This window comes from Solanum verrucosum, unplaced genomic scaffold (assembly GCF_900185275.1).
Source record: "Solanum verrucosum unplaced genomic scaffold, falcon-dt-bn FXZP01000238.1, whole genome shotgun sequence".
NCBI classification, from domain to species: Eukaryota; Viridiplantae; Streptophyta; class Magnoliopsida; order Solanales; family Solanaceae; genus Solanum; species Solanum verrucosum.
The window spans coordinates 3,698,728-3,842,906 of NW_026020630.1; the positions used below are offsets into that span (position 1 = coordinate 3,698,728).

At 31.8% G+C, this 144,179-nt stretch overlaps 14 protein-coding genes, 3 non-coding genes and 2 pseudogenes across 17 annotated transcripts; 14 read left to right on the plus strand and 5 right to left on the minus strand.

Annotated features, from left to right (window-relative positions):
* Positions 1-1,982: 1,982 nt before the first annotated feature.
* LOC125811607 (tetraspanin-8-like) lies at positions 1,983-4,696 on the plus strand. Its single transcript, XM_049491126.1, has 2 exons — positions 1,983-2,555; positions 4,367-4,696. The coding sequence occupies exons 1-2, from the start codon at positions 2,058-2,060 to the stop codon at positions 4,667-4,669; spliced, it is 801 nt and encodes a 266-aa protein (XP_049347083.1). The 5' UTR covers positions 1,983-2,057; the 3' UTR covers positions 4,670-4,696.
* Positions 4,697-8,889: 4,193 nt separating this feature from the next.
* LOC125811670 (very-long-chain aldehyde decarbonylase CER3-like) lies at positions 8,890-13,921 on the plus strand. Its single transcript, XM_049491194.1, has 9 exons — positions 8,890-8,985; positions 9,091-9,311; positions 9,421-9,653; positions 9,740-9,959; positions 10,069-10,196; positions 11,591-12,165; positions 12,274-12,384; positions 13,203-13,376; positions 13,588-13,921. The coding sequence occupies exons 1-9, from the start codon at positions 8,935-8,937 to the stop codon at positions 13,762-13,764; spliced, it is 1,890 nt and encodes a 629-aa protein (XP_049347151.1). The 5' UTR covers positions 8,890-8,934; the 3' UTR covers positions 13,765-13,921.
* A 575-nt stretch (positions 13,922-14,496) lies between these two features.
* LOC125811918 (transcription factor bHLH162-like) lies at positions 14,497-16,721 on the minus strand. The gene is made up of 3 exons (XM_049491464.1): positions 16,602-16,721; positions 15,393-15,701; positions 14,497-14,643 (listed from the first exon to the last, which is right to left on the minus strand). The coding sequence occupies exons 1-3, from the start codon at positions 16,719-16,721 to the stop codon at positions 14,497-14,499; spliced, it is 576 nt and encodes a 191-aa protein (XP_049347421.1).
* Positions 16,722-21,298: 4,577 nt separating this feature from the next.
* On the plus strand, positions 21,299-25,775 carry LOC125811805 (wax ester synthase/diacylglycerol acyltransferase 4-like). The gene is made up of 5 exons (XM_049491349.1): positions 21,299-21,556; positions 22,184-22,774; positions 24,522-24,878; positions 25,018-25,155; positions 25,570-25,775. The coding sequence occupies exons 1-5, from the start codon at positions 21,335-21,337 to the stop codon at positions 25,732-25,734; spliced, it is 1,473 nt and encodes a 490-aa protein (XP_049347306.1). The 5' UTR covers positions 21,299-21,334; the 3' UTR covers positions 25,735-25,775.
* A 599-nt stretch (positions 25,776-26,374) lies between these two features.
* Positions 26,375-28,710, minus strand: LOC125811806 (transcription factor bHLH162-like). The gene is made up of 3 exons (XM_049491350.1): positions 28,540-28,710; positions 27,286-27,630; positions 26,375-26,521 (listed from the first exon to the last, which is right to left on the minus strand). The coding sequence occupies exons 1-3, from the start codon at positions 28,675-28,677 to the stop codon at positions 26,375-26,377; spliced, it is 630 nt and encodes a 209-aa protein (XP_049347307.1). The 5' UTR covers positions 28,678-28,710.
* A 4,710-nt stretch (positions 28,711-33,420) lies between these two features.
* LOC125812007 (small nucleolar RNA snoR114) lies at positions 33,421-33,511 on the minus strand. The gene has a single exon (XR_007441956.1). It is a non-coding gene; the product is annotated as a small nucleolar RNA snoR114 (small nucleolar RNA).
* Positions 33,512-33,516: 5 nt separating this feature from the next.
* On the minus strand, positions 33,517-33,587 carry TRNAG-GCC (transfer RNA glycine (anticodon GCC)). The gene has a single exon. It is a non-coding gene; the product is annotated as a tRNA-Gly (tRNA).
* Positions 33,588-34,600: 1,013 nt separating this feature from the next.
* Positions 34,601-41,795, plus strand: LOC125811604 (DNA-directed RNA polymerase II subunit RPB2-like). The gene is made up of 25 exons (XM_049491125.1): positions 34,601-35,152; positions 35,822-36,043; positions 36,122-36,409; positions 36,507-36,704; positions 36,785-36,849; positions 36,929-37,015; positions 37,096-37,216; positions 37,298-37,342; positions 37,433-37,570; positions 37,653-37,725; positions 37,812-37,888; positions 37,975-38,082; positions 38,162-38,278; positions 38,392-38,547; positions 38,621-38,725; positions 38,923-39,048; positions 39,251-39,328; positions 39,430-39,525; positions 39,615-39,730; positions 39,812-39,881; positions 40,058-40,111; positions 40,203-40,346; positions 40,516-40,815; positions 41,096-41,518; positions 41,614-41,795. The coding sequence occupies exons 1-25, from the start codon at positions 34,853-34,855 to the stop codon at positions 41,716-41,718; spliced, it is 3,612 nt and encodes a 1,203-aa protein (XP_049347082.1). The 5' UTR covers positions 34,601-34,852; the 3' UTR covers positions 41,719-41,795.
* A 5,901-nt stretch (positions 41,796-47,696) lies between these two features.
* Positions 47,697-49,291, plus strand: LOC125811799 (receptor-like protein EIX2). The gene has a single exon (XM_049491342.1). The coding sequence runs from the start codon at positions 47,708-47,710 to the stop codon at positions 49,289-49,291; it is 1,584 nt and encodes a 527-aa protein (XP_049347299.1). The 5' UTR covers positions 47,697-47,707.
* Positions 49,292-53,712: 4,421 nt separating this feature from the next.
* Positions 53,713-55,745, plus strand: LOC125811644 (uncharacterized). The gene is made up of 4 exons (XM_049491169.1): positions 53,713-53,996; positions 54,068-54,208; positions 55,241-55,481; positions 55,687-55,745. The coding sequence occupies exons 1-3, from the start codon at positions 53,834-53,836 to the stop codon at positions 55,453-55,455; spliced, it is 519 nt and encodes a 172-aa protein (XP_049347126.1). The 5' UTR covers positions 53,713-53,833; the 3' UTR covers positions 55,456-55,481; positions 55,687-55,745.
* Positions 55,746-56,918: 1,173 nt separating this feature from the next.
* On the plus strand, positions 56,919-58,222 carry LOC125811836 (transcription termination factor MTERF5, chloroplastic-like). Its single transcript, XM_049491388.1, has one exon. It carries the CDS (start codon positions 56,941-56,943, stop codon positions 58,048-58,050), a length of 1,110 nt encoding a protein of 369 aa, XP_049347345.1. The 5' UTR covers positions 56,919-56,940; the 3' UTR covers positions 58,051-58,222.
* An 83-nt stretch (positions 58,223-58,305) lies between these two features.
* On the plus strand, positions 58,306-59,444 carry LOC125811919 (uncharacterized; annotated as a pseudogene).
* Positions 59,445-66,482: 7,038 nt separating this feature from the next.
* Positions 66,483-67,178, plus strand: LOC125811793 (E3 ubiquitin-protein ligase RMA1H1-like). Its single transcript, XM_049491335.1, has one exon. It carries the CDS (start codon positions 66,483-66,485, stop codon positions 67,176-67,178), a length of 696 nt encoding a protein of 231 aa, XP_049347292.1.
* A 25,167-nt stretch (positions 67,179-92,345) lies between these two features.
* Positions 92,346-95,382, plus strand: LOC125811829 (putative late blight resistance protein homolog R1A-3). Its single transcript, XM_049491381.1, has 2 exons — positions 92,346-95,118; positions 95,349-95,382. Exons 1-2 carry the CDS (start codon positions 92,408-92,410, stop codon positions 95,380-95,382), a joined length of 2,745 nt encoding a protein of 914 aa, XP_049347338.1. The 5' UTR covers positions 92,346-92,407.
* Positions 95,383-101,083: 5,701 nt separating this feature from the next.
* Positions 101,084-101,822, plus strand: LOC125811831 (E3 ubiquitin-protein ligase RMA1H1-like). Its single transcript, XM_049491384.1, has one exon. It carries the CDS (start codon positions 101,084-101,086, stop codon positions 101,789-101,791), a length of 708 nt encoding a protein of 235 aa, XP_049347341.1. The 3' UTR covers positions 101,792-101,822.
* Positions 101,823-114,147: 12,325 nt separating this feature from the next.
* Positions 114,148-116,090, plus strand: LOC125811833 (uncharacterized; annotated as a pseudogene).
* A 1,046-nt stretch (positions 116,091-117,136) lies between these two features.
* Positions 117,137-117,209, minus strand: TRNAI-UAU (transfer RNA isoleucine (anticodon UAU)). Its single transcript has one exon. It is a non-coding gene; the product is annotated as a tRNA-Ile (tRNA).
* A 17,214-nt stretch (positions 117,210-134,423) lies between these two features.
* On the plus strand, positions 134,424-137,401 carry LOC125811828 (putative late blight resistance protein homolog R1A-3). Its single transcript, XM_049491380.1, has 2 exons — positions 134,424-137,143; positions 137,374-137,401. Exons 1-2 carry the CDS (start codon positions 134,424-134,426, stop codon positions 137,399-137,401), a joined length of 2,748 nt encoding a protein of 915 aa, XP_049347337.1.
* A 4,731-nt stretch (positions 137,402-142,132) lies between these two features.
* Positions 142,133-142,966, plus strand: LOC125811830 (E3 ubiquitin-protein ligase RMA1H1-like). Its single transcript, XM_049491382.1, has one exon. It carries the CDS (start codon positions 142,133-142,135, stop codon positions 142,838-142,840), a length of 708 nt encoding a protein of 235 aa, XP_049347339.1. The 3' UTR covers positions 142,841-142,966.
* The last annotated feature ends 1,213 nt before the right edge of the window (positions 142,967-144,179 follow it).

The window sequence follows — 144,179 nt, forward strand, 5'->3', positions numbered from 1 at the left end:
TGAATCTCCATCGTTTTTTTTTTTTTTGTATATTTACTTATTCGTATTTTAAACTCACTCTCTTAATGAAAAATTTGACTTAGTCATTGTCTTAGTAGCGTGCAAAGAATCTTGTTAGGAAATGGAGTACTCCATTGTTTAGTGATAGTCAAATTAGCTTAATTTTTAGTCATCCTATTTTAATGTCTACAATGCATGATTTTTTTGGGACCAATACATTGAACAGTTGTGAAACCGATAGAAGAATAGAAAATACTCTTTGTACATTTAATTTAATTTATGGTTGACATTGATGTATCTGATTAAATGGCAACTTGACTACTTCCACCATCCTTTTTAATAAAATTTTCTTTATCCCAAATTACTTTGGTTTAAAGATATTTCTTCTATTTTATTTTGAATTATTAATTACTTATGACTAGAGGGATGAGTAGATATAATGAATAACGTTCACACATTCATATTAATTTGAAGGATCAAAATCATACATTTATATTAATTGAAGAAATATGTTTAATCGAAAAGGAGAATACTATTCTCCCTCTCCTAATCAAACACAACTACCCATTGGAAAGATTCAATGTGCAATAATATTCTTTTAGAAAATGAAATGTTTGGTCTTTCTTTATTTGTCCTTTCTTTTCCATCTAACGTGTACTTGTTTAGTTTTATTCAAATTTAAGTTTGTGCATATTTAAAATTGAAAGGTATCAATATTAAATGAAACCAAGTTAAAGAGCATGTTTATGAATATTACTACTAAAATGATAAAGGATTACCAAACAATACTATTAAAAATTATTCCCCCCCCTCCCCCCCCCGGTAAATTAGTTCATCTCTTGGTTTACAATTTTTAGGGGGAGAAAAGAAGAAGAAATACTCAAAATTAGATAGAGGGCAAAAGTTCTACTTATCAAGCCTTTACAAATTAACGTAAATCTATTAATTAGAAGTTTCGAATTCAAATCCTCTTTATTATTAAAAAGTTCTTATTTGAATTGATTAAAATTAACGAATATAAGATTCAATAGACTAAAGAATATCATGATTTAAATAATTAGTATTTCATATATTTACTTCCAATTTTTTTTTAAAGTAATCCCACGATTATCGCTACATATTATCTAGGTCATAAATGTATAGATTGGGTCAATATCATACGGATATATATAATAAAAAATATTAATCCATTTGCTGCAAGTTGATATTGTAGTTTATTTTTATGAAAATATATATTTGACCTCGATGCAATCATGTAACTCTAATAAACTATCATAGTTTTAAAATAAGTTTATGGTAAAAAATAATCCTAAAGAAATATCTTTTTTTTCTTTATTTCACCTTAAATAACATGAGTTTGAATTATTTCACTCAATATGAGTATAAATGACGGAAGTAAACACACAAAAAATCAAAGATAATTCAACATTTACTATATATTTGTAATTAAATGAAAATATCTATTTCACCTCGATGCAATCACGTAACACAGATAAACAATCATAGTTTTTAAATAAGTTTATTGTGAAAAATAATCCTAGTAAAATCTCTTCTTTTTTTCTTTAATTGACCTTACATAACGTGAATTTGAATTATTTCAAACTCAGTGTGAGTATAGGCCTATTGACGGAAATAACACACAAAAAGGTCAAAGTAATTCAACATTTACTATATATTCGTAAAATATAATTTTAATCATATATAAATATATAATTTTTCACTGAATGACACTCCTTGATCCTTGCTAGTTCCGCCCCTGAATATAGCATACCGGAAAAAAAAACAAGAAGTGAAGTCAAATTATTTTTCCTTTTTTTTTATATTGGCAAGTGGAAAATCAAATTTACAATTTTTTATTTTTTATTTTTTATTTTTTAAAAAGAAGAAGTTGGACTTGTTCTTTTTCTATTTCTGACGTATTATCCATTTTTTGTCCTAAATCATTACGTCAAAAACTCTAAAAAGTCACTAGTAAACTCCATAAATATATTTACACACCTCTTCAACTTTCTCATAATAATTCTTCAATTTCTAATCAATTTTTTTTTTTTAAAAAAATGGTGCGTTTGAGTAACAACTTAGTAGGAATTGTTAACATAATAACATTTATTATTTCAATTCCAATTATAGGTGGAGGAATTTGGTTATCAAAACAAGCAAATACAGAATGTGAAAGATTTCTTGAAAAACCAATTATAGCACTTGGAATTTTTGTTATGTTAATTTCATTAGCTGGTTTAATTGGTTCATGTTGTAGAGTTTCATGTTTTTTATGGATTTATCTTGTTATTATGTTTTTATTAATTATTTTAATTTTTTGTTTTACAATTTTTGCATTTGTTGTTACTAATAAAGGGGCTGGTCAAGTTTTATCTGGTAGAGGGTATAAAGAATATAGGCTTGGTGATTATTCTAATTGGTTACAAAAAAGAGTTAATAATCATTGGGGTAAAATTGAGAGTTGTTTGCAGGATAGTAAAATATGCAAAACATTGATGGATGATGGGGATAATAAAGTTGAAGATTTTTACAAAAAACATCTATCTGCTCTTCAGGTACATAATTTTTGTTACTAGCATATTTATTTTTTTATCGATGTTTGGTATTCTTGGTTGGTCATGTAAAGGAGTTTTTTTTTTCATGTTTGATCATGTTTTGTTGTGAAATTTTTTAGAAGTAGTTTTTGTTTTCAAAGTGAATTTCTTTTTTTTGTGTGTGTGAATTGGTGGAGTTGTGTTTGACTATGGATACAGATTGAAGTTGTTTTTTATTTTCTACGAGAGATTTAGAGTGAATTTACTTTTTTTTTTTATTGTTTTTTAAATTCTTGAAAATTCTGAAATTTCAAATTTTTGAGGACATATGTTGATTTTTTTGGAGGTTGGTCATGTAAAGGGGCTTTTTGTGAGTAATTTGGAGTGAGTTTACTTTTTTGTTGTTTTTTAAATTCTTGAAAATTCTGGAATTTCGAATTTTTATGGTCAAATGTTGATTTTTTGGAGGTTGGTCATGTAAAGGGGCTTTTTGGGAGTAATTTGGAGTGAATTTACTTTTTTGTTGTTTTTAAAATTCTTGAAAATTCTGAAATTTCGAATTTTCATGGTCAAATGTTGATTTTTTGGAGGTTGGTCATGTAAAGGGGTTTTTTTCGCTTTTTAGTTATGTTTCATTATGAAATTTTAAGAAAAAAGTAGCTTTTGTTTTCAAAGTTAAAAAGTGTTTTTTGAAAATTTGTGTTTATTTGTGAATACAAATTGGAGTTGTTTTTGAGTTTTTGTGAGTAATTTGAAATGAAAACACTTTTTTGTTGTTTTTCAAATTCTTGAAGATTCTGAAATTTCGAATTTTCATAGCCAAATGTGTTTGTCGGAGCTATGATGACCTATTCTGTTTTAACTTTAGCTACTCAGAAATTTAAACAATGGATGTTGTTTTTCTGTCTTCCCAAATCAATTTACCTATGTCTCCATGTGTGGCGTGATAAGCTAAGAACGGCCACTAAGGGCCCGATTTATCCTTCTTTCCGCAACTAACCCTTTCATTCTATTTCATACAGCCTTAACTTTGAAAAAAAGTGAAAACATTCTTGGTTGACAATGAATGATACATATATACTTTTTACTAGTAATTACATTCTGTATGAGTTTTTCTGGTGTACTTTATAAAAAGTTGAAAGCTTTAAGATTTTGACTCTGTTCTATACAAAACAAGTTGAGGTTTTTTCAGCTGCATTAAGTAAGTGTAGTCTCGGTAGAGTGCACGTAGATTTGACTCCTACCTACTATAGTATGGACGCACTCATAAGTCATATCTACTACCCTTTTACCATAATTCATGCCCTTCACGCCTTTTTATCTAAAGCCACGTCTTCGATGAGCTGCAACTGTGTCATATCCTGTCCAATCTCATTTCTCCAATACTTTTTCGGTCTATCTCTATCTCTCCTGAATCCGTCTAAAGCCAACCTCGCTCACACCTCCGTGCTGGGATATCCGTGCATCTCCTCATTTTGTGCACTACTGTTGATGAACCATGTCTACTAACTACTCTTGTTTTGGTTCTATATATAAACTTCATTGCATATTTTTGGATCAAGTTGAAAGTTTACATAACTTTGTTTTTTTCTGAAATTCACTTCTAAGGTTGATTCACTAAAGATATAATGCTAAATCATTCTCAACACGCGGTGATTAAAACGATTTTTTTTAAACATATAATCACTTAACCATGATCAAGTAATAAACGTGTATGAAAGTCACGTCTTATGTATTCATTGGCTTGATGTAAACGCGTCCTACAAAACCTTAGTTGATATCTTCTTGATTGTGTATGTCCCATTGTGTTTACGACATGTTTATTCTTGCAGTCTGGTTGCTGCAAACCATCAAATGACTGCAACTTCACCTACGTGAGCACGACTAACTGGACCAAGAGTTCAACCTCATCCTTCACCAATCCTGACTGTAACCTATGGAGCAACGATCCGAATGTGTTGTGTTACACCTGTGAATCCTGCAAAGCCGGGCTGTTAGACAATATCAAGAGTGACTGGAAAAGGGTGGCTATACTCAATATCATATTCCTTGTTTTCCTCATTCTTGTTTACTCTGTTGGATGTTGTGCTTTTAGAAACAATAGGCGTCATGATTCATATAAGCGTTATCCTTAAGAGTATATACTGTCCTTTTGATCAGTTCATCAGACTCTTGTTGCGTATTATATGGAGTATAAGACCGTTTAGTATGTTTCCATGATCTTGAATGTACAGAGGAGTACTATTTGTTCGAGTTCTGTTGGACTAGTTGATTCCTATTGATACACGAGCTCGTTGTTTAGAACATGTTTTATTTCAGTTGAACAAACGATTGTTTTTCATTTAACAACCGTCATCAGCTCTTGGCTTGTTACCTGTTGGTAAGGTAAGAGGTTCAAGTCGAATTTAGACACTAGCAATGTGGTATAGACATATATTTGTCATTCCTGTTATAGCACGCTTATCATGTATGCTGTAACTGGAATGACAAATACCGCGCTAAATTAAGAGGAACTAGCAAGAGATATCGAATACTGATTGATGACATATGGAATAGAGCGAATTGAGACTTAACTATTCATCCAATGTTTTACCAGTTTTGGAGTCAATCGAGCTATTGCTAGAGATTTTCATTCGTCTATTAAATAGTTAAGTTAATCGCATCAAATTTATGTGATTAACTTAACTATTTAATAGACGAATGAAAACTTCTGGCAATAGCTGGACTTGTCTCCAAAATTAGCAAAATATTGGATGAATGGAGAAGTATTGCAGAAAATATAAGTTCATTTAGCAAGCAGAGATGTGTGATCATCACGTTCCTTTTGATATTTCATTCTTACTGACCAAATCAATGTATAAATTACAATATTTTTTCTATTATATCCTTGATAGTTAATTAGTCTTGAAAGTATATATTTGACCAATCTAGGATTACTTCAAACATTGATTAATTACTCTCGTCATTGCATTACTCTATAAAACCTGATTTTGAAAAAGAAATCTCAACAAACAAATTAAATATAAAAGATGAATTTACTTATCATTTATTAAAAAGTTGACTTCAAAAAATCATTAAATAAGGATATAATTGTAAACTTACTTAGTTTTATAATACAAGTGAAATCTAAAAATGTGACGTATAAAAAGAAACGGAGGGAGTATAAACTTGTCCCTTATATTTAAGCAGTATGATATTAATATTCATCAAATTAATGAGCTATCAATGTACTACTATAAGTTAATTAATTTTGTTGAATGATATTTAATTGCATTTAGGCAATTAATAGTATCAATCTATATTTTCTCTATTCTCAAAAGTCAAAAGTGCTAACTATACTATTGATCAGTAGAAATATATGCTGAGCTATTCATTGAAAGCAGAAACCAACAATTTCGAAGAAAGTATATAATACCTACGTCCAATAATAACTTTGATTAATATTTTACGATGTCTGTTTTCTCATATTGATATGTAAAAAATTGGAATTTATAGTACTTTTCGTATAATTTTTGAATATCTAAATTTTTTGTTTAAAATATCGAATTAATGTAATCTAATTTAACTTTGAAAATTAGTCAAATTGACTTTTGAAAAGCGCATGACAATTAAAAGTGGACGGAGGGAGTATTTTCTTATAAAAGACGTAATATCCCAAGATGCATATTTTAAAATGTGCTTTACGTTTGTGTCATATTGATATCGGTGGCGAAGTCAAGAATTTAGCGAAGAATGTAATGCTGTTAAAAATTTGCAAAATTAAATACACATTCATAATAATGTTACTTATGTACGTATTTAGAGGCGGACCCACCCCCTCTAGGTGGTGGTGCACGTGCACCCGTTAACTTCAGAAAAAATCATGTATATATATGTATATCTATCTTGACAAACTGACAGAAATTAAGATAATATAATTAATAGTACACCCATGAAAATCATAGGATTGTCATTGTGTTGCTGGTACAAGCTAAATGATCCATAGTTAGAGTGTTTATTCCATTGTTTTTAATTTAAGTTTATCTTAGAACTCATATTTGAACTAAAGATAATATTGATGCACCCAAAGTTTTCAAATCTTGAGTTCCTCTCTATTAACGTACCCCACATAATTTTTTGACATAATGTGTGCACCAGATCACCGTTCGCCTAAGATGGTTCTGGCCATGATTGTTGTTCACAATTCAAAGCTAACAGAGGTTCTAAACAACCTTCACCAAACAATTAATTCATCAAAAGTGTTAATTTAGCAATACTAGCAAGTCATTATAAAATATATTAGCTTGGGTAACTTATATATCTATATATAAAATAGGGATAAGGGTCTGAAAAATATCCCAACTTTGGGCGGATTTGTTGTTGCGATACTAAACTTTCATAAGGACCTATTACCTCCCTAGACTATTTAATACCGTATTTTTTACCCCCTTAACTATTTAATAGTGTATTTAAAGGTATATATGTGCCCACGTGGACACATTACTATTTATAATTTTGCATTATTTTTATGTCCACGTGGGCAAATATATATGTTTAAAATACGGTATTAAATAGTCTAGGGAGGTAATAGGTCCTCATGAAAGTTTAGTATCGCAACAACAAATTAAATCCGACCAAAGTTAGGATATTTTTCTAACCCTTATCCCTATAAAATATGAACTTAATTAATTGCCAACATTGTTTCTCTCTCTCCAAATTAAAATTGGTTCATTTACAAAACTATTTAATACTTTCGTGATATAATAAGACGCCTACATGATTAAAATATCTTTTTAAAAATTCGAAACAACTTCAGTATTACTTTTATGTCTTTCTAAAAAAAAATAAAGAAAATAAGTGCAGGTAATGACACCCATCCATGGCTAACATGGTCAATTAAGAGAGTCGATCGACCACCAATATTCATATATAAATATATATAATATTACATATTTAGGTTAAGGACGGTGAACAATATTCATCATGAGTGATACAACTAATTTCCACCCATAAAGAATTAATGAAACGAACAATATATTTTTTAAGATGGCTCAATTGTCAAATATGAATATATACTATATTTCATAGATTTAAAAAATATTTGAATTTTTTTTTTCTTAAACTCTGTCTTATTACCTCGTATTATTACTTTATGCACGTGGAGGACCCCGTAACAATTAGTATCCCATATGAACGTTCACTTTTACTGGTTCACAATGCACTTTCTTTTAAAAAAAAATTAATATGCATATTTTAACATAATGTCATAACTATCACCAGTAGTTTAAACAATCTTAGAAAAGTGATTTTGAAAATTAATAGTTAATGTTAAGGTAACAATATGATTTTTTTAATCTTTCACAAAAATAAATTTATTTTTTTTGAATACCGTGAACACGTTAAAACTTAAATAAGGAAGTATAAATCATTTAGTTTGGGAGGTGGAGTGCTGGTAAGAAATTAAAGGTGAAGACTCACAAGGAAAGTTTCCAAATTTAGGCTAGACTTATTGAAACAATATTCTCCTAATTAAACAAACGTATCGTAATTGTCTTTTGGATTAATTCGATATTTATTAAACAAACGTATCGTAATTAGATTAACAGAAGTGAGCACTCACAAGTCGAAAATTCTAAATCCGTCACTGCTTAATTCTTGTGTTCCATTTAATATTAATAGTAAAAAAATTCCTTATCCTTGAAATATTATTATTGCGTTAGTCTTGCACTTGACAATATCGATTTCTTTTTAATGTTGTGAAATTAATTAGCTGCCTAGTGTCAATGAAAGCCATCGACCCGTTTTGACACACTTCCCTATACTTCTACTAAGTAACATCAAAATATAGAAGCAATCATATATGTTACATCCTAGCTAATTCTATGGTAATCACAAGAGGGTTATTCTTGCACTTCTTTAAAAACTTCTGGTTATGATAATGTTATCACGTGTTACCTTAATTGGTATATTGATTAAACACCTTCGTATAAAATAAAATAGATGGTGGTGTACAAACTTTAAAAACCATCCTAATAAAGAGCACACATGTCAAAGGTATGTGAAAGCCAACCCAAATTATAGTTGGCCATGCCTACAAAGTATAAACACATTAATCAAATATTATATTATATTATATTATATTATATTATAGCAAGTCAACTTATACGACTGTACACTAAAATTAAATTGTACCAATTAATAATGTTGCACTAAAATTCAATAAGATTATTAATTCTTCTTCCTTTTAACTTTCCTTTTCCTCATCTATATATATATTCAACACTAGTCCATGTTCTTCACAAAATATCGATACAAAATAGTTGAGAATATATAATATTTTTCCTTTCTATATATATAAAATCAATTGTGGCTTTCAAACAATAAGAATCTTACCCTATTGTGTTACTTATTTTTCATAAATATGGAAGGTCCATTGTCAACTTGGCCATGGGAGAAATTGGGATGTTTCAAGGTACATTTTTAACGAGTTAAGATGTTTGTCTATGTATTAATTAATTCAACCTTTTAGCATTCGATTTTTTCTTAGTGAATAATGTTTATATGTTTTTTGGAACAGTATTTATTGTATGGACCATTTGTTGCAAAAGTGATGTATTCAAGATTTCAAGAAGATAGCATCATGGCAACATGGTGTTTACATGTTCTTATATTATGTTCACTTAGAGGTCTCATTTATCAACTATGGTCCTCTTTTAGTAACATGTTGTTTTTAACTCGAAATCGACGTATTATAAAACAAGGTGTTGGCTTTAAACAAATTGACGAAGAATGGGATTGGTACGTATATAGTTAAATCTTCAAGATCATATATACAGAAATTAGCTACAAAGTTCGTCGCTGAATATATACCTAGAGCTAATGTTGTTGTTTTTTGTAATTTTTTCAGGGATAATTTTATACTCCTTCAAGCTATAATGGCTAGTTTAGCCTATTACACATTCCCAAATATTATTAATATTCCAATTTGGAATTTAAATGGCTTCATAATGATCATAATCCTCCATATAGTATTTTCAGAACCACTTTACTATTACTTACATAAATTATTCCATGGAAGTTATCTTTTCAGAAATTATCATTCACTTCATCATTCATCAGCCGTACCACAACCTTTTACAGGTAAATTAACGAATCATATATTTTATTTCCCTATTTAATTTTTCTAACGAATTGAAAAATTAATTTTTATTTTATAATTTTTTCAGCTGGTCATGCTACATTTTTGGAGCAAATCATATTAGGTGGAGTGATTGGAATTCCAATTTTAGGGTGTTATGTCATGGGATATGGATCAATAGCTATGATTTATAGCTATGTATTGGTTTTTGATTTCTTAAGATGTTTGGGGCATTGCAATTTTGAGATTATTCCTCATCAACTATTTCTTGCCTTTCCATTTATGAAGTATCTCATTTACACTCCAACGTAAGTTGATGCTAGCGCGCTTATAATCAATTCGTTATAATTCATAAAAGATTGTTAGACGCTCTGTAACAATAATTAACCATTCAATATTAATATTTTATATTTGCAGGTATCACAGCCTACATCACACAGAGATGGGAACAAATTATTGCCTTTTTATGCCACTTTTTGATGTTATAGGCAACACACTTAACCCAAAATCTTGGGAAATGCACACAAAAGCAAGTATTCAATCAGGTAAAATATAGTCTCTCCGTCTTATATTAGATAAACATCTTACTAAAAATAGTTATTCGATATAATTACTTGATCATTTACTAAATCAAGATAGAATTAATTAATTTTTTTTTATTTTACTCCTACAATTAATATGACCTTTGGAAGTTTAAATAATTCCTAAATGTTAGCTATTCCTATATTTTATGTATATTTTTTAAACTTATTTTTATGTGCATTTTTTCTTATGGTAACGATAACTTTGTATTTTTATGTGCATTAATATGAACAAGGAACAAAATAATTATATTGATTAATTTATTAATAATTTTTTAATTATCGTGTAAAATAAAAAGAAGAGAGAACACATGTTTTTTTCCTAGGAACTCAATTTTTTTTTCCAGAAGTACATGGTCTCATAGCAAAGTTATGAGTACATTAAATTTGATTGTACATACGTGTTTTCCCAAGTGACTCAAAGTACATATGTCCATACTTTTATGGAGTAAAATAGTAGTAATAGTTAAATTTAGAGTTTTGAAGCATTATTAATAAAGTTAGTTCTGTAAAATATATTTTTAAATAATTTTTTTTAAAGAATACACTATATATATAGTTTGTCATGTCAACGTAAGTCAAATAATATAAAATGGATCGAAGTGATGAATATATATTTATCTTTTTAAGAAGCTAGTACATGCCGGTAGTTGCACCAAAATAAATTTTAAGTAGTTGTACTTTGGTGACTATAGTACTAAATCAAGCCTATCCACCGTTAAAAACAATGCAAAAATCCATAAATAGAATTGGTCCAAAAAATCGAGGGAAAATCGATCCTGTCTATATATTTTACTTTATTTTTAAAAAAATTAAGTAGTTAACGGACGATCCGCTGGTTTTTCATTCACGCAAAATATTATTTTATTTTAAATTATTATTTTTTAAACAAAGTCGATGGAGTCCCTCCATTGTTTTTTTTTACAAAAATCAACATACATGATTGATTTATAAAGTGTAAAATTACGATTGAAGAGTATAAATAAAAACGATAGAATCAAAAATCATGTATGGACAAGTAATAAAATTTTCCAAAGTCATATAATTTCAAGTAGTTACATTTTTATGTATATTTTTTTTAAAAACCAACGAACAGAGTACTATCCATCGATTTGACATTGATTTTCCCTATAAAAAAACTGAGTCTATCTGTCGATTTTTAACCATTTTTAAGTAGTGATCATCAGGTCTTGATAAATTCGGTCCTATATATAAAGAAAGAGCTCCCATCTTTTTGCTCCATATTGATAAGTACTCGAACTCACAATCATCAGATTTAAAGTGAGATTGAGATGTTTACCATTCGAGCAAGTCTCTGTTGTCACATATTAATCATAATTCCTATGTTGTTTTTGCAGGTACAAATAGTCAAGTACCAAATTTTGTGTTCTTAGCTCATGTAGTAGACATAACATCAGCCTTACATGTACCATATGTATTTAGATCATTTAGTTCAATTCCATTCACAACAAAACTCTACATTATCCCCTTATTACCCCTTTCATTCTTAGCCATGATTATCATGTGGCTTTACTCTAAACCCTTTTTAAACACATTTTATTACCTAAACAACTACTTACACCAAACTTGGGTTATACCAAGATTTGGTTTCCAATATTTTTTACCATTTGCAACAAATGGTATTAATAACCAAATAGAGCTAGCTATACTTAGAGCAAATAAATTAGGTGTTAAAGTAATTAGTCTTGCAGCATTAAACAAAAATGAAGGATTAAATGGAGGTGGAACATTATTTGTTAATAAATATCCTAATCTTAAAGTGAGAGTTGTACATGGAAATACATTAACAGCAGCAGTTATCCTTAATCAAGTTACTAAACATGATGTTAATGAAGTTTTCTTGACTGGAGCAACATCTAAACTTGGAAGAGCTATTGCTCTTTACCTTTGTACTAAACAAGTTCGTGTTCTTGTAAGTATATTTAATTAACTTAATTAATTATGTTGTTTAGTTTTAAAAAAATTTAAAAATTATTTGTTTATTAATGTATGTATTATGTGTTTTGTTTTAATTTTTCAGATGTTAACTTCATCTACTGAAAGATTTCAAAAGATACTTAAGGAAGCTCCATATGAAGATCAAAAATACCTTGTTCATGTCACAAAGTATCAGGCAGCTAAACATTGCAAGGTAATTTATTTGACTATATTTTCCCACTGAAAAATGTTCGATGGCTATTCTACCAGATATTTTGATTGAATGTGTAAGAAAGGAAAAAATAGTACTCACTCTTGTCCATATTAAATGAATTATATTGTTGAGACTTGTTTTTATAGTCCAAAATAAGTGAATTATTTAAAGTTCAAGAAAATAATTGGGACTTTTTTCCATATTTATCCTTCATCATGAGATTCTTAAATACTTTATATTTTTAACAAAATAGTTTGAGAATAATTAAATGGGTAACAGTGAAAAGTGGCTTTTTTTTTTTTTTTCCTTAAATATTTTTCTTAAGGGGTGTGTCATACCCCAATAATTCACTTAATATGAACTAGAGGGAGTAATGTTTTCAAATGGAAAAATTAGGAAGTTTCCTATTATTTTAGTGAGAATCTATTTCTCACCATGCTTTTTTCTCAGCAATTAAGTTGGTTAACTAGAAAATGAATGGAAAAATTATAGAAAATCATATTCTATAACACAAATTTCCCACTGATTCATGATGGAAAAAACTTTTGTTTCTAGTAGTGAATTAATCAAAGCACCTTCTTATATATTTCTTATTGTTAATTAATAATTCCAGTGGTGCAGCCACATCTATAGCCTAGGATGGCCAATTGGACACCCATCATCGAAAAATTATACTATATATGTAGAAAATTGTACGAAATATATTGATCAAAAATTATTTTTCATACATATATATTAAATCTTGGACACGCTTAATAAAATTTCTGACTTTGCCACTAATTATAACTCTAATTGTATATTTTGGTTTGTATATATAGACATGGATAGTTGGAAAATGGATAACACCAAGAGAGCAAAAATTTGCTCCAGTAGGTGCACATTTTCATCAATTTGTGGTACCTCCTGTTTTGCCCTATAGAAGTGATTGTACATATGGTGATCTTGCTGCCATGAGATTACCTCCTCATGTTAAAGGACTTGGATCTTGTGAGGTAATTAATTAATGACTAATTATTCTCATAATACATAATTAATACCTAAGTTGTTCAGACTCTCCAAAATTGTTGATGCACCCGTATCAGATCCTCTAAAAATATTGCACTACTTTTCGAGGATCTGACACACATAACTCATCGACAGTTTTGAAGAGTCTGAGCAACGTAGATTAATATGTCTGATTAAAGTTTATTTCTATATATATAGTATACAATGGAAAGAGGAGTTGTACATGCATGTCACGCAGGAGGAGTTGTACATTCATTAGAAGGATGGACTCACCATGAAGTTGGGGCAATTGATGTACAAAGAATTGATTTAGTTTGGGAAGCTGCTTTGAAACATGGATTAATGCCTGTCTCAAGTTTTAAAAAGACTGATTAATAAGTTAATTACTTTTTATTTCATTAAGTAACAAATATTCCAAATTAATTCAAGTTTCCAATTTGTAAGAATTATTGTAATTTGGGATTGCTAGATTTATATTTATAAGTTGGATTTATGGACTACATATAAGTCCATATATATATGTTTTATGATTTCATTATGGATATTCAGAAATTTGAATTAACTTCATGATTCTGTACTCTTCATTATTTCCTCCGTGCTAATTTATGTCGTACTTTTTTTATTTTAAGATTCAAATAAATTTTTTTTTAATCGTAACTTTTTTCAAATATATATTTTTTAATATCTTGAATTATCAGAAAATTTAAAGATTTTATATCTGAATTTACGATCAAAATCAATTGTTTTGACTCTCGAAATTCAAACGATGCCATATAATTTACACCATCATGTTATAAATAGGGATGACAAATGAGTGAATTATCCGATTTTGATGAATTGAATATGAATTGAGCTAAAATAAATTGAATTCCACCATATAAAAAAGGAGAATTAAGCCCATGCCTCGTAGCATTAAAAAATTTATCACAAATACCCTTTACTTTTTGTGTCTAATAAGTGTAATTTTTCCTTAATTAAATCTTCATAGCAAGTCTTACATGTGAATTATTCTAGAAAATAGAAGAGTAACTTGCACAAACGATTAATATAACTTATTGTAAAGTTTAACTCTATGCTGGAAGTTGCGAGTTATGTTGGTATTAAATTTTACATCAAATTAATTAACCCTATCATTTCAGAATGAATCTCATTGTCCCATGAACGTAGTAGGTCTTCAATAATATCATCACTTGAAGAAGATCCATTAAGCAATTCCTTCACTCTTCTATACACCATTGTTGAGTTCCCAATAACCTACACACAAATTAAAAAGGTGTCAAAATGAGATTTATTTTATCCTTTACGATGAGCCTTTCTAACGTGAATTTATTCAATTAGTCCCCAAAGCGGTACAGGGTGGAAAATCAGAAAATAAAACTAGCTAGTCCCTCTATTTCCATTTAGTTGTCAGGATAAGATTTTGCACAATCATTGAGAAAAAATTAATTAGGAGTATAATCGGGCTAATATATCTCTTATTAATTCGTTAGTTTTTTATGTTTACATGTCTCTTAATTCTTGAATAATTAATGCTAAGGACAAAGTTAGAAGAAAATAATTACTCCTCTCTTGATTTTTTAAAATTGATTTGTTTATAGTTCCAATCCTATCTATTTTTTTACTTGTTCATGTTTGACTTGACACACCATTTAAGAAACACTTAATCAAATCATAAGTTTACACTTTTGAATTTCTAAGGCATAAATTAGAAAATCATTTAAAAGGATGCAAACATTTTCTCATCATATGCACGATGGTGTGTAGGTTGAGAATACAATTAAATAAATAAAAATATGCTCCTTTTAACCATTTAAATTTTAAATAAGCACACACTTCAACCATATACAAAGAATTGAACTTTAAAACGTCTCTTTTATCCTTAATAATTTGATTTATAGCCACACAAATATCTCATGATTGTTTTAGACCACTAATTTCAAAGATCTTCTTTTATTTCTTAATTTGTATCACATAAATTGAAACAGATAAAATATTATGCATACCTTAGTTTCATGGAAAACTTGCATCTTAGAGTTCCCATGAAGTGAAAAGCTGGAATCCATTACTTCAAAACCTTCCTCATGGAGTAACCTAATTATGTTATAAAACATAGCTAAATTATCAAGGCCAGTAATCAAAATTAAGTCCATTGTTGGGCTCATTTCTTGTATTTCAATCTGAGGTGATAGTAAATTGGGCCTAGTCCTTAAATTTTCCAATTGCATTTTGCTCTTCTCCAATTTGATTTCCATGCTTTTTATGTAAGTTATTGCTGCATCTATTTGATCTGGCAATGCCATTGCTTCCTGCAACTAATTTTCATGCAAACACATAAGTATGTCACAAGAGTACTTTTGGTACGATAAATTCTAATTTTGATCCTCGTGATATATGACACATTTAACTTTTGAGTGATTACTAGTCCCTTTGTGTAGTAAATAAGTTATATATATATATATATATATATATATATTACATCAAAAGACGATTTCAAACCTCTTAATCACATATGCTAGTGTTACGTGTTTTGATTCATATATAATTTAAACTCGATGAATCCAACCAACATTATATTTGTAGTTGTGGGTTCAAAACTTAATAGAGCATCTACTTACATTCTTCTAATAATTCACATATGCATCTACATACAAAAAAGGGAAAATGGACAAATATATCATGAACTATCATAAATGGTATGCAAATACCCTCCGTCATATTTTTGGTACATTGGTGCCCTCGACGTCTAAAAAACTAGAGCATATATGCCCTTCACTCAAACGGAAGACTAAATAGGGACACGTGGCACAATCTTATCCGTTGATCTGATATTTAATAAATGTCGAGTGGGTGAATAAGTTATGACATGTGTATGTCAGTTAGTATAAATGATATATTTGCTCTAGTTTTGAGACGGCAGGGGCACCGATGTCCCAAAAATATGATGGAGGATATCTGCATATCATTTACGATAGTTAGGGGGTATATTTATCCTTTTCCCTAAAAAAAAATTAGATTAAGTTGAATTCACTATAAAATGATTTATTAAGTGTGAATTCAGATAATTAGTCAGACAATGAATTTTGAATAAAAGAAAAATATGATATTTTATATTGAAGGTTGAAGATGTTTACTATCTGAGCAACTCCATTCTGCACGTTACGAAAAAGATGATGATTCATAGTATAATATAATATAGAAATTAAAGAAAATACCTGAGAGGGATGAGGTGGGAGTAGGGAATAAAGGTTGTTAAAAAGGATCTTCATATTGTTCCTTCTATTCTTCTCCACATACTTTTTTTCCAATTTTGCTGCTGAATTACTACTATTCATTTTGTTATAAGTTTTTCTTCTATATCAAGAAATATTAAAATAATCTTTTGTGCTAGAAATTGGAGAGCAGTAGAGATATTTATTTATAGTTTTATTTACAAAAAGTTCTAAAATTAAGGTCAACAAGAAAAACATCAATTTTGTTGTGGTCAACAAGTAAAACGTCAATTTTGACTTTTTGAATGAATGCTGATTATATTATATATCTCTATCTCTCCTTCTCCCCCAATTTCTCAATCCTTTAATTATGTACCTTTCAATTTAATTTCGATTAATATTTATGACTTTCAATTTTAGAGTGCACGGGTAGATAATTAAATTATTATAAAATTGAATAAGTAGATATACATTTGAACTCGTCCTACATTGAAAATCATATGAGATTTTCTATGTAAGACACATATATATGATCTCTAATAAACTCATATTTAACTGGAACTCAAAATCTCATTTCTAATAGAATGAAGAAAAGGAAATAGGTTTTGGGGTCTATTGTTGGACCGAAAAAAAAAAGTGCCCACTTATAAGAATACTTTCTTCCCTAATTACTTGTCCACTTTTGAATTGACATACCTATTAAAAAAATAATAATTGACATAATGAGTTTATCATTTTACCCTTATTAATTATGAAGTGTGTGAATTAATAACTTAAGATTTTAAAGAAGTTCTACATTTTTCATAGTAATTAATTGAGGGTATAATAGATAAAAATATTTTGTCTTTTCTTAATTTGTCAAAATGGACAAGTAATTAGGGACAACTTAAAAAGGAAAAATAGACAAATAATTAGTTGATTTTGGGATCACTACAAAAGATTGCAGAACAAGAGTCAAACTTATTTCAAGATATCCTCTCACACTTCAAAAGGTATTCTTTCAATTTTTCTCATTCTACATGTTTGCTATCTAGTACTATATATGTAAAAAGGAGTAAAAATTTAGAAATATTTTCGCAATGTGATATTTTCAACACATACTATCTCATTAATCACTGATATGAGACTTTTTCATTTTTTAACAATTAAATTTAAATACACAATTTTATTACTAGTACAATATTAAGAATCTTCAAAAAACAAACTCATCAACTAAAAAAAATTCTGAATCCACCAACACATAAACCCCACACTCCTCTCCATAATTGGCAACTCCTTATCAATTGCTATTAGGGGCATTTCTTGGAAAGGTAGGCACTACTTTTGGACATGAAAAGACAAAAATACATTCAAAAATGGGGAATTTGCCTAATTAAAATCATTAGGAATTTACTAAAACGGCTATGAATTCAAAAGTTGATTTGCACTTTTGTTGTGAACGCATTGTAAATGGCCCGCGCCGGGAATCGACAACTGCACCAGCCAGGAATCGAACCCATATCTAGTGGCGGAGCCACCTTATCATTAGGGTTCATCTAAACCCCCTTCCGCAGAAAATTATATTATATTTACATGGTTAAAATAAATTTTTAGGTATATATAGTAGATGTCGAACCCCCTTCAGCTATTTCGTATGTCTATTTCTTCATATTTTAAACCCCCTTATCGAAAATTCTGACTCCGCCACTACCCACATTTGTACTGTGACAGGGTACTATTCTAGTACTAGACCACTAGTGCTTCTTGTATATAATTTTACAATTAGTTTTATTTTAATTTGCAATATTGAGCTTGAGCTTTATAAGTAGTGAACCAAAAAAATGAATTTTGTTTTCCCTTTGAAACCATGGTCATGCTGCATAGAAAATGAAGAACTATACATCTTTTTTCACACTAATAATCACACAAATTTAACAGATTAAAATAGTTACAAAATCAAAATGCTTTTACTGAAAACGAGTTTATTAGAATAATTACGTGCAGAAAATGCTACAAATATTGATGACTAAAATTGTAAATTACTCAAGGGTATGATACAATAATTTTCCTAAATAGTAATAGGACTATATAATAAGTTTCGATTTACTAGACCAGAAACATCCTAATAAAACATAAAAAAAATTAAAGAGCAATGAAACCAAATATTTCCACGCAAATAAAAAGAAATAAGGTTGTAAATCTCACCAAAATATTCTCTATAGAATTAAGACAAATAAATGCTACACAGATACAAGCAGTAAGTATGCTTTATTACTTATTTGTACTGATGCATATTAAGATATAATATATTAAATCGTTTCGTACCAAAAAAAGAAACATGAAAATGACAACTCATTCGAATATTTTTGGCCACCATAGCAAGGTTCAAAGGATGATTTGGAGAGTTATTATGTGCCACAAATTTCTCTTTGTAGGTAGGGGCGAAGCTATAGCCATTCAGGGTGTCCAATTGGATATCATTCTTCGAAAAATTAAGAGGGATCATTTAATTAGTTAAGAGGCATATCAACACCCTTATCAGAACCATTTTCAGAGCTAGCGACAAACGAGCAAATCATACCAAAATTCAAATCAGACCAAACTCTTCTTTATTTTAGCGTCTCGAACTTGCAATAATGATCATAATTCATATCTAACAATAACAAGTGGACAAGAGCTGGTAAGTACTCAAGAACACACATGATGTAATTTAATTGGGAAGATGATCTGATAGACCATCAACTACCATTTTTGTTGGCACATTTATTATTAGCATGTTACAAATGTTATACAGCCAGCTGTTCAATATGTTCTACTCCCTCCGTCTCAAAATACTTGCAATTTAAGACGCTCATTTAGCTTTTCATCTACTCCTATTCTAAATATTTGTCATATTTTATTTTTTGAAAATTAAATTATAAATTTGGACCAACATATTAAGACTTATTCTTTCAGCGAATGACATTAGAAGAACTTATTTTTGCTTCGAAAAATTAATTGAATTAACTCTCATAAAGTAAAATGAAACAAGTTAAAATAAATAGAGAGTATAAATGATAAAATCCAAACCTAGTAAATTAAATAAGTTAGAGAAGAATTAATCCACCTCTGCAAATTATTAAGGCAAAGTTATTGATGTTAGCTACTTTTTTGTGAGTGGTTTCTAGCTCTAATAAATATCTCTTTTTATTTTACTTTTTCATTATATTTAAAATATTTTTTTCTCTGTTATTTTTAGTATATCAACAACAAAAGAGCATATATTTTTCATGTTTACCTTAAATATTAATTATTTATTTTTAAAATTATCTTTTAAAATATAAAATTAAACATTAGTTAATATAAATATTATATTAAAATATTTATATAAATTATTATTTCTTAAGAAATATGTTAAGTCTAATCTAAACAACTAAAAACGAGTGGAGAAAATATTTAGAAAGGACTAATTATTGTTTATGTCTCTTAACTAGAGACAAACAAATTAGTCTAACATGTTTAGGTCGTCCGTAAGGTCATGAGTAATCATCCAATATTATTTTTATAATTAAATAATTATATTAAGCAATACTTAATTAGTGAACAAATTTAAAATTTAAAAATGTACTTAGTTAGGTTAATATAGCAAAATAAATATGTTTTTTTAAGAGCCGTATATACATAACGAGTCAATATAGATCAAGTAAAATAAATCGAAGGAAATAATAATTCATTCACTTAAAGACCCCTCAGCTGCTAAAGTTTGTTGACAAGTAGTCAATACGATGAAGGGTGTCCATAACTTCTTTTTTATTGCTCCCTCTGTCAAGCAATAATTATTCACTATATTAAAAATCGTTGTCCAATATTTAATTTAAAAAATTAAGAGATAATTTATCTTTTCTGTCTATTTTATTCTTGCTATTAAATATTACTCCCTCCGCCCCTATTTAGTTGTCCATATTTCCTCTTTTAGTTGTCCCTATTTAGTTGTCTATTTTGATAAATCAAGAAAGAACAATAATTTTTTTCCTATTATACCCTTATTTAAACTGAAAAGTTGTCATAAATAAAGTAAATAAACTTATGAACTTTCCAGCATTGATTAGTTATCTTGAGTGAATTTATTTTGGAAGTAAATTGTACTATAAGGGTAAAATTGTAACTTCACTATGCTAATTATTGTTGCCTTAATCTATGTGTCATTTCTAAAGTGGACAACTAAATAGGGACGGAGGGAGTATATATCATCTAACACATTTTTCAAAGCATTAAATTTAATAAAGTCAAAAAATAATATAGTAATATTACCCCTATTATTTATTGTTTCTTAAGAGGTGTGTCAAGTCAATAGTGGATAACTATTGTTGGATAGAGAGAGTATTATTAATTTCCCATCTGGTGTCCAGATATTAGAACCTCGATCAAATTCGGATCATGCACTGCAAAATCCATTTGGAGGTGGCGCTCCATATTCAGACTTCCAACCCGAGACATTTAGTTAAGAGTAAAACAGTTTCATCACTGTATCACAACCCACAACAGGGTGTCCATAACTCCATGTATATATTTCCCCAACAAGAAAATTAATCACAAACATATGAAATCCAATTTTCCATCTCTTCATACAATAAATACAAGATATATTAATTAATAGTACTTGCAAATATATTATTATTCACACACCTAGCTAACATTACCAAATATTTATTTATATAAGGTAAAGATTTAAGAGCCACAAGACATAGTACATTGTGAACAAAATTAGAACAACAAAAATGAAGAATATTAATGTGACAAGAATGGTTGAAGAAGAAGATGATGATGAAGAAACGTCGTCGTTTCCAGTTAGCCCTACCGGGCAGTATTTTACGAGCTCGGTTATGTCGATTTCTGTAATTTGTGTTCTGGAATCTGAAATTCCGATCGATGATTCTTGTACCGTGACAATGCTTAAGGATGTTTTTATTCCTATAAATCCTCGTTTCTCTTCTATTATGGTAAGTTTTTTTTTTTTTTTTTTTTTCGCGATGTGTTAGAATGTCCTACATTAGTTGAGAGATATTTTGATTGTTATCTCCTTATATGATCGTAGGTAGTAGGAAAGCTAAATTGATGGGAGGGGTACTTTTAAATGAATATCTTTCGTTAGAAAATTATATTGCCTGAAAAACCTATTTCCTTTTGTTTTAACTAAGTTGTTGATTTCTCTTGATATAATGAAAAAAATATAGTTAAGTAGCTAAGGGTTCAATCATATCTAGGGGAACTCAGAATTTCAAATTTACGAATAATGACTAATGATTGCGTTTTAAACATAATGTTTATCTATATTTAATAGTAATTTTTAATACAAAATTACTTTTTTGAACAAAAATTACCGAGTTCATATTCAGGCTTTTAACTCGGACACTGAGTTCAAAAGTTGATTTAGGTCATAGAGTCAAATTTGAAGTGTGATATTTTAATATTTTTTCTTTAATTCCTATTATTTAAAATCTTGATTCCGTTACTGATAATAAATATATCTTGTCTTATGAATTACATATTGAGTTAGGGTTAAGATCTATCTTTATTCTTCAATTCTTGATTGTTTTTATCCTAATTTTCTTGTTAATCTTGATTAGGTGAAAGACAAGAATGGAGTGAAACACTGGAAGAAAGTAGAAGTGAAGCACAAAGACCACATAAATGTACCAATTTTCCCACAAGGAAAATCAAAAGAATTTTATGATAATTGTTTCAATGAATACATGACCAAAATTGCTATGGAACAATTCCCACAAAGTAGACCACTATGGGAAATTCACATATTCAAATATCCAACAACAAAATCAGCTGGAAATTTAGTGTTTAAACTTCATCATTCACTTGGTGATGGATTTTCACTAATGGGTGCACTTCTTTCTTGTTTACAAAGAGCTGATAATCCTTCACTCCCCTTAACATTTCCATCATTTACTAGTAATAATAATAATAATCACAATTTGGAAAGTGATTATAAGAAGAGTTTTTGTACTAATGTGGTTCAAAGTGTTAATGGAGTTGTGAACACTTTGTTGGATTTTGGATGGAGTTTAATGAAAAGCACTAATCTTGAAGATGAAAGGACAACAATTAGGTCTGGTGATGAAGGTGTGGAGTTTAGACCAATTGATATTACAACTATGGAGATCTCTCTTGATCATCTCAAGGAAATTAAGTCCAATCTTAAAGTGGTATGTTGTTTAATTTATTGTCTTAATCGTTTTCAACATCACTTCTGCGTTACTGTATTTGTTTTACTTGCTTATCTTATGGATATATTTTACTTAAGTTGAGAAACTATCATACTACTTAAAAAATTGTCAAATCTAACCTTAAAAGAAGTTGGAAAAAGCTGACCTTCGAAGGTTGATTTTTACAAATAAAAAATTGATTTTTTAAATTAGAAATCGACCTCATGAGATCGACTTTTTGTGACCTCCAAGTATTTTGGGACCTACATTTTAGGTTGATTTTGTCACGTCGATTTTTATTTGTTGCAAACAATCTCTTAACCTTTGTAAGGTAATTAAGGATAAGATTGCATATACGCCACCTTTTTAAGACTATGTCATTTAATTTCCTTTTTTATTATTGAAATTTATGATATATATATACCTACCACTTGGGTGCATTGATTCTTGATTATTTGATTTAGAGATTTTTTTTCGATTAAGATTGATAAAGACATCGAAGAATTATGTTGTGTGAAAGGACATGTTTAGGTGGAACTATAATCTAAAAAACAAAGATATGTTATTTAATTTGCTTGGACTATTAAATAACACAAAAAAAATAAAATTGAAGTACTATTATCAGATTATGTTCTTATGGGAATTAAGTACCCATATTTTTCCCCTAGCAAATTGCACTTGGTGCAAGTAGGGTAGGAATTCATAGTAATAGCACAATTTAAAATAATATATAGCAAATAAAGATGGAGTTAGAATTTTGAGTTTACAAATTCTAACTAATAAGGTGTAATTACTCTATTCTGGTAGATCTTTAAATGTAGCTATAAAATTTAAGTTAAAGCTATTGAATTATGTCGAACCTGTATACATCGACCAACAAGGAGCAATTACTAGTTAATTAGTTGAAAAATGTAGTAGTAGTAGTTGCAATTGGAATATAACTTTTAATGCTCCAAGCACTAAATTCATGGGTCCAGTTTCGACTTAGCACATCTATTAAGAAAATAATAATTGATATAGTGAGTTTATTATTTTACCTCTATTAATTGATAGAATTTCAAAATCAATATACTCATTAAAGAAGTTTTATCTTTTTCAAAAACATTAACTCTCTAAATAAATTGAGGGTATAATAGGTAAAAAAAAAAGTATCTTTTCTTGTTTGTTAAAAATAACAAGTAAAAAATAATTAAACAAGTAAAAAGGGATTAAAAATATTTCACCAAGTATTTTTTACCTCTGACCAGTACTAATATAATTTTTTTGTAATAATTTTGTCACTACTTTATCTCATAAGACAAGTGTAAAAAGGTTGTAAAGTTGATAACTAATATGAGATGTAAGAAATACTATTATTTTCCTGGACAATAAAAGAGAATTAACTCCCTAATTGGCAGCATGGTTGATTGAACCTTTTCTCGAAAATGTAATTTTCAATTTATGGCATTGCATTAAATATGGTGACCTAAATTTTCAATTTATGGCATGTAACAACTTACATGACCAACATTCATATCTCAACCTCCTTTATAGTTGTTGCCTCATATTTAATGTCACCACACTCTAGAGGTGAGCTCTAGTACGACGATAAATATTTATGACATGTTAAGTAAAAATAACTTTTTTACGTCAGGTTAAATTTCATTGATGGTGTAACATTTTATTGACAACGTCAATGTATATCATGACCTTTATATTGAGAACCTTATACTATTTAAGATTTACGATTTTTCTTTTTATCTAACAGACCATAAACGACGTTATATGTGGAATTTTATTCTTGGGAGTTCGATTATACATGGAGGAAACAAAATATGATCAGAAAAATACAAATTCAACGGCATTAGTGTTACTCAACACTAGAAATATTGCAGGATACAAATCGGTGAAAGAAATGTTGCAACCCAAAAATGAGTCAAAATGGGGAAATCAATTTGCATTTTTACATGTTTCATTACCAAAAATTGATAAAGAAGAATCATCAACTAACCCTCTAAGTTTTGTGTTTAAAGCACAAGATGTTATTCAGAGAAAAAGAAACTCCGCAGCTGTTATTCTTACTGGAAAATTGCTCGATACTTTGCAAAAGTATAGAGGCCCCGAGGTGAAATTTCTTACTCTAGTTGTCTATAAAAGGGCGAAAAAATGACTATCCTCATAAGAATTTTAAGTTTATGGTTCAGAATTCTAACTTTTTTTTTTACGTTACATACTGAATTCTAAATTAATAATTTGTGTTATAGGTAACGGCTAAATATATCCATAGCACGTTGAAGAATTCAAGTATGACAATATCAAACATGATTGGGCCAGTGGAAAAAATGGCTTTGGCAAATCATCCAGTTAAAAGCTTGTACTTCATGGTGGTTGGTGTTCCCGAGGTAAATTACATTACATCCTCTTATATTTTTTAAAATTTAACTTCAATGTATTGACAATGTAAAAAATATTTATACTATTAGGTATTTTGATACATAAGTATATATAACACTACTAGAAATTAGAATCTATATGCATTATTGATAATGTAAAAAATATTTATACTATTAGGTATTTTGATACATAAGTATATATAACACTACTAGAAATTAGAATCTATATGCATCTTCTTCTTTTCTTCTTTTGTGTGTGCACGGCGTAATCTTCACTTTCGATGTTGTATTTGTGTCAGATTCTTTAAAAATACATTATTTTTGAAGAATCTGACACGCACTCATTGACATTTTTGAAAAGTCCGAGCAACATAGATTTTTACTATATTTTGACTTAATGAAATTTGGTGATTTTTCATGCAGAGTTTAACAATAACAATGATGAGCTATATGGGAAAATTAAGAGTGGCTGTGGGAACAGAAAAAGGTCTAATTGATCCACAAAAGTTCAAATGTAGCATTGAAAATGCCTTTGATAGGATTTTCAAAGCTGCTGTGCCTTCTGCTTCTTCCAAATCTTCAAATTAATTTATAAAATTGGGACTTTTATTGGTGTCTTTTTTTTTTTTTTCAAAAATAAATAATTGTCACATCTTATTTTATTCATGTATTCATTTGTTGACTCTATATTTATTTTTAGTAATGAAATTCAGATTTTGGGACTTGATTAATCTAGATACAACAACAAGGTCCATTAAGGGAGGAAATGCTCTCTATCAGAGTTTTTTCTATTCTAAGGACTCGAACTCAAAATTTGATATGGTTCCTTTTTCTTCTAGTTCATTTTTCAAAAGATATATCCATTTCTTCTAGTTCATTAAATATTTAAATTGCAAAAATTTCTCTTAAAATGAGTTGATCTTTAATTAATTAATTATTTTTATGTTAAAACAAAATGATCTTTATTTTTTGTCTTTTTAGCAATTGAACTCGTAACATGTTCAGAGTTGAGTTTGAGATTTATGCCCGGTTTGTGTATACATTTTTTACACCATCATGTTAAGTTTACTTACAATGATAGATTGATTAAATCTTTATAGCAAACCTAATATATATGAAAATTAACCTATAGAAAATAGAAGAGTAACTTGCTAGAAACGATTAATATAACTTAATGTAAAATTTAACTCTATGCTATAAGTCGTGAGTTATGTTGGTACTAAATCTGTTACATCAAATTAATTAACCCTAACATTTCAGATTGAATCTCATTGTCCCATGAACATAGTAGGGTTTCAATAATATCATCAGTTGAGGAAGATCCATTAAGCAATTCTTTCACTCTTCTATACACCATTGTTGAGTTCCCAATAACCTACACAAAAATTAAAAAAGGTGTCAAAATGAGCTTTTGCTTAATTACTAAATAGGTTAGGAATTCTAGTTCATTTTATTAAAAAAAAAAGACTAGAATTTTGACTTTTGCCAATAACTGCTCTATTCTTAATCAAAGGTTTCAAATTCGAGCTTTGAATATGAAATTATCTTTTGATAGAAAACATTTTAGAAGGACTTTCCGACGCGAATTTGAATTAGTTCCCAAAAGTGGTAAAAAGTGGAAAACCAGAAAATAAAACTAGTCCCTCCATTCACATTTAGTTGTCATCATGATAAGATATTGCATTAACAGAAAAATTAATTAGGAGTATAATCTGACTAATATATCCGTTATTAATTCATTAGTCTTTTGTCTATTTATATGTCTCTTAATCCTCATATAATTAATTCTAAGGTCAAAGTTGGAAGAAAATAACTACTTCTCTCTTGATTTTTTAAATTAACAAGTAGTTCCTCCGACCATTTTTACTTGCTCATTTTGACTTAATACACCTCTTAAGAAGCATTTAATAGAACGATAAGTTTACTATATCATACACTTTTAACCGTATACTAAGAATTGAACTTTACGTTTTTTCTTTTATCCTTCATAAAATGATCTATGTCACACAAATCTTTAATGTTTGTTTTAATTACAAATTAAATTTCAAAAATCTTTTTTTTTTCCTTTAACTATGTGTCAAGTCAAACAGTATTATATAAATTGAAATGAACAGAATATTAACGCATGCATATACTGACCTTAGTTTCATGGAAAATATGCATCATAGAGTTCCCATCTAGAGAAAAGCTGGAATTAATTACTTCAAAACCTTCCTCATGGAGTAACCTAATTATGTTATAAAACATAGTTAAGTTATCAAGGCCACTAATCAAAATTAAGTCCATTGTTGGGCTCATTTCTTGGATTTCAATTTGAGGTGAAGATAACTTGCTAATACTTGGATTTGGATCATGTAAATTGGACCTCTTTTTAGTCCTTAATTTTTCCAATTGCATTTTGCTCTTCTCCAATTTGATTTCCAAGCTTTTTATGTAAGTTATTGCTGCATCTATTTGATCTGGCAATGTCATTGCTTCCTGCAACTAATTTTCATGCAAACACATAAGTATATCACAAGAGGACTTTTCCTACGATAAATTCTGATTTTGGTTCTCGTGATACATGACACATTTAACTTTTGAGTGATTAATGGTCCCTTTGTGTAAGAAATAAGTTATATATATCAACTAGTTGAGACTATATTATCATCAAATATAGAGTAACAATACACGCTTAACATAACATATATATAATTAGTGGTGGAACAATTCATAATTCATAAATATTCACAAGTAAAGGGGTCAAATGTGCACATATCAATTGTATTGTGCAAGTTTATTATGTTTATTCATGTATTTATTTTCATCTTTTGAGTTTTTGTATTCTTTGACCTCTAACTATATATGTATTGTAATAAGTTTAAGAACAACAAGTGATTTTTCCTAAAGAATTAAAAAAGAGTTGGTATTTAATAGAACACTAGAATTAAGTCCTATTACAAAAAGATGATTTCAAACCCCTTAATTAATCGCCTATCTCGTGTATGTTACGTTCTCATTCAAAATTTAAACTCGATGAATCCAATCAAACAATAAATTTTCAACATATATCCATTGTACTTTTATAGTTATGGGAATTCAAAACTTAGATAGAGTATCAAGTTACAATATTCTTGTAATAATTCACAAATCACGCATATATCTACATAAGTTGTATTCGCCAAAACTGATTTATTCGGTGTGATTTCATATTAGTCAAACAAGAAGTTTGAATAGAAGAAAAATGTTATATAGCTAGAGTCAGAGCTCACTTTTTTCGTTTTTTGGTGATCTGAATACACAACTTTAACATTAAAAGTTGAAAGTATTCACCACCTGAGCAACCCCTCTCGATCGTCACGAAAAATATGATGATTCATAGTACAATATAATATAGAAATTAGAGAAAAAAACCTGAGATGGATGAAGTGGGAGGAGAGAATAAAGCTGATTAAAGAGGTTCTTCATATTGTTCCTTCTTTTCTTCTCCACATATTTTTTTTCCAATCTTGGTGCTGAATTACAACCACTATACATTTTCTTGATCATCATCAAATATATAATATTTCTTGTTTTATAAGTTTTTCTTCTATTTCAAGAAATTGTAAAATTAATCTTTATTTTGTACTAGAGATTGGAGAGATATAATTATTTATAAGTTTACAAAAAAGGTAAAAGGGCTCCACACAAAAAGTGTATAAAATTAGTATATTTTTGGTGTCATCAATAAGAAAAAGATACCATAACGTAATAATGTAAACGTCATGAGATGAAGGTTGATTGATTATCTCATCTCTCCTTCTCCCCACTTTCTTTTCCCCTTTTTTTAATTCCTCATAATCGTCGTAGGTTTATTTGATACGTGAGATAAGTATAATAATTTTTTATTAAAATATTTTAAATTAATTTTATTTTATGTTTAATTTGAGGTATTAGTTGATTTTAGAATTATTTTATAAGGAGGAATAAAAAAATCTCATGAGATATTCCCAATCATTAGAATATTCTTGATTATCTCATCCTGCATATTAAATAATTCTTAAGTAGAGTTATTTTTGCTTTAAAAATTTATCTAAAACGATCGAATCTTTTTTATTTTGTAGTCCACTTATATTTTATTTTAAGTTTTATATTTTTTTCTAATCAGAATTCTTCATCTTTACGTATAAGACATTTTCATTTCATTCTTTTTAGACATTACTTGTGAAAAGAACCTCTTTATATCTACAAAATAGAGGATAAGATGCTTACATTTTATTCTTCTTAGATTCTCTACGTATGAGATTACACTAAGTATGTTACTATATCTTTTTTTTTAAAATCATATTATTTTTATATAATTAGATTTAACTTAACTCAAAAAAAATCTTTTAACTTTTAATAAAATAATTTATAACGACATAAACATTTAACATTTACTTTATTTCCTTAATTTTTAAAAATCCTTTTAAAAATAAATTATTTTATAGGTCATGGTGACCCTAAAAATTGCAGTTACCGTCCATTTTAGGAAAGCGAAGCATCAAATAAAAGTAGTATGTGTTGGCTAAAATGTTCACATTAATTCTATCAAGCCTTATTCTGCTCAATGTAGAAGAATAACTTCTCTGTCTTTTTCTTAAGACGTAGACTCGAGATCTTATTCGTAGAATTACAGTAAATATGTTATTATTATTGTATTCATTGATCATCAATGTAAATAATGTATCATGCTTTAATATCATGTAAAGAAATGAATCTTAAGGGTAACAAAACTCAAAGTTTATATACAGAAAATTAAATTATTACGTAGTTATTATTATAAGTTAGTAAAAGTTATAACTCATAACTATATATAGATGGAAATAAAGATAATTTAATTATCTTGATTATAAGAATGATATGTTTTCAACTTCTCATGCTAGTGCAATATCTATGTATTATAAACATGATGGGATAAAATAGTGATTTTAGATTGACTAACAAAAACATATTTTCTAAACTATTAAATACATGTATATTCTGAATCCTGATACAATTGTTATAAAGTATGTATATTAATTGTAATTTTGATTTATTAAAGTGTGACTTACTGAGATGAATCAATATATCTAATAAATTGAGTGCCATATTTTTTAACTTATTCATCTCATTAATCATTGATGTAAAACTTCTTTACTTTAAATTTAAATTCATAATTTGAATAGTATAATACTCCCTCTGTCCCAATTTATGTGACACATTTCGCTTTTCGAGAGTCAAACAATTTAAGTTTGACCGAGAATTTGCTCATGGAATCTTCAAATTTTTTAAAATGAAATTTATATATTTGTAAACCACATAAAAAGTACTATAAGTCTCAATAATTGATAATTCAAAATAATTAAAAGATATATGAAAAAAATACGGTCAAAGATAGATTTATTTAAATTTCAAAATCCAAAATATATCACATAAATAAGTCTCAATAATTGATAATTCAAAATAATTAAAAGATATATGAAAAAATTACGGTCAAAGATAGATTTATTTAAATCTCCAAATCCAAAATATATCACATAAATTGAGACAAAGAGAGTATTAAAAACCTTTAAAAAGTAAATTTATTAAATAAAAAATTATGAATTCGTCTCCATCTCCGCCTCCACATAGAGTTAAAAGACAACTGTAGAAATTTCGGCTATGATCTAAAAATATATGACTTTCAATCAACGGTCTTTCGTGTTTGATTCCATTCATATCTATTTGTGAATTGGACTTAAAGTGATTATAACTTACGTTACACAATAAAAGCCATAGCTACTTTAATTTTTTTCCAAAATGATAAAAGAATATATTAAAAATTGTTGTGAATTTTGATGTTGTTTTGCATTTTGTATTATTTCCGTCTCAATTTATACGATATCGTTTAGTTCAGTTTAAAAACTTTAAAAAAAACTTTGTTATATTTATCAAACTGTCTTATTAAAGTCAGTTTATACGATATCGTTTAATTAAGTTTAATAAATTAATTTTTTTTTATTACGTTTATCAAAATGTCTTATTAAAGTCTTTGTATTGCTTATTATTTATTGATTTTTTTCCATAATAAGTGTCATTAAATAATTGTCATTTTGCAACCAAAAAAGGAAAAGTACTTTCATGTTAGTGGATGGTAGGGCAATTTGGGATCTCAAAGTCAACTAACACTACCATCCGTTCAATTCATTCAGATTTGAGTGAATTAATGATCAATTTATTTTATTGTCCAAGTATACAAATACATATTTTTAAGATCGTTATTTAATTAGCGTTCATTTTATAATTTTCTTTTACAAGTTGATTAATTTTGGGCAGAAAGATGGACAGTTGCATCTAAAGCTTGATAACTTCAGACATTTGCATATGAAAATGTGGTCTTGTTAAGACCAAACATCATATGATCTTTCGATGTTTAACGTGACTTGTCAAGATAAAACTCGAATATTTTTTTTACTAAAGTACAAATAAAAATTATTTAAACTTTCAGTCATGTATATGTCTGACTTTATCTTTTTGTCAATAATAATTTTTTCTTGTACGTTTGCATCTCACTGACTGAATGCATGTAAAAATGGGCTAAAATTTATATGTGTAACTGAATAAAAAATAATAACTTATTCTTCAAATTTCAACAATTCAACACTCAATATAGTCATGCTACATGACTAACCTACATGAAGAAATGAGTTGAAAAAAGTAGAAGCAGAAGCAAAATGAGCTAAGATTTCAATGTATCTGAATGCAGAAGCAGAAGAAGCAAATTAAAAAGAAAAAAAAAGGATATGTCTACAAAAATAAAAAAAAGTATCAAATTCTTAGCTCTCTTCTTTTATTATCAACAAAATAAGTTATTTAGTTTGCTTGTCCTGTTTTAACTTGACACGTAGTTTAGATTATTTTTTTTAATTTTGTGATTTTAATTTAAATATGTCATGTGAAAAGTTTTCAAATTAAAAAGTTGCTAAAAAGAGAGAATTTTTATTTTTATTTTTAAAAAATAAATCAAAAAGTTAAAACAAAACAAATTAATTAGGGAAAAAGGACAAATATACCCCGAACTATCATAAATGGTATGCAGATACCCTCTGTCATACTTTTGGGTCATTGGTGCCCCTGTCGTCCAAAAATTAGAGCATATATGCCCCCTCTCTCTAACAGAAGACTAAATAGGGACACGTGGCGCAATCTTATCCGTCGATATGATATTTAATAAATGTCGGGTCGGTGGATAAGATTGTGACACATATAAGTCCGTTAGTATAAAGAGTATATATGCTCTAGTTTTTGGACGACAGGGGCATCAATGTCCCAAAAATATGACAGAAGGTAGCTGCATACTATTTACGATAATTCAGAGATATACGGAAAGAATAAATTTATTTGCGCTCAATTATTTTCCTTGTGCATGTTTCCACCCTTTGCAAAAAGTTTTGCGGCTCGACTTTGTTGGTCCCCTTAATAATTGATTTCTGCGCTCTTAATTTTTATTTTTTTTAACTTTTAGTGAAACGGAATAATTACAATTAGGAATAAAGTTTTCATTTATTCTATTCTGATTAGAAGCTTCTTTTAAATTTTTGTTTTTTATGGAAACGAGGTTGTTGAAGGTTTTTTAAAATTAATGTTTTAATTTCACAATAGTAAGAGATTATAAGATCTTCGTGTATCTGATCAATCTCTTAGATTTAGATTTATTTATAAAATTACATTGAATATGTTATTGTTGTTGAAATGGAACAACGATATCACAACAAATATATTGATTGTTGATGGGACAGTGCATTATTCAACTAATCAATTCAACGATATACAAAATTTTCACTAGGAGACTTTAAAATATGAAGAAAAAATATATTAATTGTTGATGGGACAATGCAATATTCAACAATATACAAAATTTCACTAAGATAGTTCAAAATATGAAGAAGTAAACATAAGCATTACCGTCACTCAGAACAATATGCTCTTGGGAGACATGAAACACAATCAACCTCTCTACCTTAAGACTTCTAACATGGTCGATTCTAGATAGAGCACATACGATTATATATTGATTGTTGATGGGATAATGCAATATTCAACTAATTAATTTTACGATATATAAAATTTTACCAAGAGAGTTCAAAATATGAAGAAGTAGTGAATATAAACCGATCTAACAAAAAAAGACGATTATATATTGATTGTTGACGGAATAATGCAATATTCAACTAATTAATTTTACGATATATAAAATTTTAGTAAGAGAGTTCAAAATATGAAGAAGTAGCGAACATAAATCGATTTAACAAAAAAGAGCTCAGATGCACTATTTGTCATCATATATAATTAGACGAATGTGACGACCCATCGTTCACAATTTAGTGCAAATGTAACATCATTGCTCTTCAATGCACCAGCCGTGAATCGAACCCGGGTCTGTACCGTGGCAGGGTACTATTCTACCACTAGACCACTGGTGCAACTTATCCATAATACTACAATTAATTTTATTTGGTTTTATATTTGAATTTGAGCTTTAGAAGAAGTAAACCAGAAAAATGAATTTTGAAACCATGAGCATGCCACACAATGAAGGAAGAACTAGAAATTTAATATACTATCAACATTTTATTCATATTAGACTATTGTTTTGACACATGATATAATAAGTCGTCTCAAACTCTTGTTCGAGCATGAAACTCTTAATAAAAAATTGAAAGCAGTGTTAAAAAACCCCAAATTTAGTGAGAATTTAGATATGTATTTCACTTGTATTGCAAGATTAGGAGTGTAGTTAAGTTTAATTAATCAAGTTAAGAGGTATTTTTAATGAGTAAATTTTAGGTTTAACAAACATAAAAATCATATTTGTATGTTATAGCTATAGTTTGTATAATTGCGCTCCATAGCAAATTTGTTTGCTATGACTATTAATCTGTATATTTCAGTATACATATACATAAAAAATATGTATTTGGGTCTATTTGTATATTTCGGTATACAAATGGGTCCTGTATTTGTATATTTCGATATAAAAATGGGTTCTGCAATTATTTTTTATACAACACATATGTATACTGAATGAGTATATTTATATATTTCGGTATACAAATGGGATGACAAAAAACATAGAATGTTTGCTGCGAATTACAAATAAAAGAAACCATGACTATATCATTTAATTTGAATTAATAGTTTGTAATTTCATACAATTTTCCCATTTTTTATACCGAGTTTCAATTATATTATGATTAAGCCTTATTTTTTTATATATATATATATATATTAAAAAACACTTGTCACTTACTTATTTGATGTGAATAAACACTATGCATAACAACTATATATTCCCATTTTGTTGAGATAAGTTCGTTCATTATACATTTTTGCTGAGTAACAGATTTTTTTCGCCTATGAATCCTCCATAGCTATAGAACTGTTACTCCTTCCATTTCTCTGACCTTATAACTAACTCTATCTTCTTCTTCTCCGCAAATATTGAAAAACCTAAATTCTGAAAACTCTCAGTTTCAGTTCTGCATTTTCTCGGAGAAGCAACAATGGAGTATTTCAACTAAAACTCAAATTTCTACGTAAATCGGACAATTTCTCGTCAAGTATTAGGGTTTAATTTCCCCCAAAACGTTAACCGGAGAATAATCGAGGAATTATAAGAATTAATTGAGTAATTAGAAACAAAATTAGATCGTATGTTTGTTGAAATCAATATTGTTATACTGGAATTATGATGTATGGAGATAATGAATATGTTGATGATAGAGATATGATGCAAGTAGAAGACGAAGGAGGAGACGGAAGAGGTGATGGTGATGAAGATGAAGATGAGTCACAGGAGATAACTCAGGACGATGCATGGGCTGTTATTAGTTCATATTTTGAAGAAAAAGGACTTGTGAGGCAACAATTGGATTCGTTTGATGAGTTTATACAGAATACAATGCAGGAAATTGTTGATGAAACTGCTGATATCGAAATTCGACCTGAATCTCAGCATAATCCTAGTCGTCAACCTGATTTCGTGGAGGTTTTTTTGTTCACACTCTTTTAGTTTGTTTCTTAATGGTGTTTATACTGCAGTGCTTCCTGCGGGATAGGCTTAATAGTTGTACTTGTACCTGTTTTCTTATCAGTAGTATTAGCAGTATTCTTGTAGTTCTTTGATTTCAATTATCACTTGTGCTTTAGTTATGCATTACACTGAGTATGTTGTTTGTTGGATTTGTAGTACGATTGTGCTTAATGTCGGTTTAGTTGCATCTCTATACGCAAATAAGGAGATTCTCTACACCTAGCTTATACCTATCATTGCACTATCATACAATGTCTACTAACATAGAAAACTCGTGTCGATTACTGGATATAATGCAAGTGTATTAGCATTAACAATAAGTCCTTGATTAATTGGTATTGCCTATACTTATAGTTTGCTTCCATTATTAATTTATGCTAGGACGTAATATCTTAAATTGGAAAGGATGAAATGAGGAGAGTAAAGAAACAAATTACTCTTTCACTTTACCTGTATATACTTTTCTTTTCCAAATTTTGATCTGGATAGGCACTCATGAATGGTAATAAATTTTAAAAATTACTTTCTGTTTTCTTACCATGTTATAATTCTGTAAATTTTAGTCTCACATTACTCTTTGACGTTAAAATGATGATTTAAGTGTTTTTGGTTCTAATTTTGCAGACAATCTATAAGATCAAGTTTACTCAGATATACTTGAGTAGACCTATGATGACAGAGTCTGATGGAGAGACTAATACTTTGTTTCCAAAGGCTGCAAGGTTAAGAAACTTAACATACTCTTCCCCGCTATATGTTGATGTGAAGAAGGAAGTAATAAAGAAAGGTCATGACTATGAAGAAGTGACAGAAAATCAGGAATTTACCAAAGTTTTCATTGGAAAGGTAGCAAAATGTGGATGCATCAACTGATGGTATTAATATTTTTTTTATTTGGAGATCCTTTAATGCTTTGAATTTCAGGTTCCTATAATGCTTCGATCAAGCTACTGCAGCTTGTATAACCTATCGGAGAAAGATTTAACAGAGTTGGGAGAGTGCCCGTATGATCAAGGTGGATACTTCATAGTCAATGGGAGTGAGAAAGTTCTGATTGCACAGGAAAAAATGAGCAATAATCATGTCTATGTATTCAAGAAAAGACAACCAAACAAGTATGCTTATGTGGCAGAAGTTCGGTCTATATCCGAGGGCCAAAACAAGGCACCTAGTGGCATGTTTGTTAGGATGCTTTCTAGGTCTAATTCTAAGGTTGTAAAACTTAACTCATTTCAAGAATAGTTAGGTGCTTGTTGCCAAAATTCAATTTGCTTTAGTTCTTAAGGAACTTTTCTCTGTTTTGTGACAGGGGGCGTACGGCCAATATATTCGTGCCACTCTTCCATACATACGGGCTGAAATTCCAATTATAGTTGTCTTCAGGGCATTAGGATTTGTAGCTGACAAGGATATATTGGCGCATATTTGTTATGATTTTGCTGACACTCAGATGATGGAATTACTTCGCCCTTCCTTGGAAGAAGCTTTCGTGATTCAAAATCAGCAGGTGGTGTTCTAGTGTTGTTGAGTTCTCGTGATAGTATCTTGTCATTTTAACTTAACTATTTATCTTATATATTTTGGTAGGTGGCACTTGACTATATTGGCAAAAGAGGATCTACTGTTGGTTTCACAAGAGAAAAGAGAATCAAGTTGGGAAATTCTTGATATTCAGTGCTGAAGCTTTTGTGTTTCTCGGTTTCTTAGAAGAACTGTTCATCTGTATTGCAGGTATGCCAAAGAGATTCTCCAAAGGGAAATGCTTCCACATGTTGGTACTAGAGAATATTGTGAAACTAAGAAAGCCTTCTATTTTGGGTGAGGCTATGATCCTGGATTTGGAATTTACAAAAATTGTTAAATAATTAATGACAGATAGTTGCATTCTTTTTTACCAGCTACATCATCCATCGTCTTTTACTCTGTGTACTGGGACGGAGGCCTGAAGATGATAGGGATCATTATGGAAACAAAAGACTGGATCTTGCTGGCCCTTTACTTGGTGGCTTATTCCGAATGGTCTGCAGTTTGTTGTAAATGTTTTGGTTGGACAAGCTAAGGAGAAATTTCTACTTATAATAAATGTTGATATTTACGCAGCTATTCAGGAAGCTAACAAGGGATGTGAGATCCTATGTTCAAAAGGTTACTATCTTAGCTCCTTTTTGTGCTCTATCTATTTGCATATATGGAGCTTCTGTGAAATAAAGCAATCTACTTTTGTGGGCGAGCTAGTGTGTTGACGGTGGAAAGGATGTGAATTTGCAATTTGCCATTAAAGCAAAAACAATTACAAGTGGACTTAAGTATTCTCTTGCTACTGGGAACTGGGGACAAGCAAATGCTGCTGGTACCAGGGCAGGAGTTTCACAGGTGAGCTAATACTACTTGTATATACTTATTTTCTTTTTCATCGTTTCTCTTCTTACATTGTTGTATACATATGCTTACACAGGTTTTGAATCGTTTGACATTTGCATCTACTCTTTCTCACTTGCGTAGATTGAACTCACCAATAGGGCGGGAGGGTAATTTTCTCTTGCTCTTAGAATTGACTTCATTTGTTCCTTTTGGTAGTTTCTTTGTCATCAATGTTGTATACCTTGGTAACCAGGTAAATTGGCAAAACCTAGACAGCTTCATAATTCTCATTGGGGAATGATGTGTCCAGCAGAAACGCCCGAAGGACAAGTAACATAATACACGACACTCATTTATTGATTTAAGTTTGCATGATTTTATGAATATTACAACATTTTGTCTGCTGCTGATGTTAGGCATGTGGACTGGTAAAGAATCTTGCTTTAATGGTGTATATAACAGTAGGATCAGCAGCAAATCCAATTTTGGAGTTTCTAGAAGAGTGGAGTACAGAAAATTTTGAGGTGTGCAATTCCTGGAAGATGCTCATGGATCTCAAAGTTCTAAATTTTGTGACATGCTTATGACACTCTTTAACTTTAGGAAATATCTCCCGCGGTTATTCCCCAATCTACCAAGATTTTTGTAAATGGTTGTTGGGTTGGCATTCATCGTAATCCAGATCTGTTGGTTAGGACACTGAGACAGCTGAGGAGACAGGTTAATACCACATTAATTTCTTCCCTTTCTGATGTCAACACACTCTCGATTGATTGTTCCTGTAAGTTCTAGATATTTGAGTTACGAGAATTTTGACATTTGTTCTCTTTTAGGTTGATGTTAATACTGAAGTTGGAGTTGTCCGCAATATAAATCTGAAGGAACTGAGGCTGTATACAGATTATGGACGTTGTAGTAGGCCGTTATTCATAGTGGATAAAAAGAGATTGAGGATAAAGAAGAAGGATATTGTCGCACTGCAAATGAGGGTATATACTGTTTAGCAAGATTGATACATTCTATATTTGTTAGTCCCATTGATCTTGCTTGTGCTGATTTCAGGAGTCAACTGAAGATTCTGGCTGGCATGATCTTGTGGCGAAAGGATATATTGAGTATGTTGATACTGAGGAGGAAGAGACTACAATGATCGCAATGACCATAAATGTAAGAAGTCATGAACTACATCTAGCTATACAATGTATTATTCCTAGTACTGACCAAAAAAAATGTTGCTGCCCTTCTTTGTTGAAGCTTAATCATCCATTTCTTGAGTTTTAGGTTCTTCTAATTCAGGAAGAGATAGAGTTAGTGTTCTCAGACTCAGAATTTCTTTAAAACTATTTTCATGTTTAATGTTTTAGGATCTTACAAATTCAAGGCTGAACCCAGATGAGGCTTATGCGGAGACCTACACACACTGTGAAATCCATCCATCTTTGATATTGGGAGTGTGCGCTTCAATCATACCATTTCCAGATCATAACCAGGTGAATCAATATGTTTTGTGAGTCCCTTCGGGTACATTTGATAAAAATAAGTTACTGTATTTTATGGTATGTCTTCGATACATATTTAGTCAAGTCTGTACACCATCTTAATCTACATTCCTTCTCAAATAGTATCTGTTTTCCTCTATTAAACCCTTCCATTGGCTTCTGCTTTATTGTCTTTAATTTTGACATGTTGCAGTCCCCTCGTAACACATATCAATCCGCTATGGGAAAGCAAGCAATGGGGATTTATGTCACCAATTACCAATTTCGGATGGTAGGCTATGTTTTCTCTGTTCTGCGAGCTTTCCTTTGTTCTTCAGGCACTTTCCAGAATTAAGTGTTCGCGTTCTTGATTATTTCTGATTTAAATAACAGGATACATTGGCCTATGTACTGTATTATCCACAAAAGCCTCTTGTTACTACGCGAGCTATGGAGCATTTGCATTTCAGGCAGCTTCCAGCTGGCATTGTAATTAAGCACCAGCTTATTGCTTGTTTTCATTCTTAACTTTCTTGCTTTATAGTGATAATAATCTTTTCCTGTTGGCTTTGCAAAAGAATGCCATTGTTGCCATTACCTGCTATTCTGGCTATAACCAAGAAGATTCTGTCATCATGAATCAATCTTCAATTGACCGTGGCTTCTTCCGCTCTCTATTTTTCCGTTCATATAGGTATGTAAGTTTCATTTCTACTTCATATTTTCTGCTGTTTCTCCCTCTGATCAAGCTCCTGTCTCCCTTTACCGTCAATAGGGATGAAGAGAAAAAGATGGGAACGCTTGTTAAAGAGGATTTTGGGCGTCCTGATAGAGAACATACCATGGTTGGTTCTTTATTTTGGTCACTCTCTTCCTCCCCATCCCATCCCTAGTTCTAAGGACATTATTTACGACAAATGAAGAAAAGAAATAAACAATAAAGATAATAGGTGTGTTTTTTATAAGAGTAAATCTATCTTCTACTTGTATAATGTTGGATTATGGTTGTTATTTCTTGCAGGGAATGCGACATGGAAATTACGATAAATTAGAAGATGACGGATTTGCACCTCCTGTTAGTATTACTATCAAACACGAATTCTTCATTCTGATTCACTAATACGTGCTTGAAATTTTAATCACTGGTAAGTTCTTACTGATGCCAGGGAACAAGAGTTTCTGGTGATGATGTCATTATTGGAAAGACCACACCTATTTCTCAAGATGAGGCTCAAGGACAATCTGCAAGATACACGCGCAAAGACCATAGTACCAGTCTACGACATAGTGAAACTGGAATTGTGGATCAGGTCCTCCTCCTAGTTATTTGTGATTCAATTTTCCTATGTCTTCCACAATTAGGGGAACTCATCTCTGAACAAGAATTCTTTTTTTTCATATTTCTTGTTGGCCATTTTATTTCTACTTTAATCATTTGTTAACTATCTTGTTGATAAGTTGTTTCCTTGCTTTCTATAGGTTCTTTTGACAACAAATGCAGATGGATTGAGATTTGTCAAAATAAGGATGAGATCTGTCAGAATTCCACAGATTGGAGACAAATTCAGCAGCCGGCATGGACAGAAAGGAACCATTGGAATGACTTATACACAAGAAGACATGCCATGGTCCGCTGAAGGCATCACCCCAGATATTATTGTGAATCCACATGCTATCCCTTCTCGTATGACAATAGGTCAGCTAGTTGAGTGCATCATGGGGAAGGTTGCTTCTCACATTGGAAGGGAAGGAGATGCTACCCCTTTCACTGATGTTACTGTAAGTTCAGGAAGTCTCTTCTGGAAAACAAACATTCATATAATTGTAAAAGCAATTGAGACAATACAAATCTTCAGATTAATATAATAAATGAGACGAAAACTGTCTTTGAGTTAATACATTTCGAGATGAAAAAATGTACCAGGAGGTTCCTGAACTACTGGTTTATCAAATTCTATTAGGGGTTAATACTAATTCATGAATATGAGATGCCAATCTCTTAGAAGTTTTTTGATTATATGGGCAAATTGAATATGAATTAACCATTCAATACTTTCAGGTGGATAGTATCAGCAAAACTCTACTCCAGTGTGGCTATCAGATGCGTGGTTTTGAGAGAATGTATAATGGTCATACAGGTCGTATACTAAGCGCAATGATATTCTTGGGGCCAACTTACTACCAGAGACTGAAGCACATGGTGGATGACAAGATCCATTCTCGTGGCCGTGGTCCTGTGCAGATTCTCACTAGGCAGCCTGCTGAAGGGAGATCTCGCGATGGAGGACTACGATTTGGGGAGATGGAACGTGACTGTATGATAGCTCATGGAGCTGCACACTTCCTTAAAGAGAGACTGTTTGATCAAAGTGATGCTTACAGAGTTCACGTATGCCAGCAATGTGGTTTAATGGCTATTGCTAATCTGAAAAAGATGTCATTTGAGTGCAGATCTTGTAGGAATAAAACTGACAATGTTCAGGTACAATCCCTCCTCATCTTCCTGCACCACTTGTTTAACTGCAATATCCATATTGTTAAAGATCGTAAAACTTAAAACGTTTTCTGAATGTGTAGGTGTATATTCCCTATGCCTGCAAGCTTCTGATTCAAGAGCTCATGTCAATGGCAATTGCCCCAAGAATGCTTACAAAGGAATTGAAACCATCAAATGTAAAGTAAGCATCCTGACAGCACCACTTGTTTCAGACTCCGGTTCTTCACTTGGTCATTACACGTCTATCTACTGGACTAAAAATAAAGATGTTTCAGACTCCAAACTCGTTCCTATTGTTTGCAATAGCTTGGGCTTCTACGTTAAAGAGGATGGAAATTAGTTGAACCTGTGACTTAGGCGAAATACTCTTATTGTTTGGTTATAACATCAGACTGGTTTTGACCAGCTTCAAGTGAAATGCAATTCGACTTCAAAATGCTAACTTTTTTTTCTAAATTTCAACCAAATCTATGTCCAAATGCCTGATTATTGCCTTTTTTTGATTGTCTGATCTTCACAAGAGTAATAAGAATGTAGGATGCAGACAGACAGACATGTTATATTAAAGGCTATACTTATAAGACAGAACAGAGAAGTATCCATTTATAGGGAACTGAATTTATTACTAAAAAAAGTGAACAGAAGGATAACAATAAGATAGCAGCAAAATAAGGGTATCAAGATAGAAGCTTTGTTAAGCAAAGACGGACTATTTTTTACTAGAACATAAAAATAACATCTTGATCATCAACTTGCTCAATATGAAATAGAATCCAGCTTGTCCAGTGTCTTCTCAAGATCTTCTTTAAGGCTACGAATTGCTATCTTAAGCTCCTCCACATTTTCCAACAATTCATCTCTTAACAACTGAGAAAAACTGCATTCAGCATTGCAGTGCTGCAAAATTAACCGAATATTAGTACAACAAGACTATATTCCCAAGTACAACTAACAACTCTGTCAAGAAGCTGCAACCAAATAAAACACACAAAAATGGAAATGTACCATAGGACATGAAAAATAAACTTTATTGTCAGTTGCTCGAGGAACTGTTCCTTGGAGCACATCCAGGAATTCGTTGAGGTTGGATGGTATATCAGTAATTTTATCATCCGTAGCTGGAGAAACTGTTCCTGTTTCATTGGAGTCTGACAGTCCAATGTTTTCAGCAGATGCAGCATTTTCCTTTAGAAGTTCATTTGATGATGGCGGGGATAAAACATCTGGTAATTCAGAGACTAGTTGAGCAGCATCATTCATTCCTTCAACTGCCTCAGTAGATTGATCATGGATCATGACATTGTTTTCTTCTTCCTTAATACTCCTCTCATTGGACATCACGTTCACGGAGACTAATGGAGCAGTGTCTTTCTTTACCTCAGGTGCGACATCAGACTCTACACTTCCAACAATGAAACTAGAATTCTGTGAGACAATCATTACATCTTTCGAAATTTCTTTATCTTGATCATTTGTATTAACATTCAACAAAGACTCTTCATTTCCTTCAATAACATTCTCCATCACAGAATCATCCTTAAACACATCAGCAACTACTCCTATAACGCGCTTGCCAACAGTATCTGCTTCCAATGCTTCGACATCAGTCACCTCACCAGGCAGGGCAACAAGTACATCCCTAAAAATAGAATCCTCTATCTTTATCATAGTCCAAAGTAGTATTATCATTATCAAAAAATAGATGATGGTACCTTTCAAGAATATAATCAGACGTCATGTCATCAGACAATAGATCAAACATATTTTCAGCTGTCCCAAACAATAGATCTGCTTCCTTAGTATCATTGCACACAGCTACACAAGATTCATTTCTTTGCAAATTTTCACCAGATTCGACGTTTTCCATAATGCAACCAGCATTGTTAGACAAAACAAGATCATCATTTGACACTAAAATGTCCTCATTTAATGTAACATCCAATAAGGGCACTTCATTTTTTTCTTGAACACCATTAGAATTATCAGCAACTTCTTCGATTGTGTTCAAATCAATCGATTTCGTCAACTTCACAGGAACTGCTGTTAACAAGGCATGAAAAAAATTTTAGAAACAAGAATCACACAAACTAGAATATGTTGCAAGACTAAATTATTTAAGTTCTAAAATTAGAACAGATAAAAAAATGTACCATCAGTTTGTTTTGCCTGTGCCTTAAATTCATTAGGAACATCTACTATTATGTTCTTGTCTTTGTCAAACTCCTTGTCAACAGAAGTTGCGTCATGCCAAACAGCCCCTTTAGCCAATTCTTCAATTGGTATAGTCACTTTGACAACAGAAACTGTAGTAAACTCTGCATGAAAGAAAAAAAAATCACATCAACTAGAATTTGTTGCAAGAGTTATTCAAAATTGTACTACAAAATCTATATTGTTTATTTAATTCATGTCTAGTTAAGATTCGTAATCGTGTTCATATAGGAACACACATTCTAGTTTCTAGTTTCATACTCTTATATAAATAAGGACGGTACTAACTATTTTCATGTACTAAAAAAATAGTGGAGAATTGTAGCGCATATTCAAGGATTTACCAATTTATGAACAAATTATTGGGAAAATTACACACTATGTTTACTAGGAATTTTTTTTACATCACATAGCTTATATTTTGTGTTTGTTACACAATTTACCTTATCTTTAGGTATAAACACTTTTCATAAACTATTATACAATTTTATACAAAATTAATATATTATATATAGTGTTTTTTTCTCAAGTATAATATTATATTTTAGTGTACGTGACTTAATATTTTATGTTAGAAAAATAAGAGAATGGAATTCTTAAAAAGAACAAAATAATTACCATCACTTTGTTTTGCTTCATTCTTCCTCTTGGCAGCTCTCCTCTTTTTTGGACCAGATGGCATTTTTGTTTCTAATTTTTCTCACAATTTATTTTAGATTAGTATAAAATGAAAAAAGTTTAGTAGAATAATAAAAGGAATTAGAAAGGGTGTTGTGTATATATAGGTATAATTATAATAAGTCTCTTAAAATTCTGTGACTGTTTTAGTTGAACTAATTAAATAAGGACTAATTCATGAATGGTTGATTGCACTTCCCATTAAACATAATTAAAGTGTAATTTTCCTTATTCCCTAAAATTGTTGGGAATATAGAAAAAAAAGTAGACGATGCAAATGACTTGAATGAACAAAAAATTGATTATACAAATATAATCTACAAAAATTAAAAATAGAAACGTGAAGTAGAAATTTGCAGTCTGCTACTCTTTGGGTGCACGTTAGGTAAATCTACTTTTGTGCAATGACTAACAAGGAAAATCGATTTTTGACCTTCTTTATATATGTACCTTATGCACCAATTCAATCATCCTAATGGTTATAATTTAATTCTTGCTAATGAGTTCTGTGAGAATTGTCTTTTCTTTACATTTCTAGGCTTAAAGTGAACTTTAAAATTTTAAGACAAAATAAAGATATATTGAAATGTTTATGCTTTTTCATCATAGTATATTTTTGAGTGCTTTCCTCTGTGTGTGAGTTACAAGGAGGACTTTACGTTTTTGGCATTTGAATTTGGAGTCTTTTATCATTTACATTTATTTTCTAATAATTACGATGATAATTGTTTTGTCATTATAAATTTTTAAAAGTTAATGCTTAGATAATGCTAAACAATACACTCGATGAAGAGAAAGTGCAATTAAACATCATTTGTTTACATTTAATAAAGATTTGTATCTGAATAGTTTAAAGTTTAGACGTTAGACCATTAAATGTATTTATTTTTATCAAAATGAACACTCTTTATCATACATTAATAAATTCAAATTAAGTGAAATATATTAAAAACTAAAATGAACATATTTATTATATATTAAGGACCATTTCAATCAAATGAAAAACATTAGGAACCAAAATAAAGTATTACTAATACATTAAGGACTATTTTAGTCATTTTCTTTGCGAAACTATGGAAAAAATTTACGAATTTCTATTGTGAAAATGAGAGAGAGAGTGTGTTATTGTAATAATTTTATGAAGTTTTGAATTCAAGAGAGTTTATATTTTGATGATTTACAGTAACGTTTGAATTGACTTAAAAATTAATTAAATCTACTTTTAAGTCAATTTTTTACTTTTGGAAGTGTTTGACAAATATAAAAATAACTTAAAATAAACTATAAACCAAAAGTAGGTCTCCTCTTACTTTTTTACTTTTTTTATTTAAAAATATTTTAAGTTTGATTTTTTTATTTTTGACTTAAAAATTACTACTTGAAACTGTTTGTACTTTTTGGTATTCTATTTTTTCTTTTGTATTTTTTTTAAATTTAAATTTGTCTTCTAGGCTAGTTTGGATGGAACCATTGACGCATTATTTTCCATGAGGTCCATTCAAATTTGGCTGTTAGTTTTGCTTAGTTTGATGTTGCATTTTGTCTATAAATAATTGTAAGTGGTGCGTGTATAGTGGTTTGAGATTTTTTCTCTCTCGTCTTATTCGATTGTTTGTATTTTTTTATTTTTTATTTTTAAAAAAAACATTCTATTTCTTTTTTCACTTCATATTATCATATATCGACATCTTTTTTTTATTGGTAAATACTAAATAAATTTATCACCAAAAGTAGTCTCATCACTCGGTCAAAATACCCGTCACACCTCTATTAGTAATATCTCAGAATTACATTCTCCTTTACAAAATACTCCGTTGGTTTATCTAGAATTAATTTGACCAACTTTCAAATATTAATTTGATATTTTAAAATTAAAATATATATTGTCAAAAATTATATAGAAAATATTATATTGCAATTTTTCTTATATCTTAAAATGTTGATAAAAAGTTGAGATAGCTTAACCTCTAAAAAAGGAAATTTGTAACAATTAAAAAGGAACGGAGAGAGTACATCTTTACTCAGAGGCGGAGCTAGGTGGAGGTTCATGGGTTCGGACAAACCCAGTAGCTTTTCCGTAGACCTTGTAGTTGTACTAGAAAATTAATTAAATATATATGTATATTAATTTGTGAACCCTAACAATATCGATCAATGGTTCTAAAGAAAAATTTAGAACAACAAACTCTTAATTGTAGCTTCGCCTCTTTTTGGGGGGGGGGGGGCGGGTGTGTGTGGCACAAAAATGTCATGAAGAAATTGTGTTAACAAGAAATAAATTGCAATTTCTTGGTAACCCGAGAAACACGTATAGAGTATAGTCCTCAAGTCAACAAAGAGCAATTCAATTACTTCATCAAAAATTTGTGTCTCTAATTATTGATCTGAATTTCATTACAACTCATGGAAGGTGTAGCTTTAGTACTTTCACTTCTCCTTGTTGTTGTTAATTTAGATGGATTTTCTTGTGTTTATTCAGGAAGTCATTGCATTGAGAGTGAAAAAAATGCTCTTATTAAGTTCAGCCAAGGTTTCAAGAATCCGTCACGAAGCATGTTATCTTGGATGCTTGAAGAAAACTGCTGCAGCTGGAAAGGTGTTGAATGTGACAACAAAACCGGGCACGTGATCACTCTTGATCTACATAAGCAATTCTTGCAAGGTGAGTTCAGGAATTCTTTACTTGGTTTGCCTTATTTAAGGCACTTAGACATGAGCCACATTGATTTCCTCGGGGAACGGATTCCTGAGTTTATTTCCAGTTTTAAGGACCTGGAGTATCTCAATTTGTCTAAAACAAATTTTAGGGGAATGATTCCTGAACATCTTGGGAATCTGTCGCGGTTGCAGTTTCTTGATCTGAGTGGTGATTTTTCACTCCGGGTTGATAACCTTGAATGGATTCACTCCCTCTTCTCTATGAAGATTCTTGATTTGAGTGGTGTTGACATGAAAAGCGCGGAAAACTGGCTACATGACATCAATTTGTTAAGTTCTCTCTTGGAATTACGTTTGTCTGCTTGTCAGCTTGTTACACTTCCTAAATTTCTTCCCATTTTTGTGAATTTCACATCCCTTCAGATTCTTGACCTTTCATTAAACTATTTTAATACTAGGATTCCTAGCTGGTTGTTCAACACAAGCCATAATCTTGTTCACCTTAATCTTTCGAGAAGTCGGCTGAGCGGTTCACTTCCAAATGCCTTTGGCAACATGAGTTCACTTAGAGTTCTTGATCTTTCTGGGAACTCTCTCCGAGGCAACCTTCCACATTCCTTTGAGAAAATGAGTTCAGTTTCCTTTCTTAATCTCTCAAGAAACTCGTTCACGGGCTATTTACCACCAACCCTGCCATCAAAGCTGAAATACTTGGATATTTCTGATAATAAAATGGAGGGTCCTTTAGCAAGAAGCATTACACAACTTAAGCAATTAGTTGTCCTTAATGTTTCTCGGAACTGTTTCAATGACTCGATTACAGAACATTTCTTGAATTTAACTCATTTGAGAGTGTTAGACTTGTCATCCAACTCATTTATTTTCAATGTAAGCGCAACTTGGATGCCTCGTTTTCAACTTGACTCTCTAAGCCTGCAGTCTTGCGGACTTGGTGCACAGTTTCCCCAGTGGATTCAGACACAAAAAGAGTTGTCATTTATTGATATCTCTCGCACCAATATCTCAGGTGAAGTGCCTGATTGGTTCTGGAATTTTTCTGCCAAGGTTTATCACATAGACCTTTCAGGAAACAATTTCAGTGGAGAAATCCCTGAATTTACAGAAAGTGTCAGTCTTACAAAATTGAACCTGAGTGATAACAATTTTCATGGTCCTTTGCCTCATTTTTCACCCAAGATGATGACGTTGATTTTGGCAAGGAATTCGTTTAATGGTACCATTGCCCCTGTATGTGAATCACTTGTCATGAATAACTCTCTGAGTCTTCTAGACCTATCTTCAAATTTTCTATCAGGACAACTTTCAGATTGTTGGAGATATGGGAAGAATCTGCAAGGATTGAATTTAGGCCATAATGATCTATCAGGGGAGATACCTCGTTCCATCGGAGATCTTACTAACCTCTTCTTTTTGCAATTGCAGAACAACAGTTTCTCCAAAAATCTTCCTTCATCATTGAAGAACATAACTGGACTAAAAATTCTTGATGTTTCTGAAAATAGTTTATCTGGGAATATACCATTTTGGTTAGGGGAGAATTTACATGCTCTTGAGATTCTTGTATTAAGCAGAAACAACTATGATGGAATTATTCCCAGGGAGATTTGCCAGCTTACTGAACTGAGGGTCTTGAATTTATCAAGTAACAATTTCAGAGGAGTAATTCCATGTGACATTCACAACTTGAAAATTTTGGAGTCTCTAGATCTTTCCAGCAATCACCTGTCAGGCTCCTTTCCTCCCCGTATGGGAGAACTTCCGTCTCTTGAGTTCGTGAATTTTTCTTTCAATGATTTGACAGGAAAAATTCCAGTTGGACCTCAATTCCACACCTTTGAGAATAGTTCTTATGTTGGGAATGCAAACTTGTGTGGATTCCCAGTCTCACGATTCTGCTCGGATCATTTACATGAGGACATGGTTCACTGTAGTAACAATAATCAGGAGGTTCAGGCCATTGAACATGAAGAAAACAACAACTGGCTCGATGAATTTTCGTTCTACATTAGTATGGGAATTGGATTCTATACAGGTTTCTGGTTATTTTGGGTTACTTTAACGTTGAAAGAGTCATGGAGATATGCCTATATGAGGTTCCTGGAAAACATGGGCAATAAGATTTATGTCTTTGCTGCCATCAGATTGAAAAATATTCAAGCAGCAAAGGGGCTGAGAAATTGCCCAAATTAAGCTGCTTCTCTTTACTGTTCTCTGTCTCTTTTTTTTTTTTTTCCTTTCTGTCTCTTATTATATTTTGGTTTTGTATCATCTTTTTAGTTACAACTTGTTTTGTATCTTATTTTAAATATATAATATAATGTTTGGTTTTTATGTTATTCAAATTTTATTGTGTTATATGTTAAATTCCTAATGTAATGATGAAAAATGTGAATTTGGGTTAATAATTGATTTGGTGTAATTGCACATTTACTTTTTTTCCTTTCCTTATATCCTACCTTCATATATTTACCTTCTAACCTTTTATTTGGTACCCTTCGTTATTAGATTATTCTTCAAATTGTTTGAACATGACATTATGAAATAATAGAAGATATATAATCTATTCATTTGTTATCTATATATATATATATATATTTTTAAATAAATTGGTTAGGTTTAGGGTAAATGATCAAAATAAACACCCTTTTTTCATACATTAAAGTCATGTTAATTAAGTGAAATATAGTAAGTATCAAAATGAACACATTTGTTATACATTAAGAGCTTGTTTGGATTGACTTAAAAAAAATAACTTTAAAATCAAAGAATAATAAGTCAAACTTAAATGACTTTAAGTCAAAAAAAAGAAAAAGAAGGGAAGACCTATTTTTTTTTAAAATTTTTTTAAAAGGCATTTTAAACTTATTTTAAGTTATATTTACTTTTGTCAAACACTTTCAAAATTTAAAAGTATGTTTAATCAACTTTTAAACCAATCCAAACAGACTCTAATGACCATTTCTGTCACGCCCCGAGCCTACACCCTGGACGTGCCCGACACTCGAAGACCATTGCTGGTCCCCAAGCGAACCCTCATCCTGGCTGACTCCAAGCGGAAGACTAACTTAAGCATACAAGAGCTTAAAACTGAATAAGAGTTTATAAACTCAACTTTACAAATCTTTAACTCAAAAGAAAACTCTGTATAATAGAATATATATACAACTCGCCATAAAAGGCAACTTTAGTCTTCAAAACATTTAACAAAATAAATGAAAAGACTTCTGAAACTCTACTGTCTATCTATGAAGCCTCTAACTGATAAAGATGGAAGCCGGGACAAGACCCACGACCTCCTAACAACTGATACAACTGAAAGGTAAATGAAATCCTCCGGAAGCAAGGAGGCTTGTCATAGCTAACTGGAACTCCCGGATGTATCAACGAATCTCCTGTTGATGATCCTGAATACCTATGTCTGCATCATAAGAAGATGCAGGCCAAATGACTCAGTACGTGGAATGTACGAGTATGTAAGCTGGAAAGCTAAACAACATAGGCTAGAAGAAAAGCTGGAATAAACTGAATAACTTACCTCTGTTCAAACTTTCTCAACTCAAGGAATACTCAAAACTACTCAAACTTACTCAACTCAGAAGATAGATACTGGACTCAGAGACAGATACTCAACTCAAAGATATATACTCAACTCAAAGATAGATACTCAACTCAAAGATATATACTCAACTCAAAGATGCTTAACTCAAGGATACTCGACTCTTGAATAACTGAGCTCAACTCAACTCAACCTGACTGACTTCTTTCAATATAAGGCAATTTAAAACAAGTGCGATATAAAGAAAGACTGTTTAAAACATGTTATAAACTCTGTGTGTATACAAGGATACAATAAGCCTGAGATGTATATAGAAATACAATTGAACTGATGTATATAAAATACAATAATTTCTGTGTGTAAAAATACAATAACTGCTGTGGGAGTTTCTCTAATCGACAACCATCACATAAGAGCTATAGTGATGATACAACGATCGACCTCACGCTGCCAGAGCATCTTATACTCGGCCAAAGGTATAAGACCTGAACTGCCTAATGGATCCACTAGTATAATCCGAAAAGGATTCATCCAAAAAGTATGATCCTTTTCTACCCATGGTGGCTAACATGGTTCTATGGAGGCTGTGGGTTCTTTGAACGCTCCCCCAATTCGGTGCTCGATACTACTCCCAAAAATGTACTGGCTCTTATGTTTTTAAAACATATTTATTCCTGTTGATATGAGATAATTACTCAAAAACTAGCTCGAAGGCTTTTTTGGAAATCTCAGTTTCCAACCTTGTTTAAATGTAAAAACATTTCTTTAAAACTTCTTTGGGAATACATAGTTCCCTAATAACTTTGAGAAATGAACTCAACTCTAAACTCTTTACTTTACTTGAACTCTTGGCTTGATGTGAAACTCTTAACTTAACATGAAACTCTTAACTTTTGACTTGACTTGAAACTCTTGACTCAACTTGAAACTCTTAACTTAGAACTCTTCATTCTTTACTTAACTTGAGCCTTAAAATGAAGTTAAAACGATCAATGAAGACTCTTGGAAAACCTTAAAGACTTGTTTTGACTTACTTACTTCTAAGCTTGACTTCACTTGACTTGGAAACTAACTTCACTTGACTTTGAAACTAACTTCACTTGACTTGGAAACTAACTTCGCTTGACTTGGAATCTAACTTCACTTGACTTTTAACTTTACTCTCCTTGAATTGGAATTATGAATTCAAGGGTAGTGATTTGTGTTTGGAAGGACCCCATGATGTTAGGAATAATTTAGGACAGCTAGACTTACGAAAAATTTCAAAATTTAATTCTGAAAACAGAACAGATTTTGTTCACAGAGGGAACACAGCTACAACGCAGACTTGGCAAGCTGCCCAACTTTTCTCCTTCATGTTGCCAACTCTAAACCCTCTCAACCTCAAAGGTTCTTTTCCCAAACACTTGGGGTCATAAACCCCTCAACATACCGTGGATTCCACTAAAAAACGCAACCAAATCCTGTCCCAAATCAGCAAGAACTTCAACAACACAACCAACAACTTCAACAACCAAAATACATCTTTTCTTGGAATTAAAAACGAGTTGGTGTGTGGGGGTATGAACCAACCAACACTAAGGATCATAAAATCCCTCAATATACAATAGATTTCAACTCAAGAACACAACCAAATCATGTCCCACAACCAACAATAACTTCCACAACACAACTAACAACATCAACAACTAACAACTTCAACAACAAATCCAATCTTTTCTCAAATCATAAAATGAGCTTGGTGTGTGGGGAAAGGATCAACCCACACTAAAGAACTCACATACCTGATTAGGGATCACCCCCGACGAAAATCCACGACGATCCTTAGCTTCTTCTTCTCTTTCTCCTCTTCTTTTCCTCTTCTTTCTCTCTTATCTTCCAAGCCCTAACTCTCACTCTTACTCTCACTCTTTAAAATGGGACAAAAATGATCCAAACATCAGTCTAACACCTCAATATAACCCAAAGAAAAGATTAGGGAAAAGACCAAAATACCCTTAAAATTTTCGGACTAAACAAACTGCCCTGTGTGACTGTGCCAACAGCCCAACTTCCAAAGGGCATAACTCACTCATACGAACTCGGAATCAAGCAAACTCGGCGGCGTTGGAAAGATCATTCCAGACATGACTGGAAATTCGCCTAAATAATTTTGAGCTAGGAGTTACGACTGCTCAAAGTTGACCAAAAACTCTTTTTTTTTTCCATACTTGGCCAAATTTCCAGATTCTTTCCAAAATGACTATTTCCAATTCAACTCTTCTTGGAACTCAATGTGCTACACCTAGGGACCTTAACTTAACACTCAAGAAATTTTTATTCCTCGGTAAAATCTCACTCCACATGAAGGATGGCTCGAGTCTTAGTTTGAAAAATTCTCTGGGGTGTTACAATTTCAATCAAATACATTAAGGACCAAAATAAAACATTACTCATACATTAAAGACTATTTTGATCATTTTCTCAACTATACTTACAAAAATTGAGGAGACTAAACACACTTAAAAACAATAATCATAACCAAACATATTAAAATCTGAAAGAAAGCAATAAAAATCAAATGATCGATTTAGATAATTACATCAAACTTTAACAAAAAAATATAACCACCAAAAGATAGTGGTGCAGGAACTGTCCCTCTCCGAATCAAAAGTTTCGAATGGGAGCCTTTGATATGATTTTCTTTTTTTTGATAGGAAGCGTTATCCTGTATGAGCCCTATCAATTACTACAAATTTGAATTAGTTAGGGCTCAATAAGGATATTGAACACAATCAAAAAATTAAATTAAAATAAAATAATAAGAAGTATTGAAAACTGATCCCTAAACTCAACGCGAATTATTAATTTCATCCTTAAACTATTGTCAACTTTAAAAATACGATAAACACCTCATTATTTGACTAACTAAAACTAAACTGTACTTTGTTCTTATAATATGAGTGAAATACATCTTAAATACTCCCCAAGTTTAGGGGTAACGCTTTCAATACTTCTTTCGCCTTTTCGTTAATAGCCACATGCTATTATTAAAGTTTAGTTTTCCTTTGCCAGATGGCTTCTCTATTGTTTGCCAAGTGTTGTATTCACCTTCATAACCGCCCAACTTCCACCGGCGATATTACTCCTCCTTGTATACCCTTATTCCGGCAAATCTCTTTCAATTTTTGCAAAAAATGGGTAAGGAATCGACGTTTCTCTCAGCAGTACACTTGAAGAAGAAACCAATGAAGAAACACAGTAGTACCAAACAGAAGCAATTTTTCAACAAAGTTATCGATTATCTCAAATCTGATACTTTCATGTTCGCGCCTTTATGTTCTTCCAGTTTCTCCTCCGGTAAGTTATTCTGTTCCTGAACTTTGTTTGATTAATTGATTTGATTTAATGGATTTTGTTTCGATTTTCAGGAATTGAAGAAGTTAGTAAACCCTTGGAAGGAAATGATGAGAAATTGTTTAGTAAAATTGGGGATTATTTGATGGCTGATAACTATATGTATGCTCCTTTGGTTATTTCTCAACCCTGGGATTTGGTTCATGTATCTAAAGGTATAATTTAAGCTTTAATTTATATATCTATGATCTATTGTATTGCATTTGGGGGGTGTTAACAAGGGGAAGGGGAAGAGTGTGATTTGATACGGTTCGATATCCGTAAGGGATAGGTACTCATTCCCGGCCACTTTCAGTAACCGTCCTACAACATATAAGCTAGTAATATGTTTCCGATATCTGCGTATCGTATATAAAGATAATATATAAACTTAGCGTACCTACAATTGCTTGCTTTAGCTACTTACTCTATAGGTAAGACTTTTATGAATGGCATGTTCGTGTGTCGAGCTAGTATGAAAGATCGATACAATAAGAAAGTCCTTACTTGTGAGGTCAATACTATGGATGATCAGGCAAACTTAAGGCTCACTTCAAGTGCATAATGGACTTGTGTCGTACTTGAAATGGAATTTTGGCTTAGAAGGAACACGAGTTATATGATTAACATATGCGAGTCGAATGTTGTTTTCGGGGAGCTGGGTAGAAGGCAAAAGAGGCTCATACCTAAAGGTAGCTTGTCTTGCCTAGGAGGTGAGAAGAGTTGAGAATAAAATGGCGAAAGACCAATGTTGTTAAGATTGGAGATACAGAGGATTCAAGATGATGTTTTTTTCCCCGAATCTGCTAGGTAGGTTATCTAGGCTAGTTTTTATTAATAACTAAAGCGAATCTCAAAGAGAAGAGTACAAGCGGGGGGGGGGGGGGTGTCTACGCTTTACCTTAGTAAAATCCTAATGAGGTAACCGGAAAAAAAAAATAGGATTCAAGATTCTTGAAAGATAAAAAGTATCTGTCATTTTAAAATATAGATATATATTTGATTAGGTTTATAAGTATATGTTTTGATAAGTTGCAAGTTGAGATGATTGGTATGAAATGCAATGCTTGCTGCGAGCAGCACACACACTATTTGTATTTTTGTGTTTTGTGTTTGTTTGTGTGGGATTATTTTGTCCGCTTAAATAGAATTGCAGCTCTTCGATCTCAATTCAAGGCTATTCTTTTTTCTTTTTCCCTGTACTCTAGGACCAGTTCCTATACAAGAAGAGGTGGACAAAAAGAGATCTGCTGATGTGCTAAAAGGGGCGACTGGAAAAGCGGATGCAGCTGGTAGGAAAACAGTTACTGTGGTTAGCAAAGATCACAACATGGATGGTTTTCCTCATAATAAGAACCCAATGGTCACCCGTACTCGGGTGCGTAGAGAGACTGTGAAGCACATGATCTATCAAAACTGCTGACTTTTATTTGCGACTTACGCCCTCAGGTCTGTAATTTCTCTCATTCAACTTTCATGCATAGCAAGTTTTGTTGTGTAATCTGCAATTCTACTTTTGAGAGTTGCGCTTGGCATGTCTTAAAAGACAATGCATCCATTTAGTTACTTACAATTTACGCGCATAATGTTAACGCAGACATATATCACTTCTTCTCCTATATATATGTGTGTATGATTCCCACTACTTTTTCAGGCAGAGGACGATAGAAACGTAACCAAGCAAGCTTGTGAGATGAAGATTTTCTTGTCTGATGGTGCGCGGTGCTACTGCTTAGCTAGTCAGTCTCGAGATTGTTTCGTCTTCCTAGGTAGTTTGTTGAGTTTTACGTTTGTAATATGATAAGTAGGTATGTATGCTTGTTTGATTTGTCAATTTGGACAGTTGATGACTATTGTATACACTGTGATAGGATAACAAGGTACATATGTTAGTTTTATGTGTCATTTAGGTTCATGGTTAATGTATACAATGTCTTGCATCTAATCAAAATATTGTACCAAAACCCATTTTGTAGCTTCAACCGCGCAATTCATACAGAACTCCAAAAACAGCAACGTTCCTCTTTCGGATACAACTAGCGTTTAAAAGGTTGCCATCAATGTATTGATAACATTCGAGTTCAAATAGAGTCGATCACACATATTTTAATATTTACGAAAAATTGATAACAATATTATCCTTGATTTTTGTTAGTGACACAAGCTCCACAAAAGCATTGTACATTTCTTGAAAACAATGAGTAGTATCATTTAAGGGGTTGTCTCCAATGGACCTAAGAAATTTGTGCTCAAACAAATTTGGTTACACATATTTTGAAAAAAAACATGAATTAATACACTTTTCAAAATTAAGATAATATCGATTTTCTATTTCGTGAAACATAAATTCCGAAAAGGCGGTGGTCGCCTTCCGAAAATGATGATTGTCACTAATGAATTTATAGAATTTGAGCTCAAATAGAGTTTGTCAAACGTATGGAGGGGATCCGTATATGTTATTCAGGTCGATTAGAAGGTGCAGAAATAGATTTGATACTATAGTAAAATCCTCTTCATAAGTCTTTCTTACAGGCTATTCAAGGTCTATTGACTTTCTTGCTTATGCGGTACTTCGAAGGCTAAGCCTCGTTTATGCACCGATAAAGATCGCCGGTAGAAAAGCTGAAAAGATTGATGGTTTACCGCATTCATTTCATGTTTATCTAAATTATTACCAAACACATTTCAACTATCAATGTTCATTTTCTTATCAAAAAATCACCAGCATTCAGATATATTTAGTGATAGTTCGAATAAAAAACTCACAATTTTGACCAATGTATAATTATTTCAAATAATAGACTTAATTTTTTTCCATAAAAATAATTAGACTATAGTTGACCCTTACACAGTGAACCAAACATTTTTCTTCTCTTCTTTGCAAAGTTGATAGAAACAGCTAAACGAAATGCTCGTCAGATTCAGAGGCAAATCTGAAGCTCTATCAAGATTTCACTGTTTCAGTTCTCAATATCTCTACTCAACCTCAGCCCGGACCAATTTTTTCGTGAAATACCTCATTAATTCACTCGGATTCTCCAAAGAAGAAGCGTCATTAGCATCTACCAAGGTAAATTCATGGAAATCTTTAAAGAAAAATCCAGATTTAGTACTCAATTTCTTGAAACAAACTGGTTTCGACAACACCCAGATGAAAAAACTGGTTTCAACATCACCCAAGTTTCTATTTTACGATGTTTCCAAAACCCTAAAACCCAAATTTCAATGCTTGATGGATATCGGGTTATCGGGTTCGGATCTTGTGAATGTAATTGCTAAAGATTCAACCATTGTTGAAAGGGGTTTAGTTACTCATTTGAAACCTACAATTAATTGTCTTAGAAGAACATTGGGTAGTGATGAAAATGTTGTTAAAGCTATAAAAAGAACATCTTGGTTGCTTTCATTTGGTGGTCGTAATGTAATGGAAAATAATTTGTTATTGTTGAAAAATTATGGTGTTTCTGATGATTCAATACAAAAACTTGTGCTTAGAAATCCGAGGTATATTACACAGAAGCCTGAATGGGTTAAGGATTTGTTGCATAGGGTAGAGAAGGATTTTCGACTTTCGCCTGATTCGTCTATGTTTCCTTATGGATTTCATACATTAGCCTCGCAAAAGAAGGCGAGGTGTGAAAAAAAGCTTGAGATTTTTAAGAGTTTTGGATGGTCGGATGATGATATACTTACGATGTTTAGGAAGTTACCTTATTGTATTGCTCTGTCAGAGGTTAAAATTCAGAAAGGATTGAGTCTTTTTATGAAGGAGCTTGGTTTTGAATCTGCTTACTTAGCTTCTCATCCTTCAATTTTGATATATAGTATGGAAAAAAGGGTCGTACCTCGGATGCAAGTCTTGAAAATTTTGGACGAAAAGAAGCTTGAGAGGAGAAAGGTGGCTCTTTATACTGTTGTGAGCTTAAAAGAGAAAAAGTTCATAGAAACTTTCGTGCTGCCCTACAAGGATCAGGTACCTGATCTGTATGAACCACTCCAGAAAACTCTGGCTCCTTAACAGTTTTAGTTTACTTTTGGTACTATAGGTGCTGAGATCTTTCGAAATTTTAAATTGTTGTCCGAAATTCGTTTTTGTCCTGCTAAAAGCAATAATATCATTGAAGTATTGTTTTCATTTCGAACTTGTTTTGCTTTCTAGTGACCTTTACTTGTTTTCCAGTGTTGCCAAGGATCATTTATCTCTCTATGTCTTGTTGCTTTCAGTTCACATTTGGATAACTCAATAGCATACCTAGTTCATTAGTTCTGAAAAATGAGAAACCACGAAACGGGAGGTTGTACATTCTCTACTAAGTAGAAAGCAAGTGAATTAATTACTACAAGGATTACTAGTAAACCATGATGATATATGTGCAGGTTTCCTTGAACCGAACTTCTATTGTAAACAGCCTCCCTACCATCACAAGGTAGGGGTAAGGTCTGCATACACACAAGAGGAAGAATACTCGAACTTGAATAGAGCTATAATTTCTGGGATTCTAACCAAACCCCATTTGACAAAAGTTCATATTAAACATCTATCACTGATGGTTGTAGTTATTTTACGTGTATGCTTGTTTAAGGTTGTTGATGAATTGTATGCAGAATTGCTTTACTCAGTGAAAATTTATCTGATTTGGGTTACTAAAGAGATGGTGAATGTATTGACTATAGGATTTGATGAATTGCTCGTCGTGCTTTTAAGGGAAAGTTTAAATGGGGATTTTTGTGAGGGAAATTTATGCTTGTGTTTGGAGAGCATATTGGGATTGCTTATTAGAGGAAGAACCATTGGTTTTGACTATAACTTTATACATGTTTCTTCGTTTATTAGCTGATCATTATAGAGTACCAAGTAATCCTATGATATACGCATTGAAAAGAATGGAGGTTGAATTTTGAGGGAGAGATTTTCGTTGTGTTTGAAGATAGGGAGGAACTTAATCATGCTTTTGCAAGATTTGGTTCATGTGTACCTGAGTTTAAAGCAATCTGGAGAGACTTGTTATTGAATCCGAAACAGTTTAGGGTGGATGGATTTGAAGATATTTTGCATAGTTTACGAAACTAAGACTCCAAGTTGGTATACTTTGCTCTGAATAGCTACTGAAATGGAAACCCAATTGAGGTTTTTGCTTACACGTGTGAAGTTCGGTAGCCAAATGAGGCTCCAAGTCTGGTTCGCGAAGAAGTTTCTTAGAGTACCTGAAAGAGAAATAGTTTTGACTGACATTGTTAGGTTTATATGTTGTTCTGTTCGTCCATCTGGTAAAATCAGATATCTTATCAAGATGGGTTGTGATTGGTTGGCTATTAACGTCCTGCAAGAAGAGTTATATCGAAGCAAATTTAAAGCTTGCGTTGTTTTAGGATTGGCTTTTCTTTGATGGTGAATTCTATAACATCTGTTAATGCACATCTCTTTCGTGTTGATGGGTGAAGGTGTTCAACTACTTGAGCTTCAATATGCAGTATAACTTCTCTTTCGATGGTTCTGGATTCACCGCGATTATGCAAGATTAGTAAATAGAGGTAAGTGCTTCAATAAAGATTTCAACTTTATTCCTATGCAGCCTTATTAGGTTTAGATAGTGCCTTAGTTCTTGTACTCTTGAATTTATGGACATGATTGAAAACAGTAACTCTTAAGTAGTGAAGTATAATAAAGTAACTTAATGATACGATACAATAAAATTTAAGTAACTGTAAGCTGTGACGATGGCTTGATTAAATGTCGAAAGTACCAGTATATGCATATGATGAAAGTAGTACTAATACAAGTACGACAGAAGGGGCATGTGTTTTTCTTTGCTAGTAACAACCATGACATAATACAAGTCGCGTGAAACCTATGATAGCAAGTAGGAAGAGTTATCGTATCATCATCAGCATCACCATTGTCTTGTTTTTCGAATTCTCCTAAACAGATACAACACTCACTGTTTGTTCCTGGCGGAGTCACTGCTCTTTCTTGAAAACGCGCACATATGAACTTTATGAACAAAAATAGTACTACTAGAATAATGGCTAAAACAATCGCGAATATTACACAAGGACGAACTATGTTTGACATGGATTTGGAACTAGACAAGAGTTTTGAAGGCAAAGAGGCAAGGTTTTATAGTTTTTAACTTGTTGATTTCAAAACTTATTTACAAGGCATGAATATTATAGATACTTTATGGTAAAATATATTTAGTAGTAGTTTTCAGAATATGGTAATTTTCTGGCCGCGTCTAATTTTTCTTCTTCTTTTCCATGTTATGTAATTAATTATGGTAAGTTAACATTCAAGGTTTCTTCCAACAAATTCTTGAATCTCATGTTGCAAATTGAAGGAATTTTATTTTACACTCTTGGGTCCTAAGAATGGAAAAACCGCACTTCTCTTTTAATGGGCCTTCATGATGTGAATCTGAATTCATTAGGATCGGAGTCTCGATACAAGAACCCAACACTTGTTGGGAAACAAAACAGTTTCAAAAGATTCTTTTTTTATTTGATATATGGATTTTGACCTGCTTTTTAGCTCAAATAACTTCAACCTCTTTTAATTTGTCTAAATTCAGCCCAACTCGCCAATTTGTGGCCTCTGGACTCAAGCTAAAGGGAATGTATATCATCCAAGGTTCCTTTCATTACATCACATTAGTAGTTTTGTGAGATAATAGGTAATACCTAAGTTGCTCGGACTCTTTAAAAATGTTGTCGTACTTGTGTGAGTCCTTCAAAAATGCATTTCTTTTGAAGGATCGAACACACTCTCGATGACATTTTTGAAAAGTTGAAGCAACATAGGGTAAAACACGGAGTGATATTATTGTTATAGAAAATATAAAGTGAATTTACCATGTAATTTCATAACTCGTAATTTGGTTAGAAATTCGATATACTTAGTCATGTACTATTTGAAGGAATGTCAATTAACACCCGTTAGCATAAGTTGGCTCTGTGCCACTAGTCATGAATACTGCTTAGGAGTGTGGTGGTATGGATGTGATACTTATAACGTTACCCAAAAGGTATATGTTTGAGTTTTAGAAATGAATGAGATCTCTAGCTATGAGAAAAACTTTCTTTTTAATTATTCTTATGTAACACAAATATGAATTAGTCAGGTTATGAATTGTGGTCTACATTAACCCAAATGTGTAGTCAATCTAGATAACAATTCTTGTGTAACATGAATCGTACACAAGAATCTAGATTAGTTGGATCACGAGTCTCAATCTAATTGATTGACATGATCAATGTCATAGTCAATCTAGAAACCAGAGATTAATGTTGAAGATTCCTAACTACGTACATAGCAAGGAAAATAATGCACGTAAAGTTATAGCCCCAAAGTTATTACTATAAAGTATATACTCTGTAATTTTCTACTATCAAACATATATCGGTCAAAAATCATTATAATTAACTTACTCGTTATAACCACATTTCATTATCACGGTCTAACTTTTTTAGAATTAATTTTTTATGTTATATTTTACTTCAATCTCTTTAACAATATTCTACCTATAACAACAATGATATTCATTATATATAGCATGATAGCAACACTACAAAAAAAATAACTTTTAGCGGCAATAAATATTGACATTAATAAAGAGTGCTAAAGTCTTTACCGGTATTAGTTAAGTCTCATTAGAACCAATGTCGCTAAAGGCTTTAAGGACATATACAAAGAGTGCTAATTGCCGCTAAAAATACATATTTAGCAACAATTAAAAATTAATTACCGCTAATAATTATTTTTATGTAGTGCAATACTTTGTAAAAATTACCACTCTAGAATAGTCATCCTCAAATTTTCAAACGAAACAAAATTTCACTATATAGTACCAAAGGACAGTGTAATTTCTAGAAGGGCGTCTATATTTTGGTGTTGTTTTTTCTTTTTGTCTGCCTATCTGCATATATATGAGTTTGTCCACGTCTCTTTTTCTTGAATCTTCTTAAGTTTGTTGAATTTTTTTTCTATGCCAAATGTATATTACTGTTAAATTAGGTCTTAGGCCTAACTCACACCCCAAAAGCTAGCTCAAAGGGAGGAGGATTGCCCAAGCCTTATAAGGAGTCCACGCATATCATTAACCACCGATGTGAGATGTCACGCCCCGAGCCTACACCCTGGGCGGAACCGGCACCCGGAGACCATTTCTGGCCCCAAGCGAACCCTTGGCCTGACTTTCTTAACTCAGCGGAAACCTAGCTCACAGAATAATCCAAAGCAATGCAATATTGCGAAACAACTTAACTTATAAAATATGGCCATAAGGCAACCCGAATCTCAAAATAGGATATTTACATATATACATAGATAAGAGACTCAGAACTAGCTGACTGACTATCTGTCTATGAAGCCTCTAAAATACTGAGATGGATGTTGGGACAGATCCCGCAACATCCTAATAAAACAAAACTAACTAAGAACACAAAATAATTGAGTCCTCTGGAATGCAAGGAGGCTCACCACTGACTCTGGAGTGCTCAGCTGGATCAACGACGTGCAGGATGCTGATCCGGGGTACCTGAATCTGCATCATCAAACGATGCAGGCCAACTGGCATCAGTACATGGAATGTACGAGTATGCGAGCTGGAAAACTAAGCAACAAAGGCTAGAATGAAATCTGGAAGAAAACTGAACAGCTTACCTGGCTCAACTCAACTCAACCTGACTGACTTCTTTCAATATAAGGCAATTTAAAACAAGTGTGATATAAAGAAAGACTGTTTAAAACATGCTATAAACTCTGTGTGTATACAAGGATACAGTAAGCCTGAAATGTATATAGAAATGCAATGAACTGATGTATATAAAAATACAATAATTTCTATGTGTAAAGTACAATAACTGCTGTGGGAGTTTCTCTAACCGACAACCATCACATAAGAGCTATAGTGATATACAACGATCGACCTCACGCTGCCAGAGCATCTTATACCCGGCCAAAGGTATAAGACCTGAACTGCCTAATGGATCCAATAGTCTAATCTGAAAAGGATTCATCTAAAAGGTATGATCCTTTTCTACCCATGGTGGCTAACATGGTTCTATGGGGGCTGTGGGTTCTTTGAACTCTCCCCCAATTCGGTGCTCGATACTACTCCCAAAAATGTACTGGCTCTTATGTTTTTAAAACACATTTCTTCCTGCTGATATGAGATAATTACTCAAAAACTAGCCCGAAGGCTCTTTTGGAAATCTCAGTTTCCAACCTTATTTAGATGTAAAAACATTTCTTTAAAACTTCCTTGGGAATACATAGTTCCCTAATACCTTTGAGAAAAGAACTCAACTTTAAACTCTGTATTTATGACATGACTTGAAACTCAATACTTATCTTTGAACTTGAGCCTTAAAATGAAGTTAAAACGTTCAATGAAGGCTCTTTTGGAAAACCTTAAGGACTTGCTTGTTTCTAAGCTTGACTTCACTTGAATAGGGAACTATCTTTCTTTGAAAACGGAAATTATGAATTCAAGATGTTCGATCACATGTTATGGAGGGATTCTTGAACGCTTGGACGTACTTTGGAGTGTCGGAAACAACTATAAATCATAGGTATAATACTTTGGAATATGCATGAGAGAGTGAGAAAGAATGGGGGAAACTTGGCTGAGGCTTCAGATTTCTGGTGACACAGGTGGGACTTACGGACGCCATCGACGGACCGTAGATGGACTTACGGTCCGTCCTGCAGGTCCGTAGATCGCGTCAGAAACTTTCCCGGAATTCATTTAAGGAAAATGACTAAGTATTGACCTACGGTCCGTAGGTCAGGTCACGGACCGTAGGTCGTGACCGTAGATCGATGCCCCAAAAACCCAACTTCTGTTCCGATTGACGGTTGACCAGTACGGACCGTCAATCGGTCTACGGTCCGTAGGTCACTCCCGTAGATGGGGATGTCAACCCAGAAATTTCTGCGAATCGATGGTAAATCAACTTCAAAAGGTTCATAACTCTTAGAATCATAATTCCCTCAACATACAATAGGTTTCAGCTTAAATGCACAACTCAATCATGTCTCACAACGAACAATAACTTTAACAACAATATCAACAACAACTAACAACTTCAACACTTCAACAACAATTCCCAATCTTTTCTCAAATCATAGAATAAACTTGGTGTGTGTGAGGGAAAAGATCAACCCACACGAAGAACTCACATACCTTGATAGGGATCTCCCCCGACGAAAATCCACAATGATTTCGTTGATCTCCTCTTTCTCCTCTTCTTCTCTTCTTCTTCTCTTCTCAAGAACCCTAACTCTTTCTCTTTAAAATGGGATAAAAGAAATGATCCAAAATCAGCCTAACACACCATGTAACCTCAAGAGAAAGAATTTGGGAAAAGACCAAAATGCCCTTAAATTTCCGGACGGATTTCCCTTCCAACTGCCCATCTTCTAAAGGGCGTAACTCCCTCATACGAACTCGGAATCGAGCAAACTCAGTGGCGTTGAAAAGGTCATTCTACAAGCTTCGCAACCATAACTGGAACTACTCCTAAATCATCCTGAGGTAGGAGTTACGACTACTCAAAGTTGGCTAAAAACTCACTTCTTCCCATACTTAACCAAATTTCCAGATTCTAAATTTTTCCAAAAAAAAAAATGACTACTTTCCAATTTCAAGCTTCTACAAAGCCACTTCAAATTGTCGGATGTTACATGAGACTTTTGTCATTCTTTAACACCCCACCTCACGCCCATTGCTTAGCATCTGGTGCGTGGGCAATTTTTGATTTTGGGGGCCCCAACATCGGGTGAGACGGGCCCTGCTCTGATACCATGTTAAATTAGGTCTTAGGCCTAACTCACACCCCAAAAGCTAGCTCAAAGGGAGGAGGATTGCCCAAGCCTTATAAGGAGTCCACTCATATCATTAACCACCGATGTGGGACTTTTGTCATTCTTTAACAATTACTGATAAAAACTAGACCCAATCAATTAATAACCACAAGAGAGGTACAAAGAGAGTAGAATGTACACAGATCTTACAAGATGGTTGGTTGTTGTTGATGTAGGGGCTACAAGATGCTATTGGACTTTTTTGGTTGATTAAACAGGCATAATTTCCTTTTGTATCAAATCAAATTAAGGTAAACAAATTTAAACGGAAGAAGTAAAATAATTAGCATTCACACATAAAGTATTAACCCATAAATGATGATGAAACACGAATCCAAAATATATTTCATCTTTTTTCCTTATATATATTCCACAAAAGAAAACATTTTTTTTTTCCACACAAAATCTTGGAAAATTGAGTGTTTTCAACTACTACCACGTCATATCATAAACTTTGAATAAATTTTTGAGAATAAGTTCTAGAGATGCTCAATATTCAACAATATCCAATTTTATAGAAAAAAATTGAAGTTTATAAATTTATGATTTTAATTTCTTAAAAGTTATTTTTGAATTCTAGTTAAATTAATAATTTACATATATTAAGATATTTTAAGAGATAAATATAAAATATGGACCAATGATAACATAAATCAAAGAACAAATAACCACAAGAACAATACGAAAGAGTTCATTGCTTTCCCTTTACTTGTAATAACTTTATTAGTATTATATTTTAATTTGTACACGATAAATTTCCTATACATATAGAAAACTTGTATGTATAGGCGTGTCTTCAAAAACCACTATATATAGAGCTCACCTCAAACATTTTATTTCATCTTTCAAGCTTCCAATTTCACCTCTTTTACAAATTATTATTTGGGTATTTATTTTCTTGATATTTTAAATCTTTATATCTGTTTCTTTTCTGTTTACTCTGTTTGAACATACTTGAAAGCAACCTTCAATTTTCTTGGAAAAAAATAATCAAATCTTTGTGTTATATAAAGATCTATGTTGTTTTGTGTTTGTTTCTCCAAAAAATGCATTACTTTTGGAGGATCTGATACGTACCTGTTGACAGAGAGTCTGAGCAATAGAGCTAGAAATAGATGAGTTGAACTACTTTTTTTAATTTATAGCTACCTAGCTAGCTAACCTTACATGTTGTTTTCTTTGTTTTAACTAAAACTTGTTAACAACATCCTATTTTGATAAATCATTTTTTGACTCCTTCACCATTTCCTGTACTTTTCCAAGTTTTTTTTGGCTTCTTTTCGCTCTCTATTGTCCTTAAGCCTTCATAGGTGCAATTTAACAATTTATCTATTATAAATGAACATAAAATTGCATCGAGGATACTATTTGGTGAACTATTAACCTCAAATGAGTCTAAAATCTCCGACTCATCAGAAGCTTATGGTTTTCGTTGGATGGTTGTTGAGTGGGTACACACATAGGAAAACTCTATTATTTATGCAGCGATTCATCTGTCTTATCCTGAAATCAATCTGACCTTGTTCGTCTTGTCATATGTTTAACAGGCATATTAGCAAACAGAGAATCAAATCAGGAGGTAAAATATGGCCTTAGAACAGCTTTTCCAAGACCAAATAGCAGAAACTACCTTTGATCAACGCAATATTTCCTTCAAAAAATGTAAGACAATTGATCTTGATAAACTTGAAGAAAATTCACCAGGAGGTTTCGAGTGCAACATTTGCCTGGATGTTGTACATGATCCTGTTGTTACATTATGTGGTCACCTCTATTGTTGGCCTTGCATCTACAAATGGATACATTTTAAGACCATTTCATCAGAGAACATCGATAACCAACAGCCAAATTGCCCTGTTTGCAAAGCTGAAGTCTCACAAAAAACATTGATTCCACTCTATGCTCGCAGTCAAGCTACAAAAACATCTGAAAATAAGGCCTTGAATTTTGGTATAGTCATACCACAAAGACCTCCTAGTCCGAGATGTAGGAGTCACGGACTAATAGGAACTACTGATTCAATTCCATCACAACAACTTCACCATCGAAATCATTCACTACAGTCTCCAATATATCAACCTTATATGACCGAACCTATGCTAAGCCCCGGTGGCATGTCAATAGGGGAAATTGTTTATGCACGAATGTTTGGGAACTCATCAACTACTAATTTGTATACATATCCAAGTTCAACTCATCAACTATCACACGCGGATCGATCACTTAGCAGAGTCTGTTTTTTCCTATGTTGTTGTTTAGTGACATGTCTTCTATTGTTCTAACCACTTGACTATACTGATAACAAGAAGTAATGTAAATGCTTAAAGTAAGAACACATCTGTTAACATGGAAACCTCTTTGCTTAAGGGAGGAAAAAACCATGACCTGTAGTTTTCTCAAAACTCCAATAACTTCAAACAACTAGTGAATACAGACTGCGATACTCACAAGGATTAATCTTACACACCTTGTAACACCTCTATTAATGGAGAAGCGGAAGACAAAGAAGATAAGCGGAAAGCTAAGTTAGACAAGATTGCAGCAAGGCAGAAATTATGAGAGCTAAAACATTGTCAAGTTCAATTTCAAATGAGTATTTCAAATACATTCTCTTAAAACATTCGTTTCACTTTCAAGCAATCTAAGTCATACGAAACAAAATAGTCTCTACAAAATTAAAACTAAAGATAGCAATTTCAACTTGAGAAAACAACTTTATAACTGATCGATAGAACTGGATTATCGACCATGTTGATTATTCATCAGGAAATTTGCTATTGTTGAAATCTGGACCCTCGGTGTCTCTACCAACTGCATATGTAGAAAGTGACTTTATGAGATAATTAAGTGACCGTCTCAGAAGTCAACTCTATCGAACTAGTAAGGGAAGTGAGATAGAAGCAAAAACTTACTGCCATGTTCATTAGGTAGGGTAGCACTTGGAGATGTAGAATTTTGGAAGCTGATATCATCCTTAGGATTGTAATTGACAAATGCATCCCAATATTGCCACTCATTTGGATCACTTCCTTCAATAGCATTTGCATCTGATGCCGCGACGATGTTGCTTGGATCAAACATGTTTTGTTCACCAATATCTTGCTGAAAATTAGCATTTGTTGCTCCCAATCCATTAAGTGTCACATTTCCAACATCTGTATTAGTTATCATTGCGCTACCTGCATATGTTGTTACATGGGCAGCATTGAGATCTAAGCTATAACCATTTTGAGTATGATGATAAAAACCGTAATCATGATGATTTCCACTATTAAACTCCAACAAAGACCTATAATTAGTGCTCCCAATAAATGTACTTACTAGACCCATTGTTCCAAATAACAGGCCGTGTTGTTGTTGTCCACTACCAACATCATTTTGGGCTGACAAAAATGTGTTGAGATAATTGGGTTGAACCTGAAGTTGTGGGTGATGGGGCTGCTGCTGAGTTGAACTACCAAAAATGTTATTGGTATAAACTGGTGGAAAATCTGGGACTCTTTGGGTTTGATTTGGAACATTTGTTTGAAGACGAGGCATTTCCCCATATTTTTCACAGTTCCTTCTTTTTGTTCTTTCTAATGATGTGTCATAGCTACTTCTTTGTTGAGAACCACTTGAGGATTCGTGACAAATATATTCTCTCTCTTCTTGAAGTTTCTCATCTTTGCTACGACATTTTTGAAAGAAGAAAAAAAATCAAAGGAGAGTTGGACCATGGATATATATAATTATCATCTCAACTCATCGTTTTTAAGGTGTGACATGAAACGCATGACACAAAGTCATTTCTAATAAAAAAAAACGTTTTTGTTTGTAATGGATGAACGATTAAAAACTTTTGAATTAAAGATTGACAATAATATTATTTCATTGAATAGTTATTACAATAAAATAAAAATTAGCAAGAAATAACTTCAATATCTAAGCATGCAATAGAAGTTTTGATTAAAAAAATTAGAATAAAGACGAGAATAATTTCCAAACATTTATTGGTGGAAGTGATGTAAAATCATTATTTTATCTGATAAATGATTTTGATAAAAATTAAAATTAAAATCATACATAATTTACAACTTAAATTTTTGTAAGGATAATGTACCTGAAGACGACTTGAAATTTGCTTAATGGTAAGACCTGGCATATTCATCACTTCACGGATGGCTGACGGAAAACATCCTACATGTTTTATTAGAATGTAAAATTAATTTAATCAATATTTCAGTATTCCTTTATCAAACTGAGATATATATAAATACAATAATTACTACTCCTTAATTCCAAACAGATTGACGTTAGCTATAAGTGTAAATTCTTACTTTATATATATATATACTAGTGAGTCAACTTACTTCCGTCACCAAGTTGTTCCACAACTTCTGTGAATTTGACACGAAGATCATCAGTCCATTTTAAGCAGATCTTACGCATAATAGTCTTATTTCCTTCATTAATCTCTTTTGTGCTTTTTCGGCCTCTCTTCCTCCTCAACTTATGTTTTCCATTTGATACAACATTGTTATTATTGCTTTGTTCCTCAGTATTAATAAGCATATTCTTCTCTCGATCTCATTCTTCATCTCCAACACTGATATGATCTCTTTGTGTTTGCCACAAGAATGTCACAGTTTGCTCGACAAGTGGCTTCTTCGAGCAAATGTAAGCTCCGTTGTCCAAAGTTTTCTTCACTAAGAATTCATCGTGTTCATCATAGACAACAACTGCATAATTATATCAAGAAGCTAACAATTAAAATTGAATAATATTATTATACATTATGCAAATAGTTAATTTCACATATATTTACTAAATTTTATTTATTATGACAAAAATATTGTTACAAAACAAATGTTTATCATATAACTATAACAAAAAAGAACTAACAACGGATAGCTTTCATCTACAACAATAAAACGTAAAAAAGAGATACATGTCATATTCATCGAAACAATATGTGACTATTTAATTTCATGGATACCATCTGAATTTTGCTCAGTGTAACAATAATTTTACAAAATAACCACTATATTAAAATTTTAAAAAATAGCAATGGATGATTTAAGTCGCTTAATAATAAAAGTAATCGCTAATCTTATTTAACATGTGGATTATAAAAAAATTATTTAGCTACATACTATTTAACAATAGATTAAGATGTATTTTATAGCTAATTATTTTTTTATAGTGTATTAATTAAAATAACCTACTTTACCGTCTATATGTCACAACCCAAATCCGGATGTGATGGCACGTGTCCATTTTCCACCGGACACGTCAGCCTAACCCAACCACAACGATAGAGAAGTAGAAATACGAGAATAAAAGATAATAAATAAGCGGAAGCCTTTAATTAAGACTCAACACTACCCAGAATTTGGTTGTCACATGTACAAACCTCTAAATACAGAATTCGAATAAAAATATACAAGTCTCAGAGTATAGTTCTCGAATAGAACAAAACTGAAAGTAAAGATAACTCAAGGGCACGTCTGGAATGAACCGCTACCTCTCGAGTATGTCCAGAAGCTCAATCTGCTAAAGAAAATACTAAGCTGAATCTGAGAGAGCTGTCAACCTACACAATTGTGTAGAAGCAAGGGTGAGTACCGAAAACCACAGGTACTCGCAAGTAACTCTAAACTAAGCAAAACTAGCAGCTACAAACAACTCCTTTCAATCCCAACCGAACCACCGAAACTTCAATCTAGCAGCAAACCAACCAATCTATACTAAACATATCATATTCAACAGCCAGAACCAACAGTATATCCTCATCAACCTCAGATCAACAAATAAGAGCAAGTAGATCAAATTCCACATAAGAAGGGTAAACCGATACAATCCCAACATCACAGACAAAGATAAGGCAAATGCGATGCAAAATGCAATAATGATGTCATGTAGTCGTGATGCATGTCTGTCCTACGATACACATCTGTTGACGTAATCAGTCCGCGCTGAATACTCAAATCAGAACCCATGGGGGCCACACATGAACCATGTATCACCGGCGAAACCAGATCCCATCGGCATCTAAATCGCTAGCCGGAGCTAGTCTCAACTGTGTCTCATATCCATCCATCCTCATATCAGTGTCTCAGAACTCATGCAACAGATAGTTCACACATGGGATGAATAATGAATATGCACATGTCATCAATCACAATCATATCACGATCACATCATAGTATTACACATCATCTGTCTCAATCACAACCATATCACGACCACATCATAGTATTACACATCACCTGTCTCAGTCACAACCATATCACGACCACATTATAGTATTACACATCACCTGTCTCAATCACAACCATATCACGACCACATCATAGTATTACACATCACATGTCTCAATCACAACCATATCACGACCACATCATAGTATTACACATCATCTACCTCAACATCAATGTCCGTATCAATCATAGCCTGCTCATGCTCTTCTATCCCCTCAATATCAGTTATCACATGACTTATTCAACAAATTCAAGTCACATATAACACATTTAGCTCGTTTTATTCCCCATCTTTCATTTACAACAATTTCAATCAGCAAATAAAACCCATCCTCAATCCCCATTACTCCCCAACAAAATTAGGAAAGTAGTCATGCGTAGTCTAAGAGTTTTACAAAGTTTGGAAGCCACTTGCCTTAAAACGAACTCCAAAAGTTACTTAACTTGAGCCTTTCCTTTCCGAGTATAATCCGGATCACGATAATCTATTCAAACAATTATTCACAATCACAATTCGAGTCCAATGACACCAAAATCAAGAAATTTAGGGAAAAAGGGCAAAACGGTCCAAAAGTCTCATATCGGAAAACGATACCCAAATCTAGAAATTTTTTTATGTAAAATGATCCTTAAAGTATTTGGAAGCTAATGGTGAAAACCAATTTGAAAACGGAGTTGAAATCAATTCACAAACTCAATTTGAAGGAAAATCCACGTTCTTGAAGAAGCCTAAAATATTCGGATCCGAAACCCCGACTCGAAAATGAAATATCTCTTGAAAAACATCTTACCCATGCTTAGATAAGTTCAAATATGAAATTTCATCAAAAACGGAGTTAAGATCGACCTTGAAATTCTCAATTTATCAAACTTTAACTTTACCGGGAAAGTCCAAATTGTACGCGGTTAATATGATGAAAATAATCGATGAATCAATAATTTTATGTTAAAATCAGTTTACCCATAACATAAGGATCGTAAATATACCTTTTTCATTAAAAAGGGAGTCCAAATCGATAAAACCCCAATTTTTCCCAAGAGATTTACGGATAGGGAAAAAAACCCAGATAAAGAAATTATGAGAAAATATCGAATTGAAGATTGAATACTAACCCTCATATTAATTCAAGAAGAAAACCCATAAGAATCACTCCATTCCGATCTCTAGAACTCCCGATATGCTCAAAATACCAAATGAACACAGTCTGAGATTTTTATAACAGTACATGGCTGTTATGCATCAGAAAAACAGCAGTTAATCTTTCACTAAAAAGGCCGTAATTTCCTCATACGATAGTGAAATGACCCGGTTCTTTTTTGTAAATGTCTTAAATAATGATACAGACCTGCTCGTTCAATCAGAGCTCAATTTCATGCTCGTTTGCCCAGTCAAATATCATTTCTACTCGGTAAACAATTATTTCTTATTTGCGATAAAAGTCTAATCTCGGGTTAGCAAAAATGCACCAAAATTTGCAGATAAGTCCTATAATTCATGCTCAAAATTTCAGAACCTTCGGAATAATTTTTCGACCTTTAAAACTAATAATGAACCCTTTAATTGCCACAATTTGCTGAAATAGTGTCAAAGCATCCAAGAAGCTTAAAAGTTCACCCAAAACTCATTTGGCACTTCCCGAACACAAACCAAATATGCTACTAGCTTGAAAATGACATTTCGGACTCAATGAAATCGTCGGAATTTGAATTCGAGGTCTCCTTGACCCGGTATCCGATAAGGCGTCAAGAAACTAACTTTAGGCTCAAAAACTCGAAACGCACTCGGGGCCTCTAAAAATTCAACCAAGACTCATTCTAGACTTAGAATCACCCCCTGAATCCAACGGTGCCCTCGGAATTCCATTTCGAGCACCGGAACCTCGTTTGTTGACCAAAGTCAACTCTTGATCAAAATTTCACAATTTTTGCAACTTAGGACCTCAAATCTTCGTTTTAACTCCAAATTCGACTCCGTAAATTCTCATAGACCCGTTTCGACATTCTAAAACTGCTGGAATCGACGGAAATCCGATTCGAGTCTCGAAACTCCAAATGACTCGAAATCGCACTTTTAACCACACTTTAACTCTTAAAAACTCAACTTTTCATCAATTTTTCCTTCAAACCAACTTCGAAAATACAACAATTAGGACTCGGAGCAACTATCGGGAGGGGTAAAACGGTCATTTTATGAAAATTTCCAAAAATGAGCTTTAGGGTCATTACACTATAACAATAAGTGGAGGATAGAATTATAAATACTTACTGACTACGATGATGTTCAAGTCTACAACTTGTGCCAAGAGCTCAAAGCAATGTGAATCCAGTGAAATGACATTGATTATCATTGCATCAATTTTTTTCTTTTCTTTGGAAAGCATTGACATTGCTGCAGGAGCCATAACTTCCGTAACTACATATACCCACGCACTTTGAAATCAGTGAACGAAAATTATGAAAAAAATATTGTACACAAAGGTATCATTTGGACATGTTTGTTTGTTATTCAAATTCAACTGTGAATTTTCATGTTATATTTCTGCACTTTAATTTTTCAAATAACACATATTAATCAACTTATATTATAAATGATGTGTGCAATCTTAACTAGATTGGTTACATAAAAATCTATATATAGTAAAAAAAATTTGTAATTGGATTACTAAAAACTAGAGAAGATCCTAAAGAATATATTTCTAAAAACTATTCCAATTTATTTATGACTTGTCAAAAACAAATAAATATTAAAGCAAAAGATAATAGGATAAATTGTTTTGAGGTAATTTTATTTCATGGATATGTAATTAGATGATCTAACAAAGTATAAGAAAGGAGTTGCCAATTTTTTTGTCTACGTACAACAAAAAACAAAAACAAAAAATAGAAAGGGAAATGTTTTTTTCATGAAAATTAGGTCTCCTTCTTTTTTTTTACTACATCCAATAAAATACAAAAAATATTATCTCAAGTAATAATGATAGACAGATCATCTCTTATCATGTCTTTTCGTGCTCTTTCTCTTCCCTCCCGTCATCCTAATTTCTTGTGCATCCATCACTAATGTAGAATTATTTTTCTTCGAGGATAGATAAATTTGTAAAAATTAAAAAGTGCTATGATAACAAGGAAAAAGAGAAGTTCAAGATTTACAAGATAAATGAAATTTAAAAATGGACGATGCTAAAATCATAAATGGGATAACAAAGACCATATCATTTCGATATCTATATATATATATATATATGAATGTCACACGGCATTTAGTTATTATATCAAAGAAACAAAAAGGTTTAAAAATTCTAGAAATGTCACCTTTGTATTTAGAGCTTCCATTGGATTAGTTTTGGACATAAAAAAAATGATTTTATTGGTGAAACAATTTAATGTTTTGATGTATTTGTTATTGCAACTCTAATTAATATAGAGTTCACTTTAATCATCTCTAGAAGCTTCTTTATATAGTATATGTTACTTGCTTAATTATAAGTATGTTTAGAGTGGACTATACAAATAATTTTATCTAAATAATACCTAGATAGTCCCTCAAATTTGGCAGAATTTGTAAATTGAATACTTAAATTCATCTAGTGATCAGATAGATACTTTTGCTTGGAATATATGCATGTCATAAACACCTAATAACGACATGACAAATTTATGGGTATTGCACACCCCATTGGAACGTAAACGAATTAAATTAATCAATTTCTTCTTCTTTTCACTCAAATTTAGCCAAGTAAATTATCCCATTAATTAAGAAGGTGAATTGATCCTAAGCTATAACCCTAGTTATGGTTCCACAATGGAATATCCTGATTTTAAACTAAATGATCTCAAAGAATGTATAAGTGATTGTTTCCTTTATTATGAGAAAAATATATAAAACTACTAATTATATCATGTTAACCCATTGTTTATGTCGATAAAAAACATAAATATAGCAAATGCTTGATATATAGTAATGGTTGATAATAATGGTAATTGTGATGACAGAGATGTTTGATGACGGTAATGGTGGTGGTCATTGTTATAACAAAGACGACTAATAGTGATGGCTGATGAAAGAAAGAGGTCCATGTAGTTGTTGTGTCCACCCCTAGCTTCTTAGTCAATGGGCATAACATGTTTGATACCTACTACAAAAAAGAGAATCCATTTTAGATAAACATGTCTCTACATAGGCAGCGTGTGGAATGGCCGAAAGCGTAGCTTTTTGGATATATTATCCAAGTCGAGAGTAGAGCTACTAGAAAAGTTGCCTGCTGGAAAACAACTTTCACGTTTGGTTTTGTTGGGACTGAAATAGTTAGGTATCATGCAAAAGCTAGCAAAGCAATCGTTGAATGACCATGAGTAATAATACAAACGAAAAATATACCAAAAGACACAAATATTTAACGTAGTTTGAACAATCGACCTACATCCAAAAGAGGATATGAGCACTATATAAAAGAAAGTACAAAATATAGAGAGGAATAACCTCACACAATTCAATGTAAAAACAAAGAGGTTTACACAAGTGTTACTTTAACACTTGTGTCTCACACATTCTCCCCCTAGCTACACGCAATACACTAAACTCTCTAAGCCCCCTAGGACTACATTGTGAATGTTATTAGGCTAGAAGGAATACACATATAATTTTAGAGTTATAAACATTTTCCTACAACAAAAAGAACTAGCCAAATATGGAAACTGTGTTTTCCTTTTTCTAAAAGAAAAATACTCAATTATGGTAAGAAACTCATGACAAATACTAAACAAATATCTCCATTGGCCTAAATTTATGACAAAATAAATTTGCTCCACATTCTTCACATAATCTTCAATAACTTGCATCTCCTCTGCAAAAATATCTTTGAAAATATTTCTCCAACAAAATTCTTCATTACTATCAAATATGTTACGGTTAGAACTAAACTCGTCAAGATGAACACTTATTTTTGACCTGGTTCAACCATTGGATCATTAAACCATTGAACTTGACTCTGATATCACTTGTTGGGGCTGAAATAATTAGGTGTCATGCAGAAGCTAGCAAAACAAACCTCAAAAGATGATGAGTAATAAGACAAACGAGAAATATACCAAAAGACACAAACATTTGTCATGGTTCGGTCAACTGATCTACATTCACAAGAGGAGATGAAAAAATCACTATATAAAAGAAAGTACAAAATCGAGAGAAGAACGACCTCACACAATTCACTCGGAATACAAAGAGGTTCACACAAGTGTTAAAGTAATACTTGTGTCTCACACATTCTTCCCCTAGCTTCACACAATACGCCAAAACTCTCAAAGCCCCCTAGGACTACATTATGAATGCTACCAAGCTAGAATGAATAAACATCTATTTATAGAGTCATAAATTTTTTCCTACAAGAAAAAGACCTAGACAAATATAGAGATTGTGTTTACCTTTTCCTAAAAGGAAAATTCAATTATGGTAAGAACCTCAAGGCAAATACTAAATAGATTTAGAGAGCGCTTTTTTTATTGAGAATTCCTCGTTCCTTTTCGTGTGAATTTCCTAATGGCGAATATCAACTTGTAGTCCATATCTATTCCATTTCTCGAACCTCAAAGAAAACTATTCACACAAAAATACCTGTTACTAATATTAAGACTTTATTCTAGATCTTAATGATTAAAACCTATTCAAACCAAACAAGTTCTTGAATCTCAAGGATGAGATTATTTTATTAAGTATTAATTACACTTCTTGAGACTTACCAAAATTTAACGCTAGTCTTAGTTGGCTAAAGATTCTGACACATCACTTGAAATAAAAAGAGGTTCACACAAGTATTAATTGTTTCAATTGTTCAGATGATGAATCCATATGTTCAAGTAACAATTTTATGGATCGTTTGGTAGAGTGTATAAGAATAATGTAAAATAGGGTGTATTAGTAATACATGCATTAGTAGTGCTTGCATTAGTAATGCTTGCATTAGTTATGCTTGCATTATTTCTTATACACTGTTTGGTTGGATGTATTAGAAATAACAAATCTTGCATAATTTTCATTAAAAAAATGTATGTTTACAAAATACCCTTCACACTTTATTTCTTTGTACATTTCCTTTGCAACAAGAAAGGAAAATGCATAAGTACCCCCCAGCCTATGCCCAAAATCCCTGAGACACACATAACCTTTACTAAGGTCCTATTACCCCCCCCCCCCCCCAAACTTATTTTATATATAATTTTCTACCCCTTTTGGGCCTACATGGCACTATCTTGTGGGCCCAACGCGTGTTGACAATTTTTTCTTGGTGAGAAGTGAATCTTACATTTATGCTACTCTTTCCGTCTCATATTAGTTGATCATTTATGTATTAAAACATTCAACTATTAGTTATTTCTTTTTCTACCTAAACGATGGTGATGGTTAATAACATCCAAATCCACTCTTCCAAGTGAGAAAATGTACACGAAGTAACATATGCAATATAATTTAGTCAACTATAAGTCACAGGCAAATTTCACACATAACAACACATATGCGATCAAGTAAGGATTTGTTAATCAATACCCCAATTAGTACCACAAATTTTTGTTAATTAATCTTTTCCAATCTCTCTTCTTCTTCTTTTTTTACTCTCTCGAGCTCAAATCAAAGTAACTGAGCAAGTCCTAGGATTAGTCACTCCTTTTAGAAATATTAAAACACAAGAATAATTAAAGAAACAATTTGACTCACTTCATTAGAAATAAAAATCATTCAATACATAAGCAAAACAAGAGATTTATAATCCAAACATTAATCATTAAAAAATTTCATAAACAAGATTTAAGTATGTAATAATATACTACAATCTTAAACATTCAATACATAATAAGGAAACGAAGAAATGAGTAAAGGTTAAGAAATTTCTCATCAAAAGATGAAAATATTTTCCCAATTATAGCTTTTGCAATACAGGAAGATACATAAATGCATTCGATAAGTTATGATTATCATAAATTAACAATATAGGTATAGGCTAATCCATGTTAACAATTAGAGGATCGATAGACCATGACATAATATCAACCCTGTGAGTCAGTAAAATGATAGATCTCGTAAATTAGCTCATCAACTATATATAGATACGATAGGATTATGCAACTCTCATAGCTTCAGTTCACTACCTAAAACAAGGTAATATCCTCTGCCTCCTTCAATTTATTTATTTTTTAGTCTAAACTGATTTATTTATCATAAATTACGAGTTTTGCTCAATTGGAGAAATGGAGGAGAAAAAAAGGTAAGTGAAAAGCTACATTAAACAAGATTGCAACAAGACAAATATTACGAGAGCAAGAACTTGAAAGGAAGAGGGACAATTTCAAGTTCAAATGAGTATTTCTAATACATTCTCTTAATTTGGATAAAGCATTCCTTTCACTTTCCAATAGTTCAAGCAATTCAAATCATACGAAACAAAATAGTTTGTAGAAAATTACAATGAAAGATAGCAATTTCAATATGAGAAAACAACTTTGTCACTGATAGAACTGAATCATCATGTTGATTATTCATCAGGAAATTTGCTATTCTTGAAAACTGGACCCCCAATGTCTTTACTACCTGCATATGAGGAAAGTAACTTTATGAGATAATTGAATGACCATGTGAAAAGTCAATTCTATCGAACTAATATTTCAAATAAATAAAGTGTAGTAAGGGAAATGAAATAGAAGCATAAACTTACTGCCATGTTCATTAGGTAGGATAGCACTTGAAGATGTAGGATTTTGGAAGAGATCACCCATATGATAGTAATCGACAAATGCATCCCAATATTTCCACTCATTTGGATCACTTCCTTCAATATCATTCGCAACGATGTTGCTTGGATCAAACATGTTTTCTTCACCAATATCTTGCTGAAAATTAGTATTTGTTGCTCCCAATCCATTAAGTGTCACATTTCCAACATTTGTATTAGTTATCATTGTGTTACCTGAATGTGTTGTTACATGGGCAGGATTGAGATCCAAGCCATAACCATTTTGAGTATGATTATCCAAGCCGTAATCATGATGATCCCCCTATTAAACGCCAAAGAAGACCTATAATTAGTGCTCCCAATAATAGGACCCGACATTCCAAATAACAGACTGTGTTGTTGTAGTTGACCACCAACATCATTTTGGACCGACAAAGATGGGTTGAGGTAGTGGGGTTGAGCCTGAAGTTGTGAGTGATGGAGTTGCTGCTGAGTTGAAACAGAAAAAATGTTGTTGGTATTAACTGGTGGGAACTCTGAGACTCTTTGAATTTGATTTGGAACATTTGTTTGAAGATGAGGCATCTTTCCAAGTTTTTTGCAGCTCCTTTTTTTTCTTTCTAATGATGTGTTACAACTACTTCTTTGTTGAGAATCACTTGAGGATCCATGATGAATATTCTTTCTCTCTTTTCGAGGTCTCCAATTATTTTCACGACATTTCTGAAAGAAAGAAAAACTCAAAAGAGAGTTGGACTACGGATATAATTATTATCTCAAATTCATTGTCATATATGTATGTTTAAAATGCATGATACAAGTCATTTCTGATAATATACTTTTTTGTAGCTATTCGATGAACGATAAAAATCTTTTGAATTGGCAATTTTATTATTTCATTGAATAAACTGTCACGCCCCGAGCCTACACCCTGGGCGGGACCGGCACCTGGAGACCATTGCTGGCCCCAGGCGAACCCTTGGCCTGGCTTTCTTAACTCAGCGGAAACCTAACTCAACAGAATGACTCAGTGTCATGCAAAGACACATACAACTTAACTAATAAAAATATGGCCCAAAGGGCAATTCGAGTCTCAAAATAGAATATTTACATATATATACATATACATGGATGAGAGACTCAAAACTAACTGACTGACTGACTGACTGTCTATTGAAGCCTCTAATATACTGAGATGGATGTGGGGACAGACCCCGCAACACCCTAATAGAACAAAACTAAGTAAGCAAAATAATTGAGTCCTCCGGAATGCAAGGAGGCTCACCACAGACTCTGGAGTGCTCGGCTGGATCAACGACGCGCATGATGCTGATCCGGGGTACTTGTATCTGCATCATAAGACGATGCAGGCCAACTGGCATCAGTACATGGAATGTACGAATATGTGAGCTGGAAAAGCTGAACCCCAACTTAAGCTTGAAAGGAGAACAAGAGATCACTTACCTTGACTCTGAACAACTCATATAAATAACTGGACTCAAAGTAAAGCAATAAGACACGAGCCACACATATAAAGCTTGTAAAAGAATGTAAACAACTTAGATCGTTAAGGATAAAATGACAACAAACTCCACTTTTCTTTTATAAACATAATACAGCTTTTGTGGGAGGTTCTTTAACCGACAACCACCACTACGAGCCTTAGTGATGATACAACGTTTTACCTCACGTTGCCAAAGGACCATCCTATACCTTGCCATCGATATAGGACCTTACTTTTGCTTAGTGGATCCACTAGCCTAATCTTACGTGATCATCTAAAAAGAATGATACGTCAAGTCCCATGTTGGCGCATGGTTCTTATGGAGAGTTGAGTTAATATGAACTCGTGTCCCCAATTCGGTGCTCAATACTACTCCCAAAAAAAAAATACTTTGGCTCATGCTTTTAAAATATCTTCTTTCTTTGATTGGGATAATTACTCAAAACTTTAGCCCAAAGGCTCCTTTGGGGAAAGAAAACATGATTCCCTTCTTATTCAAATATAATAGCATTTACAATCCTCCTTTGGGAATACTTAGTTCCCTAATAGCTTTCTCTTTTTTTTTTTTAAAAAAAAAGGAGAACTCAACTTTAAACTCATGACTTAGCTTGAAACTAAGACTCATACTCGACTTGAAACTTCACTTGACTTGGAACTATCTTTCCTTGAATCGGAATTATGAATTCAAGGTGTTCGATCACATGTTATGGAAGGATTCTTGAACGCTTAGACGCACTTTGGAACGTCGAAAACAACTATAAAACATAGGTGAATTACTTTGGAACATGCTTGAGAAAGTGAGAAAAGAAGAGGGGAAACTTGGCTGAGACTTCAGATTTCTGGTGACACAGATGGGACTTACGGACGCCATCGACGGACCGTAGATGGAGTTACGGTCCGTACTGCAGGTCCGTAGATTGCGTCAGAGATTTTCCCCAGAATTCATTTAAGAAAAAGACTAAGTGTTGACCTACGGTCCTGACTTACGGTTCGTAGGTCAGGCCACGGACCGTAGGTCGTGACCGTAGATCGATGCCCCAAAAACCAACTTCTGTTCCGATTGACGGTTGACCAGTACGGACCGTCGATCGATCTACGGTCCGTAGGTCAGTACCGTAGATGGGGATCGACAGCCCAGAAATTTCTGCAAATCGATGGTGGATCAACCTTTAAAGGGTCATAGCTCTTAGAATCATAATCCCCTCAACATACAATAGGTTTCAACTTAATGCACAACCCAATCAAGCCTCACAACGAACAATAACTTCAACAACCTCAACAACAATATCAACAACAACTAACAACTTCGACACTTCAACAACAATTCCCAATCTTTTCTCAAAGCATAGAATAAACTTGGTGTGTGTGAGGGAAAGGATCAACCCACACGAAAAACTCACATACCTTGATAGGGATCACCCCCGACGAAAATCCACAATGGTCTTGACAAATCTCCTCTTTCTTCTCTTCTTCTTCTTCTCCTTCTTCTCTTCTTCAATCTCAAGAACCCTAACTCTTTCTCTTTCAAAAATGGGACAAAAATGATCCAAAGATCATCTTAATACAACAATATGAGCTCAAAAGAATTGGCTAGGGAAAAGACTAAAATGCCCTTAATGATTCCCGAACGGATTTCCTTGTCAACTGCCCAACTTTCAAAGGTCATAACTCCCTCATACAAACTCGGAATCGAGCAAACTCGGTGGCGTTGGAAAGGTCGTTCCACGAACTTTGCAACCATAACTGGAATTCCACCTAACTCATCCTGAGCTAGAATTTATGGCTGTTCAAAGTTGGCCAAAATTTCACATTTTCCATACTTCGCCAAAATTTCCAAAACTTTAAATTCTTTCCAAAAAATGAAAATTTCCAATTCTAAGCCTCTTCAATTATTTCATATTGCCGGATGTTACATAAACATAACAAAAGAAAATAAAAATTAGCAACAAATAACTAAACATTTAATAAAAGTTTGTTACTAATCCTCTCTACTTAGCGAGTGTTTTAATAAAAAAAATGTGAGGACTAAAGATGAGAATAATTTCCAAAACATTTACTAGTGGAAATGATGTAGAATTAAAATTTTGTTCGATATTGATAAAAAAATAATTAAAATTAAGATCATTGTAGAAAAGTGGATCTCAGAAGTGTTAGTTGAAAAATCATTCCAAGCTAAATATTATTTAATAATCGAGTATCAGAAAATAACTTCATTAAAAATATATTTTTTTGCAAAATAATACCCCCCCCCCCCCCCCAAAACAAACATAAATACATGATAGATAGATATTACCACTTCATTTTTTTAAAGTATGTACCTGTAAGTGACTGGATACTTGTTTCCTTGTAAGATCAGGCACATTCATCACTTCAACAATGTCTGCCGGATAACATTCTACATGTTCCATAAGGATGTAACTTTAAGTTAATCACTACTTCAATATTTCTATATCAAGTCAAGGTACATGTAAATACAATAATCACTATTTTGTAATCCCAAATAAGTAACGTTAGCTAAAAGTATGAATTCTCATTGTTTATATAGCTATATATATAGAAACAAATTGTAGGCAAAATTAATTACTAGCGAGGTAAACTTACTTCCTTGACCAAGTTGTTCCACAGCTTTTGTGAATTTGGAATGAAGATCAACAGTCCATTTTGCGCAATTCTTACGTGTACCAGTCTTATTAATAACACCGCTACGACTTTCTCCTTCATTAATCTGTTTTATACCTTTTCTCCCTCTCTTCCTCTTCAACTTGTATTTACCAGTTGATACACCATCATTTTCAGCCTTATGGATATTATTGTTATGTTCCTCAGTATCAACATTCATATTCTTCTCTCCAAATTGTTGTTCATCTCTTACAATATTATTATCATAAATTTCATCAACATTCATATGATTTCGGCCATTTGCTTCTAAATCATTTATCGATTTCTCCCTTTGTATTTTTTCTCTCAATACAAGTTGCCATAAGTATTTCACAATTTCCTTGTTGAATGGCTTTTCCAAGCAAAAATCATTTATCATATAACTATAACTAAAAACAAGATTAACAATGGATAGATGTCGTCTCTTGACAATAGATTAATGATAAATTTTATAGCTAATTATATTTTTGTGGTGTATTAATTGAAACAACTGACTTTAATTACCCAATATTTATAACAAGAAGTGAAAAATAGAATTATAAATACTTACCAAGAGAGATTATATTTAAGGTTACAGCTGGTGTGAAGAGTTCAAAACAATGTAAATCTGATGAATTGACAACGATTATCATCATGTCAATTTTTTTCTTTTCTTTGGAGAGCATTGACATTGTCGCAGGAGTCGTAACTATCGTAACTGTATATATCCATACACTTTAAAGTTAGTGAAGAACATGAAAAAAATATTATACACAAAGCTATCATTTGGATATGTTTATTTAATTTCTCGTTGAAATTCAATTATGAAATTTCATATTATGTTGCTATACTTTAATTTATGAAATAACACATATTAATCAACTTATATCGTAAACGGTGTGTGCAATCTTACTAATATATAATATTACTTTAGAGTAACTAACTGTAGGAATATATAATAGAGAAGATTCTATAGGAATATAATTCTAAAGAATACATTCTAATTTATTCTTTGACTTGTTGAAAACAAATAAACACTGAATATATATAGATTAAATACTATTAAAGCAAGATATAATAGGATAAAAAGTTTTAAGATAAATTTATGTAAAAAGTTTTAAGGTAATTTTATTTCATAATAAGTAACGAGAGTTTAGGAGATTTAACAAATTATTAGAAAGGAGTTACCAAAAAAATTATGTTGAAAAGGTTTAACATAGCTTGATTAAGGAACAATCGATATTAAATACTAACAAAGTAATTGAAAATAAAACAAAAATAAATGAGGAAAAAGTCACATGAAAAGATTTTTCTTTTCTTGTCTACATCTAATAAAAGACAAAAAAGAAATTGAAGAAAAAAATCATGAAAATCATATGTCCCTATTTATTTGTTTGTCTACATCGAATAAAAGACAAAAAAGTCATCTCAGATAATAATGATAGCCAGATCATCTCTTATCATGTCTTTATCTCGCTCCTCTCTTCGATCCCTTACTCTTATGTTGTGCCTCAATCATCCAAGTGAATTTGTTTTCTTTCTAAAACGATATATAGATTTGCAAAAATCAAAGATCTATGATTTCAAAATCATTTATGAGGGACCTAATTATTTTCTCCTCCAACACGATGTAACTCTAGCCCGATTGACAAAGAATAAGTTTCCTTTTTATTTTTGTACAAAAAAGTCAAGTGTAAAATAATTAATATAAACTTAAACTATCTCCTTTATGGAAAAATATCCGATAAAATTAGAACAACACATACTTTAACATAAAATTATTGAACCTCTTAAAAATTACACAATCCTTATGGAGAAAGCTAATATGTGACATGGTTACAACAAAAACAAAAATGGAGAATCTAATTTAATTCTTTATAATCATACAAAATTCATTTATTAACTTGTAAAACGACATACACAAGCATAGAAATAATGTTATGATAACAAGGAAAGTAAAAGTTCTAAATAAACATCATATCAATTAATTCTCTCTATATATAATGAAAGTCATACAGAAATTAGTTCTAGATATATCACCTTTGTATCCATTGAACTCTAGTAAATCAACCATTGGATTAGAAACCAATTCCTCATCTTGATATACCAGCAACACAGAAACCTCTTCAGTCAAATCATAAAAAGGTTCTGTCATTAGATTAATTTGAATTTGTAAGAGAAACACTTACAACTGAAGCTATTTATAAAGTATCATTTACTGGCTTATGAGCCTGTTTAGAGATAATTATATATAAATAATCTTATCTAAATATCTAGATAATCCCTCAAATTTGACACAAATTGTAATTTAGATACTTAAATTTATCTAAAAGAGACCAAATAAATACTTTTACTATTGTCATATACGCACTCATGAACACCTTATGCTGACATGGCAAATTTATGTGTATTGTAAATGCTTGTGTTATTACATTATTGAATCACAATAAAAAGATTATTTCTTAAAAAAATTAAATTTTTGATTGACTTTTATTCCAATAATCAAATTATACAACTTGGGGTTCATTAACTATTTCTATTAATATCTAAATTTAACATTGATTATTGGATATTATTTGAAGTTATTGAGGATGACATTATATTTATTAAGTATTAATTACACTTCTTGAATAGTTGGAAGATTCTTTGACTTGTGTCCATTATTCAATAGTTCAAATGATGAATGTCTTGTCTTCAAGTAACGGCTAATGGTCTTAGATTTAGGCCTTATTTATTTTTGTTCGGATAAATTAGCCCAAAGATATTCTAAATAGAGTATGATATTGTGCACTTTGACCAAGTTAGCACAGTTTTTATTTTTCAAAAAGTCTCACACATTATGAAAAAATTACACGAGTTGACAAATATTACTAGGTTATTAGTCATTGAGGGTAGGGTATAGTTTAATTTACTTACTGTCAGTTTCAGTTTTTTTGCCATTAAAAATGAGACCCACCACCTCTTTGTATACCGAATCAACAAAACCTTCATCGGCCTTTGTATATGATTTTATACAAAATCAAATTTATCTCTCATCTCCTCTCCTTTCCTCATTTCCTATTTTTCTCCTAAAATAACTCTTTCACTTCCAATTTGAAATTCGAATTTCACTTTCTCCCTCCAATTGTGTTTTACTTTTTGCAGGTAACCGCCTAAATCGTAGGTGAACCTCTTCTTTTTTTTCATTTTTCAATTGTATATGTATTGTGCTTGTTAGTGTTTGGATAATTTTTTCTCAAAATTCCCTCATTACTTATTAGATTATCATTTTTATAGAAAATAAAATGGATGATTCGACTCCATCTAAGCGGATTACGAGAGGTACATCATTGCATGTCAAAGTTTTTAATAATCAACCTTCATTTTCAGTCGGTTTCACTCAAGATTTTGGAGTCAATGCAGGGTCTATGGAAAAATCTAAACAAATTCTAGAGGAAAAATCTATTGCAGAATTGAGATCCAAGAAAAAAATGACCCAATTGCACTTCCAGAAGTCATCAACAATGTCAAGGCAAGCGACATTAAAATTGTTGAAGGAGAAAGTAAGAGGAAAGCCAAAGATAGTGATCCTGAGGAGGTTGTGTCTCCTTCATTAGATCAAGACAAATACAAAGAACATCAGGTATTTGCTTAAAACACAATTGTATGTAGATATTTGTATATTTTGTTAGTTATATACAGCATTGTATGTAGTATATGTATATTTTCTGCTTAAATCACAATTGTATATAGATATTTGTATATTTTGTTAGTTATATACAAAATTGCTTGAAGTATATGTATATTTTCTGCTTAAATCATAATTGTATATATATATTTGTATATTTTGTAAGTTATATACAATAGTATGAACTAAACAATATACAAACCTTACATTATTATATATACAGTTAGGTTACACCAAAAATTATCAAATTAAAGCACACCTTTTTTATCGAATCATATACAATTCATATATATAATTGACTTAGTAATTTTATACAACTACTTACACTTATACATGGGATAAGAATTTTACACAATTACTTACGTATATACAATATTATCAATTAAACAATATACAAATCGTACAACTTATATATACAATAAAATTACAACAACAACAACAAAGATTATCAAATTAAAGCACACCGTTGTTGTCGAATCATATACACTTCATATATACAAATTGTGTCATTCAATTTTTCGAACAAAAAAATAGAATTGAATTGTTAATATAAAATTTATCTAATCTTGTATAAACAAAATTAAATTATTGTGAACCATTAGAATGAAAAAAACAAAAATAATCCATTTTCCAAAATTTCAATTATATACTATACAAATCAATTGTATACTTTCTTGCCGTTCAAAACATGAAGTTTCCTTGAAAGAAACGCTTACCTAGCGTTGAATATACAAGAATATTGATTAATCGTATGCTTCAGTCGTTTGAGGAACCCAGTTGTTATGGTGTTTCTATTGCTATAGAACTCTTTTTTGGAAAAATATTTAATTTTGGACGATTAGCTTGAATCATGGGATAATGTAAATTTTTTATTACCATATTTAGCACTCATGTATCCATTTATTAAAAAAAAAAATTGTATAAATTATATTTTTGAAAGAAAATATACAAAATTAATGCTTCATAGCAAACTAAACTATACCCATTGAATGTAATTACTAAACTATACCTATAGAGTGTTATTTCATTAAATACGTTTGTCATATATGAAATTTTCCCTTAAGCGATCCTACACCTTATATATAGCTTCTCAAATGTGGAAATTCAATCTCACACCCAACAATCTTTCCCTCAGACTAAGTTTCATGGCCCAATATCACAATGATCCACGAGTCAATTCATGAGATTCACTATGTGCGTCACCCACATCGTCTAAGTATTTTATGGCAATCAAACCCTACAACTAGCTTCTTCTTTATATATATATATATATATATATATATATATATATATATATATATATATGCATCTCTAATTAATCTCGTAAAGGGATTAAGGGGCCAATTTCAAAGAATTAGGCAATTTTCTTAGTTTTTCGTGTGTGTTAACCCATAAATATTTTGGTGATATGGTTTTCGGACGATTTCTTTTGTGCAACTTATATGGAACCCTTCGTAGGGAGTTAGTCTCACACTTTTTAGAGTCCATTTTGGGCATTTAGGGGCTAATTTATAGGAAATAGGTGATCTTCTCAGTTCGTTTGTATTAGCCTATGAATATTTTGGTGATATGTCTTCCGAAAAATTTCTTTGTAAAATCTTTACGGGACCCTTCATAGGGAGTTAGTGGAGCAGTACCTATAGTCTCACAATTTTAGAGTTCATTTTGGGCATTTATGTCACGCCCCGAGCCTACACCCTGGACGTGGCCGGCACTCGAAGACCATTGTTGGCCCCCAAGCGAACCCTTGGCCTGACTTACTTAACTCAGTGGAAACCTAACTCAATAGAATAACTTCATGCAATGAAAGGTCATAAGACAACCTAACTGATAAAAATCTGGCCAAAAAGGCAACTCGAGTCTCAAAATAGAATATTTACATATATACATAGATGAGAGACTCAAAACTAACTCACTGACTGTCTATGAAGCCTCTATAACACTGAGATGGATGTTGGACAGACCCCGCAACATCCTAATTAAACAAAACTAGGAACACAAAATAACAGGGTCCTCCGAAAAGTAAGGAGGCTCACCATGACTATGGAGTGCTCAGCTGGATCAACGGCGTGCTGGATGCTGATCCTGGTTGCCTGCATCTGTATCATAATAAGATGCAGGCCAACTAGCATCAGCACATGGAATGTACGAGTATGCGAGCTGGACAGCTAAACAACAACTTAAGCTTGAAAGGTATACAAAAGAGAACTTACCTTGGCTCTGTTCAACTCATGAGTAACTGAACTCAATTTAAAGCAATGAGACACATGCAATATATATAAAGCTGGCAAAACTATTTAAAACATGACGTCAAAATCATATTTATAATATCATGAAAATACCATGCTTCCTCTCAAAGTCTACTTGTGCAATGCATGAATGAAGTCCCATACCCCCATCCATACTAAGCAGAACCCCTCGAGGAACCATGCAATTTCTACTGTGGGAGTTTCTCTAACCAATAACCACCACTATGAGTCCTAGTGATGATACAACGTTTTACCTCACGTTGCCCGAGGACCATCCTATACCTTGCCATGATATAGGACCTTACTTTAACTTTTGCTTAGTTGATCCACTAGCTTAACTTTCGTGATCATCTAAAAAGTATGACCCGAGAAATCCCTTGTTTAGCTACATGGTTCATATGGAGAGTTGAGTTAATATGAACTCGTGTCCCCAATTCGGTGCTCAAGACTACTCCCAAAAATACTTTAGCTAATTAGTGTTTTAAACACATCTTTCTTTAGTTGAGATAATTACTCAAAACTTAGCCCAAAGGCTCTTGAAAACTCTTTCTAAAAAGAACATCTCAAAACCATATTTTTATATGATCATTGATGACTCGGGATATTCATACTGCTTAAACATTGATGGTATATCTAGAGACCATACTGTTTAAACATTGATGACATACTCGATTTGTCATACTAATCATATTTTTGAAACTCTTTCGCAAAGCTCATCTTTTCTCAAAAGAGATAGTACTCAAACTTCTCAAAACTCTTTTGGAAATCTCAGTTTCCTCTCATCTTAAATGTGAAAACATTTATAAACTTCTTTGGGAATACTTAGTTCCCTAATAACTTTTGAGAAATGAACTTGACTCTTACTCTTGGCTTAACTTGAAACTGTATGCTCTTTACTTAACTTGAAACTCTATACTTAACTTGGAACTCAATACTTAACTTCAAAGCTTAAGTCTTAAAACAAGATTTAAACATTTGTAAAAGACTTCTTAAAATATGGTTCATGTCGAATTATGGCATGAACAACTTGACTTGAAGGTGTACAAGCTACATGGAACTCATGTGTACGACACTTCTCATTCTCTTACTCACTTGCTCGAGTCTTGAAACAAGTTACTAGAAATTGTAGAAGAATCCTCAGAAAGACTCAAAGGGATTTTCTTAGAATATTCGAAAGAATTCTCAAAACATAATTCTCAACTCTACCTTGAATTTGAATTATGAATTCAAGATTATGATCATATTAGGAATGACTTTTAGGTGTTTAGAAGTAGCTTAGAGTAGTTAGAATCGAAAAGGAGTGAAGGTGCACTTTTAATGAACTCAAACGGGGCAACCGACGCAAATTGGATGGGGCAGGCGACCTTGGCGCTATGGGTGGCGCGGGGCGCCAGGCCCTAAACGTCAGAGGTGGGTTTGGGGCGCTCTGGCAGGCGCAGGCCCCCAACCCAGAAATTTCAGCAAGTTTATTTTCTCGTTTTCTCACCCTATTTCGCCTAAAATCGAATGGTTTCTTCCCCAAATCACTTAGAATCATTAAAACCTTCAATATACAATAGATTTAACTCAGAATTCCATCCGGGAACATGCACCAAACCCACAAGAAGTTTCAACAACACAACCACAAACTTCAACCAACACAACCACAAACTTCAACAAGAACAACCACAAAAATTCAACAACACAACCAATCTTTTCTCAAAAATAAAACGAGTGTGGCATGTGGGGGAAAGAACCAACCCAACACTATGAACTCACATACCTTAATAGGGATCACCCCCGACAAATCCACGACGATCTCTACGAACCTTGCTTCTTCTTCTCCTTCTCCTCCTCTTCTCTCAAGAACCCTAACCCTCACACTCACTCTTTTAAAATGGTAAAAACTGATCTAAATTCAGTCTAACACACTAATATAACCAAAAGAATTGTTAGGGAAAAGACCAAAATACCCTTACAATTTCCGGCTAATGCCCTGCCAACAGCCCAACTTCCAAAGGGCATAACTCACTCATACGAACTCGAAATCATGTAAACTTGGCATCGTTGGAAAGATCATTCAACGATCTTCGCAAAAATAACTGGAACTACACCTAAATCATCCTGAGCTAGGATTTATGACTGTTCAAAGTTGGCCAAAAACTCACTTTTTCCCATAACCAAATTTTCCAGATATTTTTTTTTCTTTCCAAAAATGACTATTTCCAATTCTAAGCCTCTTCATAGTTATTTCAATTTGTCAGATTTTACAATTTAGGGGCCAATTTACAGGAATTAGGCGACTTTCTCAGTGTTTTGTGTGGTTAACCCATTAATATTTGGTGATATGACTTTCAAACGATTTCTTGCTACATATTTACGGAACCCTCTGTAGGGAGTCAGGGGAGCAGTATGTACAATCTCACAATTTTAGAGTCCATTTTAGGCATTTAGGGGCCAATTTAAAGAAATTGGACAATTTTTTCAGTTTTTCGTGTCTGTTAGCCATTAATACATTGGTGATATGACCTACGGATGATTTCTAATCGAAATCTTTACGAAACCCTTAGTAGGGAGTTGGGGGAGCAATACGTACCATCTGACAATTTTTAGAATCCATTTTGGGCATTTAAGGGTCAATTTACAGGAATTAGACGATTTTCTCAGTATTTTTTCATGTGTTAGCCCATAAATATTTTGTTGATTTGACTAGAGTCTAAACTTCTCATGTATATTAAGAGATATTTATGCTTGGTTAATTGAATCGAACTAGGAATAGAGAAATTCCTACTTGGATCTTAATATTTCTCTCTCTTTGATTTGGAAAATTCTATGAAGTTGATTTCAATGGAATTAGTGCCCGTTTGGAATGACTTAAAAAAAGTAACTTTTTTAAAGTGCTGGAACTTATTTTAAAATAAGTAGTTATGTGTTTGGATAAAAGTGTTGCAGTTGAATAATAATAATAATAATATAATAATAATAATAAAATAATAATAATTCAATATGGGCAATTTGGAAATTGTATAAAAGAATTAAGGGCAAAAAGGTAATATACTTGGTCAACATAAAAGGGCTTTTAAGTTTAAAAAAAAAAAAAAAACTCCCCTCACCTAGCTTTTAGCTTTTAGCTTTTGGCTTAAAATAAGTCATTTTTGACTTAAAATAAGTCACTTTGCTAATTGTCAAACACTCTAATAAGTCAAAAACTGACTTTTAAGTCAGTTTGACCAGCTTAAAAGTCCATTCAAACAGGCTCTTAAAATCATCAATCTCTTGTATGTAAGAAACATACTTATATTCATGAATAGATATGTGTAGGGTCTAATAATGAATGATCACAAATTTTTCTACATGATGATAAGGTTGGTGGACCTAGCTGGAAATGTGATGGAAATAGCTAGTAAAAGAAAGAACCTTGCATTTTCTGTTTTCTTAAGAACTGAAAAATTACATAACTTGTGGCAATTTGTCCATTTTCATACTGAGAGATATTTCTATTTTTTGGATATATGGCTTATGCTGCTGTTACTTCCCTTATGAGAACCATACATCAATCAATGGAACTTACTGGATGTGATTTGCAACCGTTTTATGAAAAGCTCGAATCATTGAGAGCTATTCTGGAGAAATCCTGCAATATAATGGGCGATCATGAGGAGTTAACAATCTTGGAAGTTGAAATCGTAGAGGTAGCATACACAACAGAAGATATGGTTGACTCGGAATCAAGAAATGTTTTTTTAGCACAGAATTTGGAGGAAAGAAGCAGGGCTATGTGGGAGATTTTTTTCGTCTTGGAACAAGCACTAGAATGCATTGCTTCCACCGTGAAACAGTGGATGGCAGCATCGGACAGCATGAAAGATCTAAAACCACAAACTAGCTCACTTGTCAGTTTACCTGAACATGATGTTGAGCAGCCCGAGAATATAATGGTTGGCCGTGAAAATGAATTTGAGATGATGCTGGATCAACTTGTTAGAGGAGGAAGGGAACTAGAAGTTGTCTCAATCGTAGGGATGGGAGGCATCGGGAAAACAACTTTGGCTGCAAAACTCTGTAGTGATCCTTACATTATGTCTCGATTTGATATTCATGCAAAAGTAACTGCTTCACAGGAATATTGTGTGAGAAATGTAATCCTAGGCCTTCTTTCTTCGATAAGTGATGAACCTGAGAATCAACTAGCGGACCGACTGCAAAAGCATCTGAAAGGCAGGAGATACTTGGTAGTCATTGATGACATATGGACTACAGAAGCTTGGGATGATATAAAACTATGTTTCCCAGACTGTATTAATGGAAGCAGAATACTCCTGACTACTCGGAATGTGGAAGTGGCTGAATATGCTAGTTCAGGTAAGCCTCCTCATCACATGCGCCTCATGAATTTTGACGAAAGTTGGAATTTACTACACAAAAAGATCTTTGAAACAGAAGGTTCTTATTCTCCTGAATTTGAAAATATTGGGAAACAAATTGCATTAAAATGTGGAGGATTACCTCTAGCAATTACTGTGACTGCTGGACTTCTCTCCAAAATGGGTCAAAGATTAGATGAGTGGCAAAGAATTGCGGAGAATCTAAGTTCGGTGGTAAGCACAGATCCTGAAGCACAATGCATGAGAGTGTTGGCTTTGAGTTACCATCACTTGCCTTCTCACCTAAAACCGTGTTTTCTGTATTTTGCAATTTTCGCAGAGGATGAAGGGATTTTTGTAAATAAACTTGTTGAGTTATGGGCCGTAGAGGGGTTTTTGAATGAAGAAGAGGGAAAAAGCATAGAAGAGGTGGCAGAAACGTGTATAAACGAACTTGTAGATAGAAGTCTAATTTCTATCCACAAATTGAGTTTTGATGGGGAAATACAGAGCTGTGGAATGCATGATGTGACCCGTGAACTCTGTTTGAGGGAAGCTCGAAACATGAATTTTGTGAATGTTATCAGAGGAAAGAGTGATCAAAATTCATGTGCACAATCCATGCAGTGTTCCTTTAAGAAGCGAAGTCGGATCAGTATCTATAAGGAGGAAGAATTGGCTTGGTGTCGTAACAGTGAGGCTCATTCTATTATCATGTCGCGTGGATTCAATTGCATCACACTGGAATTGTCTTTCAAGCTAGTAAGAGTACTAGATCTTGGTTGGACTCCATGCCCAATTTTTCCCAGTGGAGTACTTTCTCTAATTCATTTGAGATACCTATCTTTGTGTTTTAATCCTTGCTTACTGCAGTATCGAGGATCGATAGAAGCTGTTCCCTCATCAATAATAGACATTCCTCTATCGATATCACGCCTATGCTATCTGCAAACTTTTAAACTTTACCTTCCATTTACCGATAGTTATCCTTTCATATTACCATCGGAAATTTTGACGATGCCACAATTGAGGAAGCTGCGTATGGGCTGGAATTACTTGCGGAGTCATGAGCCTACAGAGAACAGATTGGTTTTGAAAAGTTTGCAATGCCTCAATCAATTGAATCCTCGGAATTGTACAGGGTCTTTTTTTAGACTATTTCCCAATTTAAAGAAGTTGAAAGTATTTGGCGTCCAAGAGGACTTTCGCAATCACAAGGACCTGTATGATTTTCGCTACTTATATCAGCTCGAGAAATTGGCATTTCGTGTTTATTATCCAGGTGCTGCTTGCGTTCTAGAAAGCACTGCACCTTCAGGTTCTACTCCGCAAGATCCTCTGAGGTTTCAGACGAAATTATTATACAAAAAGACAAAATTCGGGAAAGCTGCACCTCCAGCTGATGTTCCAACTTTACTCTTACCTCCTCCGGATGCTTTTCCACAAAACCTTAAGAGTTTAACTTTTAGCGGAGAATTCTTTTTGGCATCGAAGGATTTGAGCATTGTTGGTAAATTACCCAAACTCGAGGTCCTTAAACTATCAGACAATGCCGTCATAGGCGAGGAGTGGGAAGTAGTTGAGGAAGGGTTTCCTCACTTGAAGTTCTTGTTTCTGGATAACGTATACATTCGGTACTGGAGAGCTAGTAGTGATCACTTTCCATACCTTGAACGACTTTTTCTTAGAAATTGCTATGATTTGGATTCAATCCCTCCAGATTTTGCAGATATAACCACACTAACTCTTATTGATATAAGTAGCTGTCGACAATCTGTTGGGAAATCCGCCAAGCAAATTCAACAGGACATTCAAGACAACTATGGAAGCTCTATCGAGGTCCATACTCGTCATCTTTTGTAAGACATCTTCTTCCTTGATTTACAACAATATTTAACTCATCATCATAGTAAACTCGATAATAATCTGGATAATAGCTTTAGTAAGTCCAATTGCACCAATTCAACAAAAGTTTTTGATGCTGTCATTGTGTTTGATTTGAATCCTTCCAATATTGTGTAACTTGTTATACTTGCATGTTCATTCTTGATTTTGGGAAGTGTAACATTTTATTTTTCATCTTTTGTAGAAAGCATTTTCGATATAACAACAGAAGAAGATGATGATGACGACTTTGAGAAAGAAGTTGCTTCTTGCCACAATAATGTGTAAGTTCTTATACCTGCATGCTCATTCTTGCTATAATGTTCTCTTGTTCCTTAATTATGGGACATCTAACATATTATTTTCCATTTTTTGCGTCTTTTTTTTTTCTCTGCAGCGAGTAGTTAAGGTGTTCTGAGGACTAGCCAGTTCTCTGAAATAAATGTCAAATCAGAATTTTCATTTTTTCTGCATAAGGTGGCAGGATGATTGCAAATGGCTTGTAATTTAATTGTATATGATCTTTCGTATAGCCATTTGTCAGTGGTTCTTTAGATACTCCAAATTTTATGTACATACATACATACTGTATAGGCCAGAACACTCTCTGTCACCTTGACACAAGTGTACTCCTCGACCCCAACTTTTGTTGAGTTTATTATTGCTAGACCGTACTACACTTGAATTTGAATTGGACGTTATCAATATACAGCTTGAACTCCTTTATTGAAACTTATTTTTCTAAAGAGATTAGTGTAGGGTCTAATAATGTATGATCACAAATTTTTCTACTTTTTCCTGTCTTTTTTTTTTTTAACTTTGGTCTCTTCTTTTGTCTACATGATGATAAGGTTAGTGACCTCACATCTTTCTACTTTATCCTGTTAGTGGACCTAGCTGGAAATAGTTGGTGTCTTATGTGTATTGTGTCATGTAGGACTCATGTGGCTAGTTGTTCAACTTTATACAAGTTTACTCTTACCTTTCAGGGCAACTGCACCTCCAACTGATGTTTCAACTTTACGCTTACCTCCTCCGGATGCTTTTCCACAAAACCTTAAGAGTTTAACTTTTAGCGGAGGATTCTTTTTGGAATGGAAGGATTTGAGCATTGTTGGTAAATTACCCAAACTCGAGGTCCTTAAACTATCACACAATGCCTTCAAAGACGAGGAGTGGGAAGTAGTTGAGGAAGGGTTTCCTCACTTGAAGTTCTTGTTTCTGGATGAAGTATACATTCGGTACTGGAGAGCTAGTAGTGATCACTTTCCGTACCTTGAACGACTTTTTCTTAGAAATTGCTATTATTTGATTTCAATCCCTCGAGATTTTGCAAATATAACCACACTAGCTCTTATTGATATAACTCACTGTCAACAATATGTTGGGTATTCCGCCAAGGAAATTCAACAGGACATTCAAGACAACTATGGAAGCTCTATCGAGGTCCATACTCGTGATCTTTTGTAAGACATCTTCTTCCTTGATTTACAACAATATTTAACTCATCATCATAGTTAAATATTCTCTTGTTCTTATACCTGCATGCTCATTCTTGCTATAATGTTCTCTTGTTCCTTAATTATGGGACATCTAACATATTATTTTCCATTTTTTGCATCTTTTTTTTTCTGCAGCGAGTAGTTAAGGTGTTCTGAGGACTAGCCAGTTCTCTGAAATAAATGTCAAATCAGAAGCCAAATGTGTGAGTGTTTGTTTTATTTGTTTTCATTTTCTTTGAAAAGATTCTGCATAAAGGGGCAGGATGATTGCAAATGGCTTGTAATTTAATTGTATATGATCTTTCGTATAGCCATTTGTCAGTGGTTCTTTAGATACTCCAAATTTTATGTACATACATACATACTGTATAGGCCAGAACAGACTCCAGTAACTTGTGTTTCCTTTCTTGGGAGTCCTCAATCTATCTTGCAAAGGAAGACGGAAGGCTAAATCCAATGGCACCAGCAACACCAGTAGAAAGGTGTAATCTCTCTGCCTTTTTCTACTCGAATATTAAGGAATTCACTGTGGCTATTCCACAAGGTCATTTTTTTTTAACTTTTACCAGAATTTTCTTACGAAAGTCATACACAAATGAAATATGTTTCTTGACTTACAAACATTGAATTAAAATCTTTTGAACTTTTATAAATTAAGGTTTTTTTCTTTTAAAGAAATCGATACTGTAATCCTCTATATCAACGAGTTTACTCATGTGAAGGTCAAGTGATAAAACCAGGGGCCAGAGCCAATCTAGACCTAGGGGGTTCGGTGCTTTTGTAATTGGATCATTGTGATTACGGGTTGAATGTCTAATTTTCTAGGAGATAATGATAGTATTTTGTATTTGAATAATAGCTCACTTTTTCCAAGTAATGGAAAAGAAGGTCAAAACCACTAAAAGACTTGACTAAGACAAAAATGGGTTGTCAAGAACGTAGAGGAGGGTAGGATGAACAGTTGGTCAGATCTAGTATGGATAATACATGGCGGTAGTTAAAGTGGCGGCTCTCCCAAAATTCTCTCATCTTAGATCTTTGGATTCGGTCTTATACATATGTGAGGAAGGTAATGAAAAAAATTGGGAGTAGAGGATTACAGTATGGGGAATCGAGAATTCAAATAGTCAGTCAACTAACTGAGCTATTAAGATTTCCAAAAAAAAAAAAAAAAAAAAAAGAAGGATTCCATGTGACATGAAAGTCTCATATTGCATAGTTTTGAATGAGGGAAAGAAGTGAGGAATCAAATGAACCACCTTCAATGGAAAATTATACTATTTATACATATAATTAAAATTATTTTTTATCTTTGTATTATTGTAGTCAACTAATTTGTATGTTTACTTATTCATATTTTGAATAGGCATAATACATAAATATACCCTTTAACTTGGCTTCAAATCACATTTATGCCCTTCAACTTCGGGTGTGCACAAGTAGACATTTAAATTTATATAAAGTTGAAGAAATAGACACACAGGTCCTACATGGTATCCTACATGTCATTTTTTATCCTATGTGGTGTCTTAAGTGTATTGTGTCATGTAGAACTCATGTGGCTAGTTGTTCAACTTTATACAAGTTTAAGTGCATACTTGTGCATACCCAAAGTTGAAGGACATAAACGTAAAATAAAATCAAGTTAAAGGGCACATTTATGTATTTTGCCTTTTGAATTTCATTAATAGTGAAAAGCCTGAATCATATTCAAATTCCATCACTAATCGTTGAACCATGTTAATTTACTATGTATTATCTAATGGATTTTTTTGCAATCTTATTTATACTTCTTCAAAGTTTTGTTAATTATCTTTAGCATAATATCTGATTATATTATTTCGATATACTTTCTCTATCCATAATTACTTGTCCATTTTTGAATTGGCACACCTATTAAGAAAACAATTATTGAAATAGTGAGTTTACTATTTTACCCATATTAATTATAAAGTGGATGAATTAAAAACTCAAGATTTTCAAAAAGTTCTACTTTTTTCAAAGTAATAAATTGAGGGTATAATAGATAAAAAAAATTGTTCTTTCTTTATTTGTCAAAATAGACAAATAATTAGGAATAACTAAAAAAAATGATAAATAATTAAAAACAGAGGGAGTAACATTAGCCTAATACTCCCTCCGTCCCTATTTACTTGTCTATATTTCCTTTTTTAGTTGTCCCTATTTAGTTGTCCATTTTGACAAATCAAGAAAGGACAACAAATTTTTTCCTATTATACCCTTATTTACACTTCTTGAAAATTGTAAAAGTGTATGTTGTTTTCCTCCAATTTATTTCACTTGAATTCAAATAAGTGGTTGTAATTTTGAAGTGAAAAGTTGTCATAAGGGTAAAATTGTAACTTCACTGTGCTAATCATTGTTGTCTTAATCTGTGTGTCATTTCTAAAGTGGACAACTAAAAAGGGATGGAGGGAGTAATATCTGATTAATGGCCACCCTAATTGATTGGATAGGAGAGGATAGACTTGCTTCCAAGTAAGCCAAAATATAAAAAGTTGACAAAAGGGTGCTAAATTCGAGACACATGTAGTACTTATATAATTCATGTGCGGACTCGTTCTTTTGTAGTACTCCCTCCGTTCTATTTTATACGTCACATTTTTACTTTATACTTTCATTAAGAGATGATGTAATTTTATCTTTCTATTCTTATTTAATGTTTTCTTAAGTCAATTTTATAATAAATGATGAATATATTTTCAAGATTAATTAACTACTCTATCAAGAGTATAATAGGTAAAATATGATAATTTATACATAAATTTTATAAAATGACAAGTATTGTGGTCCACCTATTTATAGAAAGAGATGACATATAAAATGGGACGGAGGGAGTTATAAAGTTGACTTAAGAAAGCATTAAATAAGGGTAGAAAGGTAAAGTTACATTATTTCTTAATGTAAGTGTAAAGTAAAAAGGTAACATATAAAATGGGAAGGAGGGAGTAGTATTTTCTCGTTTTATTTTACGTGGCACTCTATTCTCATAATTCGTCTTTAAAAATGTCATTTTATTGTAATTGAAAATAATTTAACTTAAAATTCTCCATCTACCATTAATTAATGAAATGATTTACGATTATATAAATATATAAAAATTGTTTTAGCCTATAATTTTCTAAAATCTTTTTTTTTTCTCTTATACATAGTATTAAGTCAAACAATACTAAATCAAATAGAATGGACGGAGTATTTCTTTTATTTTTTTTGTCACACCGTCCATATGTTTTCTCCCATGACCATCCCCCACTATGTATATTCACTCCTTAGTTGGATCTGAATTTAGAGTTTAGAAGCTTCTATAATAATTTTAGATTAATATATAATAATAATAATTGAACTTACAGTATTAAATTTATGTGAATCTATATATATTGTATTGTAATTTTTTTAATTATAATTTTAACCAAATCAATAAAGATATTCAGATGTAAAGTATATATTATGACTTAACAATAAATTTCTATACGAGCCGCGTCTTCCCAAGTTTTGATGCATAATTTCCTAAAACTCATAAATTTCCAAGTGACTATTTCCAGTATTTCAATGAGAACTTATGTTTCATTATGGATTTTCTTAGTGAATTAGTTTAATAAAATCAAAATGAAAAAAACCATGTTTTATAGCATAAAATTTTCATTGATTCACGCGGAAAAAAACATATAGTTCTTATAGTGTGAAAACTATTGAACTTATGGGATGTGGCTGTGTGGAAGTTCATCAAGTAGTAGCTCCTTGTACGCAACTAGTGCTACTTTTTATTGACTAAAAGTTATTTTCTAGATTAAGATTCTTATCATGGGGCCTAATATAAGGTCCTAATCATATTTCTAAAATGATAAACTTATACTTGTTTAAATCAAATAGATAGATAAAAGACGTGTTTGCACAAAACTCCTCTCACTTAACCATGATCCATTAATATTAATTTTTCAACTTCATCAAATCACTTATGATGTGTGTAATAGTTCATCTGTCGCAGTTTATGTAACACATTTGTTTTAGTCTAATATAAAAAGAATATCACATTTCGATGATTGAAAAAACTTTAAATTCATCTATTATTCTTAATGACATGATTTATAACGACACAAATGATTAAAGATTTGTTTTACACCATATATTTTAAAAGTCTCCCTTTCCTTATTAAATATTATGTCAAATCAAACCGCATAAATCAAGACCGAGTTGAGTAATATGATATGGTGTTGTTTAATAATGTGTAGGGCCTTTTCTTTTTGGCCATGCCCCTTTAACATAATGTGATGTTGACAAGTGACAACCTTAAGAATCATTATTTGCAAACTACTATTCTTGTCCTTATAAATACTCACTTCTAATTGTATTAAAAACCTGAATTCTAACCATTCTTCATCTTGCCATTACTAAAATAAATCAATACCAAGAGGCAAATATGGCCTTAGAACAAATTTTTCAAGACCAAATACCAGAAACTACCTTTGATCAACGCGATATTTTCTACGAAAAATGGAACACAATTGATCTTGATAAACTTGAAGAAAATTCACCTGGAGGTTTCGAGTGCAACATTTGCCTGGATGTTGTACATGATCCTGTTGTTACATTATGTGGTCACCTCTATTGTTGGCCTTGCATCTACAAATGGATACATATTAAGACCATTTCATCAGAAAACATCGATAATCAACAGCCAAAATGCCCTGTTTGCAAAGCTGAAGTCTCACAAAAAACATTGATTCCACTCTATAGTCGCGGTCAAGCTACAAAAACATCAGGCAAGGCCCTGAATCTTGGTATAGTCATACCACAAAGACCTCCTACTCCGAGATGTAGGAGTCACGGTGTAATACACAATAACAATATGCCTCCATTATCCCAACAATCTCATGATCATCATCGAAATAATACAAATACAGAACATATGCTAAGTCTTGGTGGAACGACAACAGGGGAAATTTTTTATGCGCGAATGTTTGGGAACTCATTGAATACTAATTTGTATACATATTCAAGTTCATATAATCTAGCAGGAAGCAATAGTCCAAGGTTAAGAAGACAACTATCACACGCAGATCAATCACTTAGCAGAATCTGTTTTTTCCTATGTTGTTGTTTAGTAACATGTCTTCTCTTGTTCTGATCATCTTCTTCGTGTGTTCATACAATGTAATTATATTTAGTAACGCGATATATGATATGAATATACATCTTTGCATGTAACATTTGATCACCTGGATTTATATAGTTAACATTATGAATTTTGAGACAGACTCAATCGAAATTGAAAGGATGAATCAAATCCAATCATTAAGAAGACAAAGCTTGTTTAGCTTCTTGTGTCATTTTAAAATCAAAATAACAAAATCCCACTAAAGAGACCAATACCATTTTATAGCACATCTCAGCCATCACTCCTTTCGTTTTAATTTATTTATTTGATTTTGACTTAACACAAAGTAAGTAAGTAAGTAAAACAAACTTTTAAATTATATGGTATTAGATTAAAGATACGTAAAATATAAAAAAAATATTCTTTATAATCTTAATATTCAAATTGAAACGGAAAGAGTAGTTTTCTCATCTAGAGAAAGTAATGAATATTCAAAGATACAAGCACGAGTGTTGACATCCAATTTTGGACCTCCACAATATAAATTAATCATTTCGAGCTTCTTCAATTTTAAACGATTTAAAATAATTAGTTTTATAAAATTTCAAAAAAATAAATAAATAATAATAATAATATAGCTTGCAAGTTATTTTAACTAGTTTTGTCACATTTTATAATTTTTAGATAATATATATGTTGTTTTACATAATTATGTATATAATTATTATATTTTATGATTATTAGAAAATCGTCTCAAAAAAAAAAAAAAAAGATTTTATATTTTTAATATTAGGGATGGTTATAATTTTGAACTAATGAGTTTTATGAAATTCAAAATACTTTCAAGCTATGTTCAAAGTAATTTTATCATTTTTTAATAATAAATATGTATATTTTATTTTTTTTTGCAATCATTTTATTTTATAAATATTTGAAAATCATCACAAAAGATTTTACATGTTAGTTAAATATTTTATTAATTTACTTTAAAATTATAGTTATAATTTTGAGCTAATTAGTTTATAATTAAGTTAATTATTTTATTTTGTTAAGATTAAGAAGCTCATTAATCAATTTATATTAATTCGTCTTAATTAGCTTTTAGCCAAATCACCAAGTAAACTCAATTTGGCTAAATCCTTAATTCAATAGCTATAATTACAATCAATTAGGCCAATTCTCAAATCGAGTCTAACCATTTATTTAATTTTAATTCCCTTTTTGCCTCCCTTCAAACTCATTTGTAAAATCAATTTTTTGGGCCTTTCATTTTGAATTGCCAGACCCATCAGCCCATCTGTCCAATTTCCAATTCAACAAAAACATTCCCAACCCACAATACAGCACCCGATCCAACTCCTAAATGACCCGACCCAGCCCAAAACTCTGTCCACAAAAGAAACCCAGCCTTAACAGCAGCAGTTCCAAATGACAAAGCAGCAGCAACATCAAAGCAACGAGCAAATGGCGTGAACATGGCGTCAAAATACACGGCAACTCGAACAGTAGCATCAACGGCACCAAACAGAGTCAAATCACGCAGCGGAGTTCACGGAACCAGCAGCTTTCCGCGTTTCCCTTCTCTGCCCTCACCAAACCATTCCAACAGCTCCCACATCCTGTCTCTGCAACAACCGCCCATTTGATCTTGTCATCCGGATTTTGAGGGATTTTGGTTGAAATCTTGTACAAGCAGCAGTTCTTTGGTTTTGGGAGAAATTTGAATCGAAGATCGGATAGTAATTCCCGTTTCTGCCCTTGCCCTCGTCCAATTTTCATCCTCTAAAATCCCTCCAATTCGACCCTAAGACCTCCTCTATAAAAAGTTCGTGTTCCCCTTCAGTGAGAGGGGGGCTAGAAGAAAAATTGGAAATCTTTGACAAAAAAAAAGAAGAGAGAAAGATTATTGGATTTTGGAGGCGATATATGAAAAATAACTGGCAAAACGGCTTTTTCTTTGGAGTTTGAGTTTTTGGCAATAGTCATAGTATACGAAAGAAATTTTATTATTTGGTTCTCTAATTTTAAGTTTTCGAAAGAGGGTTGAAATTCCGCCCTAAGTCTCTCGTTTTTGTGATTATTATTTGGATTTCGTGGTAGAAGAATCGCTGCTCTCCGCTCGTTTGGCCTAGGCTCGCTGCTCACAGAAAGGTAACCTCTTCATCTCTTATATCTCGACTTAATATCTGCGAGATTGTGAAATCTTTGCTTCCGTTTGGGTACTACTATTCGAGATCAAATTTTGATGCCTTCACTTGTTATTTATCCATTCTGGAAGGATATCTTAATCTAGTTTCGACATTGATTCAGACGGTCATCAGGCTATGTTTGTCATCTGTTTGTTTCTAGGTTCAAGTTTGCTCATTTGTTATGTTCTTATTTTAAGTAGTCTATGAGTGTCATGAACATGATCCTTTTGATTTTAGTCTAATCCAGTCCAATTCGAACCATGTTCGTGAGTCGGGTTCTTGTTCTAGCTTGCTCAGGACGTACTCAATGTCCATGATCTGTAACCTTTGTTTGAATCACATCAAAGTTGATTTGTTTAGCTAAATCTGTTACTGCTCCATATTTTGTGGCCCTCATAGCTGTGTATTGTACAGTTTAGGACATCCCTGCTTGTTTTTTTTTTTAGTTTACCTTAGTTGGTTCTGGTTCTTGTGGTTTCTTTTCAAAGTTGTGGCCTGCTCATATTTGCAATCTCGTTAAATCCTCTGAAATTTGGTCTTGTCTAAAGTTTATTTCCTATAAATATGTGTATCTGTAGTATGTATTCCTATCTGTAATGCTTTGCTAAGTTTGAGTAAGACCATCGCTTAAATGATGGGATTATTACACTAAAAACATGTTGCTTTGACCCTTTGTTCTACATAAACTATTAATAAATGCCTCTTTGTCATTAAGTGTTTAGGGCTTTGTATTTAGTTTACATGCTCAATAAATAATTTCCTCGTGTCAAGATGATAATCAAAATATGCGAGAGAAGAGTCTGTTTTTTACATAAAAAATGAGTATCTAATGAAAAATTAAGTTTTCTTTCTGCTTTGCATATGAAATTGCAATAAAAAAAATGCGAATTTTCTTCACCTAGCTTTATTCTATGCTGACTATTTATTCTTTGTTATGAGATGCTGATTTCCTCTGTTCATTATTTGGAAAATCACTAATTGGATTAGTATTAACATCATATGCTATTCGAGAGTGCATCATGTAGCTCTTACTGTTGTTTGGCTTTGGTCTCATGGAACTTGTTCTAGTTTCCTTTCGAAATGTTTAGTACATGTTAAAGTTTGATGTGTAAATCAATTTCAATAGGAATAGATGACAAATCTGCCAATTGTCCCTTTTTCTTCTCTTACCTAGCTTGATTCAATGTTGTAAGAGTTAAACAAGTAACGAAAAAGGCCATCCAAATAATGTCAGCACTAGATTGTATTCTCGTGCAAATTTCGAGTCATTGGCCGCTCATTTCTTATTACATTTATTTGGAAAGCTTTAAAGTTGCAAAGGGTGGCTCGAATGCCGTTTTCCTGTTGCTTAAGTTATCGATTGTGGGTTTACCAAGCAATTTTGGTGACCCACTTGCTCATTGTCTCTTAAATCTTATCATTTGATTTCTCACCCTTGCTATCTTAAGGACAAAATGATTAGCTTACTTCCATTGTTTAAATGTTTTGAGTAAACCTTATTGTGATTGTTATTTTATTCGTATATGCATATATGGCTTCTTTGCCTCGGTTAATTTGAGTAGTTGGTAATAACATCATTTATTTATTTTAATTGCTTCCGCTAGTTCCATTTCATTTTTTTTTCTTTGACTAACTTGATTTTTTTGGTATCATGTGAATTCGTATGGAGTCCAATTTGGACTCAAGTTCCATCTCCCTTGCATTTCGAAATGGGCCGTGAAGGCCCAATGTTCTTTTCTCCTCTGGTCAACCCTTAAATACTAGCAACAAAGCCGACGAACAGGTCCTTGAAGGCAAAATACTGGCTGGAAATTGAAATATGAGCCTCCAAAGGCCCAAAAAGTGGGCTGTATGCAGCAGTATACATTCACTATACAAAGACACAGGTCAAAAACGCAGGAATACATGGCTGAGACGAAATACAGGTGTTCGGAAGCAAGATATACATGAAAAGGGCTGATATACATGCCGATATACATCAAGTGTATACAAAAACGGGATTGAGTAAAATTCCCAAAAACAGTAGCGAATTTGGCACAAGAAAGGCCCAAATTCAATTTCTCCCTTACGCTTTAATTATTTAATTGCGATTACTTATTATTTGTTGTTTAACTCTAACTTTAGAATTTTTAATTAACTTAGTTGAATTCCCCAAAAGATGAATCATATTCTTTATGTTAGTTTCTTTATAAATAATTCATTTTATCAACTCTTATACTTATTCAAATACTTTTAGTCAAAACTTTCCACTTATCTTTAATTAGATTAAAATGATTTCTTGGTTTATCTACTAAGTCGGCTCGAATTGTTATTTCTAAAAAGTGATGTAAATAAATTTTAATTAATCTAATTTTGTTAAAATCCTAATTGACCGAGTTGTTTCAATTAAGGTCCTATTTTCTTAAAAAATTAAAAAATTATTCTTTATTTAACTATGTTTATCAAAGTTAATCGAATATCGTAAAATATTATATATTTTATGTTAAATTATTTTCCTAAATATTTTTGAAGATGCGTTCTTTAAGGGTTTTTCTTCATTTAAATCATCAATTTTTATTTCAAAATTATTCTAAGTTAAAGTATATATATATTTTTTATTTTGTTTTATTTATTTTTAATAAACTTTAAAAAATGCGTTAGTCAAAACCTCTTTTCAATTGATTAATAGTAATGATAAATAAATAAATAAAAAAATAAATAATAAAAAAATAAATAAATAAATAAATATATATATATATATATACACTTAAATCATTTTCTCAAAAAAAAAGGTTTAGTCATTTAATAAGAAATGATTTTCATGCTTTAATGTATTAAATAGGTTTAAGTTATTTTAAAACGAATTAAATAAATTATAATTAACCTAGTTTTATTAATATTACTTGTATTTCGAGTCGAATATATCATTTTGGATCCCTTCCTCTAAAAAAATAAAAATGAAGTAAAATGCGTCATTTATTTAATTATTTTCTTAATCAAATATGTTATAAGTTATTATTATTATTATTATTATTATTATTATTTTATGTTAAATTATTCTATTTTTTTTCTAAAAAATAGTCAAATATATTTTAGTCAAGTCGCAGGTTAACCGCATGTTAGCGGACACTTCGAATGCTTAAACCCTTCTCGAAGTGTAAATTGAACCCCGAACCCTCGTTGGCATTTTCAAATGATTTTTTCTGTTTAAATCTTTGAAAATTATAAGTTTTCTTAATTTCTTTAAAAAATTAAGTGGCGACTCTTTCTAAGTATTTTTCTTAAAATGTTTTATACTTAGAACATTTCAAAAAAAGTAATTTTTCTAAAGATAGGACAATTACGACGCAACAACGAGGATTGAAAAACAAAACATTCAAAATCAAGGCATCAACATCTCAAAGAGAAATAGGCATAGGCCACCTCTCTTTTTTTCTCACGCTCACTGTTCGGAGTCTGCGTTGAAGCTTAAATTAAATTTGAATTGCATAATACAAGCTCATTCGAGAGTGACGCTTCCAATAGGATTTTCTTCATACCCAAAACTCAAACCTGAAAATTCTAATTAAGAATTGACCAGTTACACCATTGCACCACAACCCATGTTGATAGGCATAGGCCGCCTATCTCATATGCCAACTTGTCATTATCTATTTGGCTAGGTTAACAACAGTAAGTGCTGGTGGGTGGTGATTGACATGATGGCTGCCGTCTGTGGAGAGTGATGGTATAGAACATTCCAAAAATGGGTGTGTTTGATGTGAAAAAATTGAAAATTGCTTATGGTGAGTAATATCTTGTTTTAATAAATCATCTATTTTTAATACTTCAAAATTATTTGAAAGCATGTCACCAATGATAATTGTTGTATAGGTATGGACACCTCAATTTGGTTTCAACGGTCTACTAAACACTCAACTCGTCTCCATTATATCTCATTACATTCGATGTTGATGTAACGAATAAATTTTGAAGGTGTCTAAATGATTAATTTGTATATATGTTGGAGAGTTTAGCTGGTATAGTGGAAACGAGTCGAGTTTATAAGGTGTCTAAATATGCATACATAATGATAAAGTTGAAGTATTTACTTTTAAGCGGAGGCTATATTTGAATGTCAGTTTAAGAAATTATGCCTCTCGAACTAGTGGTATACAAGTTGATAACAATATCTAATTTCAATTTATCTTTTTTTACTTAGAAAAAAAAAATCAAATTTCACAATGAAGCATAGTCAAACGCTCCAATGAATTTAAAGGTATATATCTGATTCTATGATTGATAACTTATGTTTTATTTGGTCAAATATGATAGATAATATCAACAATTGTCTAAAGATTTCCACTTATTAAAGTTAGTGTAACACTAGGGAAAGCATTTTAAAAAATTCGGTGTCCACTTTCATAAGTTGATATCCACCTAATTCAACATCACTTACACTACATAGAAATGATTGTAATTAGCACTAAATCTTATATAGGTAATAGGTTTAATGATTTAATGATCTATCAAGTTTCACAAACATTATAACAATATTACCTATGCATGTCCAAGTAACTGATTTAATGATCTATCAAGTTTCACAAACATTATAACAATATTACCTTTGCATGTCCAAGTAACTTAGGTGGTATCTACTTTTGCACAAGTTGTAGACCATATTTTCCCCCCTAATAAATAACATTGAACTTTAATCTCTTCAATATGATTAACTAGTGCATCAATATAATATATGCCTTGTTACTATCATTTTGAACCACGCATTATAGGCATCCCAATTATTGTAATGTGAAAACTTTCTTTTCTTCAAATATAAAAATGACTTTTGTTCCCTTGATAATGTTATAAAGCATCATATTCTTCTTATCAAAGCTAGTGTTTCACATTCCCATGCTCTTTTTACCAATCACAAAAATATTGTCATGTTCCACTATCATTGCATAATGCCCCCCAAAGAATCTTCTACCATATATAATTCATTATTGAAGTTTGACTGATTCAAATGTTATTTCTACCTGTTTTAGTTTGGGCGAATATAGTTAAATATAATATTGCTATGAAAAATGACAGATATCTCATATAATCAATCAAGTTAAGGTGTAAAAGTTATCCAGAACATCATTATTATAAGGCATAATACATATATTGACCCCTAAACTTGGCTTCAAATTTTAACTTTGACATTTAACTTTGTAAGTGCACAAATAGGCACTTTAACTATCCAAAACTTAAACAAAAAAACACTCGGATCCTACCTGGCAAAATGCGTGAAATACACTCAAATTAGGCGCGTCAGATGTAAAAATTCTGGGGGTCAACAGTAAAAAAAGCATTGAAAGGACAATTAAACCCTTTTTATATTTTTTTCAACAATTTTCCCCTCTTTTTTGCATTATTTGTTGTTTACTGCAAAATGCAAGTGACATTTAATAAAAAATTTTGTTATTACGAAAAAAAATTATAATGAAGTTTTTTTTTGGCAAGAAGGAAAAAGGAACACGTGTAGTACTAAATTTTTTTTTTGAGATTCAATCAATTTTTTTTGTTTTTGAAATATTTCTAGCTGTTAATTACTGTAATTTATAGTACTTTCTAAGAAATTTTCAAATAATATATATTATTTCATTTGTCCGAATTTATGCGTCACCGGTAAAATTTGAAGAGTCAATCAGATCTTTTATATATTTTTATATCTTTTAAATATTTAAGTAATTAATTATCGTGATTTATAATATTTTATACAATTATTTAGTATGGTAAAAGAAATTTAAAAGAAACACGCATCCTTCAATAGTAAAATATGGGTCCCCCTTTTTTTTACAGGTTGACCTCATGTCTGTATAGTCTTTTTTTGTCCAGAAGGAAAAAGGAACACGTGTCGACCCCAAGGTCCTCTCTATTCCCGCTTATTATATTATAAACTAGTGATGAAGAGCCCGTGCTAATAATTAATTTAAAAGTTAATTTAATTGACGTTAAATAAATAGTTTTAAATTTTAAATTTGAATAAATTATATATATTTATATGGTAGTAAATGTTCATGTTAACTCTAAAATGAATACATCACTATTAATAAAGCTTGAAGTTTAAAGAAAATCTCTTAAATGACCAAAATAACCCTTAAACTCAATTTTAATCACAAAAAACATACATGTCCACGGTGTGGTGGCTGATTCATCAACTAATTTTTTGTATGTTTTTTCAAAAATATTTTAGTTGCTAATTTGTTATAATTTATAAAAATCATTAACGTCATTTTCGAATAACTTATAGTATTGTTAACTTTCAATAATATATATTGTTCCATCTATTCAAATTCATGTGTCACCAATAGAATTTCAAGAGTCAACAAAAAAATTTCTAAAAAAAATATATTTTAATTATGATTTATAGTACTTTTAAATATAACGTATAGTGTGTTTGTAGGCTCTTATTAGATTGAAAAAATATTTTAAATTAGTAATTATTGTAATTAATTGTGTATATTACGTAATTTTCAAATTTGTAATAATTTTTAAAAAATATTAAGTCTAATAATTTATAGTATCTTAAATGTAATCTTTGAATACATATAAATTAAAAAAAGAAATAAGACAAATAAATTATAAATTGAATAATTGACATTTTCAAATATTAATTTACCACAAAATGAAAGTGAAGGAAGAAGTTGTAAGGCAAAAATAAAGAGAAATTATTTGAAAAGGTGTCAAATAGACAGGAAAACGGGCCCATATGCATTGAATAGTTGGCAGCCATTGAATGGGTCACTAATACACGTGGCAGCGTGTGCATTTCACGCTTTTGGCTCCAAAAATCACGTGTTTATTTATTTAAAGGTAGGATAGTTAAAGTGCCTATTTGTGCATTATGAAAGTTGGAGGTCAAAGTTAAAATTTGAAGCCAAGTTTAGGGGCTAATATATGTATTATGCCTTATTATAAAAAAGAAAATAAAGATGAAACAAGATAAGCCTATGCTTCAAAAGGCAGACTTATTTGAACAAAACCAAGAAAATTCCACCTAACTACACCCCATCTTAAATAAAAAAAATACCATGTCTCAACCTGTTTAGAATTGGGATGGTGCTTTGAAGTGAAAAGGGTTTAAAGGATGGATCGGAATAATTACAGCTCAATGTCTTTGATTAATCTAATTTACAAATAGTCATAATTGTATAGGTTTTGTATATTTTAGTATACTATATATACTTATTTATACCTATGATATACATAATTAGTGAATATGTTTTACATATTTTGATCATATTGATAAAATAATTTGGCCGGATCGTACATATAGATAAGTTTTACTTTAGATTAATTGAAGTATAAATAAGTCATAACCAAACTTACTTCCATTGTCAAATATATTTTAATTCAAGTGTCCTCGGTCAGAATTCAGAAACACTAAGCTTATCAATCTAGTTATGGTGTCCTGTTTTTGGGGTTGGTTAACAGAACAACGTAGCTAGGTTGAATTGCATTGTCATGTAAGGAAAAGTAGAAGTTGCTTTTGATTGAAGTAGGAAGAAAATAATATTGAAATGACCTTACTAACCTTAAGTAGAACAAAAAAAAACATGTTTAAAAGTAAACCAATCCCTTGGATTACTAACAAAAACACCATTCTGATTTGTATTTTTCCAATTATATATGATCCCTTTCCTCAACCTATGATGGAGTACACAAAGGCCAAAGATGTTGTGAATCAAGTTGTCTCTGTAAGGCCTATGGGTTATTAGAGACTTTTATTTGGGATCCAGGCCCAATAACCATTTGTTAGAAAGGACTAGGAGTTAGAAGAACGGTTATGAAAACTATTATGTGAAGCTTTGGCTTTCTGATCCTCTCATCTCCTTTCTATGGTCTAGTATCTCATCCCCTTCTAGTTACCTTCTTCTATGTTAAGCTATCCGTAATTAGTGTGTTATTACTTTGGTGTGCGTACTCTGCGGTATAACTTGTATTCAGTGATTAATATATATAAGAGTGCTTTTGTTGGAATTGAGTTTGTTACATTGGTGCTTTCATCCAGAGGTCTCTCTAATGGAGGACCAAAAAGTACTCGAGGTTTTTGTTGGTGATTCCATTCGGAATTCAATACAAGAAATGAAGGATTGCATCTCTAAAGATCTCACTGAATTTCGTTCAATGTTGCTGGAGGTTTTGGGGGAAAAGCATCCGACTTCTTTTGAACCCAAAAACACAGTCATGGACGTCGAATTATGGCAGTTTCGAGGTGAGATACAGAGGCTTGGATAGTTCAAGAAGAACATTATTTCAATTTCTATAAAATTGAGAAAGATCAAAAGCTTAACGTGGCATCATTCTACCTTGATGGTGAAGCATTGGAATGGTACCAGTGGTTATTTAGGAATAATCAATTAATTGATTGGATGCATTTCGCTGAAAAGGTGAGAATTCGATTTAAACAGAAAGTATGTGAGTCTGCTGGAGGGAGATTTGCCAATCTCTGGCAGGTACCCTCTGTGACTGAGTACCCAAATCGTTTAGAGGTCGTTTCGTCGGATTTCGGCCAGCAAGATATACTTTCGCCATGCCTTGCACATGTAACCAATTCACCCTTGCCTCAAAACTATGATGAGCAATCAGAAAACCCAATCAAAATTGATGAGCACAAGGTGTTCGATGAAATGTTAAATGGTAACTGCCCCAAGGTATTTACTGTGGCATTAGGTGCTCCTTTTGAAATTCGCGATGAAGATGTTATAGGTCCTGATGGCAGCAAAGTCCAGTTGTTCTATGGGCATCCTCAAATAGATATGTCAGAGAGGTATGTTACAACAACTTCTCTGGATTGTGGCTCTTGTAAACAAGAAGTTGGTCTTAATTTCTTTGAAGACATGTATCTTGCTGAATTTTTCTTTGAGCCTGAGAGTATTGAGGATTTATATCTGGATAAATTTTTTATAAAGAATGAAAGTGGTATTCCAATAAGTGAACTACTTTCGGATGAAATGACCTTCATGGATATGGCTCTAACAGGTTATACAGTGAATGCAGAGACATTACTTTTGTTGGGATCCAGTAGCACGTTTTATTTCATTATATATGCTAACCATATGACGCAAGTGTGAGATCCATGACGATGATGGTGCGGTGCTTACGCCACTACTTATCGGACATTTGTTCAGTTTGAAATTTTAAGGGATATTAATTTTATTTGCTATTGTTGCATTAACTAACAGGGAAGTGATTACTAAGGACAAAAGCCATTTTATCTTGGTTAGTGGACAATGTGGTGTTTGTAAGACTAACACTAACTACTACAATACTTAAGCACAGTTCTGATTTTTTTTGGGTGGCCTTAGAAGCATTGAAGAGCAACCGGTGGAACATGAAAGCCTGACCACTGATGTAATTACAGGAGGCATGGCTTGTGTTATTCATCTTGGTAATTTAGAATCTGCATAGGGTACTGAAGTTGATTCATCAGTACTTGAGGTTAGCAACTCTTGGTTTCACTCTAACACTAAAGCAGTAGCTCTCGACTCACCTTCAGGGTTGGACAGAGTTACTATTGTAATGTCATGGTGAGTCCACTCGAACCTTGAGGACAAGGTTCTTTTTGAGGGCGGGAGTATTGTTGTGAATCAAGTTGTCTCTGTAAGGCCTATGGGTTATTAGAGACTTTTATTTGGGATTCAGGCCCAATAACTATTTGTTAAAAAGGACTAGGAGTTAGAAGAACGGTTATGAAAACTATTATGTGAAGCTTTGGCTTTCTGATCCTCTCATCTCCTTTCTATGGTCTAGTATCTCATCCCCTTCTAGTTACCTTCTTCTATGTTAAGCTATCCGTAATTAGTGTGTTATTACTTTGGTGTGCGTACTCTACGGTATAACTTGTATTCAATGATTAATATATATAAGAGTGCTTTTGTTGGAATTGAGTTTGTTACAAAAGACAACACAAAAATGTAAGAACAAATAACAAAATTGTTGGTTGCGTAAACAAAGTCCCAGCTTAAAAGATTGAGAAATTATATATAAAGTGTAGAGTTTCTTAATAGTGTGAAGCTTTTTGAAGAAAATCGTACCAAAATTTGACCCAAAACAAATAATATGGCACCTTGTTAAGAATATTTCATATATTTTTAAAATAGAGGAACTATTTTTCTTTCCAATAATGACCCTAGTTGATTCTTGTTAACCTAAAATACAGCAGCAAAAACAGAGAAATAAGAAATCGAAGAAATGGCAGAGACAGTTGAATTGCAGAGAAATTCAGCAAATTGGGCTAAGGTAGTTGACGATATAGTGAAAATAGAGAAGAAGATTTTCCCCAAACATGAATCTTTAGCTCGATAATTTTGATGAAGAACTGAAAAAGAAGAATTCTGGGTTACTCTACACTCAATTGGGTGAAGATATTGCTGGTTATGTTGTGTATTCTTGGCCTTCTTCACTCTCTGCTTGTATCACTAAATTAGCAGGTCTGCACAAAAAAATACCCTTTTCATAATTTTCTGTTTTGCTTTGATTTTCCTTTCAATAATTGGTCTTATTCTTGAATTTAATCTGATTATTGTAGTTGTATTCTTGGATTGAAGTCTAAGCTGATATCTAACATTGTTTATTGGAACAACAACATACTCTGTGTAGACAAGTCGGGTCTGGAGAGGGTAGTGAGTACGCAGTCTTATCCATCCCTACCTATGAAAGTAGAGAGACTAATTGCCAATGTGAGTGTGACTAGGACTGCGTAGACAAGTGAGGTCTGGAGAGGGTAGTGTGTATGCAGTGAAAGTAGAGAAACTATTTCCCAATGTGAGTGTGGCTAGGACTGCGTAGACAAGTGGGGTCTGGAGAGGGTAGTGTGTACGCGGTCTTATCCATCCCTACCTGTGAAAGTAGAGAGACTAATTCCCAATGTGAGTGTGACTAGGACTGCGTAGACAAGTGGGGTCTAGAGAGGGTAGTGTGTACGCAGTGAAAGTAGAGAGACTATTTCCCAATGTGAGTGTGGCTAGGATTGCGTAGACAAGTGGGGTCTGGAGAGGGTAGTGTGTACGCGGTCTTATCCCTGGCTGTGAAAGTAGAGAGACTATTGCCAAATGTGACTAGGACCAATTTGATATAATATAGGAGGTTATAATCGTGAGGAACTCAAATGTGACTCTTTGATAATGTTTTCGTAGGAAAAAGAACAGTCAAGAGTGTGAATGTGACTACTACTTGAGCATTCAAAAGATAAAATTACTTATTTGGGAGCAGTTCATCTACAAAAAAGTTGTCTTTTTTTTTTAAGAAGAATATGCATGAATAGAGAGGTAGGAAAAATTGCTTCTGCTCTTTCAATGTATTTCTCTGTAGCTGGATTGGATGAAAGTGCAGCATTTCTTGAACGATCCAAATCTCTAAACTTGAGAGGTGTTGTGTATTTTTCCCCTCCGAGCAAGCTGATATGTTACTATTGAGGAAACAACAAACCTTGAAATAGCTAGCAGTTGTTTTAAAGGAATTTTGCAGGAGAGTTTAGTTAAATCTATCTCTGATCATCATCATATCGCATCATTATAGGCAAAGAAAGAAGGTGAATTGATATTATTAGTAAATATTCCCGATAAGTCTGTGAAGCATTGTCCGTCATTGCATAGAAGAGAGAACCATCATCATGTAAGTTTATTTTTCCCTTTTTAAGAATTGCTTTGGTTCTCTCTGTGGTTATGAGTTTCTTATTGTGATGTTTATGCCTGTCTCTCTCTTGTTGTTCTGTGGCCTGAGCGAATCAACACAAGTTGAAAAATGAGGGGGAAAGAGATTCATTTACAATACTCCTTCTCTTTTGTCATTTAAATTTTTTCGTTTTGTTTACTGATGCTGCATCGTTCCTGTGGAATACATCAGTGAAAGAGAACTACAGGGGACAAGGCCATGGAGAAAAATTATTGAAGGCAGCAGTGCAGAAATGCAGAACAAGAAACATTCATCGGATATTGCTTCATGTAGATCCTACAAGGACTGCAGCTATGCAGCTATACAAGAAACTCGGTTTCCAAGTGGATACTCTTGTGGAGGGCTATTACTCTTCAGATAGAAATGCCTATAGAATGTATTTGGATTTTGACATGGAGTAATTGCAATAATGAAATAATGAGAAAATTTGATCTTTCCATGATCCTGCAGCTGTCTCATATTCTTTTTACGTACTATGGGGAGGATGACGTGTATGCAGTCTTTGTTGGGTTTTAAAAGGTGTGAATGGAAAATGAAGAGTTGCGACTTTTATGAAGAGTTGTGACTTTGATGAAAAGTTGTGACTTTGATGAAAAGTTGCAACTTTTATGAAGAGTTGTTACTTTTATGAAAAGTTGCGACTTTTATGAAAAGTTGTGACTTTTATGAAAGGTGGTGACTTTTCCAAAAGATTGTGACTTTTCCAAGGTTTGTGACCTTTCCGGTAAGGCACAATAAGAACCTTTTCACACTACCCTTTGTTTTCTATAAATTGAGGAATTTCCTCTCATTTTAAATATAGAATTTTTTTGGACTTCTTCTACTACTAAATCTAGTATTCTAAGTGTACTTTACTGCCGTTGAGTGGCTCACTAACACCAGCGTTTTGGGTATCAATACACTGGTGATTGAGATCATTCTATCCTGGGAGGACATATTCCAAATCAAACCTCGGATACTAGAGGGGAATAATTTCCTTAAGGGGACACTGTGCATTCAGTGGGCTTGATCTTCTTTCTGTTTTTCCAAATTCTGGTATGTGTTACAGATTTTAGATTTGTGAATTAATTTATATTCTTTTGTTCTTCACTGGTTCATTAAACTTTGGTAACTTCGTGTTTCTGCAAAGTTTGTTGGAATCAGTAAGATTCTTTAAACACAGATTGACAACAATTCTTCTTTAAGAAAAAAAAAATATTTCGTATATTTTATCTAATTTGTTTCTGATTCTAGTTTCTCTACTAGTTTTAATTTTTCTAGTTGTGAAAGTGTTCTTAAACTTTATTGTGTCTTACCAAGTTCTTCAAAGTTTTGTTCTAAGTATCTTGGGAATACAAGACGAATAACAGTCTTACCCTACCTTGTGAAGGTAGAGTTGTTTCCGATAGAACAAGGATGTAATGTAAATATAGAAGTGAAAAAGTCATGGTGAAAACGATAAAGAGGAGAAACACGTTTTCGTTGACATGCCCGTCGACAAATATAAAAAAAAGTAAAACAAAATATATGTTGCTGCCCAGGATCGAACTGGGGACCTTTAGTGTATAAGACTAACGTGATAACAACTACACCACAGCAACTTATTGTTCTTTTTAATGCATAGTTAAATTAAAACCAGTATATCTATTGTTCTCACTACACAACCTTATATAAATATATTTATTTTAGTTTTGGTTCGTTAATTTTAATTTTTTAATCAAGGTTTAGCATATATATTTTTTCTTCTCAAACGTCAATTATGAAATTACATTAAATATATTATTATTATTGTGTTTTAAATAATGTGTTTTAAATACATTAAGTATCATGCAAACGCTAGCAAAGAAAACTTTGAAAGACATATATAATTTTAGAGTCATAAACATTTTCCTACAAGAAAAAGAACTAGCCAAATATGGAAACTTTGTGTTTTCCTTTTTCTAAAAGAAAAAAACTCAATTATGGTAAGAAACTCATGACAAATACTAAATAAATATCTCCATTGGCCTAAATTTCTGACAAAATAATTTTTTTCCACCTTCTTCACATAATCTTCAATAACTATGCATCTCCTCTGCAAAATCTCTCTCTCTCTCTCTCTCTATATATATATCTCAACACAAAAAACATCTTTGAAAATATTTCTCCAACAAAAATCTTCATTACTATCAAATATGTTATGGTTAGAACTAAACCCGTCAAGATGAACACTTATTTTTGACTTTGTTCAATCATTGGATCATTAAACCATTGAACTTGACTCTGATATCACTTGTTGGGATTGAAATAATTAGGTGTCATGCAAAAGTTAGCAAAGCAAACCTCGAAAGACGATGAGTAATAAGACAAATGAGAAATATACCAAAAGACACAAACATTTATCGCGGTTCGGTCAACCGGTCTACATCCACAAGAGGAGATGAAAAAATCACTATATAAAAGAAAGTTCAAAATCTAGAGAAGAATGACCTCACACAATTCACTCGGAATACAAAGAGGTTCACACAAGTGTTAAAGTAATACTTGTGTCTCACACATTCTTCCCCTAGCTTCACACAGTACACAAAACTCTCAAAGCCCCCTAAGACTACATTATGAATGCTACCAAGCTAGAATGAACAAACATCTATTTATAGAGTCATAAAATTTTTCCTACAAGAAAAAGAACTAGATAAATATGGAGACTGTGTTTACCTTTTCCTAAAAGGAAAATTCAATTATGGTAAGAACCTCATGGCAAATACTAAACAGATTTAGAGAGCGCTTTTTTCATTGAGAATTCCTCGTTCCTTTTCGTGTGAATTTCCTAATGGCGAATATCAACTTGTAGTCCATATCTATTCCATTTCTCGAACCTCAAAGAAAACTATTCACACAAAAATACCTCTTACTAATAGTAAGACTTTGTTCTAGATCTTAATGATTAAAACCTATTCAGACCAAACAAGTTCTTGAATCTCAAGGATGAGATTATTTTATTAAGTATTAATTACACTTCTTGAGACTTACCAAAAATTTAACGCTAGTCTTAGTTGGCTAAAGATTCTGACACATCACTCGAAATAAAAAGAGGTTCACACAAGTATTAATTGTTTCAATTGTTCAGATGATGAATCCATGTGTTCAAATAACAATAGGGATCGTTTGGCAGAGTGTATAAGAATAATGTAAAATAGGGTGTGTTAGTAATGCATGCATTAGTAGTGCTTTATATATATTTTGAGATAAAACGAGTCCAAAAATAAAAAATAAAAACTGATGGAATGTAAGGGAGATACAGGCAGCATAGACCTGAGATAATTCCTAACTGCAAAGCGGTACCCTATTAAAATCAGTATATGCACTTTATATATATTAGGAGTCTGGGCATATGCTTTAGCAGCCACAGATCCTATGTTCTAGTGCAATTGAAATACAAAAAAGTATTACCAACAATCAATTTATAAATAATGGAGATGTTTTTTTTTAAAGGTTTACACTACAAGAAAAATGTGAATTACATGGGGATTTCCCTGGGATTAGTATGAAAATTTGCAGAAAAATAAGTTTCCTACGGATTTTCATACTAATCCCCAGGAAAATCCTCATGTAATTCACACTTTTCTTGTACTGTTAGCAGCCACATAGAAGATGAAAGGTTTCTAAACACAGTACCATGGAAAATGAAGATGTTTTTTTAAAAGGCTTTGAGGGTAGTTTTGTAATTGTATAATCTAATGCAAGTGTTAAAACGCTATGTATTACTAATATCTAGGATTTCTTGGTATTAGTAATACACAATATAGTGTATAACTAATGCTTGCATTAGTTATACATGACGTGAAAAAGTGTACCAAACAAGGTATTACTAATACACACACCTAATGCATGTATTATTTTACCTCATACACTCTACCAAACGACCCCTAATGATCTTAGATTAATATCATAAGCATAGTTCCTTATTGATATAATTCCACCTAAAAATAAATAAAATTGTGGTTTTTGTCAAATTAGTTTTGTTCTAAAAGTCCCGCATAGGAAGAAGAGAATAATTGCTTTCTTTCAAATCTACTATTTCAATAAATTATTCTAGGGATACATAATAATTATTAACCTCTAAAAGGAAAATAATAAGAAAGGAGGATTCTTGGTGAGAAGTGAATCTTACATTTACGCTACTCTTTCCGTCTCATATTAGTTGATCATTTATGTATTAAAACATTCAACTATTAGTTATTTTCTTTTTCTTCCTAAACGATGGTGATGGTTAATAACATCCAAATCCACTCTTCCAAGTGAGAAAATGTACACAAACATATGCAATATAATTTAGTCAACTATAAGTCAGAGGCAAATTTCACACAGAACAACACATATGCGATCAAGTAAGGATTTGTTTATTAATACCCAAATTAGTACCACAATTTTTGTTAATTAATCTTTTCCAATCTCTCTTCTTATTCTTTTTTCACTCTCTCGAGCTCAAATCAAAGTAACTAAGCAAGTCCTAGGATTAGTCACTCCTTTTAGAAATATTAAAACACAAGAATAATTAAAGAAACAATTTGACTCACTTTATTAAAAATAAAAATCATTCAATACATAAGCAAAACAAGAGATTTATAATCCAAACATTAATCATTAAAGAATTTCATAACAAGATTTAAGTATGTAATAATGTACTACAATCTTAAACATTCAATACATAATAAGGAAACGAAGAAATGAGTAAAGGTTAAGAAATTTCTCATCAAAAGATGAAAATATTTTCCCAATTATAGCTTTTGCATTCGATAAGTTAAGATACAAATATTACGAGAGCAAGACTTGAATGGAAGGTAGACAATTTCAAGTTCAAATGAGTATTTCAAATACATTCTCTTAATTTGGATAAAGCATTCCTTTCACTTTCCCATAGTTCAAGCAATTCAAATCATACGAAACAAAATAGTTTGTAGAAAATTACAATGAAAGATGGCAATTTCAATTTGAGAAAACAACTTTGTCACTGATAGAACTGAATCATCATGTTGATTATTCATCAGGAAATTTGTTATTCTTGAAAACTGGACCCCCAATGTCTTTACTACCTGCATATGAAGAAAGTAACTTTATGAGATAATTGAGTGACCATCTGAAAAGTCAATTCTATCGAACTAATATTTCAAATAAATAAAGTGTAGTAAGGGAAATGAAATAGAAACATAAACTTACTGCCATATTCATTAGGTAGGGTAGCACTTGGAGATACAGGATTTTGGAAGAGATCACCCATATGATCATAATCGACAAATGCATCCCAATATTTTCACTCATTTGGATCACTTCCTTCAATATCATTCGCAACAATGTTGCTTGGATCAAACATGTTTTGTTCACCAATATCTTGCTGAAAATTAGCATTTGTAGCTCCCAATCCATTAACCGTCACATTTCCAACATTTGTATTAGTTATCATTGTGCTACCTGAATATGTTGTTACATGGGTAGGATTGAAATCCAAGCCATAACCATTTTGAGTATGATTATCCAAGCCGTAATCATGATGATCCCCACTATTAAAAGCCAGAGAAGACCTATAATTAGTGCTTCCAATAATTGGACCCAACATTCCAAATAACAGACTGTGTTGTTGTAGTTGACCACCAACATCATTTTGGGCAGACAAAGATGGTTTAGGTAGTGAGGTTGAGCCTGAAGTTGTGGTATTAACTGGTGGGAACTCTGAGACTCTTTGGATTTGATTTGGAACATCTGTTTGAAGACGAGGCATTTTTCCAAGTTTTTGCAGCTCCTTTTTTTTCTTTCTAATGATGTGTTACAACTACTTCTTTGTTGAGAATCACTTGAGGATCCGTGATGAATATTCTTTCTCTCTTGTCGAGGTCTCCAATTATTTTCACGACATTTCTGAAAGAAAGAAAAACTCAAAAGAGAGTTGGACTATGGATATAATTATTATCTTAAATTCATTGTCATTTATGTATGTTTAAAATGCATGATACAAGTCATTTCTAATAATATACTTTTTTGTAGCTATTCGATGAACGACAAAAATCTTTTGAATTGGCAATATTATTATTTCATTGAATAAACATAACAAAAAAAATAGAAATTAGCAACAAATAACTAAACATTTAATAAAAGTTTGTTGCTAATCCTCTTTACTTTGCGAGTGTTTTAATTAAAAAAAAAAAGTGAGAACTAAAGATGAGAATAATTTCCAAACATTTACTAGTGGAAATAATGTAAAATGAAAATTTTGTTCTAACAAATGACTTTGATAAAAAAATAATAATTAAAATTAAGATCATTGTAGAAAAGTGGATCTCAGAAGTGTTAGTTGAAAAATCATTCCAAGCTAAATATTTTTTAATAATCGAGTATCAGAAAATAACTTCATTAAAAATATATTTTTTGCAAAATAATAACCCCCCCCCCCCCACCCCCAAACAAACATAAATACATGATAGATATCTATTACCACTTCAATTTTTTAAAGGATGTACCTGTAAGTGACTGGATACTTGCTTCCTTGTTAGACCAAGCACATTCATCACTTCAACAATGTCTGCCGGAAAACATTCTACATGTTCCATAAGGATGGAACTTTGAGTTAATCACTACTTCAATATTTCTATATCAAGTCAAGGTACACGTAAATACTATAATCACTATTTTGTAATCCCAAATAAGTAACGTTAGCTAAAAGTATGAATTCTCATTGTTTATATAGCTACATTTATAGAGAAACAAATTGTAGGCAAAATTAATTACTAGAGAGGTAAACTTACTTCCTTGACCAAGTTGTTCCACAGCTTTTGTGAATTTGGAATGAAGATCAACAGTCCATTTTGCGCAATTCTTACGTGTACCAGTCTTATTAATAACACATCTACGACTTTCTCCTTCATTAATCTGTTTTATACCTTTTCTCCCTCTCTTCCTCTTCAACTTGTATTTACCAGTTGATACACCATCATTTTCAGCCTTATGGATATTATTGTTATGTTCCTCAGTATCAACATTCATATTCTTCTCTCCAAATTGTTGTTCATCTCTTACAATATTATTATCATAAATTTCATCAACATTCGTATGATTTCAGCCATTTGCCTCTAAACCTTTTATCGATTTCTCCCTTTGTATTTTTTCTCTCAATACAAGTTGCCATAAGTATTTCACAATTTCCTTGTTGAAGGGCTTTTCCAAGCAAAAATAAGCTACATTTTTCAAAGCGTTCTTGGCTAAGACTCTATTGAGTTCATCACATTCAACTGCATAATTATATTGAGAAGTTAAAAATTAAAATTAAATTATATCATACATTATGAGAATAGTTAATTTCACACATATGTTTACTAAATTTTAATCTGCTATGACAACAACTTTGTTATGAAACAATCATTTATCATACAACTATAACTAAAACAAGATTACCAATGGATAGATGTCGTCTCTTGACAATAGATTAATGATAAATTTTATAGCTAATTATATTTTTGTGGTGTATTAATTGAAACAACTGACTTTACCCAATATTTATAACAAGAAGTGAAAAATAGAATTATAAATACTTACCAAGAGAAATTATATTTAAGGTTACAGCTTGTGTCAAGAGTTCAAAACAATGTAAATCTGATGAATTGACATCGATTATCATCATGTCAATTTTTTTCTTTTCTTTGGAGAGCATTGACATTGCCGCAGGAGTCGTAACTGTCGTAACTGTATATATCCATACACTTTAAAGTTAGTGAAGAACATGAAAAAAATATTATACACAAAGTTATCATTTGGATATGTTTATTTAATTTCTCATTCAAATTCAATTATGAAATTTCATATTATGTTGCTATACTTTAATTTATGAAATAACACATATTAATCAACTTATATCGTAAATGGAGTGTGCAATCTTACTAATATATAATATTACTTTACAGTAAATAACTGTAGGAATCTATAATAGAGAAGATTCTATAGGAATATAATTCTAAAGAATATATTCTAATTTATTCTTTGACTTGTTGAAAACAAATAAACACTGAATATATATATATATATATTAAATACTATTAAAGCAAGATATAATAGGATAAAAAGTTTTAAGATAAATTTATGTAAAAAGTTTTAAGGTAATTTTATTTCATAAATAAGTAACGAGAGTTTAGAAGATTTAACAAATTATTAGAAAGGAGTTACCAAAAAAATTATGTTGAAAAGATTTAACATAGCTTGAATAAGGAACAATCGATATTAAATACTAACAAAGTAATTGAAAATGAAACAAAAATAAATGAGGAAAAAGTCAGATGAAAATATTTTTCTTTTCTTGTCTACATCTAATAAAAGACCAAAAAAAAAAAAATAGAAGAAAAAAATCATGAAAATCACATGTCCCTATTTATTTGTTTGTCTACATCGAATAAAAGACAAAAAAAGTCATCTCAGATAATAATGATACCCCGATCATCTCTTATCATGTCTTTATCTCGCTCTTCTCTTCGATCTCTTACTCTTATTTTGTGCCTCAATCATCCAAGTGAATTTGTTTTCTTTCTAAAATGATATATAGATTTGTAAAAATCAAAGATCTATAATTTCAAAATCATTTATGAGGGACCTAATTATTTTCTCCTCCAACACGATGTCACTCTAGGCCGATTGACAAAGAATAAGTTTCCTTTTTATTTTTTGTACAAAAAAGTCAAGTGTGAAATAATTAATATTAACATAAACTTAAACTATCTCCTTTATGGAAAAATATCCGATAAAATTAGAACAACAGATACTTTAACATAAAATTATTGAACCTCTTTGAAAAATTACACAATCCTTATGGAGAAAGCTAATCGAGTATGTGACATGGTTACAACAAAAACAAAAATGGAGAATCTAATTTAATTCCTTATAATCATACAAAATTCATTTATTAACTTGTAAAACAACATACACAAGCATAGAAATAATGTTATGATAACAAGGAAAGGAAAAGTTCTAAATAAACATCATATCAATTAATTCTCTCTATATATAATGAAAGTCATACAGCAATTAGTTCTAGATATATCACCTTTGTATCCATTGAACTCTAGTAAATCAACCATTGGATTAGAAACCAATTCCTCATCTTGATATACCAGCAACACAGAAACCTCTTCAGTCAAATCATAAAAAGGTTCTGTCATTAGATTAATTTGAATATATTTGTAAGAGAAACACTTACAATTGAAGCTATTTATAAAGTATCATTTACTGGCTTATGAGCCTGTTTAGAGATAATTATATATAAATAATTTTATCTAAATATCTAGATAATCCCTCAAATTTGACACCAATTGTAATTTAGATACTTAAATTTATCTAAAAGACCAAATAAATACTTTTACTATTGTCATATACGCACTCATGAACACCTTATGCTGACATGGCAAATTTATGTGTATTGTAAATGCTTGTGTTATTACATTATTGAATCACAATAAAAAGATTATTTCTTAAAAAAATTAAATTTTTGATTGACTTTTATTCCAATAATAAAATTATACAACTTAATTGGGGTTCATTAACTATTTCTATTAATATCAAAACTTAACATCGATTATTGGATATTATTTGAAGTTATTGAGGATGACATTATATTTATTAAGTATTAATTACACTTCTTGAATAGTTGGAAGATTCTTTGACTTGTGTCCATAATTCAATAGCTCAAATGATGAATGTCTTGTCTTCAAGTAACGGCTAATGGTCTTAGATTTAGGCCTTATTTATTTTTGTTCGGATAAATTAGCCCAAAGATATTCTAAATAGAGTATGATATTGTGCACTTTGACCAAGTTAGCACAGTTTTTTTTTTTCAAAAAGTCTCACACATTATGGAAAAATTACGCGAGTTGGTAAATATTACTAGGTTATTAGTCATTGAGGGTAGGGTATAGTTTACTTTATTTACTGTCAGTAAATACAGTTTCAGTTTTTTTGCCATTAATAATGGGATCAACCACCTCTTTGTATACCGAATCAACAAGCCTTCATCAGCCTTTGTAAATGATTTTATACAAAATCAAATTTATCTCTCATCTCCTCTCCTCTCCTCATTTCCTATTTTTCTCCTAAAATAACTCTTTCACTTCCAATTTGAAATTTGAATTTCACTTTCTCTCTCCAATCGTGTTTTACTTTTTGCAGGTAACCGCCTAAACCGTAGGTGAACCTCTTCTTTTTTTTCATTTTTCAATTGTATATGTATTGTGCTTGTTAGTATTTGGATAATTTTTTCTCAAAATTCCCTCATTACTTATTAGATTATCATTTTTACAGAAAATAAAATGGATGGTTCGACTCCATCTAAGAGGATTACGAGAGGTACGTCATTGCATGTCAAAGTTTTTAATAATCAACCTTCATTTTCACTCGGTTTAACTCAAGATTTTGGAGTCAATGCAGGGTCTATGGAAAAAAAATCTATTGAAGAATTGAGATCCCAAAAAAAAAAGACCCAATTGCACTTTCAGAAGTCATCAACAATGTCAAGGCAAGCGACATTAAAATTGTTGAAGGAGGAAGTAAGAGGAAATCCAAAGATAGTGATTCTGAGGAGGTTGTGTCTCCTTCATTAGATCAAGACAAATACGAAGAACATCAGGTATTTGCTTAAAACACAATTGTATGTAGATATTTGTATATTTTGTTAGTAATATACAAAATTGTATGAAATATATGTATATTTTCTGCTTAAATCACAATTGTATATAGATATTTGTATATTTTGTTAGTTATATACAAAATTGCTTGAAGTATATGTATATTTTCTGCTTAAATCATGATTGTATATATATATTTGTATATTTTGTAAGTTATATAGAATAGCATGAATTAAACAATATACAAACCTTACATTATTATATATACAGTTAGGTTACACCAAAAATTATCAAATTAAAGCACACCTTTTTTATCGAATCATATACAATTCATATATATAATTGACATAGTAATTTTATACAACTACTTACAATTATACATGGTATAAGAATTTTACACAATTACTTACATTTATACAATATTATCAATTAAACAATATACAAATCGTATAACTTATATATACAGTAAAATTACAACAACAACAACAACAAAAATTATCAAATTAAAGCACACCGTTGTTGTCGAATCATATACACTTCATATATACAAATTGTGTCATTCAATTTTTCAAACAAAAAATTAGAATTGAATTGTTAATATAAATTTATCTAATCTTGTATAAACAAAATTAAATTATTGCGAACCATTAGAATGAAAAAAACAAAAATAATCCGTTTTCCAAAATTTCAATTATATACTAGAAAAATCAATTGTATACTTTCTTGCCGTTCAAAACATGAAGTTTCCTTGAAAGAAACGCTTACCTAGTGTTGAATATACAAGAATATTGATTAATCGTATGCTTCAGTCATTTGAGGAACCCAGTTGTTATGGTGTTTCTATTGCTATAGAACTCTTTTTTGGAAAAATATTTGATTTTGGACGATTAGCTTGAATCATGGGATTATGTAAAAATTTTATTACTGTAGTTAGCGCTCATGTATCCATTTATTAAAAAAAAAATATTGTATAAATTATTTTTTAAAAAGAAAATATACAAAATTAATGCTTCATAGCAAACTAAACTATACTCATTGAATGTAATTACTAAACTATACCTATAGAGCATTATTTCATTAAATATGTTTGTCATATGTGAAATTTTCCCTTAAGAGATCCTACACCTTATATATAGCACCTCCCTACCCCCAAACTTTTTTTAATACCCCAAACTTCTTAAAATTACATTTTCATCCTTTTTTTAACTATAAATACCCCTAATCTTTCATTCTTTTCACTCACAAAAATATCTTCTAATATCTCTACTCTCTACTCTCTAAATTCTCTTATTCTCGTTAAAATTACGAATTTGGTCTTTGGAAATTGAAGCTTCAAAATTCAACTTTCAATTTTCGCCTTCCAGTCATACACGTCTACTTTTTTAAGTAGACGTTTGGTACCTTCATTCCAACTCACTTTTCATTTAGTTATTTATTTGTTTACATTTAATTATTTATTTTGTGAGTAATTAATCTCTAGTCTCTACTTATTTAGTTGTTTATTTGTTTAAAACTTTGCTAATCATTTTCGTATTATATATAATTTACACACTTTTTATATTTGAATATGGATTTCGGAAAAAACATTATTGAAAAGGGTAAAACAACCATAGTTAATTCGTTCACTAATTTATCTAGCTCAAAATCCAAGAAAAATAAAAAAACCGGTAGTACTTCTCAATTTAAAACTAAAAAAACTTCTCAATTAAGAATAAATACGGATGATTATACGCATGTTGATGAAACTGTTTTTAATATTGATAGTAATAGTGGATTAGATCCTTATCATGAACATTTACAAAGAAGATTTGGTAATTTTGAAGAGGAATTACCTGAAGATGATGAACATGATGATGTTAATGCTTATGTTGATAGTTTTGATAATAATGTTGATGAATATGATGATGAAACTGAGCCACCGTCGGCTACTAGTCCCACTCCCAATCCCTCTTCCCCGGCTCCCGCTCCCTTTCGTTGTCCTGCTCCCATTCCCCCAGTGCATCCTAGGACTAAGGTAGAACGCGCTAAAAAATCAGTTGTGTGGCAATTTATGACTCAGAATAAAGATAAAACACAAGCTATTTGTAATAAATGTAAACATAGAATGAATCATAAAACTGTAGGAAAACAGGGTGGGACGGGATATTTGAGTAATCATTTAATGTCATGTTGTAAAAATGAATTTTTGCATGCTAAAGCTGTAGCCGAAGCTAAAAAAAATGGTACCACCCTTCTTGAAAATGTAGGAGTAGAGGGCTCTAATATGGTCCAAACACAATTAAATCCTTCTAATGTTTTTGGTTCTAGTATACAACGGTCATATAGTAGAGAAAAAGATCTTGAAGAATTAGCTAAAATGATTGTTGTTATGGGTTTGCCATTTAGTTTTGCTGAAAATTTCGATTTTATTCATTATATTCAAATTGTGTATAATCCACATTTTAAAGGTTTTACTAGAAATACAATTAAAAAGGTTATCTTTGATTATCAAGCTCAACATTTTCAATATCTTCATTGTTTATTTTATTATAACAATTGTAAAATAGCTATTACTTCTGATATGGGCCGTAGTGTAAATGGTAATGATTATTTCACTATTACTGCGAATTGGATTGATGAAAATTGGAATTTGCAAAAAAGAATTTTAGGTTATAAATGTTGTGAAATGCATAAAACCGGTAGTTATATAGCTCAAACAATTATAGATGTTTTGCAAAACTATGGAATTTGTGATAAAATAAGTAGTGTCACATTAGATAATGCTTCTAATAATAGAACTGTTGTTGAAATACTAAAACCGTCTCTTTGCCCTATTTATATTGATGGTTTTCATATTAAGTGTGCTGCACACATATATAATTTGATTGTTAGAGATGGTATAGCAATGTATGATAATGGTTGCACAAAAGTTGAAACTGCATGTCATTTTATTTTTAAATGTCAAGTTAAGTCTAGACGTAGAGATTTTGAAAATCGTTGTCGTGAATTTAATCTTCCACCTAGAAAAATTCCAAAATCAGTGTGTACTAGATGGAATTATTTATTTGATATGCTTGAAGTTGCTTATGAGTATAAGAAACCTTTACAAATGGTTTGGAATGCTCATAATTCAAATATGACATATAAACTTGATGATAATGATTGGAATAACATAAAAGAACTTATAGAATTCTTAAAAGTTTTTTATTTAACTACAAAAAAAATATCTGCACTTTATTATTCAACTATTTGCTCTGTTTTACCTAATATTTGTGCTATTTCTAGTAAATTTTATAAATTCAAAAATAAACCAAGATTTGAAGAATTTGTTAAGAAAATGATTGAAAAATTTTAAAAATATTTTATTCCTATTCCTCAAATTTATTTAACTGCTTGTTTGTTAAACCCACATTACAAAGATGAAGGTGCATCACGAATGGTTGATAAAATATATTTTAATTTGGGTATTGATAGTGAAGATGATGAAACACCTAGTTGTCAAGATGTTAAAGATAGTATAAAAATTGAAGCTAGAAAATTGTACGACTTGTATAATTCTAATATAAGGAATGTAGTACATAACGAAGAGCCTCAAAGTTCTAGGAGTAGATATAATAATGAAGATGATATTGATGATATGATAGATTGTATTATTGAACTTTCTCATAATGATAGAAATGATTTTGATGCATATATTAATCAAAATACAGAACCTACTACTATTGATCTTCTAGAATGACGGAGTAATCGTGGCCAATGATTTCCAAAACTACAACCGGTTGCTCGAGATATGTTAGCTATTCAAGCATCTTCAGTAGCTTCGGAAGGCGCTTTTAGTGCAACAAGATTTCAAATTGGAGAGCATAGACATTCATTAGCAGCAGATAGCTTGGAGATATCCGTACTATTTAGAGATTGGATTAATGGCGAGAGAAGGAGTTATGGTCGTCCACCTTTACCGACCAAATTTGAAAATGACGTTGATGAAATAATGCAAGATTTTAGTGATGACGACATTGATGCAATGGAAGAACTAGCTAATCAACCAATTCCAGAGCATGTTACTAGAGAAATGTTAAATGATTTAAAAAAAGATTTCCTTGGTAGCATGAACTATTAAATTTAAATGTCTATTAGTATGAGTATAATAATTCGAGGTCTAATTCAAACAGAACCCTTCCTAGAAGGTGGCTGTGTAGATTAGATTTTTTAATACTCTACTAATATTTTGTAACTCAACTTGTACTATCTAATTAATATTAATAAAAGTATAGGGTATTCGCCTTAATTTTTTTTTATTATTGTCTTCAAAAGTTCAAATTTAACTTTTAAAGTGTGAAATTTAAACTTTTATAGTTTTAAAGTTTTAAATTTTCAAACTTTTAAAGTTTGAAATTTAAACTTTTATAGTTTTAAAGTTTGAATTTAAATTTTCAAACTTTTAAAATTTAAAGTGTGAAATTTAAACTTTTATAGTTTTATAGTTTGAATTTAAATTTTCAAACTTTTAAAATTTAAAGTGTGAAATTTAAACTTTTATAGTTTTATAGTTTTATAGTTTTAAAGTTTATAATTTAAATTTAAATTTTCAAACTTTTAAAGTGTGAAATTTAAACTTTTTATAGTTTTAAAGTTTGAACTTTGAATTTAAATTTTCAAACTTTTAAAGGGTGAAATTTAAACTTTTATAGTTTTAAAGTTTGAAATTAAATTTTCAAAGTTTTAAATTGTGAAATTTAAACTTTTATACTTTTAAAAGTTTGAAAGTTTGTATTTAAAACTTTAAAAGTATAAATTTTTAAGTGTAATTTTCCTAATTTTTTAATTTTAATAAAAAAATTATAATTTATAACAGTTGGACCCGGTTTCCGGTCCGGTACCGGTCCGGGACGGGTACACGAATTTTTTCCCGGAATTACCGGTTCCGGTCCGTTCCGGTTCCGGCCCGTGGTGCCCGGTTCCGGTACGTCCCGGTCCGGTAGTCCCGGTTCCGGTCCCGTTGCCACCCTTACTCACACCCAACAATCTTTCCCTCAGACTAAGTTTCATGGCCCAATATCACAATGATCCACGAGTCAATTCATGAGATTCACTATGTGCGTCACCCACATCGTCTAAGTATTTTATGGCAATCAAGCCCTACAACTAGCTTCTTCTTTATATATATATGTGTGTGTGTGCGCGAGCGCGCGCATCTCTAATTAATCTCGTAAAGGGATTAAGGGTCCAATTTAAAAGAATTAGGCGATTTTCTTAGTTTTTTGTGTGTGTTAACCCATAAATATTTTGGTGATATGGTTTTCAGACGATTTCTTTTGTGCAACTTATATGGAACCCTTCGTAGGGAGTTAGTCTCACACTTTTTAGAGTCCATTTTGGGCATTCAGGGGCTAATTTATAGGAAATAGGTGATCTTCTCAGTTCGTCTGTATTAACCCATGAATATTTTGGTGATATGTCTTCCGAATAATTTCTTTGTAAAATCATTACGGGACCCTCCATAGGGAGTTAGTGGAGCAGTACGTATAGTCTCACAATTTTAGAGTTCATTTTGGGCATTTACAGGAATTAGGCGACTTTCTCAGTGTTTTGTGTGTGTTAGCCCATTAATATTTGGTGATATGACTTTCAGACGATTTCTTTGCTACACATTTACGGAACCCTCTGTAGGGAGTCGGGGGAGCAGTACGTACAATCTCACAACTTTTAGAGTCCATTTTAGGCATTTAGGGGCCAATTTAAAGAAATTATACAATTTTCTTATTTTTTTCGTGTGTGTTAGTCATTAATATATTGGCGATATGACTTACGGACGATTTCTAATCGAATTCTTTACAGAACCCTCAGTAGGGAGTTGGGGGAGCAATACGTATGGTCTGATAATTTTTAGAGTCCATTTTGGGCATTTAAGGACCAATTTACAGGAATTAGGCAATTTTCTCAGTAGTTTTTCATGTGTTAGCCCATCAATATTTTGTTGATTTGACTTTTAGAGTCTAAACTTGTCATGTATATTAAAAGATATTTATGCTTGGTTAATTGAATCGAACTAGGAATAGAGAAATTCCTACTTGGATCTTAATATTTCTCCCTCTTTGATTTGGAAAATTCTACGAAGTTGCTTTCAATGGAATTAAAATCAGAGTCAATTCCCTAAATGGTCACCCAAGTTGAGGGAATTGCCTTGAAATATCATTTATGTTTCATTTAGGACCAAAATATCACTCAACTATCACTATTTTCCTCCAAATATACTTGACACTTCAAAAGCCTCACTCTCTCCTAATTGGCATGACATGTCATTAAGATTTTTTTAAAAATAATAGAGTAATTTAATTCATCAAATTCATTTAACTAAAATAATGATCGTATTATTTTTTTTTAAAAAAAGAATATTAGTTTATTAAGAATAAATATTCATACTTAAGAATCTTTTATCATAATTAAACTTTTTTATTTTTTTATGTTATGAAGAATAGGTTTTTACAACGTACTATAATATCATCAATTTTGAATATTTATAAACATGTACATTCAAAAAAAGATATTGATATACAAATCACTCATGAATGCTAACTTACATCAATTAATCATAAATTGTATAATGAATCAATAATATTAAAGGTCAATTAACGGTTACAATAATATTAATCGAGTACTTTGAAATTCATGCGTACCATTTTATTATATTTTTTGAAAAAATAGAAAGTGAATAATATCATATTTTTTATCCAAAAACAAATACTAAATGGCTCAAAAGTCTTCTTCTATTCTAGTTGATATTTCATGTCATTAAATCATCATTTTAAAAAATAATAGACCTATTTAATTCATCAAACTTATGTCTCTACAAAACAAATATATGAATTACATGAGAATTTATGAAGATTATTAAAAAAAAAAAATCTTATTCCTTTATATATTTTTACCAAACAAAATTCAATGAAATTTTTTTTTTGTGCAATTATTACCTGTTAATTTTTAAAATTCCTAAGTAAATTATTCAAAAAAATTTAAGCAATTTTTTTCATAAAAATATTCAAATAAATTTGTAAGGTTGACAAAAAAGTTGGTAAGAAAGAGAAAATTATTATTTAACTTTTTTTAATTTAAATTTTTATTCTTTTATTCTATATTATATTATATTTTAACTTCTCATACAATTAAACACCAATATATATTCTTATATCATCCCAAATTCATGAAATACAAGTAATAATTAATTGAATTGCCTATTTTAATTCAATAATATACATATTATATGAGATTAATATGTTGATAAATAAAGATCAAAATTTTATTTTCTAATATAAATATTATTCACTTTCTATTTTCTTTTCAAAGAAAGATATTGTAAGATATATGGATTTCAAAGCACCCAATTAATTATTTTTTAATAGTTAATAGATTTTCAATATTATTGATCCATTATATAATATATGATTCATTGATGTAAGTTGACATTCATAAGTGATTTATATATCAATATTTTTTGAATATATTTTCTCATAATTATTCAAAATTGATGACATTATGGTAAGTTTTAAAAAAATATTTTTCACAGCATAAAAAAATAAAAAAATTAATTATGATAAAAGATTATTAAGTATGAAAAATTCTTCTTAATAAACTAATATATATATATATATATATTTAGAAAATAATAAGATCATTATTTTAGTTAAATGAGTTTGATAAGTTATTAAGCCTATTATTAAAAAAATGACTTTAATGACATGTCATGCTAATGGGAGAGAGTGAGACTTTTGAAGTGTCAAGTATATTTGGAGGAAAATAGTAATAGTTGAGTGATATTTTAATCCTAAATAAAACATAAATGATATTTTAAGGCAATTCCCTAAACTTGGGTGATCATTTAGGAAATTGACTCATTAAAATCATCAATCTCTTATATGTAAGAAACATACTTATATTCATGAATAGATATGTGTAGGGTCTAATAATGAATTATCACAAATTTTTCTACTTTTTCCTGTCAGAGTCCTGCCTTTTTCTTTTTTGACTTTGGTCTCTGCTTTTGTCTACATGATGATAAGGTTGGTGGACCTAGCTGGAAATGTGATGGAAATAGCTAGTAAAAGAAAGAACTTTGCATTTTCTGTTTTCTTAAAAACTGAAAAATTACATAACTTGTGGCAATTTGTCCATTTTCATACTGAGAGATAATTCTATTTTTTTGGATATATGGCTTATGCTGCTGTTACTTCCCTTATGAGAACCATACACCAATCAATGGAACTTACTGGATGTGATTTGCAACCGTTCTATGAAAAGCTTGAATCTTTGAGAGCTATTCTGGAGAAATCCTGCAATATAACGGGCGATCATGAGGGGTTAACAATCTTGGAAGTTGAAATCGCAGAAGTAGCATACAAAGCAGAAGACATGGTTGACTCGAAATCAAGAAAAGTTTCTTCCGCAGAAACTGTAATTACACGAAGCAAAGCTTTCTGGGAACTCTGTTGTTTCTTGGAACAAGAGGTAGAATGCATTGATTCCTTCATGATGCAGTGGTTGGCAATATGGGACTGGTACAACAACATTAAAGATTTCAAAGCACAAATTTTTTGTCTATCCAAGATACCTGAACTTGCTGTTGAGCGGTCCGAGGATATAATGGTTGGCTATGAAAATGAATTTGAGATGATGCTGGATCAACTTGTTAGAGGAGGAAGGGAACTAGAAGTTGTCTCAATCGTAGGGATGGGAGGTATCGGGAAAACAACTTTGGCTACAAAACTCTATAGTGATCCTTACATTATGTCTCGATTTGATATTCGTGCAAAAGCAACTGTTTCACAAGAGTATTGTGTGAGAAATGTACTCCTAGCCCTTCTTTCTTCGATAAGTGATGAACCTGATGATCAGCTAGCGGACCGACTGCAAAAGCATCTGAAAGGCAGGAGATACTTGGTAGTCATTGATGACATATGGACTACAGAAGCTTGGGATGATATAAAACTATGTTTCCCAGACTGTAATAATGGAAGCAGAATACTCCTGACTACTCGGAATGTGGAAGTGGCTGGATATGCTAGTTCAGGTAAGCGTCCTCATCATATGCGCCTCATGAATTTTGACGAAAGTTGGAATTTACTACACAAAAAGATCTTTGAAAAAGAAGGTTCTTATTCTCCTGAATTTGAAAATATTGGGAAACAAATTGCATTAAAATGTGGAGGATTACCTCTAGCAATTACTGTGACTGCTGGACTTCTCTCCAAAATCGGTCAAAGATTAGATCAGTGGCAAAGAATTGCGGAGAATGTAAGTTCGGTGGTAAGCACAGATCCTGAAGCACAATGCATGAGAGTGTTGGCTTTGAGTTACCATCACTTGCCTTCTCACCTAAAACCGTGTTTTCTATATTTTGCAATTTTCGCAGAGGATGAACAGATTTATGTAAATAAACTTGTTGAGTTTTGGGCTGTAGAGGGGTTTTTGAATGAAGAAGAGGGAAAAAGCATAGAAGAGGTGGCAACAACATGTATAAATGAACTTATAGATAGAAGCTTAATTTTCATCCACAATTTGAGTTTTCGTGGAACAATAGAAAGTTGTGGAATGCATGATGTGACCCGTGAACTCTGTTTGAGGGAAGCTCGAAACATGAATTTTGTGAATGTTATCAGAGGAAAGAGTGATCAAAATTCATGTGCACAATCCATGCAGTGTTCCTTTAAGAGTCGAAGTCGGATCAGTATCTATAAGGAGGAAGAATTGGCTTGGTGTCGTAACAGTGAGGCTCATTCTATTATCATGTTGCGTAGATTCAAATTGGTCACACTGGAATTGTCTTTCAAGCTAGTAAGAGTACTAGATCTTGGTTTGACTTATTACCCAAGTTTTCCCAGTGGAGTACTTTCTCTAATTCATTTGAGATACCTATCTTTGCGTTTTAATCCTTGCTTAAAGCAGTATCGAGGATCGAAAGAAGCTGTTCCCTCATCAATAATAGACATTCCTCTATCGATATCAAGCCTATGCTATCTGCAAACTTTTAAACTTTACCTTCCATTTACCAATTATTATCCTTTCATATTACCATTGGAAATTTTGACGATGCCACAATTGAGGAAGCTGTGTATGGGCTGGAATTACTTGCGGAGTCATGAGCCTACAGAGAACAGATTGGTTTTGAAAAGTTTGCAATGCCTCCATCAATTGAATCCTTGGTATTGTACAGGGTCTTTTTTTAGACTATTTCCCAATTTAAAGAAGTTGCAAGTATTTGGCGTCCCAGAGGACTTTCGCAATCACAAGGACCTGTATGATTTTCGCTACTTATATCAGCTCGAGAAATTGGCATTTCGTGTTTATTATCCAGGTGCTGCTTGCGTTCTAGAAAGCACTGCACCTTCAGGTTCTACTCCGCAAGATCCTCTGAGGTTTCAGACGAAATTATTATACAAAAAGACAAAATTCGGGAAAGCTGCACCTCCAGCTGATGTTCCAACTTTACTCTTACCTCCTCCGGATGCTTTTCCACAAAACCTTAAGAGTTTAACTTTTAGCGGACAATTCTTTTTGGCATCGAAGGATTTGAGCATTGTTGGTAAATTACCCAAACTCGAGGTCCTTAAACTATCAGACAATGCCGTCATAGGCGAGGAGTGGGAAGTAGTTGAGGAAGGGTTTCCTCACTTGAAGTTCTTGTTTCTGGATAACGTATACATTCGGTACTGGAGAGCTAGTAGTGATCACTTTCCATACCTTGAACGACTTTTTCTTAGAAATTGCTATGATTTGGATTCAATCCCTCCAGATTTTGCAGATATAACCACACTAACTCTTATTGATATAAGTAGCTGTCGACAATCTGTTGGGAAATCCGCCAAGCAAATTCAACAGGACATTCAAGACAACTATGGAAGCTCTATCGAGGTCCATACTCGTCATCTTTTGTAAGACATCTTCTTCCTTGATTTACAACAATATTTAACTCATCATCATAGTAAACTCGATAATAATCTGGATAATAGCTTTAGTAAGTCCAATTGCACCAATTCAACAAAAGTTCTTGATGCTGTCATTGTGTTTGATTTGAATCCTTCCAATATTGTGTAACTTGTTATACTTGCATGTTCATTCTTGATTTTGGGAAGTGTAACATTTTATTTTTCATCTTTTGTAGAAAGCATTTTCGATATAACAACAGATGAAGATGATGATGATGACTTTGAGAAAGAAGTTGCTTCTTGCCGCAATAATGCGTAAGTTCGTATACATGCATGCTCATTCTTGCTATAATGTTCTCTTGTTCCTTAATTATGGGACATCTAACATATTATTTTCCATTTTTTGCGTCTTTTATTTTTCTGCAGCGAGTAGTTAAGGTGTTCTGAGGACTAGCCAGTTCTCTGAAATAAATGTCAAATCAGAAGCCAAATGTGTGAGTGTTTGTTTTGTTCGTTTTCATTTTTTCTGCATAAGGTGGCAGGATGATTGCAAATGGCTTGTAATTTAATTGTATATGATCTTTCGTATAGCCATTTGTCAGTGGTTCTTAAGATACTCCAAATTTTATGCACATACATACATACTGTACAGGCCAGGACAGACTCCAGTAACGTGTGTTTCCTTTCTTGGGAGTCCTCAATCTACCTCGCAAAGGAAGAATCCAGTGGCACCAGCTTTATTACTAAAACATTCACACTGGAACAGTTAAGAAAAACTAGTCCATTTTCATACTGAGAGTGAGAGATAGTCCTATTTTTTTTGGATATATGGCTTATGCTGCTGTTACTTCCCTTATGAGAACCATACACCAATCAATGGAACTTATTCGATGTGATTTGCAACCGTTTTATGAAATATGTTTTTTGACTTACAAACATTGAATTAAAATCTTTTGAACTTTTATAAATTAAGGTTTCTTTCTTTTAAAGAAATCGATACTGTAATCCTCTATATCAACGAGTTTACTCATGTGAAGGTCAAGTGATAAAACCAGGAGCCAGAGCCAGTCTAGACCTAGGGGTTCGGAGCTTTTGTAATTGGATCATTGTGATTACGGGTTGAATGTCTAATTTTCTAGGCGATAATGATAGTATTTTGTATCTGAATAATAGCTCACTTTTTCTAAGTAATGGAAAAGAAGGTCAAAATGTGCCACTAAAAGACTTGACTAAGACAAAAATGGGTTGTCAAGAACGTAGAGGAGGGTAAGATGGACAGTTGGTCAGATCTAGTATGGATAATACATGGCGGTAGTTGGAGTGGCGGCCCTCCCAAAATTCTCTCATCTTAGATCTTTGGATTCGGTCTTATACATATGTGAGGAAGGTAATGATAAAAATTGGGGTAGAGGATTACAATATGGGGAATCGAGAATTCAAATAGTCAGTCAACTAACTGAGCTATTAAGATTTCCAAAAAAAAAAGGAGAAGGATTCATGCGACATGAATTGCATAGTTTTGAATGAGGGAAAGAAGATGGAAAATTATACTATTATACATATAATTAAAATTGTTTTTTATCTTTGTATTATTGTAGTCAGCTAATTTGTATGTTTACTTATTCATATTTTGAATAGGCATAATACATAAATATACCCTTTAACTTTGCTTCAAATCACATTTATGCCCTTCAACTTCGGGTGTGCACAAGTAGACATTTTAATTTATATAAAGTTGAAGAAATAGACATACAGGTCCTAGGGGTGTGCAAAAACCGATTTAACCAATAAATCGAACCGAAAAAAACACTATTGGTTTATTGATATTGGGTTATTGGGCTAACGATTTTAAACGGTTTTGCAAAAATTTTTATTGGATTATTGGTTCGGTTTCCGATTTTATAATTTTTGTTAATGGTTAAACCGATAACCCAATAAGACTATACTAAATTTACTAGTCTTATTGTTAATGGTTAAACGATTGTTAATTTCACACTTTTTGTTAATGGTTAAAACGATTGTTACTTTCACACTTTTTCCTTTGAATGTGTCTAGTGTCTAAACTTGCAAGAAAAATGATTGTTACTTTTATGATTATTACTTTCATGCCAAATGCTGGAAAAATCATATGGTTTATTTGAAAATTTTCTTATCGTGTATATAATATATATGAGTATTTTCTTATTGGTTAAACCGAAAACCGAACCGTTAAGTACCATAAACCGATTAACCAAAAACCGATAAGAAATATGTTATTGGTTTGGTTATCGGTTTGAAGTATTTACAAATCGAAAACCGATAAACCAAACCAATAACACCTAAAACCGAACCGAATCGACCGATGCGCACCCCTAACAGGTCCTACATGGTATCCTACATGTCATTTTTTATCCTACGTGGTGTCTTAAGTGTATTGTGTCATGTAGAACTCATGTGGCTAGTTGTTCAACTTTACACAAGTTTATGTGCATACCCAAAGTTGAAGGACATAAACATAAAATGAAGTCAAGTTAAAGGGCACATTTATGTATTATGCCTTTTGAATTTCATTAATAGTGAAAATCCTGAATCATATTCAGATTCCATCACTAATCGTTGAACCATGTTAATTTACTATGTAATATCTAATGGATTTTTTTGCTATCTTATTTATAATTGTTCAAAGTTTTGTTAATCATCTTTAGAATAATATTTAATTATATTATTTTGATATACTTTCTATATCCCTAATTACTTGTCCATTTTTGAATTGGCACACCTATTAAGAAAACAATTATTGAAATAGTGAGTTTTCCATTTTACCCATATTAATTATAAAGTGGATGAATTAAAAACTTAAGATTTTCAAAAAGTTTTACTTTTTTCAAAGTAATAAATTGATGGTATAATAGATTAAAAAAAGTTGTTCTTTCTTGATTTGTCAAAATAGACATGTAATTAGAAATAACTAAAAAATGGATAAATAATTAAAAACGGAGGGAGCAATACGTTATCTTAGCCTAATAATATCTGATTAATGGCCACCCTAATTGATTGGATAGGAGAGGATAGACTTGCTTCCAAGTAAGCCAAAATATAAAAAGACACATGTAGTACTTATATAATTCATGTGTGGACTCGTTCTTTTGTAGTAATCCCGTTCTATTTTATACGTCACGTTTTTACTTTATACTTTCATTAAGAAATGATGTAATTTTATCTTTCTGTTCTTATTTAATGTTTTCTTAAGTCAATTTTATAATAAATGATGAATATATTTTCAAGATTAATTAACTACTCTATCAAGGGTATAATAGGTAAAATATGGTAATTTATACATAAATTTTATAAAATGACAAGTATTGTGGTCCAACTATTTATAGAAAGAGATGACATGTAAAATGGGACGGAGGGAGTTATAAAGTTGACTTAAGAAAACATTAAATAAGGGTAGAAGGGTAAAGTTACATTATTTCTTAATGTAAATGTAACGTAAAAAGGTAACATATAAAATGAGAAGGAGGGAGTAGTATTTTCTTGTTTTATTTTACGTGGCACTCTATTCTCATAGTCCGTCTTTAAAAATATGTCATTTTATTGTAATTGAAAATAATTTAACTTAAAATTCTCCATCTACCCTTAATTAATGAAATGATTTACAATTATATAAATATATAAAAATTGTTTTAGCCTATAATTTTCTAAAATCTTTTTTTTTCTCTTATACATCGTATCAAGTCAAACAATACTAAGTCAAATGGAATGGACGGAGTATTTCTTTTATTTTTTTGTCACACCGTCCATAAGTTTTCTCCCATCCCCCAGACCCCCACTATGTATATTCACTCCTTAGTTGGATCTGAATTTAGAGTTTAGAAGCTTCTATAATAATTTTAGATTAATATATAATAATAATAATAATAATAATTGAACTTACAGTATTAAATTTATGTGAATCTATATATATTGTATTGTAATTTTTTTAATTATAATTTTATCCAAATCAATAAACATATTCAGATGTAAAAGTATATATTATGATTTAACAACAAATTTCTATATGAGCCGCGTCTTCCTAAGTTTTGATGCATAATTTCCTAAAACTCATAAATTTCCAAGTGACTATTTCCAGTATTTCAATGAGAACTTATGTTTTGTTATGGGTTTTCTTAGTGAATTAGTTTAATAAAATCAAAATGGAAAAAATCATGTTTTATAACATAAAATTTTCATTGATTCACGCGGAGAAAAACATCTAGTTCTCATAGTGTGAAAACTATTGAACTTATGGGATGTGGTTCTGTGGAAGTTCATCAAGTGGTAGCTCCTTGTACGCAACTAGTGCTACTTTTTATTGACTAAAAGTTATTTTCTAGATTAAGATTCTTATCATGGGGCCTAATATAACGTCCTAATCATATTTCTAATATGATAAACTTATACTTGTTTAAATCAAATAGATAGATAAAAGACGTGTTTGCACAAAACTCCTCTCACTTAACCATGATCCATTAATATTAATTTTTCAACTTCATTAAATCACTTAATTATGATGTGTGTGATAGTTCACCTGTCCCAATTTATGTAACACATTTGTTTCAGTCTGATACAAAAAGAATATCACATTTCGATGATTGACAAAACTTTAAATTCATCTATTATTCTTAATGACATGATTTATAACGACACAAATGATTAAAGATTTGTTTTACACCACATATTTTTAAAATCTTCATTTATTTATTAAACGTTATATCAAATCGAACAGTACCGCATAAATTAAGACTGAGTTGACTAATATGATATAGTGTTGTTTAATAATGTGTAGGGCCTTTTCTTTTTAGCCATGCCCCTTTAACATAATGTGATGTTGACAAGTGACAACCTTAAGAATCATTGTTTGCAAACTACTATTCTTGTCCTTATAAATACTCATTTCTAATTGTATTAAAAACCTGAATTCTAACCATTCTTCATCTTGCCATTACCAAAATAAATCAATACCAAGAGGCAAATATGGCCTTAGAACAAATTTTTCAAGACCAAATACCAGAAATTACCTTTGATCAACGTGATATTTCTTACGAAAAATGGAACACAATTGATCTTGATAAACTTGAAGAAAATTCACCTGGAGGTTTCGAGTGCAACATTTGCCTGGATCTTGTACATGATCCTGTTGTTACATTATGTGGTCACCTCTATTGTTGGCCTTGCATCTACAAATGGATACATATTAAGACCATTTCATCAGAGAACATCGATAATCAACAGCCAAAATGCCCTGTTTGCAAAGCTGAAGTCTCACAAAAAACATTGATTCCACTCTATGGTCGCGGTCAAGCTACAAAAACATCAGGCAAGGCCCTGAATCTTGGTATAGTCATACCACAAAGACCTCCTACTCCGAGATGTAGGAGTCACGAACTAATACCCAATAATAATATGCCTCCATTATCCCAGCAATCTCATGATCATCATCAAAATTATACAAATACAGAACATATGCTAAGTCCTGGTGGAACGACAACAGGGGAAATTTTTTATGCGCGAATGTTTGGGAACTCATTGAATACTAATTTGTATACATATTCAAGTTCATATAATCTAGCAGGAAGCAATAGTCCAAGGTTAAGAAGACAACTATCACACGCGGATCAATCACTTAGCAGAATCTGTTTTTTCTTATGTTGTTGTTTAGTAACATGTCTTCTCTTGTTTTGATCATCTTCTTCGCGTGTTCATACAATGTAATTATATTTAGTAACGCGATATATGATATGAATATACATCTTTGATCAATGTAATATATGATCACCTGGATTTATATAGTTAACATTATGAATTTTGAGATAGACTCAATCGAAATTGAAAGGATGAATCAAATCCAATCATTAAGAAGACAAAGCTTGTTTAGCTTCTTGTGTTATTTTAAAATCAAAATAACAAAATCCCACTAAAGAGACCAATACCATTTTACAGCACATCTCAGCCATCACTCCTTTCGTTTTAATTTATTTATTTGATTTTGACTTAACACAAAGTAAGTAAGTAAGTAAAACGAACTTTTAAATTATATGGTATTAGATTAAAGATACGTAAAATATAAAAAAATATTCTTTATAATCTTAATATTCAAATTGAAACGGAAAGAGTAGTTTTCACATCTAGAGAAAGTAATGAATATTCAAAGATACAAGCACGAGGATTGAAAAACAAGACATTCAAAATCAAGGCATCAACATCTCAAAGAGAAATAGGCATAGGCCACCTCTCTTTTTTTCTCACGCTCACTGTTCGGAGTCTGCGTTGGAGCCTAAATTAAATTTGAATTGCATAATACAGGCTTATTCGAGAGTGACGCTTCCAATAGGATTTTCTTCATACCCAAGACTCAAACCTGAAATTTCTAATTAAGAATTGACCAGTTATACCATTGCACCACAACCCATGTTGATAGGCATAGGCCGCCTATCTCATATGCCAACTTGTCATTATCTATTTGGCTAGGTTAACAACAGCAAGTGCTGGTGGGTGGTGATTGACATGATGGCTGCCGTCTGTGGAGAGTGATGTTATAGAACATTCCAAATATGGGTGTGTTTGATGTGAAAAAATTGAAAATTGCTTATGGTGAGTAATATCTTATTTTAATAAATCATCTATTTTTAATACTTCAAAATTATTTGAAAGCATGTCACCAATGATAATTGTTGTATAGGTATGGACACCTCAATTTGGTTTCAACGGTCTACTAAACACTCAACTCGTCTTCATTATATCTCATTACATTCAATGTTGATGTAACGAATAAATTTTGAAAGTGTCTAAATGATTATTTTGTATATATGTTGGAGAGTTTAGCAGGTATAGTGGAAACGAGTCGAGTTTATAAGGTGTTTAAATATGCATACATAATGATAAAGTTGAAGTATTTACTTTTAAGCGGAGGCTATATTTGAATGTCAGTTTAAGAAATTATGCCTTTCGAACTAGTGGTATACAAGTTGATAACAATATCTAATTTCAAATTATCTTTTTTTACTTAGAAAAAAAAAATCAA

What these genes read in the sequence shown, in the direction of transcription:
- LOC125811607 (XM_049491126.1), top strand. Translation starts at nt 2,058, where the DNA reads ATGGTGCGTTTGAGTAACAACTTAGTAGGAATTGTTAACATAATAACA. An exon ending in AACATCTATCTGCTCTTCAG is followed by an intron (nt 2,556 to 4,366) that starts GTACATAATTTT and finishes TTATTCTTGCAG; the next exon opens with TCTGGTTGCTGCAAACCATC.
- LOC125811670 (XM_049491194.1), top strand. Translation starts at nt 8,935, where the DNA reads ATGGAAGGTCCATTGTCAACTTGGCCATGGGAGAAATTGGGATGTTTC. An exon ending in ATTGACGAAGAATGGGATTG is followed by an intron (nt 9,312 to 9,420) that starts GTACGTATATAG and finishes TAATTTTTTCAG; the next exon opens with GGATAATTTTATACTCCTTC. An exon ending in CTAAACAAGTTCGTGTTCTT is followed by an intron (nt 12,166 to 12,273) that starts GTAAGTATATTT and finishes TTAATTTTTCAG; the next exon opens with ATGTTAACTTCATCTACTGA.
- LOC125811918 (XM_049491464.1), bottom strand. Translation starts at nt 16,721, where the DNA reads ATGAATAGTAGTAATTCAGCAGCAAAATTGGAAAAAAAGTATGTGGAG. An exon ending in TCCCACCTCATCCCTCTCAG is followed by an intron (nt 15,702 to 16,601) that starts GTATTTTCTTTA and finishes CATGAAAATTAG; the next exon opens with TTGCAGGAAGCAATGGCATT. An exon ending in AAGTTTTCCATGAAACTAAG is followed by an intron (nt 14,644 to 15,392) that starts GTATGCATAATA and finishes ATTTGTGTGTAG; the next exon opens with GTTATTGGGAACTCAACAAT.
- LOC125811805 (XM_049491349.1), top strand. Translation starts at nt 21,335, where the DNA reads ATGAAGAATATTAATGTGACAAGAATGGTTGAAGAAGAAGATGATGAT. An exon ending in TTAAGTCCAATCTTAAAGTG is followed by an intron (nt 22,775 to 24,521) that starts GTATGTTGTTTA and finishes TTTATCTAACAG; the next exon opens with ACCATAAACGACGTTATATG. An exon ending in TGGTGGTTGGTGTTCCCGAG is followed by an intron (nt 25,156 to 25,569) that starts GTAAATTACATT and finishes TTTTTCATGCAG; the next exon opens with AGTTTAACAATAACAATGAT.
- LOC125811806 (XM_049491350.1), bottom strand. Translation starts at nt 28,677, where the DNA reads ATGATGATCAAGAAAATGTATAGTGGTTGTAATTCAGCACCAAGATTG. An exon ending in TCCCACTTCATCCATCTCAG is followed by an intron (nt 27,631 to 28,539) that starts GTTTTTTTCTCT and finishes CATGAAAATTAG; the next exon opens with TTGCAGGAAGCAATGACATT. An exon ending in ATATTTTCCATGAAACTAAG is followed by an intron (nt 26,522 to 27,285) that starts GTCAGTATATGC and finishes ATTTTTGTGTAG; the next exon opens with GTTATTGGGAACTCAACAAT.
- LOC125811604 (XM_049491125.1), top strand. Translation starts at nt 34,853, where the DNA reads ATGATGTATGGAGATAATGAATATGTTGATGATAGAGATATGATGCAA. An exon ending in CCAAAGTTTTCATTGGAAAG is followed by an intron (nt 36,044 to 36,121) that starts GTAGCAAAATGT and finishes TTTGAATTTCAG; the next exon opens with GTTCCTATAATGCTTCGATC. An exon ending in AAACTGGAATTGTGGATCAG is followed by an intron (nt 40,347 to 40,515) that starts GTCCTCCTCCTA and finishes TGCTTTCTATAG; the next exon opens with GTTCTTTTGACAACAAATGC.
- LOC125811799 (XM_049491342.1), top strand. Translation starts at nt 47,708, where the DNA reads ATGAGTTCAGTTTCCTTTCTTAATCTCTCAAGAAACTCGTTCACGGGC.
- LOC125811644 (XM_049491169.1), top strand. Translation starts at nt 53,834, where the DNA reads ATGGGTAAGGAATCGACGTTTCTCTCAGCAGTACACTTGAAGAAGAAA. An exon ending in TTCTTCCAGTTTCTCCTCCG is followed by an intron (nt 53,997 to 54,067) that starts GTAAGTTATTCT and finishes TTCGATTTTCAG; the next exon opens with GAATTGAAGAAGTTAGTAAA. An exon ending in TTTGGTTCATGTATCTAAAG is followed by an intron (nt 54,209 to 55,240) that starts GTATAATTTAAG and finishes CCTGTACTCTAG; the next exon opens with GACCAGTTCCTATACAAGAA.
- LOC125811836 (XM_049491388.1), top strand. Translation starts at nt 56,941, where the DNA reads ATGCTCGTCAGATTCAGAGGCAAATCTGAAGCTCTATCAAGATTTCAC.
- LOC125811793 (XM_049491335.1), top strand. Translation starts at nt 66,483, where the DNA reads ATGGCCTTAGAACAGCTTTTCCAAGACCAAATAGCAGAAACTACCTTT.
- LOC125811829 (XM_049491381.1), top strand. Translation starts at nt 92,408, where the DNA reads ATGGCTTATGCTGCTGTTACTTCCCTTATGAGAACCATACATCAATCA. An exon ending in GTCCATACTCGTCATCTTTT is followed by an intron (nt 95,119 to 95,348) that starts GTAAGACATCTT and finishes CATCTTTTGTAG; the next exon opens with AAAGCATTTTCGATATAACA.
- LOC125811831 (XM_049491384.1), top strand. Translation starts at nt 101,084, where the DNA reads ATGGCCTTAGAACAAATTTTTCAAGACCAAATACCAGAAACTACCTTT.
- LOC125811828 (XM_049491380.1), top strand. Translation starts at nt 134,424, where the DNA reads ATGGCTTATGCTGCTGTTACTTCCCTTATGAGAACCATACACCAATCA. An exon ending in GTCCATACTCGTCATCTTTT is followed by an intron (nt 137,144 to 137,373) that starts GTAAGACATCTT and finishes CATCTTTTGTAG; the next exon opens with AAAGCATTTTCGATATAACA.
- LOC125811830 (XM_049491382.1), top strand. Translation starts at nt 142,133, where the DNA reads ATGGCCTTAGAACAAATTTTTCAAGACCAAATACCAGAAATTACCTTT.